The sequence below is a fragment of the Zootoca vivipara genome, chromosome 1 (genome assembly GCF_963506605.1).
Source record: "Zootoca vivipara chromosome 1, rZooViv1.1, whole genome shotgun sequence".
Lineage (NCBI taxonomy): Eukaryota > Metazoa > Chordata > Lepidosauria > Squamata > Lacertidae > Zootoca > Zootoca vivipara.
Window position 1 is genome coordinate 77,912,677 of NC_083276.1, and position 144,179 is coordinate 78,056,855.

The following is a 144,179-nucleotide window of genomic DNA, read 5'->3' on the forward strand; positions in this document are numbered from 1 at the left end:
ATTTATCTTGTTTACATTCGCCCGTTATTTTGTAAATTTTCACAGGAAATTAAATCCCTGTAAGAAGCCTTTAACTATCCTGTTTATTGTGGCTGAATCCAATGTGTCCTATCTAGGAATGGACAGGCTTCTTCCATTCATGGAAGGTGCTGACATCCAACAGAGGATGCACACTAGAGGGGAGGCAATTTTGGCCAAGTCCTCCTCCTATCTCCCATGCAACTCCTATGAGTACTGCCAATTTTATATCCCCCCTCCCTGCTCCATTCTTCTCTTCCAGCATGGCTGGGAGTTTGAGTGAAAATTTAAGCTGTTTCATACCAGGTCGCCGAGCTGAATGATAGTGGCCCTCACTGCTGCTTGTGGATGCTGCAAGGTTCTTTCCTGCTCCTTGCTCTAAAGTTCGTATAACCAGCAGTTTTGTTGATGTTGCAGTGCCTTGTACCTAGAATATTGCCATAGTAACCGTTATTTTTGAAGTTAATTCATCTGAGGTTAATAAAGAGATGGAATAACACCTCATCCACACAGCAGCCTGTCTTCATAGCTTCTACATAAAAGTTAAATTAAACTGAGCACAATAATGGCTCAGTAAAATTTTAACTAGCTGGCTCTGCTACACGTTGTTGTGGCTTAGTCTGTTAAATGGGCCCTCAGATTCCCCCTTCAAACTCCCCTGTAGGCCCCACTGTGGTTTAGTTTGTTATAGACACGGTGTCGCTGTTGTCTAAACCACTGAGCCTCTTGGGCTTGCCGATCGGAAGGTCGGCAGTTCAAATCTCCACAACAGGGTGATCTCCCGTTGCTCGGTCCCAACTGCTGCCAACCAAGCAGTTCAAAAGCATGCCAAAAAGTGCAAGTAGATAAATAGGTACTGCTCCGGCGGGAAGGTAAACAGCATTTCCGTGCGCTGCTCTGGTTTTGCCAGAAGCGGTTGAGTCATGCTGGCCACATGACCCGGAAAAACTCTCTGCGGACAAACACTGGCTCCCTCGGCCAGTAAAGCGAGATGAGCGCCGCAACCCCAGAGTCGTTCATGACTGGACTTAACTGCCAGGGGTTCTAATCTTTACCTTTACCTTATATTTTAGAAAATCACATAAAACATTATGCCCCAATTTAACTATGTTTACAACAGCATGCAGTTTTGCATGCAGATTCAAACCCTAAAACACACTACCAAGTAGCTGTGACTACTATCAAGTGGCAGGAAGCACATTTCTATGTACCAGATACAGCTAAGGATGTAGATGCAGAAACCTGCTTACCTGCATGCATGGTCCTACCTGTGTCACAGCAAATACAGTATATTTCCATGTATTAATTAGAGGACCTCATGTATAAGAGCTTTTTCGAGGGAAGTTAATGTTGCAATGAGGGGCAATCCATGGATTGTGGTTTTACATGTGTTGTGAACATCCATTTAAAGGTATCCATGATAAGAAGTAATAACAGTGACACAAGTTCCTTATCCAAGTTGTTCCTTATCCAAGTTCCTTATCCAAGTTCTGAATTGGTGTGTGTGTTTGTGTTTATTTATTTCATTCTGTACAAGCCAACAACTGTCCCGATGCAACACTAAAATAGAACAGCTCTGGTGACCATTTCGTTTTGTTTAAAAAATACTTGGAAACACCAATGACTACTCTTTTCTTCTTTCCCCTCTTTCTAGTGCTGAAGATATACTATGAATTAGTAAAGGTAAAGGGGCCCCTGCCCATCAGGTCCAGTCGTGTCCGACTCTGGGGTTGCGGCGCTCATCTTGCTCTATAGGCCGAGGGAGCCGGCGTTTGTCTGCAGACAGCTTCCGGGTCATGTGGCCAGCATGACAAAGCTGCTTCTTGCAAACCAGAGCAGCACACGGAAACGCCGTTTACCTTCCCGCCAGAGCAGTCCCTATTTATCTACTTGCACTTTGATGTGCTTTCGAACTGCTAGGTGGGCAGGAGCTGGGACCGAGCAACGGGAGCTCATCCCGTTGCAGGGATTTGAACCGCTGACCTTCTGATCAGCAAGCCCTAGACTCTGTGGTTTAACCCACAGTGCCACTATGAATTAGTTAGAGGGCAAAATCCTTACCTGATGGCAGGTTTTAGGTAAAAGAAATGGCGCGTAGTAACGCTGCCCTAGTTGACAATCTAGAACAGTTCCATGTACAAGAATGACCTCATCCATACGCCCATCATAAATGTCACATTTGGTGTGGTTTGGTACATCCAGCAAATAAATATTAGAAAGTTGCACACACATCTTGTAATTCCAGTCCTACAATGAAAAGTCATGTGATACAGTTTCTGCAATTGTTTATAGAAGTCAAAATATGATATGAGTATAGTGGCTTAAACTTTAAATAGCTCAAAGAAAATCAGTCTAGAATTGGCAAGTATATTTACATTTTATTTATTGGTGCTGTTAGGCTTTCTGTTTTATACTGTTGCATATGACAATATAAGACTTGGTAAATGAAGGTATGTGTACTTACCTTCATTATTTCCTTGGCCTGTTTGCTAAGGAAGTAAATTATGTAAAAGATTGCCCAGCATAAGCAGTTAGTTTTCAAGTTAATAGTTTTGAATGTATTCTACTTAGTTATCCCCTCATTATGTTTTTATTAAAAAGGTAAAGGTAAAGGACCCCTGACAGTTAAGTCCAGTCGCAGGTGACTCTGGGGTTGCGGCGCTCATCTCGCTTTACAGGCCGAGGGAGTGGGCGTTTGTCTGCAGTCAGTTTTTCCGGGCCATGTGGCCAGCGCAGGGCACAGAAACGCTGTTTACCTTCCCGCCAGAGTGATACCTATTTATCTACTTGCACTTTTTGGCATGCTTTCGAACTGCTAGGTTGGCAGGAGCTGGGAACAAGCAACGGGAGCTCACCCTGTCCTGGGGATTCGAACCACTGACCTTCTGATTGGCAAGCCCAAGAGGCTCAGTGGTTTAGACCAATTTTACTAACAAAGTTTAAAATGGAAGTTTTACAAAAAAAAATCCACTCAGACAATCTAAAATGACGAGCAAACAAATCTACACAACCTTGATTACACCATTTCAGCTGTAACAACAATTTAGATAGTTAGAATCATAGAATCATAGAGTTGGAAGAGACCACAAGGGCCATCCAGTCCAACCCCCTGCCAAGCAGGAAACACCATCAAAGCATTCTTGACATATGCCTGTCAAGCCTCTGCTTAAAGACCTCCAAGGAAGGAGACTCCACCACACCACACTCCTTGGTAGCAAATTCCACTGCCAAACAGCTCTTACTGTCAGGAAGTTCTTCCTAATGTTTAGGCGGAATCTTCTTTCTTGAAGTTTGAATCCATTGCTCCGTGTCCGCTTCTCTGGAGCAGCAGAAAACAATCTTTCTCCCTCCTCCATATGACATCCTTTCATATATTTGAACATGGCTATCATATCACCCCTTAACCTTCTCTTCTCCAGGCTAAACATACCCAGCTCCCTAAGCCGTTATCTACTATGTGTAAACAACCTTGGTGTGCCATCATATCAACCCAATTATTTAATCCAAGACAATTTTTTTCACATATTCCATTTTACTTTCCCTTTACTGTATGTCAGTTTTAGACATTTTATGCCAGTCAACATTTCAGTTCAAACTCCATAGTTGATAGAAGTTATGCTTTTTTCTAGTATTAAGCTGTACAATTTCAACAACCATAAGCAAGTGATGAATTAATTAAAGTCTAGTCATGGTCTAACTCCTCTAGATAATCCAGGATATAATAGAACTGGAGAGACAATAGGTTCAAATCCCCATTCAGTCATGAAGCTCACTGAGGGTGACCTTTGGCCAGTACTGTATCTCCGCCCAACCTATTTCAGAGTTGTGGAAATAAAAATGATGCTGGATCCAAGTGAGCAACATGTTCCAATGAAGACTGGGAGTGGACTTTCTCCTCTAGGCTCCACCCCCTTGCAGAAAACTTCAGCACCTTTAGAAGGTGAACACTCCTCTATTCCACAGCACCTTAAGAGGGACACCCCTCTATCTATCCCACAGCCTCCCTCCTGGTGCACTCCTTACACTGCTGGTTTGATGATGTGCACTGTGAAGCTTTTGGTTCTTCAAGTTCAGGGAAGCTTCCTCTCGAGAGTCTGGGGTCTGGCCCTATAGGTCTTAGTGGTCCAGAAGCTTCCTCTGGGGCTTCTGTCCAACAGCATCAATTCTCTCTATTTTCAGCTCTGAGCCCTGACCTGAACTGGCTTTTCTTCTGGTGTCCACCTTCTACACCAGGCAGGGGCAAACCCGGCCCTCCAGATGTTTTGGGACTCCAACTCCCATCATCCCTGACCACTGGTCCTGTTAGCTAGGGATAATGGGAGTTGTAGTCCCAAAACATCTGGAGGGCCGAGTTTGCCTGTGTCTGTCCCCAAAATTCACCCTCACTAGGGCTTTGCCTGATTTTAATGGGAGGAGCCACTCACTGCAAAATTGGTAAAATACTGACCATTTAAATATGCCTAATTGCCTTACATAAATTTAAGTTGTAAATTTCTATACGGTTTTTGTCTATGACTGCAGACAACACAGATGTAATCATATTACACATGCAAGAACACATGTGCCTACCTGGTTAGGAAGGTTTTCCTTGAAAGTTTTGAGAGCAATATCAAGAGCAAGTTTCAGCCATATTTTATATTCTAGGGAGGGGGGTTCCAAAAACTTATCAAAAGCTTCTAGCAAATCATCTATAGAGATAAAACATGTCTGAAAAAATAAAGCAAGAAAATGAGAAATGATAACCTTTAATCAAGGCAACAGTGTTTGGAAATAGAGGAAATTTCCAAACATTTTGAGTGCTACATTCTAAGAAAGAATTAAAGTGAAGATAAATTCTTCACAATTAAAATTATTGTTATGTTTTATTTAAATTATATATTCCCAGGGGGAAAGAGACATTTCTGTATTCAAATTAAGTTGCTTAAGAATTATTGCACGAGAGAAAAGTTGCTGCTTTAAACCATTCCCTTCTGGGGCCAATTTGAACATTATAGCAATGGGGCAATTGCTTCTGCTGTCAGGATTCCTCTCGGTAGTTGGGATCCAAAAGCTTACTTCAGGCTTATAAAAAAAGTTAGGCATGCCCAGTGAGGATATTGCTACGTCTCCTCAATTTCAAAAGCAATTTGCCTCCTAGAATAGAGGAAACCCAAACACCTCTTTGATGAATGGAGGTACCTGTGTGATTCTTTGGATCCCAGCAGCAATAACCTCTGGATCCAGCTGCACTGGGGCATTTTGTGACTATCAAGATGGTGGGTGGCTTGCAGGCTGGTGTTATAGTAGATTGAATCACTGCTGCTGTCGCTGCAGTGCTGCCACCACTGAAAGTAAGGTCCTGGGTCACTATCGCTATTCCCCACAGCATAATTTCCAATGTTTCCAATCCTTTCCTTCTTTCTATTAACTGTACATGGTTACATTACTTATGCTTATGCTCCAAATCTTTCATTTCTGCTAAAAAGAAAAATACATTGCCTGGTAATTTCTCCTCCTATGTACAATACACTTTGCTTTTGCAGATGCTTTTAATGGCTGCTTTCATACAGCTCCGTTACTTCACTAGGCACCTCTTCTGATTAAATGCAGGATTCTCAGGTTGATTGCTGCAATTTTCAAGATCTCCCACTCTTGTATACAGTTCTAATTTGGCTCGGTTCAAAGTTTTTATTATTTTAAGCCTAAATTCAAAATTGCATTAGCTGCTTTTGCTGTTGTGTCCATTTCTCCACCTTTCATGTCAGTAGGAATAACCAAGGTGGCACCCTCCAAATGTACCTTAATTCCCATCATTCCTTTAACTCTGCTAATTATCACCATGTGGAGAAAGTGGGAAGAGATGTTTCTCTCTCTCTTGTATTACTAGGGGGTCATCCAATTAAGTGGCATGTTGGAAGATTCACGACAGAAAATAGGAAGTGCTACTTCGCAAAGCACATAGAAAAATTAATGGAATTTGCTAAAAGATGTAATGATGGCAATCAATTTGCACATGGAGAATAAGGTTGTCACTGTCAGCTAGTCTTGAAGTCCATTAGTAGCCCCAGAGTCAGATGCAATACACCTTTCAGTAGTAGTTGCTGGAAATCAAGAGCATGAAAGTACTATTATCCTCATGTCCTCCTAGTGGGCTTCCCATAGTCTTCTGGTTGGCCACAGTGAGAAGTGAATGCTGGTTATGTTCTCATGTTGTAAGATGAAATTTGTAAGAATTCCCAAATTCAAAATTGGATTGAAATGTAAAAAAATAGGTTTCACTAATGCACAGAATTTCACTTCAGCTCTAGTTTAAATCTATTACCAATTATTAAGCAAAATGAATTTCATGTAACATATTGGAAAGCAGAATTCTCCAACCTGCACAGCAGTTTCACAAGTAACTCCATATTCCATTTCTTGCTTAGTCAGGCAGTTGAGTTCTCCTATTATAGCCCCAGCAACCATGTAGTCTGTATAGGAAGTGATTGGAAGACGTGCACAGATTTCTTTAAAAGCTTCTTTACCAACTCCATAACGAGGAATGGAACCAGAAAGCTAGTAAACAATTTTTAAAGGAAGGAAAACATTATTTAATATCAGACAGAAAAAATCTGCTGTAAAACGACTTCTGCATACCCAATGGGATTTCCCTGCTCTCACCCCATGCTGTACCCAGATCTGCTCCAGAGGGTGTGGGGGACGCTAGAACAGAGTTGAGAGGTGAAGGGGATGGAGAGGATGATGTTACATCGCACAAGGGGAAATTCTTATGCTGATGGGAAGATTGCCTTAACGCTACCTGAATTCCACCCCTTGTTCCAGTAATAACTTTCAAAATCTACACTTGCTACAATTTCAGAAAAGTACAATACTAAGATTGCAATTCTATACATGTTAATGCAGAGGTAAGTCATATTGTGTTCAAAAGGAACTCATTGAAGTTTACTTAAAAATAATAAATACATCATCATTTCTCTTCTCACACAAATGCAACTACAAGTAAATGCTGACCATGTCAAGATTCACATTTCTTGCACCGTTTAAACAAATATGTAGATACATTTGTAACACCAGCTAGCCATCTCTGAAACATGTCCTACTTGCTATCAAATGGTGGCTTTCATACTTTTGGCTAAATTCTTTAGCTCTTTCTTATGAAGTTAGATCGTATTTGCCTTATGCAACTCATTACATAGTATTGTCCAATTGGATATCTTGTGCTTAACAGAAGGGACATGACCCTCCTGCTCCAATTCCAAAATTAGGTTATGCTAGAGCCTTAAGACCATCATTGTGATGTATCTCTGGACTGCAGAAAGTGGGAAGATTTGAGCAGAGTCAACCATTTGTCACATTGCAAGTCTTCATCAACAGCAGTGATATCTGTACCTCATAGAGAGTAGGGGTGCTGCCAAAGACTTAAAAAATAGGTAAAGTGAAGCCCAACATGGCTGCCCACTATGAATCAGAGGGGGAGGTGTGACCATTTGGGAGACTTCTGGGTTAGCTGACAGAAAATGTTTGCATTTCCCCTCGTTTCCAGTTCTATTTTAAAAATATGTTGATTTTCTGTGCATACATGTGCAAATGCACCAAAGTCCTCCAAGTTCTTTGTGCACTGGCCTCCCACACAAAATTTGAAATGGGCACTGTGAACAGATATGGGCATACCTAATTTCCTGACTTTTCTACTGTTTCCCAACCTCTACACCCCATAATTTCAGTGCAGTAATTCAGCTCTGCACTTAGGAGATGTTCTGGCTAGGGTGTCTGTCCTTTTTTTTACTTTGGTCCCTCAGAGATGGAGTTGCACCCTTTAATTCTTGTATTGCCCCAAACCAAATCAGAGGCCTTGCACAGCTCTAGCAGATACTCTACTGTCCTGAAAAGGCATGTCTGTCTCTTGTGCACAACTACTGCTAGCAGATTGGAGTGCTCTCTACTGTTTCCAAGCACTACAACCTGTTAAGCAATGATGTATAAAAAAGAGAATACCTCCTTCAGCACCACAGCTGATGGCACTTTTACCACTACTACTGACAATTTCCCTATGGGGTCTGGCAGGCTTGGGATAAGCATATAGTTCACATATAGCTGAATTTCGTAACTCTTGTCTCGCTGATCTTATTTTATAAAGTTACTACCTATGGTACTTGGAATTCCTGAGCATTTAGCAGGCTATAGGTCTAAATAAAAGTACTATCCATTTCAGTATCTAGTAATTCGTGTTTTAAATTATGAACCATTATGATGCAACACAAGATCTGAAGAATGTATTTCATGTAATACAGGAATGAACATCATTTTCAGAGACCATACAAATGATTTAAAACAGATGTGAAATTCTCTCTATGCAGACAATTATAGGCACTGGTGATGACATTAGATACATATGACTAATCACGCTTAATGCTTGCTGTTGCCAATTTGCCTTATTAGCACAAGCAATTTGGGCACAGGATGACATTACTTTAATTAATGTAAGCAGCTTGTTCATTTATTGAGTAGGGTACATTTGTAGAAAGGTTACTTTATCCACAAATTAATCATAACCTTCTTTATTATTATAAATTCAGAAAAGCTGAGGAGGAAAAAGACTTCTCCAGGCAAAGCAAAAAATTAGGTGATGAAAGTCTAAAAGTAATTTACTGTTATTTTACTACCACCCCCCCCCCCCCCGCTGAGGTGAACTAAGGTATTTTGTCCTTTTTATCTGAAAGCTGTATATGAGGGGGAGACAAAATTGCTATCATTACTTAAGCCAAGACATTATGACAATTAGGAGGAGAGGAAAGCGAAAAAGAAAATCCTGTGAAGATTTAATATAAGTTGTGTGTGCACACGTGTTTCACCATTTCATGCAATAAACATATGTTGATCACTGTGGTATAGTTAAATTAGCATACAAAGACGAGGGAACTATTCTGATCATTGTTTAGCCACAATAAAAGATACTTTGAAATATAACAGGATATTAAGCTCCATATTGACTCTTCTGCTGTTTATATGCCAAAATAGTTTTTGATTTTTTTGAAAAATTATATTCACTAAGAGTGAGATCCAACGTCGTGCAAGTGGACAGTCACTCATGCCAAGGACCCACTCTCTTCTCACTTTCCCTGTGTGCTCCCAAAATCTGCTTCAGAGAACTGTGGGACACTCTGGTACAGATTTTTGGGATGACCAGGAGTGGGGAGGGCAAGTAGAGAAACTGGGAAGTGCCATTGTGCAAGCAGGCAGACATCACTGGATGTTTCCAAAAATACATGAAGTTTGGAATTGGAAAAATATTAACTCTACACTCTTTCCCAATCTGAACATAGATTTTAATGCAGCTTCAGTATTCTGGGGATTTAAAGTTTTTAAAAATCTTATTCAAAGCTATTTCTATTCCTATATGACTGATTTTTTTAACAGGAGCAACAGGAAGGGACAGCTGAGAAGGCCACTAGGTAAAAGGTTGAATTACAACATGAAGTATCTGTTCAAGCTCAGAAGAGGCCAGAGGCATCTGTGAAGCTTGTAGGGGCTGGGATGGGCAGCAATATAAGACATACCATGAGAATTGGGGCAAAAACTGGAGAAAAAGGGGTGATCAGGCAAAAATGCTATTGGGCTCGTCTCTAAATTCATACAGCTGTTGTAAGGACACCTCTATACTGGAAATAAGGATGCAATCCTATGGCTGCTCAGAGCTCATTGCAGAGCATCAGGACAACGGAAAAGACCTTGTTCATTGTGTCCAGTCGCCAAACTTCAGTTAGCAGAGGGACCCAGAGCAGGATTTGATGTTCAATGAAGTGCATGAGAAGGCACATAACGTATGGGGGGAAATGGTTTCCTCAAAGAAACAAAAACGTAAATGAATTTTAAATAATTCAGGTAGGTGATAAAAGCATGGATCACTGTCGCCAGTTAATGGGTTCATCTACATCGGAGTTTAGATTTGAAGCTGTTTGTGTTTTTATTTATTTTATTTTTTGCAATGGCCAAAAGCCAACCATCTCATCCAAGTATCTGTCCACGTTTCCCCCCTGCTAAATTTGGATTTTCCCAATCTGCAGATAACCTGGTACGGGAATAAAATCCAAAATAAAATTGCATTATTCAACTGTGGATGTATTGAACCACATTGTATGAATGGGCTTTTTTTACATCTGTGATGGTGACATTTTGCTTAGTGCCATCTGTTGCCACATCCATTACTTTCATTTTGTTTCCATCACTCCAAAGGAAATGATGGAGTCTGCCTTTTTCCACCAGTTTGTGGTATTGTTGTTTTATAAACAGCGCTTTTGCAGAGAAACATTTTTGCACAACAGCTGCATTTAAATTACCGTAAAATAAAATTTGTCCTTGCCAGTATAGGAGGTGGAAAAGGAAAAAGAGAGGAAAGAAGGGCCTTTCATGCGACTACAAATTGCCATGCCAAGAAAGAATGCAACATTCATGACTGTCTAGTTTAGAGAAATGGAGAGCAAGAGGTGACAAGTTAGAGGTTTATAAATTATGAATGGCATGGATAAAGTGGAAATATATTTTAAAACGTTTTTAAAAAATGGTCCAGTAGCAGCTTAGAGACCAACTAAGTTTGTTCTTGGTATAAGTTTTCATGTGCGCATGCATGCACATGAAAGCTCATACCAGGAGCAAACTTAGTTGGTCTCTAAGGTGCTAGTGGACATTTTTTTTAAAATAAAATAAAATAAAATATATTTCTACTGTGTCAGACCAACACGGCTACCTACCTGAATCTAGAACCAGGGATAAAGTGAATAGAGGAAAGTTTTTCTCCCTCTTTCCTAACACGAGAACTTGTGGATATACAATGAAGCTGAATGTTGCAAGACTCGGGACAGATAAAAGAAAGTACTTTTTCATGCAGTACATAGCTAAACTATGGAACTCACTCCCATAGGCAGCAGAGATAACCACCCAACTGGTTGGCTTTAAAAAAGAATTAGACAAATTCATAGAGGACAGGGCTACTGATGGATACTACCGTGTTTCCCCCTTTTTAAGACACCGTCTTATTACTTTTTTCTCAAAAAACCACAGGGTGGCTTATTTTTGGTGGGATGTCTTACTGGTATTTTTATTACGAGTCTGAGGGAAGGGAGGTGTGTGCGTCCCTGGTGCAGCCCTCTCTCCCCGGCCCTGGGATGTTTGCGAAGGGCTGCTCTCTCTCTCCTCCAAGGTGGGGACTCACTTAATAGCAATCTGCTACACTGGAGCTTCTTAAATCTAAACCAGTATAATGGAATCTATCTGTGTGATACAGTCCTAGCAGTAGCCTATACATAAAGCAAGTAAGGATCTCTACCAGCCAGCTGCCCAAGACTTAAGTTCCAACAGTCTGAAGTTCCAACAATGTAGCACTTTGTAGTGGTATCACTGATAGCAAAGAAGCTACCTGCTGAGAACAAAGAAGCCAGCTAAGCAGCAATTAAGATTGCTGACTTGGTAAATGGTAGCAATTGAGAAGCAATTGAGCCAGCGAGGTGAGGAAGCACGTGTTGTTAGGACCGGCAGTTTAACTTTTGTGTAGAGCAGCGTTTAGCTGCTCCGTTTAGCAGCTCGCAAACAGCGAAGGAAAAAGTCCTTAATAAATAAATAAAAGTCCCCAAGGCAAGGACTGCGATCCAGACTACTTACAAATCCTTAAAGGGGCAGCTCCACAGACAACCAAGCAGCATAAGGTAGAAAGAAAACTGCAGCAGGCTTTTTAAAAGCCTGCTTTATGCCTTCGGTAAAAGCAAGGAGACAACAATCAGACACGGGAGATTCCCGTTAAGAGGAAATCAACGTGCATTGAATGGAAGGGAATTTAGGGAAAGGTGGGGGGAAGCGAGAGGTGGGCTGTGTGTGTGTGTGTGTGTGTATGTGTGTGTGTGTGTGTGTGAAAGAGAGAGAGAGAGAGAGAGAGAGAGAGAGAGAGAGAGAGAGAGAGAGAGAGAGACGCACGGGGGGGGGAGAGAGACAGACGCGCGCACAGAGGTCTCTCCCTAAAAGGGAAAACAGCCTTTGCATTCTTCAATCGCCCCTCTTTTCTTCCTCGTGCCTTCATCTCCTCCCCACCCCACTTTTCTCCCCTTCACCAAGTAGAGCTTACGAAGCTTGGCTAAAAAAAATATTTTTGGATCCTTTTATTTAAAAAAATGCTCTCAGAAACGGGGAAGGGAAATCACGAGGCTTCGGCAGCCAGCAGCTATGGCTGTTCGGTGCATTTTTACAAGCTTTTAAAGGAAATACGTGTCTGTGGAGCGACAGCAAAATGGGGAGAGATTTTTAAGGGGGGGAGTTGGGTGGCGGGAGGGGGGTTATTGCTAGTGGGTGAAGGGTCTATCAGTATGTCTTATTTTCGGGGTATGACTTGTATCGCGCAATTGCTTAGAAATCCTGCTATGGCTTATATTATGCCTACGTATTAAAAAAGGGGAAAGACGGTAGTCACGGTGAGCCATGGTGGCTATGCTCTGCCTTCACAGCTGGCGGCAGCAATGTTTCTGTACACCAGTTTTCTGATTTGGGACTGTGATAGTCCAAAAGGACTCCTAAGAATTGGGACTTTTTGCACATAGCCAACAAGAGAAATAATGTCTGAGGAGCACCTGGAGGGCAAGGGACATTCACAGCATCAAATAAATGTACAGGAGCATTTACCTGGCCCTTCCTCCATTTCCCTGTTGGTGACAGCAAAGATATAAAGCTTTATATTTGGGCAATAGGTGAAAGGAAAATCTTACTCAAATGAACGTAGCAACTTGAATATTTCAACCTGTGCGGAATTTCGCTCATGAGGCAAAACTGGATGTGGACAATTGATTTTCCCACATAATCCATTTACAGGATTATAGGTTGGGGGTGATAGTGACAAAAAGGTACTATTTATGTTACAGCTGGCTAAGCAGATGAAAAAATAACAGTCATGACCATATATATCCCTATAAAAAGTTAAAGTCAAGAAAAGTGTGCTAAAGACTTGCAGTAAAAAGTTATAAATTATATTTAGTATAATTTTCTCCACCATTGTGATGTCCCTATTTTCTTGCCAGTTATTTATCCTCCTCAGGTATTTTGTCTATAACTATCATTTACCTTTATCATTCCTGATACAATTAAATGGACTCCTTGTGGTAATTCACCTTCCTCAAATATCATATCTCCATAATCATAATAAAGAATTTTTGCTTTTCTCTGAAAATAGCAAATAAATGAACATGGTATAGAAAGTATTACAGAGTATAAGACACACAATACAGTCATACCTTGGATTACAGATGCTTCGGGTTGCACATTTTCAGGTTGCGCACCGCGCCAAACCCGGAAGTGCTGGAACGGGTTACTTCCGGGTTTCAGTGCTCGCGCAGAAGCACTCAATTGTACTTTGCGTGTGCGCAGAAGCACCGAATCGCGATCCGCACGCACGCAGACACAGCACTGCAGGTTGCAAATGCTGCGGGTTGCAAATGCTGCAGGTTACGAACGTGCCTCCCGCATGGATCACGTTTGCAATCCGAGCATCCACTGTACATTATTAAGTATGCATACAAAATGAGGGGACATAAATATTTTAGGATATCTTAAGATATTTCTGAAAGCTTACTTTGGGAAGACAGCGAAGGAGTACTATTTACAGCAACATTTCATAATAAGAAGACTGCAGTGTAAGATGTTTTATAGATATATGGGAGAAAGATAATGGGCAGATAATATCTGAAGAATCAGCAAATATACATTCAATTTACTTTTAAAAAAAATAAATAAATGAATGGAATACTGATTGGATATCTATTATATGTTAATATAAAAGGTTTAAAAGTATTTTGACTATGTAACATAAAGGTGAGATATGTAAGAGAGACAGTTTAAATGTGCATGGTAGTTTTATGGTGTGTCTCAAAATACATAACTTGTAAATGTCATTAATAGTAGTCATTCATTGTGTTTTCCAATCTATAGGAAACTGATCAAAAGTTTGCAAATCCACAACAAAGATGTTTTGAGAAAAGGAAACATAACACTTGAGAGAGACAACAGTATCTGGTTTGTGGCAGTGAAAAATTAACCAACATTTGGGTTCTGAAAGTTAGACATCTTGAAATCCTATTCAACATTATTCATTAAAATGTCAAATAACAAATAGATAATGGAAAGACAAAGCCTATAAAATGTTCACATTGATTAAAGGTTAAATAGAAATACTGACATATTTATATAAGTGAAAAACTCAGGGACAAATTAGACAGTATACACAAATATGCATAAATAAATTCTAACCATTTTTAAAAGAAGAAAAAATCCCCAGAAGGTTGTCATTTTCATAAGATGATACATGGAAGAAGGGTGTCATGTAACCCATTCAAAAACCACCCCTCGATAACAGCTCCCCTTATCCCAGGTCAGGGTTCCAAACGCATAGTCAAACATAGGGAGTAAATAAGAAAATCACATGTTCATGAGAGATGGGTGGGGACAGGAGCACCCAGCACACTGGTCAGGGTAAGAGATTCCAATGGGAAAAATAGAAAAAGTGGTCATCTCATATGGTGATATTCTATCTTTGTAAGGCCAAAGTATCACAGGAAGTGAAAAGGAAGAAAAGCTGTTTTTTTGTTAAAGCAGCAACCGTTTTCAGAAGATGGGAGGTGAGGTGGTAGAAAGCAATGAATAGGGGTGGTTTTGGAAATAAATGTTGGTTGACACACATAATGATGCATTACATTGAGAACCCGTCAGAGATAAGGAAATGCTTTCAGAAATATTATAAACAGCTATACAAGAAAGATAGAGAACAACACGACAAAATTGAGCAATTCCTGAATAAGTACGGAATGCAAAAGATTCCAACAGATAAGAGATCCCTACTCAATTACAAAGTGACAAATGGACAAATGAAAAATATTACACATCAAAATCAAGGAGTAGTAATTGTGCAATAAGAGTAATAAGATTCTGAGATCACAGATAATATTCAGATGACAAATTCAATGCACAGATGCAAGGCTGGCTGGCCAGTCGGCCAGGTAGCTCCTAATGAGCGGAGCAGGATCTAAATCTCCCATGGAATGAAGGCTCTACATTCTTGGGGCCTTGTATAAATAAGACACAGACTACTTTTAAACATAGAAATATGTTTTACGACAATGCTTACCTGAATGTATTCTACCTGTTTTCTGTCATTCTGTAGCCAAATGACATTACGCAGAAGTTCTTGTGCAGTAGGAGGTGCAATTGTAGATGGAAGTGCTGCAAGCTGTTGTTTTTTAATTAGAATCATCTAAAGAAGAAGAGTAATATTACAATCTACAGAAAATAGTCCAGAAGGTAGAGATACTGTGGGAAATAATAATTGCAGCAAAAATAAAATGTCATGTGTTGCTAAGTAAGCAAAGGGTTAAGACACATGGAGTTCCCCCCTGTAAATTCCTAGAGAGGGCATTCCATGAGGTCACATCCTTTGCTTGCCCTGGCAAGAAAAGTAACAATGGGAAAATAATCCTTACTACCGGTACTTCCTCCCTGCTCAGAGCTCAGTCTTTTTTTCTTTGTCATGTAGCTGATGGGAAAGGATGCTAGTCCTGAGCCCTCCTGAGCACTGACTCATTTTGATCTCAACCGTGTATTTTGTAATGTACAAGTATATTCTACCTGACTTGTTTTTCACTAATCTACTAATGAAAGATATGGTGATACAGATGTAGTTAGGCACAGATATATACATAGGTGTGGATTTTAAAAATTACCTTATGTAGTTCACCACCTTCAGTTTTGTCAACAATTCCTCCCAAAATCATAAACTTTAGAGTTTCAGAAGCTATGTTTAGCACTGTTTGGACTGCTTGTTTGGTTTTCACGCCTGTGACAATCTCTGGATAATCACGCTGCATTAACCCTAAAACAAATTAAAATATTAGTTACTGTTTGCCACAATGATCCCTTTTGCTGTTTACTTATTCTGTAAGTAACCTCATTTCCAAAAAACTGCCTGTTTCCTGAATTCAAGAGGAGAAGGAGCAGTCTTAATAATAAATACAATATATTAGGACTTTAAATTTTCCTTAGAATTTTATAAGTTTTGGAAATTAGAATGAAATAAGTATAAATTATTTCTCAAGCACTACCCTGAACAATTTGTATGTATACCTCATTAAATTCCTACCTAACTCTTTCATAGCCTCTTGTTTGTTCGTTTCCAATATTCTGTTTACTTCCTGTAAAAAGGGAGAAAATACACCTTATGTTAAGCAGAAAACAAGTTTCCTTTAAAGGTAATTACATATCTATAGCCACTAATGAATAATTATACCAATTTTTAATAGTACATATGTCCTTATGCTCTCTGTACTTATTCTTGCCCACAACCTAAATGCTTAAAGCACTTAAAATAAAGAAAACTATAAAGCAGGTTCCAGCTAGAATACAAACCATGGTTTACAATACTTACCAGGCTATGATGGTTCATTTCAGTGGGATATGGGGGAGGGGAGAAATCTGTAGCATGATTCCCATTTCCTAACTACTAAGTGTTACATATGAACTGAGTTCCATTGGAGGGAGCCATTTTTTCTTTAACTTTGGAAAAGGGCATTTAAATGGAAGATTCATTTTTTTAGTTTTGAGCAGCTCCACATTATTTGGGGTTGTCCTCTCTACTATTTCAGAGGGCACCATCCTATGGTACTTAAAATTAATGTGGTTGCTTGACGGACACTAAGCTGTTTAGTTCAGGTTCAGTTCTCTTATCTTGATCTTGTTACATTCTTTTTTTAAAAGATTCTACTAGCCTCAACTACTTCTGTGTTCCCTCAACTTTTTACAAGTACAAAATAGCATGTAATCCCCTTGTGAAGAGTACTTCTCAAAATATATTATTGACTCTTTAAAGCAGGAAATGGGAACCTGCAGCTCTTCAGATATTGTTGCACTCCACCACCCCAGTCAGTATGGCCAATGGGTAGGTATGATGGAAGCTTTAGTCCATCTGGTTCCACAGGTTCCTCATCCCTGATCTAAGGAATGGTATCACATGTGATGTACTTTTCTGCTTAAAATGTGAAGTCATGTACTCACTTGATAAACTCTCTCATGGCCAGCAATCTGTCCAATTAAACAATTTGTATCTTCTTCACCTTGAACATATCCTTTGGCGATATCATACCGGAAAGTGAGCTGTTTATTTATTTGCTTGTCCAATAAATAAATAATTCTAGGTATCACAAGCTGAAATACATAATGTATTAAAATATACATATATCAGGTATTGCACAGTTAACGGCCATACTAGACAATTACAGCTTCGTCAACATTACCCAGCCAGGACCATAGGACGACAGTATATCTTCCACAAATTCAATAAGCTGCTTTTAAACAATGTCACAAAAGCTCAGCTACAACTCTTGCTAAGTGCCTGCTGCATTCTAGCGAAGCAGGATTCCTCTGGGAATTATTATATAATATTTATTTATAGCCTGCCTTTTTTCCTGACATGGACTCAAGGCAGCTTAGGAATTGAGTGAAGTCATTCACAGGAATTGAGGAAAAGCCCCTCCCAACGATGTCATTTTTTCTAGAAGTCCTGTCTGTCAACATAAGGTTCCCCCCCAAAAAAATACCCAATTCCTGAATCACAGAAGGAAATATAGTTTTCTACTAACAAAGCATAACACATTACTGAAAAAAAGATAAAAAAATTTACCTTAAAGAGCCGCAGAATTCTTAAAACACGAACAAACCGAAATATCCTGATAGTATTAAGCATTTGAAACTTAGTTCTGAGTTTTTTAAAGAAGTGACTAATCATGACATCCACAACTCCCACTACTATGATTATAAGATCAAACTGGTTCCAGTGGTAAAAGATGTAGGTCCTCCCCATTGCAAAAGCCTGTTTAAAACAAATATTTAATTGACATCAAACAGGAAAATACATTGTGTGTATTAAGCATTTTTATTCCATTCCTCAATTGACAGGGCTCCCAAAGCACCTTACATAATAAAAACAATGACTAGTAGTAAGAAGAGGAGCCTCAAAAGGTTCTGTATTGGGAACTGGTGCTTTTAACTGGTTCACAAGAGACATGGAATAAGTCGTGATGTGGGCAAATTTGCAATACCCCAAATTATTCAGCGTAATGAAACTCCCAGAGAACTTACAAGGGCTTCAAAAAAATCTCTCCAAACCAGGTGAATGGAAACCAATACCAGTACCAGTTACTGGTGAAAAGCAACAATGGGAGAGCCTAGTATCTTCAGGCCCTGCAGAAGTTCACAAGGTTGGCCACTGTGGGAAACAGGATGGTAGACTTCTGGTCTGACCTAGCACTGATGAGATTTTCACATTAATGAATGGTATTCACTGCCATAAGATTTTGAGATGGCCACAACCTTAGACCACCTTAAAAGGGGATTAAATAAATTCATGGAGAATAAGTCTACGATCAGTTGTAAGCTATGATTAACCTTTATGTACTTCTCTAAATTGCTGGAGGGGCAACAGCAGAGGAAAGTTATTCCTAAGATTTCAAACATAAAGCATAGACACAACACAATTCTATAAACCTAACCAAATAGAAATAACGGGGAGGGTGTGAGCTCCACTGATTGCAATAATGTTCACAGACAGCTTTGCACACAACTCTTGAGTGTATGGGAAAAGGGACTGTCAATATGGAGGTCTCCTCATACACAGACATCTCTGTGATCTTGCAGGAGGTGATCAAGAGAGGAGCGGGATCAACTCTCGGTCAACACAACTATAGTTGTTTCTTTTAAGTCATGGCAAGAATCAGAACATTAACTGAAGAAAAAGAATGAGCAGGGTGTAATATTTCCAAGAAACAAGAGTTTCAATTTCACACCGTTGGTCAAGTAAATTCTAATTCCATATTGTAAAAATGTAAGTCAATAATTAAAAATACAATTAATACAAATATTGCAATACTTTGAATAGTCAGTACCTTAAATAATGCTTCCAATATATACAAAGCCAGATAATAGTAGTTGCACGTTTTTAGTTCTTCAACAAATGTATCCGCATACTTTGGTATAAAGTGAAGAACGATAGGGACACAGTTCAAAAACGTCATCATGGTACTTATATATTCAAATTCGTCCAGAAATACCATATGGTGGCACATTCTTAAAAACTTGTTTCTGTGGAGGGAGAATAAAATTTTGACCTTTGATTAGTTACCAAACCATTTAGAAAATTCTGACCACTACATTATATTTACTTGTTCATACCATACATGGGTAATTAGACTATTTAAAAATAAATGATAAGACCCATAGACAGGCAGGAATCTCTAGTTGTTGATAGAGATGCTAAGGAGTCTTGTGAAGCTAAATGAGAAGAACGAAAAAGTGTGCAAGAGTCCTGCTCCTCTTCATCTCCTAAAACTGGGCACCCCTCCCCATTGGAAATGGGGGATTTCCCAACAGAACTATACATAATTCATAATTGTATGTTTGAGACACTCACTTACTTCCCAAAGAAGGGGGTACCCAGAGATATCAAAGGAAGAACAGTACAACACACTTGTATTCTTTTCTTTCTTGCCAACACTGACCTTGCTCCAAAGAAACGTGATGCTGGCAAGGCCAAAAGTAGAGATCTGCATCCAATCTTCTACCCATCACTGTCATCAATGTCTCCTCAGTCTCAGCCCCTTTTCCCAGACTAAAGACTTAGCTGAGAAATATACGAAGCAACATAATCACCATCTATTCGCAGCATTCGTAGATTTCAAAGCAGCCTTTGATTCCATCTTAAGAACTCGACTATGGGACAAACTCAGCAAGTCAACCATTGACCGTCGTCTGCTGTTGCTAATATCCAAACTGTACAACAATACACAACTTTGTGTAAGGTGCAACTGAGCAGGTCAACTTTCTAATTCAATCAGAACAACTAAGGGAGTTAAACAAGGGTGTATATTGGCCTCCTTTCTGTTTAATATCTACATAAACTCCCTACATCTACAAGGGGCAGATATACATGCCCCAAAATTAGCAGACAAAAGGCTGCCTATCCTACTTTATGCAGACAATGCTGCTATTCTGTCCCTGACACAGATGGGTCTTAAAATAGCTCTTAAGAATTTAACAGAATACTGCTGAGAGGAGCAATTATCAGTGAATTACCAGACTAAAGAGGAGGGAGTCAGTGGAGAATGCTGACAGCTCCAAGGCTCAAAACTGGGCCAGAACACTAGCCGGAAAGAAGACTCAATTGAGCTCTATACTGATCTCCACCTGCACACACAGGGATATGAACCACTGTCAAGATAAATCTAGACTCAGGGCTCCCAGCACTCAGCCACACCACCATCTCCTGAGCCTAACCTCCTGTGCCACTACGGCTGCATTCCTGCAACCTGAACTGTGCATCCAAAGGTATCCATCAGGGTTACAATATAAGCACCACCACCAGACTTTAGCACTCCCTTGCCTTATAAAATCCAAACTTCAGAGCTTGCTCTTCACTTTGAGTAATGTGCCTCTCTGCACAGCTGCCAAGTCTCCCGATTTTCGCGGGAAACCCTCGTTTTTAAATCTGTTTCCCGCTCTTCTCTCTTATGGCAAAATAACCCGTAATTCCCCCGTATTTCTAAGGCAGCAGCTCCTGCTGGCCAGGGAGGCTCCTCAGCTGCTAAAGGGTTAATAGGAGTCTGAGAACGACTGAGGGCGGAGCTTGCATGCCTTGTGCTGAGAAAATCGGGGCCTGGGCAATGCTTTGGGATTCTCTTAAGTGGATTCCTTCTTCTTCTTCTTCTTTTAAAAGTGCAGCGGCTTGAGCCGTGTTTGGGGCAGCGCCGCTTTCCGCGGCCTATCCCCATCCCCCAGGAAGTGTGCCGGGAGGCCTTCCCTGGGCGGGCCTGGGGGTTCCTTCTCGGCCTTCCCGCCCTCCGGCAGCGGCGTGGGGAAGTGGATCCCCTTTAAAAAAAAAAAGCTGTGTGTGGGGGTACGTGCGGGGGGGAGGGGCTCCTGGGAAGGAGAAGAAAGAGGAGCTGGCTGCACCCGTCTTTGTTCCTGCCGCCACCGCTGCAAGGCTGGCATGGATGCTCGGGCAGGCAGCCAAGCGCGATCTGGGCATCAGCTGGGCATCAGCCAGGAAAGGGGGGTGCAGTGCGATCGCTGGGGGGAGGAGGCTGTAGATCCAGCTGGGGAGTGGGGAGATGAAGTTCACCGCTGGAGGGTGGGGATCCCCATACAGCAGCAGCAGCTGGCAGGGCCAGGATGCCACAAGCATCTTTGTGCACATCGGGTTGGGGCTGGTTCGTGCACGGACCCAGCAACTGCCATGCTGGGCTGCAGAGTCCTTGGGAAGCAAGGACTTAGATGGCATGGTTGAAGGCAGAGGAGTCAAGCCGGGGAGGGGGGATGCTTACTCGTGCCCCCACCCCGCCTTGCAACCCCCAGAGGACGGAAGCTGCTCGGGGGTTGCTACCTTCTGCCTACCCAACAGCCGCGCTCTGTGCACCCCCTTACTCCCCATAATTAAAGGACTGGGCGAGGGGTGGGGGGAAGGTTGCAAATTGAGGTGCCAGCCCTCTCAACACACACCAGACCTCCTCTAGCCCCCCATTCTCAGGCACTGCCTTAGGCATTCTTAGGCACTCTGGGGCTGATGGGATTTGTAGTTCAAAACAGCTGGAGGTCTCCAGGTTGGGGAAACTGTTTTTAGTCTATTGCAGGAATCTTTGGGGCAAAAAAGGGCCTGAACCCATGACCATTAGATTAAGAGTCCCATAGTTTACCGACTGAGCTATCCCCTTTTGAAAGTCGTAAAAAACATTCTTGCTATTGATAGTTATTGTTTTGACTTTTTGTGTTTTACAATCAAGAGTTGTATAAAGCAAATCATTTTTTAATTTGTCAGTCAAGCATGAGAATCTTAATCGTGGATTTGAGACCTATGTTAGGCAAAAGATTCCTGCCTTGTAGGGGGTTTGACTAGATGACCCTTGTGGTCCCTTCCAACTCTACAATTCTATGATTTTATTCAATAAATAGGGCTGTGATAAGGTATACCAGGAGCAATTTGCCTGCTTGGTGGTGTTGGAAGCCACCTTTGGGGGTTTTTCTTTGAGCTCAAAACCTTATACTGTAAATAATTGTGGAGTTGGAAGGGGTCCTGAGGGTTATCTAGTCCAACCCCCTGCAATGCAGGAATATGAAGCTGTCCCATATGGGGATCGAACCTGCAATGTTGGCATTCTCAGCACCACGCTGTAACCAACTGAGCTATGCATGCACCTTGTCTTCCAACAAAATATGCCCGGAGGCAGCTTGTGTTTGCAAAGTGGCAAGGCAGAGATGACTTTCTGCACATGCTCAGAAGTGTGCTTACTAGTTCCCAAGGGCTCAAATCAGGCCATCCTTGCTCCCTAATCCTTCAAGAATGAGCACAAATGCAAGGTCTCCCGCCTCCCTCAATCTCTTGCTGAACTCAGCCTTCCTCAATAGGAGCAGAGCCATAAGGATGGCTGAGCAATGTTCTCCGGCTTGCTAGGAAAACATCTGGGATTCTGGAGAGACATTTTGCAGAACGTTTCACTGCCACAAGCTCTGAGTCAGTGGAGGGAGCCGGCAAAAGGTCATAAATTTTGCAGAAGGAAAACGAAGTCTAGCCCAAAAGACAAAACAAAATGTACGCAGGGTTGGATTGGCCTGTTGGTCTCAAGCAGCAACACCAGGATTCCTAGGAGGGGGGTGCCTTCTGAAGAGAGGTGCAAACTTGTACGTGCTTGGGTTGCAGGCCAACCCCTCCGCCCTCCGCATTAGATAGGGAGAGAAAAGGACCGGCGCTGGGTTCTTTCGGTGCCCAGACATGGGCAGAGCCGGCACCGGAAGTCGCTTCTGTGCATGTCCAGACATGCATAGAAACGACTTCCGGTGCCGCACCGCTGGGTGAGTCTGTGATCCCTTATTTTTCAATGCTGAACTTGGCAGTTATGGCCTCTCTGGGCAGGATCATTTCTGGGGAAGCCAACTCCTCCCTTCCCTACACAGCTGACTTTGGCACTGATTTTTGAAAGCCTTAGCTCTCTGATTTTACTTGCTGATTTTGGAACTTGCTATTACTTGCTTTTGGTCCTTCAGAACTCTGCTTGTCATTTTGGGATTTGATTAACTGCCTGGAACTGCACTTCTCACCTCTGGAACAAGAGTTAGCTCTCCAAAGAACTGGAAACTTGATTCCTTGTGGCCAAACCCCAGCAAACCTCAACAACTATGCTCAATATTTTGATTACTAATCTTAGCAAATGAATGTGTATGTCTGTATAATTTTACTGTGTAAGCACGCTACCTTTTCTGTCAACCATATTTTAGCAAACATTAGTAAACACTAACTTTGGTGGCTTAAATGTTTCCTCATCCACGCTGTAAACCCAATCAGATAGCAATTTCTTCAACTTTACCAGCACTCCTTTGCTTTCCCAATAGGTCTTTACTTCATGAATATTCATAAACCTAAAATATTTAAGATAAGGTAATTGAGAAGAGAAGCTAACAATAAGAAAATAGTAAAATCCTAAAGATATCTCGACTTACATTATCACAGAGTGAATTTGAGAATACAGATATCAAGACAGCTGCTTCATAAAAAAAAAACATTAACAATGCAATCCTGAATGTTTCCTTAGAAGCCTGCTCTTCAGGAAAATTGATCAAGGTTGCTTACTAAACTTCACTTTAAAACAACAAAGATACAAAATCAGTGGAGCAGGAAAATAATGACCATACGAAGATAAGGTCAATGGCTGATCTAGTTCAGCATCCCGTTTTCACAAGGGTCAGCCAGTTGCATAGGATACCTGAAAAGAGGGACCTAATCCAATTTCACACCAAAAAGGGAAATCCATTAATTTTGCCCAAAATACACTCTTTTGCAAAGCAATGCGCTATAAGACAATGCATTTTTATGTTATTTCCTCCCTCCAGATATGCATTTTTATGCAAACTTAACCATAGCTTAACACATGGACAGTGTTCTCGAAGCTACGAACATGAGTTTGACCAAACTGTGGGAGGCAGTGGAAGACAGGAGTGCCTGGCGTGCTCTGGCTCTGGTCCATGGGGTCACGAAGAGTCGGACACAACTAAACTACTAAACAACAACCATAGCATATGTATTTTTGCACACATTACTTGATTAAAGTATACTGCATATTTGGAGAAGTGTAAATTTTGAAGGATGGTGGTGTTTCAGAAAGTTCAGGTCAGAAATTATAACTCAATCAAATATCTCTGTCATCCCTAGTTAGCACCAAGGAATCTCCCTCACAAGGAATGTTCCAGGCTCCCAAGAAACCACCATGATCAGACAGGCCCAATACAGCCCAAGAGAACAATCAATCTGTGCAGGCTCAGCAAGCCAGAGTGCTAAGTGGGCTAAGTGCTGCTAAGTGGGCAGTCATAACCACAGTCCTGCCCTTGGTTCAATGTGTGGCAATTACCACAGGACTCAGTCTCAGCTGCTCTAATAGAAATGCCAACCGGACCCCCATCTTGTCATAGTTGAGCTTCAGTTTACAAGGCATCATCCAGTTCTTTATTGAGTCCAGACACCAGAAAAGCACATCCACTGGACTCTCAGGCAATTTTCACTAAATGTTTTCCTATGTACTTAAGATCGCATTATTAGGTTATGAACTTGTGTTCTAAGGCCAGTGGTTCCCAAGCTGTGTTCCATGAACCATCAGTAGTGTGTGATCTTCATTCAGGTGGTTGGCGGGATGTTTGCAACAATAACATTAAAAATCATACAACACTTATCTTTTTCTGTCTTTAAAATACAGCACTTACTTTCCTTCAATATCAACATAGCTTTCTGCTGCACCTATTAATGTTTGGGCAGCATCTTGGTTCAGCATTCCACTGTTGTACTGCTTCTGATAACTGGCCTATATTTTGAAAAATAATAATGTATATACTGAATGAAATAACTTGCTTTCTTCAGCAACATGCATTATCTACCTACTGAACAACATAGCTATCTATCTGCCTCTGCATGCATGCTAATTAAACTGTTAATTAGCTCTATTAAAAAACATTGAGGTTACATGAAAGTTCTTTATGTAGTGCTTCACATTTTCCCCACATGCAACCTGTGGTCTTTCTGTTTGATTGTTTGTTTGTTTTAAGACAGCTGCCTTCCCCAGCGCTTCTAATATTGGAGAGCTTTAGCATACTCAGCAATCAAAAGTTTTGTGTCTTTTTTGTAGGAAATGTATACTTTTTGTGCATTCTGCACAAAACATTATTCCCACATGCAGATCATGACTTGATGCATTGTCAGATAGGAGTGTTTAGTTTATGCATTTCTCAGACTAGTCCATAACTGAAGAAGCACCTCTTCCTATTCCAGTCTGTTCATGCACTAATATTTTTGAAGGAAGCTAATCTCAATTTTCTATTTCCTAGGAATAAAGAGGTAGTTAAGACAGATAAAGAGAAGGATTTCTCTACCTTAATTATGTGGACACTTAATATTGTATTTTTCATAGCTATGGACCACACTAGAGACAATGTATTTTGAATTCACAGTAAAACATAGATCTTAAGATTCAAACGTTCTATAGAATTGGGACTTTTCATTCTGAACCACCATAAAATGCTCAATTATATTGTTAAGTAATTATAATCCTGAAATTACATCAATAAAAGGCCAATAAAAGTACGAACTATTTGTGCAGTTAAAAGACGTAATCTGGCTTCTTCCATTATGTCAGTAATTTGTTGAGCACTTCCTTCAAATGTAACATTGGCATTACATTCTGGACATCTAATTGATTTGATCAGTTGATCCATTTCTTCTGAATCTAACTGCACAAGTGGGGGATAAGAAAAACAGAATATACATTGATTGAAATCTCAATATTAAACCAAGGATAATATTAAATCAATTTTAAGACTCTAAACATTTTGGGTACAATCCAATGGAAGTTGAGCACTTTTATACTCTACTGTAGAGTCAACAATTTACAAAGTCTTCCGGCCAATCGTGCAGCAATGGTGGGCACTGTTTTCCTCAGCTGAGGAGAACGCAGTGCCTTCAAGGAAAGGGGGGACTGCTCCAGCGCAGCGGCCCCCCAGAAGAAACCCCAAATTGAGTGTTTTGGGGACGTGTATCCGGCAGACGCCAGAAGCGAGCTACCCCCTCCCTCGGTCTGCCTATTTTTTGGGTGACGACAGAGCAGGGGGTCTGGAGCTAACGTGGCACAGCGGAACAAAGCTACCCCAGAGGCACGAAGCTGCGACCCTGCCAGGCAACAGCGATCGGTACTTCAAAAAATAATAATTTTTTTTTAATTGGAACCTTAAAGACTGTGAATAATAATTGAAATTAGAAAAAAAATCTGGTCACGGGAGGAGATTTAAAAAGGAAGCACGGGAGGAGATTTAAAAAGGAAGCCGGTCTCCCCCTATTGAGAGATCTGAGATGCAGTTAACTTGCCTATTGCCGGAACAAGTGAAAGGAACTTATTAATTATCAAAGAGCGGACTTTAAACCCTCCCCCTGAGGCAGTGTAAAGGGGAGAAGGGCTAAATTTATTAAAATCCCTGTAAGAACTTTTTAATTTGGACGGGGGGGGGGGAAACCCCTAGAAACTGGATTCGGGTCCCTGGATGGATTAGCGAGCCGCTATTGTGACATCACAATAAGAAGGAATTTGTTTACCTCTTTGAGGCTGAGAACTGTTAATTTTGAAGAGAGCGCAAAATATAAGGCTGTGGACAAGAAGTTTGACATATGCTCTTTTTATGAATGGACACATGATTTTTTAAGACATGAAGAAAAATTAAAAATGAGATTAATAACCAGATCGGACATAAAATTGGTTTTGAAATACGAATTGCACTGTCTCCTGCTTGGTAATCTGCTCTTTCCCCATGAAATCTGAGACGACCAGGATGTCTGTAGTCATTACATCATCTGAGTCATCTGAGTCCTTGGACTTTCAGAAAGAACTTTTGGAACAGCTTTTGGATCATAAAAATGATTTGAAGCAAAATAATATACTGATACGTGAAATGAGTGAGAGAATTCACAATTATAAGGGAAGTGAAAAAGGATTAATTCCCAACAGAGAATGAAGAGAAGCAAAATGAACAATTATCAGTCATGGACAATGCAACTGAATTTAAAGAAGAGGAAGATGCATGGATTATTGTTCCCCCAGTGAGAGGGGGGGGGATCAGGACACCTGTTTGATTCAAGGGGTCCTCACAGAAGAACCAGTATGGAACAATGTCCTCCCAGTGAGAGAGGGAGGGCAGGATCCATACTGGGGCCAGAATTTAGAGGGGGGAAACTGAGATAGGGCTGGAAAGTGGAAATATAACTGGATGGTTTTGTGCTACAATATTTAAAGAATTGGGGAGGCAGCAGGGGAGGATTAAGGAAGAATGGTGGGTAGGATGGGACAGAGTGGGAGTGGGATGAGGGGTATTAATAGATGTAATTTTTATTGATGGATTTGAATGGTCCAAAACTGGAATGACTTATGGAACTCGCTGAAACATTTGGGAGACCCTGAGCCCAGGGGAAGGGGGGCTGTATTAGTCGTAAGTGTTAAATGTTATTAAGAATTATTATTTGAACTTATGGGAAATCTTTGGTAATAAAATTTAGGCTAAAGGGAGAAATAGAAGATTGAAGGATGGGAAATAAATTCTTGATTGGGATTAATTGATTAATTAATGGTGGAATATAGTTGATGTTTCTAGAATAGAATAATAGACAGATAATGATAAAAGGTATTAGATTGAATTAAGATATAAGATGGAAATTGCTTAAATGGAATTCTAAAATGGACCAAGTGAGAGGGGAATTGAGGAAGTCAACAATGTTAAGTAAAAATGTAACAAATGATATTTGTCTTTTTATGTTTTATTTTTATTTATTTTTGTGTGTGTGTTTTTGCTTTTGTAATGTTGTTTTTGTATTTTGGCAATATTGGAAAACGAATAAAAATTATTTGGGGAAAAAAACAATTTACAAAGTCTTGCTGCAGCATTCACACACAAAAATCCTGTCTTATCTACCCCACTCATGGTGTTGCCTGAAGTCACTGATTCACACTACTGTGGCAGGGCCAGTTTTGTTTAAATCACACACAGGAGTCATGGGAGCCAACTCTAGGGGGCCATAGGTGCCTGGACACTCACAATAATATACCGCATTTTTCCGTCTATAAGACGCCCCCATGTATAAGACGCCCCCTATTTTGGGGGACACAGATTTTAGAAAGTGGGGAGAGATGGCCCCATGTATAAGGACACTCCCTAATTTCTGACATTATTTTTAAGAGGAAAACCTTAGTCTGATACACGGACTATATATACTGATATACGGTAATTGTGGGGGCAGTGCACCCACAAAGTCAATGAGAAAAGCCGGCAGGTGGCAGCGGCACTGCCTCCGAAAATCAGTTCAGCTCTGCCCTCTGCAGCCAGCCACTGAGGCACCCTTCACACATCTGCATTGCGGCAACGGGCACCCACAATCCTGAGGGCAAGATTGCACCCCAGACAGGAGCTAAAAGAATGGGCTTAACTTTGGCTTCATTGCATCCCAGAATATGTCAGTATGGTGAGGAAACGCATCAGTCTCCTCACACATGATTCTGCCTATCCACTCAGATTGTTTGGAGACAACTTTTCCACATCATCAGAAGTGCAGCTGGTTGGGATGTGAAGGAATTTCTGCAGTGGTGTCCAGCCTGTGAAAGTCCCTGACCCAGAAGATCTGTTGGCTCCATCCTTAATAGAGTTTATAAACCAGGTGAAAATGTTTTTATTCCAGCACCCCTATGGCTTAGTTAAGCGTTTATGCTGCCCCTGACTTATTGGAAAGTTTTGTTCTGCTATCTCATGTACTTTTTTTAAAAAAAAAGCCAAACACCTTTACTATTACAGTGGTACCTCTAGATGCGGACACGATCTGTTCCGGGTGTCGTTTGCACCCCAAAAAGTCCACAACTAGCGCGGCGCTTCTGCGCAGAGCGCGATAGAACACTTCTGCACATGTGCAAAGCACACAGAATGCTTCTGCGCATGTTCAAAGCGCGCAGAATGCTTCTGGGTTTGCCACGTTCGCAAGCCGAAAAGACGCAACATGAACCTAACGCAACATGAGGTATGACTGTATTATTGCTTTCTGATCTTGCTTATCCAGACTGCTTTCTCTGACCTTCCATTACTCAAACCTGACCTATGCTTGACCAGGCTCTGCTTCTTGGATATGGAATGGGTGCAGGCACCTTCTAGCTTAACCTTCAAACATTTGCTGAAACCTTTTCTTTGCTGCCAGGCTTATGCAGATAATTGATGAAAAACATTTTCCTTAATAGTCAGCTGGTGATCTACTTCCATTTTATGTAGTTTTTATTGTGTTACAATTATTATGAGCCACTTTGATATTTACAGAAAATTGCAGTTTACAAATATGTTTACAAATAAATAAATGTTCAAGTGGACTCTGTTCCTAACACAAATCCCCACTAGGCTAGATATCTGTTTCTCAGCTGAGACCCTTACCTAGGGAAAAACAAGAACTAAGACAAGCAATGAAAGGTTCCTCAAAATTTGTAGTCCTTGGAAGTATTTAGTCCAGCACCTTCTATGTCTCAGTCCTTGCTGTCAGATGAATAATTTGAACTCAGGTTGCTGCTTCTGCCAAATTCTTTTAACAAAGACATAGCAGGTGAATTGCATGGCTAAGCATGACCTGAGGTTGGCTCAACAAGTGTCATAGCCCCGTCTCTTCCTTTTGAAGAGCAGGGCAGGCACAAGCCTTAGCATGGCAAATGATAGGTGGCTCTGTTCTGGGCAAGCAAACGGACAAGTGAGCTCAGGCTATGAGCCCACTTTGCATTTGGTTTTACACACTTTCTAAGTTATGTTTATTTAACACTAACTGAAAGATACTCACTTTATAAGGATAATCTATTTTAATTGCTTCTTCAGCCATTGTCCAGTTTGCATCAGCCAAAAATCTATCAAGTTTCAGCATTGCAAATGCATTGGCTTCCATTTGTCTGATTCGCTGAACAGCGTTATGCATTGCCATACGTTTTGGAAGAGTAATATTACAAAGGCCTATAGAAACAGAAAAGTAATTCAATGGTCATAGTAAGATTTACAAGAGAGCAGCAAAGGTCTATGACAGCAGACTTGGACATTTTTATTTGAAGGGTGGGGTATATACATAAAGACATAACGACAATTTCAGGAAAAGCATATGGATAATGGCAGAGGTATTCTTCATAAGGTCTTACCAAAGGCCATGACAGGCAATTTGCCACTTTAATGAGGAAAGGTGTAGTTGCCCATGAAACCACATGCATGGCAAACTGTCCCTGTGCATCTATAGAATAGCACTGGAACACATGATGCTCTCTCACATGCACTTTCAGTTCTAAAGATCTTTAACACTAGAAAGGACAAAAGCCCCAGTGCTGTTTCACATTAAGAAGTGCTATGGAGGATAGTGTGAAACTCTTATCATTTATAGCCTTCATCTAATTTGATTCATGAGTGCTTGAGCTATGCTGCAAGTCTGAGGTTGCATCATTCCAAAAGAGAACATATACCTACAATTGAAAGCAACTCTCACAAAGGTACAGTTGCCTCTGTACCTTTGATTTAGAGATCCAGATTACTGAGCAGAAAATCATGTTCCCCCACAGACATGCATTTGCTAGAAGTATCGTGTAGGAAACATACTATTCTGATTCACATATCTTGCAGGTGAACTATCAAATTCTTTAGGATGTATCCATGTTATTGATAGAATTAATTTGGTCTTATCTTTAAGTTAATACTATAAACTTATTCAGTGAAGTAGTTATGGACACTTCTGAAAGCTAATGTGTGTTGGATGCTGGAGAGTCACATGAACTGTACTTCAATATTGGAAGTCTAAACTTTTGCCAACTACAGAACACTGAATTTTAGATTTATCCTATCAACAAAATAGATCTCATAGTCCAGTATAATATTCAAACTCTGCAATGGAGAGAAAAACAGAAACTAAACCTGTCCATCATTTTCATTAGCAATAACTAAGGATACAAGATAAATACAAGAACTGCTCCAGTTATGTACCCAATCTCCAAGTAGCAAGAGACTCCAGGGGTTCCAGCGCTTACCCAGGGTTCGGCTTCCTTGGAATTAAGGTCAATGGAGGCTGTGTTGCCTTTAAGATATATGGTTTTGTTTACACATACAGTATAAACAACCTAAGCTTAGGATGGATGGGCTCACAGCAGTAACATCTCAACAGATCTTGCTTCCCCATTAGAATTCTATGGAAGCCCCAAACCACAGCTCTTGGGTCCAGCACAGAGCACACATGCTGCTGTTTCTCCAACTTCCAGCTTCAGCCCAAACTCTCACACAGCCTCCTGCCCCCCCCCCCCAAACCTATTGTTCTCCATCCTAGGATGGCATGGCATCCAGTCAGTTGAGGTGGGGGAAGTGTCACCTGTTTATCTCTATGGCAAAAGAATGCATCCCTCATTCTGATGATGGGGTGCTTAGCTGAGTAGCAAAGGCAATTACCATGTCAAAGGGCCTGGTTACAGGTAGGTAGCCGTGTTGGTCTGGGTCGAAGTAAAATAAAAAAATTCCTTCAGTAGCACCTTAAAGACCAACTAAGTTTTTGTTTTGGTATGAGCTATCTGAAGAAGTGTGCATGCACACGAAAGCTCATACCAAAACAAAAACTTAGTTGGTCTTTAAGGTGCTACTGAAGGAATTTTTTTATTTTACAAAGGGCCTGGTATGACTGATTCATCAAGTTTCCTCATATAGATTCTAGCCTCATATATACAGGATCACGGGTTTTGAAGGAACCCACAGGTATCATCCAGAATGCCCCCTCCCAACCCTATAACAATATTATCGTGATTTCAGTCAAAATGTCTGATAAGATAAACTGGATGCAGAGTACGCACTTTCCCTCTCTCCCAATCTACCAATTTCTTTTGCCTCCTTCCTTCCCATTCTTTCTTTTCCTTCCCTCATACTCAGCCAGCCACTGTCCATTTTCTCTTTTTTATTTTTCTCCCCTCCAAATTAGCATTTAACCAACTAGTGCTCCCACTCATGCCTATACACATGTGGACAGACACCTGGTGCTGACATTGATACAGCAAAGAGACTACAGCATGGCTGGGGAATAGAACCCTACCTCATCAGGGCTCCCAGTTGTGAGGAAGGCTGAAAGACTGTGCATCTGAACATGCTTACAAGCCCCCTTCTCAGCATCCAAGAGGGCCAGGGATGGAATGGGCATGTTCAGTGAGCACAAGGAAATTGGGAGTGGGGTCAACATGCAGAAAACTGGTCTTCCTATCCCGTTTAAATCATTTTTTTAAAAAAAATGCTTAAATAGGGTTGAAGTTGAAGTATGAATAAAGCACATTAATTTTTATTTTAATAAAGAAAGGAAGAAATGTTGAGATTATTACCTAGTGTTGTAACCAGACTTCTCACAGTAGTAGAATTAATCATCAAGGTCAACATAGATGCGGTTCCTGAATGCAGTAATAACTGAAACACAAAAGATTTGAGCAATTAGCATCTCTATCATAACTAGTAAAAGCAGCAATATAACATTACATTTTATAGCATTTTATAATACTTTAGTCTGCTTTGGGAGTTCAGCACAGAACAATGGAAAGAAGCCGGAACTACACATTACAATATCACCTAATATGGCAAAAACCTGATGGCAGGAAAGTCAGCTGTTGCACTGGGGTCAAAATAGTGTAAGCACCAGGGGGGGGGGTGCTCTATCCCAATGCTACTCTTTGGATATGACCCTGCCGGAGCATTGTCATCGCAATACACTGCCACTGATACCTATCCTGCAGAGTCGGTTCAGAAGGATATCGTGATCAATGGTATTGAAGACTGCCAAGAGATCAACCAGAATTAGCAGAGTCGCATTCCCTACCTATAAAAGTCATCCATAAGGTCAGTAAGGCTCATTCAGTCCCAAATCCAGGCCTGAACCCAGACTGTCAAAGATTAGATATTTAGTCTCATTCAGGATTGTCTGCAGTTGTTCTGCCAGAACAGTCTCAGTCACTTTCCCAAGAAAGGAAGTATAGTGGTACCTTGGTTTACAACCATAATCTGTTCTGGAGATCCGGTTGTAAACCAAAATAGGTTGTAACCCAAGGTGCTCTTTCGCCAATGGGGCCTCCCAAAAAATGGGTTGTTATCCAAAAAAAGGGACACGCACCTCCGGGTTTGACATGGTTGTAATCCAAAGCGGTTGCAAACCAAGATACCACTGTATTTGCAATTGAGCAAAACTTGCCACAACCCATTCAGTCCAGGGCTGACCTTTTCAATAGCAGTCATTCTACTGCCTGCAGAATGGTCAAGCACTGACCCCACATACCACTTTTCCACTGCAAATTGCACTCTCCCACTTGGCAGAGAAGTAATGCCTACTGGAATTTTAAGTACCTTTGGAATCTATTTTGTTCTTTTAAAAATGCTTACGGTATTTTTACTTATATTTTTTTCTCTGTTTAAAAGTTCCAGCCATTGCATCTGATTTGGTTTCAGAGCCCAGACTTCAAGCCCATGCAGAACCATGAAGCTTAATGTGTGGCACTGAACATTTCTTACCATAACCACTCTGACAGAGTTATTGAAAGAAAAAGCAAATCATCTATATCAGCCCTAAACAACTCAGGAAAAGAGCAGGATACAAAAGTATGATGAGACCCTACAAATGTTTAATCAGAAGTAAGCTGACTGCGTTCAATGCATCTTAATGTTCTCAGCTTACAGTGAGGCAATACTACAGCTTGAACTTCCAGAATATATTTTAAGGTGTTCTATCTGACATTTGTCAAATATGATCTACAGCAGCTGTTGTCAAACTTTCTACTTTTAGGGACCACTTGAGAGGGCTGGAAAATACCGAGGCCCTTCAATAACAAAATAGTGGTGGGTGCAAGGCAGACCAAGTCACAAAATGTCAACGCGGGGGCGAAGCAGTCACAAAATGATGACATGAGATTTCATGATCTACAGGTTATGTTTTGTGCACTTCAGAGCACCTATCCCCCTCCCTAGCAGTAAAAATGCAAGTAATAGTAAATGAAATGATTCACAAGTTGCTGGCCTTTCATGACAGCCCAAATCAGCTGCCTCAGGAGGCCTCACTATACATAGTGGTTGGGCACCCTATACCCATTTTAAAGGATGGTTTTGATTTAAAGCACAACACTGGGGATTCCATCCCAGTTTTTCTGTATTGGGCATTGCAGGAGTGGGCAACCTTTTTGCTCCCAAGGGCCAATGCACTCAGGGGCCATGTGCCATTGGGCACGTCTGGACACACTTGGTGTATCACACACACATATTCACTCACTCATTCTCTCTCACACACATCACCTTGGTTTCCTTGGCCGGGGGTGGGGCAGCACCAACCCTGTTCTAACGAAGCAGCATAGCTGTCAAGTTTTCCCTTTTCTCGTGAGGAAGCCTATTCAACATAAGGGAATTTCCCTTTTTTTAAAAAGGGAGAACTTGACAGCTATGCCAGAGATCAAGTGCTGGAACACAATACCTATTTCAGTCCCACTACCTCCTTATTTTTCAAAAATGGTATGTTTACTGTGTGTTAATTTTATTTTATTGTTAGGTAACTGGGAGGTTTGATGTTAGGCAAAAAAGGAAGGTAAGTACAGTACTTTTCATGCTCAACTTTTTGATTGCAAGGAGGCACTTAACCTGCCATGTAAAATATATATGTATATTAGGAAAGTCACAAAAGGCACTGTTGTGGACAGACAAAGTTGTATCAAATCCAGTGATGCCAGAAGCACATCATTGTACTCCTTCAATCACATTCCAGATACTAACCATTTCTACAGGCACACTAACTGTGCTAAGGGGACTTTCCTAACAAGAAAATACTGAGTTTTAAGTTCTAGAAAGTTAGATTTTGCAACAGGCCACAAACTGCAAGGGGGAAATGGAAAGAATATTACGCAATCTTTCAGCATGCTTAGGGAATCTCAGGCCCAGGGGTTGAATGCGCCCCTCCTACTCGGTTCTCAAGACTAGGGCATACCCTTTTGTCAGGCCACACTCCTCATGGACCCTGCTCTTCACCCTCAAGAGCTTTCGCCAACCCCTGCAAATCTGTGGTTTCCCACAGGCATTTAAGGGTTTCCCACCCGCATCTGGGTGGTCACTATGGGAACAAGATGCTGGACCAGATGAGTCACTGACCTGATCCAGCAGGCCTTTCTTATGTTCAAGTGACTGGCTAAAATGTGTCCTTGAACTGTGAAAATGCCTTTTGCTCATCTAGATGGAGGATAGAGGTGCATGTGTGTGCAGAAACATCTGATTTTTGTCTGGCATGTAGGTAAGAGTACAAAGGGAAGAGTCATATCTATTGCTCAGCCCACTTTCATCTCTGCCCCTACCTACCATAGACATGCAAACCCTAGAAGATTGTACCGGTACTTTAGGCTGAAAAATGTTCCCGACTGCTGTGTTAAAGACAGATTAGCAATTATATGTATTAGATGTTAATCTCTTTTCAATGCAAACAATTGCATGTTTCTTTCTTTGGAAATTTCAGAATTATACTTTCTGTAATATATTGTGCATACCTTTAATGGAAAAATTAATGGCATACCTACATTCCCAATATCTGTACAAGTACATAAACTGAAAATATGGCTTCAGAAATAAACACATCTTTCTATATAGATTTTCAAGCAGGCTTCTAGTACAAATTAATGCTTTCCAAAAATAATGATCTTACTTTGGTCGGAAACTCATTTGAAGATTTCCTTTCTGTTTGGCTAATTCCAAGAGCCATGTTCAAAGTGAAGGTGCCCCTCATTCCGCTCCAAATCAAAACAGCTCCCCAACGCCAATTAAATCCATAGCCAAGACGACTCAAAAAGGGGCTCAACACAAAAACAACCAAAGCCCTAAATAAAATAAAAATAAATGCAAAAATGCATTTAAATCTTAAAACACTATGTTAACAAACTAAGCAAACATTTAAGAAAGCATACCCTGGTTAAACAACAGATCATGGGCTTAGCCAAGGGGGTACAGGTTTCCCCCCCCCCCAGCTAATGGTAGCATGGCTTAAACTACCAGAACTACATGAGGAACTACATGCTTCAAATTGTGTGCCATAAGGAGCTGATTCCATCTGACTGTTTTTTCACTATACTCTTAAGAAGATGAAGGTGTCCAGCATTCTATACAGTATTTACATATTTTTTCTAAAAATTGCTTTGCAACTAAACGGCAGTACTGGTACACTCTCGTCTAAAATCATCCTGAATTATTTGGGGTAAGCACCAGTAATCTCTGATATCAGAGAACACACCTATAGTTAACCTATAGTTGGCTCTGTACACAATTCTAGAATGCTAGACAACGCTAGCAACAAAAAAACCTTCAGTATGTTCAGAAAGTTGCTTAATTAGTTTAAATAGTAAAATAGATTTTCCAGCTTAAATCTGACCTATTTTAACAGGTTCCACATTATTCTAAGCCTATTTTAAACCTATTAAAATAAAAATACCGGTAACACAAATTCTGGGAGTTACATTTCAAGGTGTGTGGGGATTCATCTCTTTAACTTCACAACAGGGGTAATAGGGAATGAATAATTAAGTCGTAAAAGCATGGCATATATATATATATATATATATATATATATATATATATATATATATGGCTTCTTTATGGTCCAGCTCTCACTTCCATACATCACTATGGTTTTCCCAGTAGTGATGTATGGAAGTGAGAGCTGGACCATAAAGAAGGCTGATCGCCGAAGAATTGATGCTTTTGAATTATGGTGCTGGAGGAGACTCTTGAGAGTCCCATGGACTGCAAGAAGATCAAACCTATCCATTTTGAAGGAAATCAGCCCTGGGTGCTCACTGGAAGGACAGATCCTGAAGCTGAGGCTCCAATACTTTGGCCACCTCATGAGAAGAGAAGACTCCCTGGAAAAGAGCCTGATGCTGGGAAAGATTGAGGGCACTAGGAGAAGGGGATGAGATGGTTGGACAGTGTTCTCGAAGCTACGAACATGAGTTTGACGAAACTGCGGGAGGCAGTGGAAGACAGGCGTGCCTGGCGTGCTATGGTCCATGGGGTCATGAAGAGTCGGACACGACTAAACGACTAAACAACAAGAGCATGGCTAAAACTGGTGTCAATTTTCAACTATCACCTTCTGGAACAAAAAGCGTTGAGCCTAACTATTAACATATGCTCAGGCAAAAAAAACCCCAGCAATATAGTGGGGCAAGTGCATATCCCTCTTTTAACTTACAAAGGTACGCAAAGAGAACTTCAGGTGTCTGCTCCTGCTGCAGCTGGGCTGTCCCTTCCCCTAGCATAGGGCCATTTAACAGTAATTCCCTAAGAGAAGGAATCCAGGAGATAGGGAAGCACAGAGACAGAAAATGAGATGCTCCTGCTCCTACTTCATTTGAAATGTGTGGTTTGTTTTAAATGTGCAATGTAACCATTGCATTTTATAAATGTTACGAACTGCTTTGAGTACTCTAGTCAAAAAGTAAGATACAAACCTACTAAAAACCAAAATGCATAAATAAATATGAAGTCCTCCTTTGTACTGATTGGGTAACTGTAATAATTTCAGGAAACTGCAAATTTTAAATCTTGTTTTCAGCTTGGAAATACGTCAATTTGCACAGAAGCTATGAATTACCATGGCAATAAAGTCAAAGCACAGAAATGTTTTTCACAAAGGGAATAAATTTAGTTTTCAGAAATCAGATTCCAGCCTCCACTACATCTAATTCATATAAAATTGTCTACTTCAAAATTACTTTACATTAAGAAATCTCTTAAAGATTTCACTCAACATCCAAAAAACCGAAGCCTATCACTCAACAAACCAAAAAGCCTATCACTCAACATCCAAAAAACCAAAGTGCTGCACCAACAAGTACAAAATAACCCCTCTGCAGCGCCACAAATCCAACTCAGTGGTGTAACGTTGGAAAATGTTGATCACTTCTCCTACCTAGGCAGCTACCTTTCCACAAGGGCCAACATTGATGCTGAAATCCAGCATCACCTGAGCTCTGCGAGTGCGGCTTTCTCCCGATTGAAGTGCAGGGAAACCAAAGTGCTTGTTTACAAAACTATTGTACCACCAACCTTACTATATGCTTGTGAAATATGGACCACTTATAAACGCCATCTCCAACTCCACGAAAGATTCCATCAACGGTGTCTCCGAAAAATTTTACACATCACTTGGGAAGACAGGCGAACTAATATCAGTGTACTGGAAGAAGCAAAGATCACCAGTGTTGAAGCAATGATTCTTCAACATCAACTTCGTTGGACTGGTCATGCTGTGCGGATGCCTGATGATCGTCTTCCAAAGCAACTACTCTATTCCTAACTTAAAAATGGAAAGCGCAATGCTGGTGGTCAACAAAAGAGGTTTAAAGACTGTCTCAAGGCAACTCTTAAAAAATGTAGTATAAACACTGACAACTGAGAAACACTGGCCTGCGAGTGCTCCAGTTGGAGAACAGCCTTTACCAATAGTGTCATGGGCTTTGAAGAAACTCGATCTCAGGATGCAAGGGAGAAACATGCTAAGAGGAAGGCATGCTTGGCAAATCCACACCGTGATCAACTCCTGTCTGGAAACCAATGTCCCCACTGTGGAAGGGCGTGTGGATCCAGAACTGGCCTTCACAGACACTTATGGACCCATTGTTAAAACCGTGTTTATGGAAGACAATCTTACTCGGCTACGAGTGATCGCCAAAGAAGAGAAGAAGACATTAAGAAACTCTTTGCCAATGTTTAGTTCCCAATATTTTCACTTCAACAGTATTCAGCAACACACATTACTTGTTTCATTAATGTCCTAATCAACAAATATTGGGCCCCAAAATAGTGTATAGGGGCTCTCACCCTCTAACCTCCAAGCATTACTCATAAGGCTAGCAGTTTGACAAATGCCACAATTTTACAAAAAGTTATTTAAACAGCCAAACTTTATATTCCTCAGGAAGCAAGGAAGCAAAGCCTCTTGGGCCACCTTAAGATAATTTTCATTCATCCAATGCTTGTCCTCTAAAATCTCTGGGAGGCAGATGGGCAAGTGGTCAAGCAGGTGGGACTCAGTGCAAAGTCTTGTACATACAATATACACAAGATCTAGACCAGGCATCCCCAAACTGCGGCCCTCCAGATGTTTTGGCCTGCAACTCCCATGATCCCTAGCTAAGAAGACCAGTGGCCAGGAAAGATGGGAATTGTAGTCCAAAACATCTGGAGGACCGAAGTTTGGGGATGCCTGATATAGACAGACATGTAAGCATTACTTACTAGTGGCTGTCCTCTAGTGCGTAATGCCTAAAGCTTAGTAGCTGCCAAAGTTAGTATCTGGTAGCAACAGCAGCAATAGCAGGGGAGGTGTGCTTCTGTGTTTCTTGTTCACCTTCTCCTTCACTACTGCTTGGAATGCCACTATAGTAGCATCCTTTAGGCCAGGGCATATGAATGTCAATCGGACACTTGATATCCCAAAGGTATAAGACCCTCAGAGAAAAACACATTTCCCACCGTCTGTAGCCAAAGCAGTGTTCAAAGCACCAGGAAAAGAGGGAAGCTATTATTTTTTAATGTATATCCCAAACCTTCCTCCAAAGGGGCTCCAGGTGGCAAGGATGAGAATCCCTCCTTGCTGCTACAATCACAGAAGTAGGAGCAACCAGGTGGTCTGGTAGAAGGAGCTCTTCACAAAGCAGATTGCAATCCAAACTGTTGGAAGCGTGATGATGGCCTGGTTTGGAATAGGTTTCGAATAAAAGTGTTTTTTCAAAACTATGCCAAATTCATACTGCAAGCTGGGTATTAAGTTCAGAGGCACCAATACTAGAAGTTCTGGTAAGTATAAGGATCTATTTATGTTCTTCATTGGCTACCATGCAGTTGCTTGTGAGAGCATGTGTGCCTTGGACTTAAGAATTTTGGAAAATAATACATAATCTACTAATTCTAACAGGACCATCCTATAGATGCCTAAAAAGTAAGTCCTAGTGAATTCAGTGTAGCTTACTCCCAGTTAAATGCATTTGGACTGCAGTCTGAAGAATATTAACTGAATGAGCTCTGTGCATTGGCAGAAAACATTGATACAATAAGGAATATTAAACAATTCTTACCTTGTAAGATTTAACGAAAGGTAGACTATAATAATATAAAACATATCATGAGAACGAAAATGTGGAAATGCCTTCTGAGCCAACACAATTCCCGTTATAACGAATATCATAATGTGGGCCAAAAAGGTCAACATTGACCAGAACCTGTTTTTAAAAGAATGTGTTAAACCATGCTAAGGGGGTGGGGGCTAACTATTAGCAAAGCTATAAGTTTTTATGGTATATAAAGTACAAAAGCATTCTCCCCTCACCCCAACCTCAAAATCAGTTTCAAAGCATTTTAACACAGTGAATATTTGGTCAAACATAATTTTTTAGATTATATTTTAGATTAGAATTCCACAAAACAAGTTGAAACTAGAGATAGGCAAAACACCCACACACAGTTTCCTAGCAGGTAACATGAGATTTGTAGTTTGCTCTACCTCCCAAACTCAGCTGAGAGCCTGAGGAAATGCAATCCAATACTCAACAGGAAATGGCCAATGAACATGGGATTTGTATTTTTACTATCTACTATTTGAACTCAGAAGGGAAAGGAAACTACAGATTCTTTGCCTGTATATTTATGTATATTAATGAGTAGTTCAGTAGCTAAAATATAAGGTATTAGACTTGATATAAACGTGTACAGGTTATTAGCATTTTCACCCCTCCCACCGTGAGAATTAGGTGATCTGATTATAATTGAGAAAGGGGGCAGTGACTCTTTCTTTAAAAGGGAGTCTGTCTCTGAGTTCTCTGTCTGCAGTCAGGGCATGGTTTTTTCCTCTGTGCTGAAAGACAAGATGACTGAGTGGCTGAGTGAGGATTTGTAACACTCACACAGCCTGTAAATATCTGTAAATATGCTGTAAAGGTAAAGGTAAAGGGACCCCTGACCATTAGGTCCAGTCGTGACCGACTCTGGGGTTGCGCGCTCATCTCGCATTATTGGCCGAGGGAGCCGGCGTATAGCTTCCAGGTCATGTGGCCAGCATGACAAAGCCGCTTCTGGCAAACCAGAGCAGCACATGGAAACGCCGTTTACCTTCCCGCTGTAGCGGTTCCTATTTATCTACTTGCATTTTGACGTGCTTTCGAACTGCTAGGTTGGCAGAAAATATGCTGTAGCTTGAAGAAATAAATAAAATGAGGATAAAACCTCTACTGCCGCATCCATTGTTTATTGAAGTTGGAGTTGGTGCTCACAATGGCTAATTGTGGGTCCATGGTTTCTGAATTAAGCTGAGAAGGTGTTCCAGTCGTCCTGCTAGCCCGGTCAGGGTAGAAAAGGGACCCAAGACGTGGACAGACCCTGGCTTAAATTCACACAGGTTCCTTTTGCAATAAAATTGGTTACAATTTGATCTAAGTGTTTACCAGTTGGGGCTGTTGAGTCTGGCCATATATCAGTCATAGAACATAGACTTTCAGAAGGGTAAACCTACAAGTCTTAATCACAATGTAACTCACAGGCTCTTAATGCAGAATACACAATGTGCATTTATAATATTATTCTATATTACTGTAGTGATAACATTTTAAAATCAAATGTTCACATTGCAAAAGACAAAAAAGACTAATGGTACAGTTCAAATCCAATTTTATGTCCCCCAGGGTTGCATTTCCTTCTTTAAACTACTAAATGCTGATGACAGATCTCCTGCTTCATGTCTAGATGCATCTTCAAATCATTGAAAGATCTGACAGGAAATGTTACTTCTGTATTAATAAACCAGTCAGTTGTCACTCAACCAACCACCATGCTTTATTTATACTACATTTTTAAAAATCTTATTCAAAGCCAAAAAATAATTTATTAATCAATTATTTCTTGTAGCAGTTCGAAAGCACGTCAAAGTGCAAGTAGATAAATAGGTACCACTCTGGTGGGAAGGTAAATGGCATTTCCGTGCGCTGCTCTGGTTCGCCAGAAGCGGCTTTGTCATGCTGGCCACATGACCTGGAAGCTGTACGCCGGCTCCCTCGGCCAATAACGCGAGATGAGCACCGCAACCCCAGAGTCGGTCATGACTCGACCTAATTGTCAGGGGTCCTTTTACCTTTTATCTCTTGTCACTATTTCAAGTCTACCAGTGCTTAAGTACCATTTGTCACTGAGAATCTGGTTTACAATAGGAATTTTATGCACTGAATACTTAAAGTGCTTCTACAAGGCACTTTTAAATCTTCTACAAGGACTTCAATCCTATTAGTTCACATTCCTTACACAATTTGTAAATAGGATACATTTAGCTACCACATAAATCAAAATGGTTCAAACTGAATCTTAAAGATAAACACTAACTTATGAGCACTTACTTAAAAAGAAATATATCCAATCCTGGACTAAAGCTTACAGTATCTAAAAGAAGGCCCAAAATACAAATAGCAATAACTCCAGACATTCCAAGCCATTCAGCTAAGGATAGAAAAACATAGGGAAATGTTATTTTTTAAAAAACACTATTATTTAGTTTTATTAACGATTAAGCACAACTGTTTCAAATGCATTGCATTTGACAAGGATTTTTAACTTACCGATGAAGAAAATAATGTATGCCATTGAGAAGCTTAGAATTATTTCAATTACTCCATCATTGAAAATACGTTGCAACCAATAACTAACTAATCTTGAAGTAAAAAATCCCAAAGCAGTGCTTGCAAAAAATTTCAAAATCAACTTTATAAAAATTTCTTTAACTGTAAAAGGTAAAAAGAAAATAGTTATTTACAATCTGCTTTCCAATAGTTAATTTAAAGATAATTATAACTAATGATGTTATAATGTTATAATGATAATTATAACTAACTGATTGAACCCTGAAGCCTCTTCTTCATTGGAACCCAGAAAAACAGTTTGCTTACATGCAACTCTTGGTGTTTTTTTTTAACAGTCATCTATGCAGTCACACATATTAGGTCTGTGCATGCACAGAATCTATTCCGGAAACTTATAATTATACACTTCTTTTTTCATATAAATCTATATATAAATAATTATGATTTTATATTTTAGACAAGAAAAAAAGAGCAAAATGCAATAGAAGTGGTAAATTTTAAAACCCCCAATCATAATCCCATACAATCTATCTGAGAGACTGAATATTCCAGCTGAAAATGTTAACAGCTTTCAAATTAATTGTTTGTCCCGTTCATAGATCCTGTGCAAGTCCAGCCTTGGGAATTTCCTTGAAAAGGAGAAACCAGTGTTTGGACCAGTTTCAGGAATTCTAAGTCTTTGCATATTGTGTTGGTGGACCTCTGTTATGCTCCGGTTGATATATATGTGTAAAACTAATAAAATCACACTAATTTGGAATGAAAGTATGTTTTTACTTGACTTCTAATGACTGACTTTGAGCTTTTGTGTCAGTTTCTCTATCAATACTAGGTACTACACTTTATAGTTATAGTTACTGTACTCCATTGTAGTCCCTTCCAAATATATTCTCTGCTTAGATGTTTTTTTTAAAGCAGTGCTGCCATCAGAAGGCATCCAATCAAGGTCTTACTGCATGACCACATTCTTTAGCACCGCCAATTCTAGGGTCTATATTAATTTTTGTTCAATGACTTTATTTCCCCCCCCCCCCCAGGGAGATACCTTCCCCCAAATCAACAATTATGGCGGAAACCACCATATACGGTGGTAAGTGCAAAGGTCCTTACAGCCCCTCCAGCAAGAAGCCAATGCATTGGTGCACATGTATAACTTTAATGGAGGAGCCTTACTCAGTGAGAAGTAGAAGCTGGAACTACCGGTATCACTTCTGCAGGTAAGCCTTTTACTCAGCTCGTCCTAACATGCATCATCTTCTCTGTAATCCTTACCTCCCTGACTGATATCAACTTTACATTGATAATGATAATGATAATTATTATTATGATTTATACCCCGCCCATCTGGCTGGGTTTCCCCAGCCACTCTGGGCGGTTTCCAACAAAATATTAAAATACAATGATCTATTAAACATTAAAAGCTTCCCTAAACAGGGCTGCCTTCAGATGTCTTCTAAAAGTCTGGTAGTTGTTTTTCTCTTTGACATCTGGTGGGAGGGCGTTCCACAGGGCGGGTGCCACTACCGATACAGGAGAGAGTCCATCCCCACTGCTAGACTGACAGCAATAGTCTCATATTTGGAACATGTACTGTCTGTCCCTGACCCTCTAAAGCGCCTTAAATAAAATCTTATCCTTCTTTTAGGTCTTTCCTAAGCAGGGTATTAACTTCAAAATGTAAGTCAGCTTTCAAAACAATAGCAACACCTCCATATTTAGTAAAACTTGAGACAACAAACTGACTCCCAAAGTACTTAGTTTTCAACAAAATACCCTATATCCCAGCTTGATGTATTTTATTTCTTCCCTCAGTAGTACTCTCTTTTACCATATCCTTCAACCATTTGTGTTGCTCTATCTGCTGCTATCTAGCCACATCCTGGGAAGTTATGGTAGATCCAAGGCTTCCCCCAATCTGCACAACACCTACGGTACCCCTTTTTTCACCTTACCATCCACAGAACACCACCTGAGGAACCCGCTAGTGACATGCCTGTGCCTGTCATGTTTCTTTTTCAGCTTGTATGCCCTAGATCTCAACAGTTAAAAATAAGGCTTGTGACATAATATGGATTGTATTTTTACGAAATAAAAAAAATACAGAACATAATATACTTACTCAATTCATGGTGAGTTTCATTGGCAAGATCCCTATATAACTCAAAAATTATTACTGTTGTAGCATCATTAAACAAAGACTCGCCTTTTATTAAGTTGACAACTATTTTTGAAAGCCCTGGGAAAAAAAGGGGAGGGAGGATAACAAAGTGAACAAGATTTTAAAAATTCCTCCCAGTAGCACCTTAGAGACCAACTAAGTTTGTCATTGGTATGAGCTTTCGTGTGCATGCACACTTTTTCAGATATACTGAAACAGAAGTCACCAGACCCTTATATATTGTGAGAGGGTGGGGAGGGGTATTACTCAGAAGGGGTGGTGGGAATGGGTGATTGGTTCTTTTTGTTGTTGTTGTTCTTAAGTGGAAAGATACTATAACAAGACCCATTAAGAAATGGGGGAATCAAAATCACATGATTAAGATATGCTTGTTTTTAGTGCATATATTTTTCTCAAACAATTATTTTCTCCATGCAATTCCCATTAGCATTTCAGCATTAAGTCTGCCTATAACATGCAGCCATTCTAAAGCTCTAAAGCAGTTCCCATCATCCTTCCACTGAAAAACCTTGCAGAGATGGTGGCTATGAAGTAGAACTGGATAATAAAGGTGGAATGCAAAGCTTTAAGCCATTTACAATAGCACTTTAATTCAGCAGCTTCACAAAAATAGATTCCCCAGGCAAATAATATGCAGCAGTAGTGCTCATCAGCTGTTCAAGAGGCAGAAGCTTGATTTTGTTTCCTCCCATGTTTCCTGTTTCTCCAAGAGTGAATATATTTAAATCATGACAGTTTAAATCCACCAGGAACAACTTTACTTCTTAAAGTTCTTAAACAGTGCAAATCTGAAAGCTAAATTTTAAATTACAGCAAAAAAGTGTATTATTTACATTGTTGTTTTACTTATAACCAGGTCTTGCATCTCTTTGTTGCACAATGTAAACTTTGCATTCTTTTTTAATCGAGAGAAAGAATTGCCTTAACATACTCCCATATAAAACCATTTTGTGAGATTTTATTATGAAAATAAAAGAACCTGCAAACTAGATGATTTTGTCTTCTCTTCTTTCCAATATTCCTCCCTTCTGCTTCACTTTATGCTAAAAATTATATTTCAAGTGAAACAAAATACCATGGTACCCGTTCCCAAACTTAATCCGTTCCAGGAGTCCGTTCGACTCCTGAAACTGTTCGAAAACCAAGGTGCAGCTTCCGTTTGGCTGCAAGAGCCTCCTGCAATCAAGCAGAAGTAATGCTTGAGTTGGATGTTCGGCTTCTGAAAAATATTTGCAAACCGGAACACTTACTTCCGGGTTTGCGGCGTTTGGGAGTCAATTTGTTTGGCAACTAAGCCATTCAAGAACCAAGGTATTACTGTACCTTAAAAATATGAGCAGGCTCTGTCTGCCTTCAGATTATCCTACAAACCAAACTTTGGAACACTGGTAATGATCAGGTATAAGCCTTTCACTCGTGCAATCCCTTTTATTATTCCTGTATAAGGAGAGGTGTGCCAAATCAGACTAAAGGTCTATTTAGTCCAACATCCTACTCTCGCAGTGGACAAACGCATGCCTATGGGAAGCATGCAAATCCATGCAAGGCACTATGCCAGGCTTCCTTAACCTCGGACCTCCTGATGTTTTGTCCTACAACTCCCATGATCCCTAGCTAGCAGGACCAGTGGTCAGGGGTGGTGGGAACTGTAGTCTCAAAACATCTGGAGGGCCGAGGTTGAGGAAGCATGCACTATGCTATACAACGAATCCCATCCCAGCAACAGTTATTTGGAGGTAGCATGCTTACAACAGTGGAGAAGACTCCAATCATAATTTGCAACCAATCACTGATTCAGGTTTCTGCAAAACAATTGTCCAAATGGGAATGGAAGCTTCTCAAGTCTTCCCTGCACACACAAAGGTAAGGAGCAGGGAAGAGAAGGGAGAGCACAAATCACTCACATGACAAACCATAGTTTGCTGTTATATTCAAATCAAACCTGGTTCCATTAGGGGATAATATCTTAGATGAATCCCCTAAGATGCTTGAAACTGTATCCTCAGTCAAAAATGAATGTATATTTAATGTTATGATGACACAATTCACAACTCAACATCAGTTCCATAAATACAAAGCTACATAGCTGGTTGTTCATCCTCTTCCAAGTACTGGTTTTTGTACGGATCATATGGAAGGGAAAATATCATTCTATTTTTCTTTCTTGCCAGCTTTCAAGCCTCTGCCACTTCAACCCCTCTCCTTTTAACCCAAATGTTGAAACATCATTGCAAAACGTACATTAGCTCACCACCATCCCACTTGTCAGTCAACCCCACTTCTTTCTCTGAGACAGCATTCTACAACTAATTGTTCTATTTTCAAATTGTTGCATTTTATTTCCTCAAATAAAACCTTTTCCCTGCAAATACTCTGGTGTCATCTTTGTTGCTCCCCTGCTGAATACTTTACAAGGGAGAAACAGTTTTTCAGATATGAGGAAACCTGAGCAAGCACGGTTAACAATGTACTGCCACATGAATGTACAGTATACACATTTGAAAGAGTTCACTCAGGACAGCCAAAATGACTTTTAACTCTAGCCTCAATAATTCTAATTTTATTTAATGTGTGTAGGGGGGGGGGGTATCTTTCTGCTCATGTCCCTAAACTGTCCATATCACTTCACATTTGTTTGTTACATACAGTTAATTATCAATTAAATAAGCTCTGTGAAGCTAAATTGTAGACAGTACACTCCACGTTCAAGTATTATAATGAATTCAGCTTATCAGAAAAATCAATGTAAATACCTACCAATGTTTCTTACAGAAGTCACAGAAAGGATAGGGTCTGTTGTGCTAAGAATTATTCCAAATAGCATGCTATCATCCCACGACCAATCATACTTATTAATTTTAAAAGTTAACCATCCAAGGAAAGCACAGTTCATCAAAAATCCAGGAACCGCAAGAATTAACACCTGCAACAACAACATATGTGTGTGTGTATCAATCATTTGCAAAATAAAATTACATTAAACTCAGGTGGATAAGGCTGGAGATTTAATGACACAGTGTTATATATGACATGGCAGTCAATCAGCTCACATGAATACATGAATTAAATGTAAAAAAGGTACTTGTAGGGTGATATCCAACTAAGTTATACTTGGGTTGTTGGTGCCTTTCATTTTTTCACTGCAAATTATGCACGGACATACATCCAACACACATTTAATGCCCATGATTTCCCCCAAAGAATCCTGAGAATTATAGTTTCCCATTCCCAGAGCTACAGTTCCCAGTATCCTTAGCAAACTACAGTTCCCAGGATTGCTTGGGGGAAGTCAAATGCTTTAAATATGAATTGGATGTGCTTTAAACAAAACTATTTTCCTGGAAAATATTACATTGGGGTTTGATTGGACACATTTGTATGTAATATGCAACTATATCCTTATTTTGTCTGTTGTCTTTGTCCACGGAGTTTTCTTGGCAGGGATACTGGAGTGGCTTTCCATGGGGTCACGAAGAGTCGGACACGACTAAACGACTAAACAACAACAACAATCCTTATTTTGAAGTCTGAAGATCAAGATCTATGGGGAGGCCAGACTGATTAAAACTCACACAGGAGAAAGAACATATGTGAAATCTCGTTTGATACTTATCTCAGCAGCTGGGGGAAAATCGGATGAAAGAGGAAAACATCTTTGTGATTGTAGGGGAAAGATCGGGACTATTATAGACTTTGAGTGACGATTTGGACTTTAGAAAAAGACGACAGTGGGCAGCTGCGAGGAATCCCCAATTTCTTGAAGCATGGGAACCCCGAAAATTTTAGATGATTTGGCATAACATTCGGTCTTATTGATATGTATTTGTATAATTTGAAATAATGGATGTGATATAATTGTTTTTAATTGGAAAATTAATAAAAATATATTATTAAAAAAATATATTTTGAAGTCTGAAGACAGTAAATTTCTAAACAGAAAATTGTATATGTCTTACCTGCCAAAATGATTTTCGAAATATATAAAAATCCATCTCAAATGCAGCTGCAAATATTATAACTGGTGTAAACAAATGAAGGAAAAGTATAGGATCTATACCTGCAATGTCCTTCACAAAAGGAAACTGGCAACACAAAATGAGTACAAGGAATTGTTAATTGTGAATACTTTTATATTATTTTACATATTTCTTCCCCACCCAAGCACATGATCAGAGGGAGTGGAGAAAGAGAACCTAGACTTCTTCTGTACAAGGAGGACAGAAAAGGAGGAGGCAGTGGCATAGGAAGGGAGGTATGGGCCGCCCCGGGTGTCATCACTGAGGGGGGTGACAAAAAAATAACTCCCGCACGCCCCTACCTATGCCACTGCAGGAGCACTCTCCCCTCGAACGATTTCCAGAAACCAGAAGCATTGCTGCCTCCAACTTTGCAGGCAGAGCACAACCCTTATGGCTAGAAGCCTTCGACAGCGCTCTCCTCCATGAATTTGCCTAAGCTGCCTCCTCCTCTCTGTCTTCCTTGCCTGCTTGCTTTGGCACAGTAAGTCTCCGCGAGGGAAAGCCGCTTCCCTCTGCAGGAACTTGGAGAGTCCCAGCACGGCCAGCCGAGCAGAGAGCAAGGCTACCCCCTGGAGGCCAGGAGGGGATCTTCCTGCAAGGTTTTAGCTGTCTAGGTGGTTTTCCAAGGCTTGATTGGGTTGAAATGGGCTAAGGCTGGTTGGGACAGGTTTCCACGAGGGCTGCTTTTCTGGTATTGTCGGGGTGTGTGTGGGAGTGAGTTAATACTTTTTGCTGGGTCTGGGTTGCTCTGGGCTTTATGACTGCATGGTGGAAGCCGCCTTTGGAGGCTCGTTGCCCTAAAAAGCGACTTTTGAATCTCTGCAATAAGCCAGAAACCCACCATCCAGCCTAATTTCTTCCCCTCTCCATAAGCGGGCTACATTCCTCTTGCCACCATCAGCATACGTCCAGCCATAGTCCAGTCACTGGCTCCTATGGTAGGGAGCAAGAGCAATGGGAGGAGGGCTTGGGGAATTGAGGGGGAAGAGTTTGGAGATCCACACTTAGGTGAGCATGAAGGCAGAGGCGTAGCTAGGTGAGGCAGGGGGGGGGGCAATGGACGTCACACCGCAGGGCCTGCAGCATGCCTGAGCCACTCGTCTCTCCTGAGGGGGAGGTGGTGGGTGGACTGCCTGCATGATCCGTGCTGCTTTTTTGAGCAGCACGGGGCTTGCGTCTGCCCACCGCCTCAGCTGAGGAGGAGGCTGCGGAGAGGCTCCACGCAGCACACCCTACCTTGGCTTGCTCCGCCCCATGGGCGGCTTGCTCCGTCCCCAGCCGAAGGGTGCGTGCGCCGCCCCGGGCACCCGAGCGGCTAGCCATGCCACTGGGAGGAGGGCCTCCTAAAATCTAGAGTCGAATCCCGTGTCAGATGGGAAGCTGGGTGTCTGAAACTTTACCCTTGCCTTGTGCAGTAGCTTTTAGTGCCCTCTGATGAAACAATCTACACATTGATTTCTACAGAAACAATGATGTTTGAAACATTTTTAAAATGATGAGTCCTTGGCTCAAGTTGGAATTGGGCTTGGCATACCATGCTCTTTCCTTAAAATATATGCAAAAAGCCTGTTTCTTCCAAGCTCATTTCCAAATTTCAGATCTCTCCCCAAACCCTCTCCCCTGAAAACCCATATATCTTGCTCTGCCACTTCTTTCAGTAGCAAACTCTTTTCAATCTGGATGTTCTCCAAGCTGAATGGCTTTGAAGTGGCAGAACCCACTGGCTCATCTTCAAGAAAGCAACTTGAAGAGGGGTCCACAAATCCACCTTGCCTACAGACACCTCAAAATGCTAAACTGGCAACAGCAACTACTGTTATCCTAGTAATGTGGAGACAATTTGCATAAACACCTAGTGTCAGAGACATACAGGGAGAGCAGAGATGGAATTGAATTTCCTCTCTCCTTCTGCCTCCTCCTCAACCTTCTGTGTCTTCAACTAAACTTTGTTTACAAAATATCAGTAAACTCTATTTCCTTAGTAGTTATTGAAATGGAGGAAATTATTAGTTCTCCATTACCTGAGGATAAAAATGGGGTACTGTTCCAATGCCAGTTCCTACTAAACATATAATTACCAGAATAGGAATTTTTACTTCTTTAATAATAGTTCGTAACACAGCTGAGGGGAAAAATATATTACAAATGTAATCAATACTACTGTTACATAATTTCAAGAATGTCAGTAAATAACTATAGTTTTATTAATTCAATGTTTCTTTATAAAAATGTTTATCAACATTTCTATAAATAAAATGAAAAATATCAGCTGTACACAACAAAATTTACAAAAGGATAAAATAGTATCAAACACAACACTGAACAATCATAAAAATTACTGACTTATCTTAAATGTTTAAACTACTGAATAGGCCTGACATAAAGAAAGTCTTCATCAAAATCCTATCACTAAAATTACAATTAAATTAGAGATTTATAAAATCTTAGTGTCTCTGTTGTGTTTTATAAATTTGCTAGTTGTTTTGAGGACACTTGTTGAAAAATAGGATATAAATTGATAGAATATATATATATATATATATATATATATATATATAGTATTAAAATAAAGATATATTTGATAACATTTGTATCTAATCTCGTCTAGTAATTAAAGGTTTTGGAGGTAAAAACAGTTTGGGTCTTTTAGAGTTCAGATACTGCTTTGGAACAAATATTGCCTGCCCATGCACTTGTTTCTATGCCCCCACCCCCCGTGTCTGAAAACCAATGGATTTATCAATAAATACAGTATTATAAAGACAATATGTCTGGAGGACTTTTGTCTTCTGTAAAAGCTGTCCTGAACTTTATCAAACTCTAGAAAGAGGAGAATATTTCACAATAACATTAAAGTAATTGCATAACAGATTTATACTAGAGATGATAGCTGTATACCTTGTCAGATTTTTTTAAAAAATGTATATTGCTTCTTAAAGAAATATAGAAACTTTTTGGGGAAGTAATATGCCTGTAGTTATTTTATTTTTATAATTCTGTACAATTATAATATTCAGAGTATGATCTATCCAGGAAAAGCATTTTTATCCCATTGATTTCCGTGGGAGGTAAACACTTCTTAAATCACCTATTGAAATTAATGGGACTTGAAGTGTTTAAATTGGGCTGAATCATGACCATATTTATATTCTAATGTAATTCTGTATAATTATATAAACCTGTTTGTTATGGACTACCATTAAGGCAATAAGCCATTGTTTGATGTATAAGGTTACAGTTATAAATTGCACGTAAAATATTACTAAGAGACATTTTTGTTAATTATATTGCACAAAGGGATGTGTCATAATGCCATATTTATTGAATTGCTTTCTTCTTTGTGACTGAATTCTACTATAAAGATTAAAGTAATGGATAAATCATAATTTGGGTCACTTCTATAGAGGAAAGAGAATTTCTCTATTTATTGCAATGCAACAAACTCATTTTTAAAGGAATAGTATTTAGTTGTAACTATTTTCGCCATTAAAATACAGTTTAAGAAATAGTGTATTAGATGCTAAAAGATCCCATTCATTCACCCATTCTAAACCTCTGAAATAAAGAGTATATGCAAATAATAGTTTGGCTCTCATATAAATGCAAAGTACTAATTCAATAATGAGACTCTTATTACATCCTGAGTCATGAGTAGCATTTAAGGGCTTTCTATGCAGCTGAAGATATTTCAACTGAGTTATTATGATGATGCTTTCAAACACAGAACACAATATTCTCTGTAATATGGCAAGAACGTTTAAAAGCAGTTAGTCTTCTTCAGATGGCTTGGCATTCAAATTCTCAGTAACTGGATGGATTACCTGATATGATACGGCAAAAGTATCTAAAAATGTGTGACTATTAAGGGAATTGTGTTTAATCAAGTTCATATGAATAACCTTAGTTCCTTCATTCATACTTCTGAGTATAAATGGCATTATTGTTTATGTTTAATATTTTTAAAGTGAATAGTTATAATAGGTTGATGGCCTGGGGCACTTAATTATTTTAATTACTAGCTAACTGCCATCTTTTAATTTTTTAGTACACTGCTATTATTTTTACTTATTATATAAATTTATAAACCACTTCACAGCCTGAAATAATTGAAGCAATGTTGGCGGTTTGAATCCCTGTGACGGGGTGAGCTCCCGTTGCTTGGTCCCAGCTCCTGCCAACCTAGCAGTTCGAAAGCACGTCAAAGTGCAAGTAGATAAATAGGAACCGCTACAGCGGGAAGGTAAACGGCGTTTCCATGTGCTGCTCTGGTTTGCCAGAAGTGGCTTTGTCATGCTGGCCACATGACCTGGAAGCTATACGCCGGCTCCCTCGGCCAATAATGCGAGATGAGCGCGCAACCCCAGAGTCGGTCACGACTGGACCTAATGGTCAGGGGTCCCTTTACCTTTACCTTTACACTATAAAAATAAGACTCAAAACTATGTGGAAAACCTCTAAAAATTATGAAACAATATCTAACGATATACAATTAGCATTCCATAAGTTGAGGTTAATTTTCTTATATAAATCCAGAATCATTTAGAGAAATTTATGGTTGACTATCTAACTCACATCAGAGATGTAACTGCTCTCACTACCGGATAAAGCAACAAGCATCACCTCTGTATTTGCTTCTTGGAACCATCCAGCCAAGGTGGCCAGAGATGGTCTCTCTCATAACCTCTGTTTTGCAAGGCCACCCAAGACTGCTCAAGCAGGTAATATGTAACTAGCTAAATTATATGTACTTTAGTGGTTTTATTTGTAAATCTCCGATTGCTGCCTCCAATTTTCTCAATTTCCCCAAATAAATTTGTTTATGCTTTGACATTTGACTTCATTGGTTTTAAAAACGCAATTCTAGGGAAATCTTTGCTATGTGTTAAGACTGCATGGATGTCCAGGTACCATTTGTGTCCTTAGGATATTTCACAAGATTTGTTAAGTTTTGTGTCATCAAGGCTTTGGAGGAGTAAATAATACATCTCTGTATTTTTTAATATTTCTAGAACTGAGTTTAAGGGAAGCGGTCCTTGTCAGTAAGGCTTATAAATCCCCCAAATAATCAGAAAGTGTAGAGCAGACAAAGGGAACCTGTGACTCCCTGATGTTGTTGGATTCCCAATCCATCAGCCCCAGCCAGTATAGCTCATGTTCAGGGAATGAAGAGAGCTGTGGTCTGTATCTGGAAGGCAAGATATGTGGCCTAGTGCTTTCTTCAGGATGGGAACAGCATGTAGTAGCAGCCTATCCAAAGGAACCAACTTCAAGGGTCCAAGGGGTATTCAGCCCACTCAATAAAATATTGGAGGGCTGCCTCCCCCCAAAGTTGATGGGCAATGCTGTTCAAATGGTGTGCATGCACCATGTCATGTGATCAATTATGCAGGGCGGGGCTCACCTTCCCCCCAATATTTAATTCAAGTTTGTACCCATGAGGATATCAATTTATGGCACGGGAGCCTTACACAAAAATCAGTGAGAGGTCCCAGTACGGAAGATCACCTGCAGCTGGGCATTTTATGTAAAATATTTACTCCACTTTTCATTTTAGTAATCCCACAAGGTAGCTTGCGGTAATAACATAAGAGGAGACCTTCGGCTTCAGGTCAATGGCCCACCTGGGTCCAGTCAACTAGAATTAGGTCCCTATAAGCTCACAAGGCAGGACCTTCTGCTCTACATTTGTGTTTCCCTGCAGGTGTTATTCAGTGGGCCTCTGATTGCATTAAAGCAGCAGGAAAAGAAAATGCACCTTGTGGGGTTGTGCATTTCTGAACACCATGCCTCTCTCATTTAGGCGTCCAATTAAGCATCCAGGATAGCCAACATACAAACATTTAGCAATTCCAGCTAGCATTTACTAAATGTTATCCATGTGCTTGGCACTCCACAATACCAAGTTGTCGTATGTTATACGGTTGTTTTCTGAGTGTGTGTGTGTGGGGGGGGAGTATGCGTTTTCAGAAGCTCATCGTACAGACCCAACTTATCTGCTTCTTGCACTAGCGCGAGCTAATGACTCAGCATCAACTACCCCTACCTCCCAAGAGGAAGCTCAAAAAAACCACGAGCACCATCATCGGCCGCTTCTTCGCGATGATGTGGTAGCTGTCATAATATAAAAGGTTGTCCTCGTCAATGTAATCATGGTCGTGGGCTCCGCGCATCGAAATGTAGGTCCGGCGGCCGGGGACCGAGACGGGCATGCTGAGGTTTAAGTCGTCCCTCGGCTTCCACGAGGCCTCGGCCTCCGCGAAGTATGAGAAGACCATGGGCTTCTAGAAGGGAGCCGGAGCCCCGGAAAGAGGCCGCTGGGGCGCCGTCCACAAGATCTCTTTCGCGTGCGAAAAGTTTGCGTGTTCGCGATCGGCCTCGCCGCCTTCAAAAGTTGCGGGCGACAGGCTGAGCGCTCTCTTCTCCAACCCCGAAAGCGGCGAGCTCCGGCAGGCAAGCAGGCAAACGGCCGTTTCCGCTTCCCGGCGGCTTTCGTCCACAGACAGCGGTTGTCCGTTGGATTTCAAACTCCCCTCACGCCGGCTCCCCCGCCAGCACGTGCCTATGTCGTCAGGCAACTCGCGGGGAGAATTCGGCGGGCGAGGGCGCTGGTGGAGGGGGAAGGGAGGCGGAGGCTCCGCCCTCGTCATCATTATCATCGGCATCCCCTCAGACAACAACTTCCCTGTGGAGGGGGGGGGGGGGAACCAGGGAGAGCACCAAGAACACAGCATCCCGCCACTAGTCCTACTGAGCCTCACCCCCCTCTAGGCTGTGGAGTGTCACAGTCTAGAGCGAGGGAAATGGCACCCACAGCCAAGGAATGTCTTCAGCCAGCCCTAACCCTGTTGCTGCCTTTGAGGTGTAGGAGATTTGAGTCTATGCTGCCATTTGCCCTCTTCACCAAGCTTCTAGTGCGTGTAATTCAAAGTGCTCGCATGGGAAACACAGTTCAGGAACTAGCAATGTAATGTTGCATTGTGTACCTTTTTTAAAAAAATGTTTTTTTAAAAAAATTAGATTTGTATCCTACCCTTCCTCCCAAAGGAACACCAAGGTGTCAGCTAGCATGCTCAGTCCTCACTGGGTTGTTTGGCATTGGTAGAGATCTATTTACCCCATGTTAATTTACAAACTTACGTATTTATGCATACACACCTGGGGGTCCCCCATGTATGTAGAATCAGTACCTTATTTATACATGATCTTTTTTGCTTCCAGACTGATAGACACTTGATCACCTAGTTGATAGTTAGTGGATAGAGGTAGGACCTGCAACAAAATGCTGCAGTGCAGTGCATCCTCTCCTCCTACCGTAGTAGGAGCACTCTTGTTCCAGGTTCCTGGTAGCCTGCCATGCTCTTCTTCTCCAGTTATCAGAGATCCAAGTAAGCCATTACACAGAGGCTAGCTGTGTTCAGACAGTGATAAGGGAAATACACTTACCATGTGCATTGATATATACTTATCTGTCTGGCTAGCTTGCGGGTGCAGGAGAAACATTGATCTCTGCCATAACATGAGAGAATGGGTTCCAGTGCAGTTAAGATTATCCTTAAGCACAAAAGCATTAAAATATCATTTTACATGTTCCAGAACTAGTCTGGGAAATAAACTGCTTTCAGGGCTAGTCTCTAGCTCTACTTAAGCCCTGAATGACATGTGACATGTAGCTTGCCCTTGTTTTTCAATATTTTATAAATTATGCCATTTCTAATCCTGAATTAAATGGTGCCTCAACATTGACAGTTAATTTTTTTAAATTAAATTTTGTCCTAACTATCCCTACTTTGTCCAGTAAAAAAATCATTATTGACATAATTTATACCCCACACCTTCATCATAGAGTTATGTCCCCAGGGTCTTATAGAATAGTAAGGGGGGGAATACAATTATATAATAATAATGCAGACAGACAAATGCAGTAAATTCAAGCTAAAACAGCAACAAGAAATTTGAATAGATGATAAAGTAAAACTATTCTAAGTTAAATAATGTCTTAGCAGTTCTTAAAAGCCTGGGGAAACTGAAAAGCTTTTGCCTGATAGTGATGAGGTCTCTAGCCAGGCAGAAAAGTTTGTCTAGTCAACACCCGCCATACTTCTCATGGTGGGGGAGCACCCAGCGAGAGGCCTCAGTGGACAGATGGACTGATATGAGAGAAATGAACCCCAAAATGCCTGTGTTCTAAGCTGTATAAAGCTTTTAAAAAATAAAATATTTATTAAAATCAAAAGCTTTCTAAATTAAGTTCAGAAGCTCACTGACAGCCAGCAGAGTTGTTTTAATACAGGCAAGTTGTGATCTCTTTGCCTGATCCTTGTTAGCAACTGAATCTCAGTGTTCTGGACTTACTGCGGGTAAGAGCACATTGCAGTAACCCTTCTTGGAGGTTCCTAGGACATGGGTAATTTCTGATAGATCATCCAAGCTGGGCTTCAGTCAGCATATCACCCTCCTCAACTGATAGGTCTGTTGTACCTAACACTGTACCATTCTTCTGCCTCACCTGACACAACTGGAAAAGAGAGATACGTATCCTCTGATGACCTCATTCAGCAGCTTCATATAAATTTTGAAGCACACAGGGGCACTGCACTTTACCCACTCATGCCAGGGGAGAAGCAAAGTCAGAGCAATTAGGATGCAAACATCAGCACTTAGCTTGTGCATTTTATTGGTTTATTAAGCCAAACTTCTTGGCTTACTCAGGAAGATGGGGCAGTGTGCTCCTCTCAGTATGCAATGTAGTTTTTCAGGAGTTAGTGTTTCTTAAGTTTGGAAGTGATAAAGAAGCTTGTTGATGAAGTCATCAGGCTCTTATGTGCTGCCCAGAGATCAGAGCTGAAGTGTGGGTGGCTTCAGGGCCGTCTTAAGGTCATTGGGCGCCCTGGTGCAGGGATCCCTCGGGCGCCCCCCCCTGCTCTTTTTTTAAAAAGGAAAACTCTTAGCTGGCGTGCCGGGCGGTGGGAGCCTCACGGCGGCCCCCACACCTCACAGCAGGGCCACGCTGTGCTGGAGGCCGCCTGCCTGTCCGATGCTGCCGGATTGAGTGGGGGAGGGGCACCACTGCTCCGTGCGGCCTTCCTCCCTTCTCCCAGCGGAGCGGGGTGCCTGGGCAGGCCGGGCCACGCCGGGTTCCTTCCCGCCAACAGGGCGCTGTGTTTCATTGGTAGAGGTGCTGCCATGTGGCGTCACCTCTACCAATGAAATGCAGCGCCGGGGTGAGGGATGACCCTGGCGCTGCAGAGCGGAACAGGGTCCTAGTGCCCCTGTTCCGCTCGCTTCCCTCCCTGCTCTCGCGGCACGGCTGGTGGAGGGAAAAGGGAGGCCGCCGCGAAGCTCCCACACTTGCTGGGGCGCCCCTCAGCGCCCCCTGATCGCCCAGGTGCCGTGGTGAATTGCGCCACTAGAGTCAATGGGCGAGCCGGGCCTGGGTGGCTTGCTGGGCAGGTGAGTTAAACCCACAAATCAGCCTTACCAAATGTACACACACCCCATCCAAACTAGTCCCTTAGTCTAGGTCTCAGTTCGGCCTTATACACTTCCATTATTTATTTTGAATACATTGAGAATACAGTAATAGGGCTTTTATATAAATGCTAATTTAATGTGTGCATAGATAGATATTAGATAGTTAATAGTGTAGTGTACCAAATAATAGTGAATGGGTTAGATAGGCATAGTAGTTTAAGGTTAAGAACATCGTTTTTGTTGAGTAATAAGAACAAAGGGATTTCCAAAGTGACTGGTAAATTATAAGGGATAGTTCTATAACTTAGAAGAGAAAATAGACTATTATTCAACATAAATTTTAATACTTAGCTCAGTTTGACACTGTTTTACAGGTGCAAAATGGGCAAATGATTCATAGATCTAAGGCTATCCACATTCTGCCCCCCTTCCCTGTATTAGACAAGAAAATGAGAAGACAATGGCAAAGGCTTGGGAAAAATGTAGAAAATGAGCCTTCCCTTATTACCATCCATTTTCATGGTTTTCCATCAATTTTCTCTGCTTCTGGTTGATTAAAAAAACACCCACAATTGTTCCCACAAATGTGACAAAATGAAAAAAGATGAAGGCAGCCTCTGTAGATGTTGTGAATGATATATAAAATAAATATCACATACAGAAATACATTCAGGGCATTAGAAAATTGTAAGTGGCAGGTCCACAGCATCTTCACATCAGGTGCAACTGCTATCTCCAAAATATCTAATGCCTTGACTGAAATCCCTAAATGGGTGGATAATAATGAGTTGAAGCAAAAGTTCCAAGAAACCTCAGTAATGTGAATGAAGGGAGCTTCAAAGGACTTCAAAGAACAGGAAGAACTGGCCACATCTATCTCATGTACTTGGGCATGTAAGTGTTTGAGTCATTAACACTGCCTAGCAGTGGTCTTTGGGACTTCCCATGGTTTTTAGATACCCTGATGGCACCAAAATAATTATTTACTGAATCCTGCCATTTCCACCCAGTCATACTGACTATCCATACATCTGTTTGTATCAGCATTAAATATATAGTTTTCTATTTAAACACCATACATTGTTTGGAATACAACAAAAGGTGTAGAAAATGATTCAATGCAGGCCCAAAGTACAAGTTACAGAGAGTTTCAAATAAAAAGTGTAGAGAAACTCTTCAAATACCATTCATTTTAAACCTCTTAAACTAAACAAAATACAGAGGAAATTAATTGTTCTTTTCGTGAAAAGACGTGGATGGTGCTTATTCATCTGCATTATGACACAATATGACACTAGTTTCTGTAGTGGCTAGAAACTCTCGGCGTAATCAGCATGTCAGGGCTGTTCTGAAGTTCATGAAGGGTGCGGTAGGGTACAACTATAGTAAATTATGTCCAGTGTGTGTGTAAATTAAATTATCATTATCATTGCAATTAAAGGATCACCTTTCACATTAAGTTCCAACATTTGGGATAGGGACCACCTGTCTGCAGGCCACATTTGACATAACATGGGCCCCAATTCAGTTCACAAAGCTGTTTGCCTCAAACCATGCCTGCATGTCCCATATCAGACAGCCATATTAGCACACCCAAAAAATACTTTATTCAGGGAGATTGCAGTTTATAGACTCATTCACTTCTCAGGCAAAGTTAGCCTTTAGGAAATGTATCTAGTTATACTTACAGAGTCAGAAAAAGACAGAAATTGAGACATTCTGATTTCTTTTAATACATGGAATTCTGACAGATTACATTTGTAGATAACATGGTGGGATGAATTGATTCTGCCTTGGTCAAGGGGCTACTCCAGAATTTGAAGATTGGGGGGGGGCAGAAAATGTGTGCAACTTGGAGAACTGTCTAGAAGGAAGGAGTGGCCAAAAAAGAAGTATCTCCTGAGGTTCCTCAGAGGAAGCATGGAGATGAGAAAAAGGAAATGGGTTACTAAGAGGAACATCAGGAACATCCAAGAGAGGGTTTGAGGAGGAGGCACACCATCCCCACCTCACTGTTATTAGAAGACAACATTCAACATCCATATAAGGTGTTTCAGCCGAAATTCCTGAAGTTATTTTTCATAGCAATCAACTGTAAGAAGTAAATGTATTAGAAAGCCAACCCAATTATTAATCTGCAGTTTTATCAGGACAAATAGCTGATTTGAATGCTAACACAGGAAAAGGTATAGGAATTATTGTGAATTCTTCTGCCTGCACAACTAAGCATGTCATTACCATGCAAGTTAAAAAAGGACAAATAATATTCTTGACAAGCAGAATTGAGAGAACAATATACATCGATTGGTGAATGGGTAGAAAATTATTTAATTGATTCTATTCTGCCAATGCAAGTTGAGACAAAAAAATAGGGCAAGTCAAAAATGAAGTGCAAAAATGCTTCACTGAGTCCTTAATAGTAAAAGAGGCTTTCATCAACTACTCAGCTGACAAAGATGTGAATATCTTACCCAAAAATTGATAAAGAATTGCATAAATCATGCAATTTCAAGTTATGGGTTAAAAACATATTGTTCCAGTGGTTTTGGTAGGGATGAAGCAAATGAGCCCAGCTAACAACAGCAAAAGCATTTTTATTGTAATGTTCCTGGAATCCAGACTTCAGCATAATGTTCTTTTGTTCCTTTTTTTTAATGATAAAAAAGCAGGAACCCCCCCCCCCAAAAAAGTTATAACAAAAATGGTTTCATTTATGAAGGGTCAAATTGTACTTTATAAAAATCAACACACAGCTTTTCTGAACCATTTCCATTTATGTGAATGTTTCTGCCATAGCATTTGGTCTCAGTCTGCTTGAATCATATGCCCTGTTGTTTTCTTATTTTCAACGTCCCAATAAGACACTATTCTAACCTTGTTGATGAGGAAAGCGCCACCAGATAGGCAGAGTAAGATCAGTGCTTTACTGGATCAGTGCACTTTTCTTGGATGTAGTACCCCAGTCTCCAGGTTACCAAACCTCAAAATGTGGCATCTGACACAATTCAATCCCTAAACCTCGAGTTTCAGAGAATGAAATGCAACAATGCCAGGATTTAGCAAGTTCCTCTTGTACCTTTTCAAATGAGCACATTTGGTATGTAACTCATTCTGACAATTCAAACGAACAGATTCACCATACTAAACACCACTGCGTGTGTTTGTCTCTGTGTGCAGTTGTGTGTGCAAGTGTGTGTTGCTATGTGCAGAGATCACTGTAGAGAAACAGTAAAATTACTGTAAATTTCATCTTAAGGCTCTTACAAGATGCAAAGTGCATCACAAGCCAACTATATCTTCTGCCTCCCAACACTTGCCCCATCATTTAGCCCAGAGAAGAATTCTGAAGAACATGAAAACTTGAACAATATTTTGTGATATTTTGGTTGGCCTAAGGAAGGAAGGTATTGTCCCAGTATGGATTTTGGGTTTTATTTTTTATGTGCCAAAACCTTTTGACTGCAGGAAGATCCCCATCTTTTTTTTCTGCCCCTGCAAAGGCTACCACCAGTTTTGCATTGTCTGCCGGAACGACTAACACAATCCGACGGCAGCTCCATAACGCCTGCTCAACTTGTACATTTCATTTGTAGGCTAAACAAAGACGTCTATTTTAAAGGCACCGAGTAGTGCTGGGTCAAATGAATTTCTGGCTTAGTAGCAATAAAACGAAGAGGCAACGTAAGTCTTTAGTGAGCCCTGCTCCAAAGAAAACCGTCGGGGAGGGAGACGATGTCCAACGGTAGCCAATATAGGGCCAGTAAACTCTCCACACTAAACAAAGTTGACTTCCTTCCGTCTTAATAACAGCAAGCTAGATGTCCAAAGAGAGCAATCTGCTTTTCTTGCCGATTCAAGGGAAGTTAAAGGGGAAAGTGTTAGGAGGTTTTGAAAGAGAGATGGGGCTCTAAGGGATGGGGCTGAAAATCCATCCCTTTGCAGTTGACTTGACCAGTCTGTGAATCCTTGGCGGAGGAGGAGGAGGATGGTGGAGAGGAGGAGGAGAAAGAGGGGTCCCCCTTTCCCTCCCTGCTCCTCCAACAGCAGCAAAGAACTTGTGTGAAGTTGCCCGAGGGAGCCGGGCAGGAGGAGGCCGCCAGGCTACCTAAGCAGACCACCTCTTTCCACGGTGGCGAAGCCGAGCGTAATGAAAGGTAATTGGCCGGGCTGTTATCCATCTGCAGCCTACATCTTGCCTCCAAATGCCTCTAATTGAATTGCTGTAATTTTTTGCCCTTCCTAATGCACTGCCTCGGCGAGGGGAAATGGCCAGGGGGTGTGGGCGGCTCTCCAGGCTCCCCGGGGGAAAGAGGCAAGCGGCTCCGGCGAGGCTCATAAATAGCGCGGATCGGGCAGGCTTGGGCACCACTCGGGCCACCACCACCCACCACCCCGCCTCCCCAGCGCTTGTTCCGCGCAGGCTCTTCTTCCTCCTCCTCCTCCTCCTCCCCCCCCCGGCTCGCGGGATCCACGCAGGGATTGAGTGAGGAAGATTCCCATAGGAGATCAGCCAGCATCCCTGGGGGGCACTGTCCTACCGCTAGCTAGGATCCAACTCCACACATATCGGACACCACTTTGCACGGCAAGGTACTGTCCCGCTGCGTTCGTGACCTCATCCACCTTTCCCATCTTTGGCTACAACTTTTGACGCGCGTCTTTGAGTTCTCCTACCCGCCGTGCGCGCGTGTGTTTATATAAAATCTATACCGTATATAGAACATCGCTCGTTCCCCTTTACTTTCTTCCTCCTGGGATTATGGGGTGGTAAGAAGGGAAGGGGGTGTCTGAAACCCCCCAGCTGATAGGGGCAGGCAGGCAGGCAGGCAGAGGGGTTCAGTGCATTTTGGACTCCTTTCAGATGCAGAGGTGTACCTGTCTCCTGTTTGCCTCCTTGATCTTCTGCGCTGCCGTCTCAGAGACTTTCGGGCTGGTGTTATCCGTGAGTATTGTCGCTTTCTGCTTTCCATCTACAAGAATCATGTGTGAGTGGTGGGTGGGGGACAAATTTCACGGTAAATTTCAGAAGCGTGCTCTTGGATCAATGCAAGTGTGTTCACAAGGTCGTTTTTTCCTCCAGTATTGATGCAGTATGGCCACTCATTTATTCCGGAGAACCCAAACAGCCTTCTTCCAAATGATGGCATCCCTGTTTTCTCCCCAGGGTCATCCTGAGGTTTTTGAGTGATGGTGGTGTGTAGTGATTTTTGGAGTTTCCCTCACAATTATATAGTGTAATCCTTTCAGGTATGATGGATTGGTGGAATTCTGTTGTCTGGCATGACGATGTGCTTTGGGAATTTAGTAAAGCCCCTCTGCATTTCATGGTCACCTCTCCACAGTTTCCAGTTCTAAAATGTCATCCCTCTGCAATGGTTTTCCTACAGTGGTGGAACAAATTTCCCTCCCCATTTCAGGGGCAGGAAGGAAAGTGGGGAATAACAATTGTATTTTCCAAGAGTTGATCTTTTCCAGCTGGAGAGAAGCAAGTGATTTGTTGAAGAGCACAGGAATCCCAGAGAAAGTGGGGTAAATCTTTTGAACAGTTTAACAGCAAGGAGAATGTGAGGTGCTTCCTATTGAGACATTAATGTCAAACTGGGTGCAGTCCCAAGTTTACTTTTCTGGAAGGAAGTTCTTTTGAAATCGATGAAGCCAACTCCAGAGTGACCTGAAAGTACAAAGTATGAGGGACGAAACCCTGTAACATATCATTTATTTTACTTATTATTTTATTTTATTTTAGCTATATAGTAATTTATCCTTAAAATTCAATTATACTATTCAAACAACACCATAAATATTATATAGTTATACATGATAGATTATACTTACATTCAAGAAAACAGGTTTAAATATATATTATGAAACATGATCAATGTGTAATTTCCTGGGCTGGTGTTTCTGTCTTTTAAAAGAAAAACTGTGTGGCAGTAATAAGTGAAAAAATAATAATCTCACAATTTTTCCTTCTGTAAGGCTAAAGAGAAAAGGGGATGGACTATGAATAGTGCTGGTTATCTGCTTGGTCCACGTAAGTCCAAATGTTTTATATTATTTGAAGACAATCTGGAATAACAGAAAAGTAACATCCCGAGGTTTCTAAAGCTCATCGCATACTATACATGAGCATACATGCAATATCCCATACTAACTCTCCTTCCCAGCTTGTGGCGGGTGACAGCACTAAATCACTCAGTTAGTGCTCTCTCTGGTGTTTATTGTAACCTATTTACAGTGGAGTGCTTTGCAGAAATTATGACTATTATCAACGCCCTTGAATCATGAGAGTAAACCAATTTTATCTGAAAGCTCATCTTTCAGTTCTGAAGCCATGCCATTTACAGATAATATTAAATATACATACTAGTATCTCTAAATATGGTTATCAACTTTCCTGGAATAAATACGTCAAACTAATACCATGCTGGAAAACTGTATCTTCTGGTTTGGAGTCCACATCTTTCTACTTTCCTGTGCTTACTGCTGTTGAGAAGATGATGTATTTTGGAATGTCTACAAACAACTGGGGCCCAGTCCAGCAAATTAATGAAAGGGCATCTGCTTTGCATGCTGAAGGTTCCAGGTTCAGTCTCCAGCTAGGACTGGGAGAGAGCCCTGCCTGATTTTCTGATAAGTTGCAGCTAGCCATTGTAGACAATACGGAGCAAGAGGGGCTCATAATAGGACTCAAAGCAGCTCCCTATGTTCCTAAATCCCACTGAGTGTACTCGAATAGGACTTTACCTAGTTTATGCCCATGATAAGTGCTTTATGTAGATACTATACTTCAGCTTGGGGAAATAATTTTGTTATAACTGAGCTGTGTTTAATTAAGCAACTTTTTCAGAATGCAAGCTTCACACCTTTGCTGCTTCTTGGGTGTGTTCAATACACCTTTTCATAATTGCCCAATATGTTAGATTATAGCTCTCTGTCCATATGTTGTAGAAATAACTTTCAAGGCCATAAGAGGGGTGTCTTTACTTACAAGGGGTAAAGCATAATACAAGAGTTTTAAAAACAACGCCCAAATACCTCTACTAAGAATGTTTTATTTGTTTGTGTTGGCTTCAGATGAACAGTGACGGAAGAGGCTGTGCAGACAGCCAAATCTCCATTCCAAAGAAAGGAGATCTACTGATCAAAGTTCCGTTTTCTGTAAGGTTGGGTAATAGCCATAATCTGTTTCAGGTCGTATTGAACAGCTCCTCAAGGAAATGCCCCGTGCAAGGGGGAGAGAAGAGCCACCTGGGGAATGTAAGATGGCTTTTGGAGGTTATTCGTGTAAACTAACTGCAGTTTACTGTCAAATCAAACTAACTGACAACTCGCTACTTAAACCAAAGGAAGCAACAGTACAACTACATTTTCTAAATTGGACACAATGAGCCCAAGACTGCACCCAAATATGCTCAACTCTTTTAGTCAAGGCTTTTCAGGAAAGGACAAACAAGGGCTTTGAATCAGAGATGGTTCAGGAGACTCCTTTCAAATTCCTTGCTAATGGCTCAGTTCCATATTTGGCTGAAGGGACACATGAAGTCATTGGGACGTGTTATACCAATAGCTGCACCAACACCACATCATCATCTATGACACTGTGGTGGTGCAGTTGTTTGCCAGTGGTGCATTGGTTTACAGCTGGTGTGTCTGTTTAAGTGAAATGTTTCTTTCCATTCATTTGCTGTTAATCATCCCATCACAAAATGTCTTTCACATTCTTGTTCAAAGCTGAAATCTTTTTACCTGGTGTGGTGACGTCTATGAATCTCAGGCTACTCTAGTAAGCATTACAGAATGAATGAAACCTCTCTCATTTGTTAACAGATGCAATTGACAGAGTTTTTAATGACAAGCCTGGTCTAGCTGGTAAACGTGACATACAGCTTGAAGGAAATACAAAAGCAGGTAATGAAATGACCCCCTTCTAGTACTTACTGACAGGAGCGTACCCAGGATCAAAACGGGGGGGGGGGGGCAAGCCATAGTTGTTCAAGGGCGGGGCCAAGGCACGGGAGGGGAGGGGCCACAAAGTGGGAATGTGGGCGGGGCTACAGGGCCAGCGGGCCCGACGACTCTGCGGCGGCGGCTGCGGCTGCAGCCTCTAAATGAACCCCCTAAACTCTCTCACATGAAATCCCCCTGCTCTGAAGCAGGGCCGTCTCTAGGCCCGGGTCCGGTGGCATGGAGCGCCAGGGCGCCAGGCCACCAGGGGCGCCACTGCGCCCGCTGAGAGGCATGGCAGAGGCCGCCCCAGGCGCGCCTTTCAGCTGTTCAGCGGCTTCAGGCTGCTTTCTGGAGGTGCGTGGGCCTGGGGCCGCCTCCGCCGCGCGCAGGGGCGTCACAACAGGGGGCGGGCAGCACCCCCTGGCCCAGGGCCGGCCCTACGCCCAGGCTGGGTTGCGCAGGGCTCCGGCCCTCTAGGCGGCAGCCGTGCAGTGAGCTGTGTCCGCCGCGCCGGGAAATGGGGTGGGTGGGGGCACTAGAGGGATCCGTCACACCACGGCGCCAGGTATGCTTAAGACAGCCCTGCTCTGAAAACACCGCTCCCATCCATTTACGGCTAGCCACCCCCTGAAAAACCGCTTTGGGCCCCGCTTTCCCTCCTCCAGGTCCCCCTGAAGCCTTGCCAGTTCCCACCCTATATATCTGGGATGGGGAAGGAGCTCAGATGTCTGCTAGTCCTGGGGGGCCACCCCCCGTGGGAGGATACTGGGGACGCCCCGCCAAGCTGAGACCCTCAAAGAGGAAGAAGAAGCTGCCACCGCCGCCTCCCTATCGCGAGGGAGCAAAAGATGGGAAAGGTGGGGTGGCGCAGCGCAGGCGAGCCCCCCCCCAGCTGCGACCCTACGATGACGACGGCTCCCCCACCCTCAACGCCCCTCTCTCGGCAGGGGCAGCAAGGGAGAGCAGCTGGGGGGGGTGCATTGCAAAGAAGGAAACAGCAGCCAATGCCCGGAGAGGGCAATGCACGCAGGGGGAGTGGAGAGCTGTGCCGCCCCCCAAGGCAGCTCCTTTCCTTATTGCTGGGGGTGGGGGGCGGCGAGGAAGGGTCACTGCCGCTGGGCTACTCCTGCTGCTGTCAATCCGGTGCAAACGCCCCCACGCAGCTTCCTTGCAGCAGCCATGACCACCGCCCCCCATTCCTCCTTTGCGGGCTTCTGCCCACCGAGGCTGAACTGGCTCCTGTTGGTGCACTTCCTCTCCCGGTCCAGGAAGAGTCTCAGTAGCACCTCCTAACTCAGGGAGGGTAGGGGGGTGCGGAGGGGGGAATGGGGCGATTCCCAGCCTGCGGTGCCGACGATCGCAGTACAGCCTACCGGGAGGCAGAGTGCGGCAGCAGCTGCAACCAATGCAGGGAGCCGCGTCTCCTTCGCTTGCCAGCCCAGCAGAACTCTTAGGCAGGAGAGGTTGCCGCCCGGCAGGGCTTTCCATTGGGAGGCGTGAAGGCTTTAGTGGGCGGGAATTGGTGCAAATGTAGGCAGGGCGGGCTGAGAGGAGGAGCCGCCGCTGAGGAGCCGTGGCACCAGCAGCGTTTCCTCCCCCTCTCCCCTGTCAACAAGCGGGGCGCCTGCGCAGGGTATTTGCTTCCCTAGTCGGTGTCACGGTCCGGTCGGCGGGCGTCAGGACCAGAGGCAAGATGGTGGTGTAGAGGCAAGAACAGGTGCAGGGCTGAGGGTCCAGCAGCAGGCAGTCACAGGGTCAAGGAGCAAGGCAGAGGCGAAGGTCTGGGAGTCAAGGAGCAAGGCGTCGGCAAGGCGAAGGTCCAAGGAGCAAGGAGCACGGCGAAGGTTCAAGGAACAAGAAGCAAGGCGAAGGTACAAGGGTTGAGGATCAAGGCGTTGGCAAGGCAAGGGTCCACGGAGCAAGAATCAAGGCGTCGGCAAGGCAAGGGTCCATGGAGCAAGGATCAAGACGTCGGCAAGGCAAAGGTCCACGGAGCAAGGATCAAGGCGTCGGCAAGGCAAGGGCCCATGGAGCAAGAATCAGGAGGCCAGGTGCAACCAGGCAGGGATAGCGTTGCTGTGGCAAAGAGCTGAAGGGAAATGCTGGGCTTTTATCCCTCCCAGCTCCTGCCACCAGGTGCAGTGAGATCTCAAGTGGCCTCACCTGGGTGACTACTCCTTGCCTCTCCAGCACAAGCTGAGGTCTTCACCTGTGTGGCCACGCCTTGCTTCCCCAGCACAAGCTGAGGCAGGCCCCAGTCCTGCAAAGCCCTACAGGCCCCAGAGCCTGACTCCTGCCCATACTCCTGACAGTCGGGCCCGCGGTTTGGCCTTCTAGGGGGGGCAGCTGCACCCCCCTGCCCCATGCTGGGCACACCCATGCTTACTGAGGAGCGTATATCCCAGTGATATCTGAACAGCTGCCCAGCAAACATTCTTTGGCACATTTCTAGATTCTAAAGACAGCCTTTCTTCCAAACTTTTCCAGAGGGGCCTGGGCAGGATTTCAGGAGTCTAGAGGTTTCAGCAGCGCCAGACAATCAACTGGTATATGGATTGCATCACCCCTTTTTATTCTTAGTGCATTTGAAAATGAAATATTCTTTTTAAAAGATACTTTAACCTAGAGGAAAATCTTCTTTCTACTGGAAACTGAGTGCCACTGATTACAGAAGCTGGTTAACATAAGTAGATCTTTAACTAACATTGTCTCATCAGCCTGAGAGAGAAAAACAAACCCTTTATATCCTAATGTATATTATATTACTGCTAATATTTATCCCCTTCCCCACCTTAATTATTTTAAATGAACAGCAAATTTAGTAATACCTTACTAATATTTTCTAGGTATTTTTGGAAGACCACTGACTGATGACAATGTTATGCGTACAGTAATTGAATTTTTGACATACTTACACCTTAAAGGTTAGTAAACCTGTTTTCACTTCAAAACGTTTTGTAATATGAAAATTAACATAATCCTTACAGAGGGTTGTAACCCATATTCCATGAGCAGCATTCCACTCAAGCAACAGGATTCCCCTCCCTTTCCTTGTGTGCACCCCAGATCTGCTCCAAAGCCCCCACCCCACCCCAAGAATTTGCAGAAAATATTTGCAGAAAAATGTAAAGAAAATATTTAGGGGCAAAACCAAAGGGGACAAAAAGCTCCCAAAACTGACCAATGAGGAACTGGGTGTAAACAGAACACTAGGAGAGGAGGATGTTCAGGCAGTCATTATGGCCGGGAATGCCTTTGCTTAAGTTTGGTTGGTGTACCAACTGCATCCTTTCCTGGAAAAAGCAGATCCAGCTGCTGCTGGTTATTACCCACATAGCTTTGCATGGACATTTGAACCTGTCCACTCACTGCTTCCTCCATGTGCTGCCACTGGCAGAGGTGGGAACATGAGTAGAGCCCTGCATGATCAGGTCAAAGGCTCATCCTCTTCCCAAATGCCTACGGGAAGCCTGCAAGCAGGACACGAGTCTTAAGTTTCTCTCACTTTACCTTGTGAGAGAAAATTTTGCAGCTCAACTATGCACTGTGTGAAGAGGTACAGTGGTACCTCGGTTCTCAAATGTAATCCATTCTGGACGACCATTCGAGTTCCGAAACAATAGAAAACTAAGGCACAAAGGGCTGTCTGCAGATTCAGTTGAGAAAATTGAAAAACACACACCAGAAGCCTTTCGACTGCCAAGGCGCATTCAGAAATGGAAGCATCCACTTCCGGGTTTTTGGCATTTGGGTTCCGAAACGTTCATCAACGGAGACGTTTGAGAACCGAGGTACTGCTGTAGTTTCTTCTTTCTATCCTAACTCTTCCAACTTTCAGCTTCATTACATGGCCCTGAGTTCCAGTATTATGAGGCCTTGTTTCTCCACATCATTTCTTATACATCTCAGTTATGTGCCCCCTTTCTAGCTGCTTCTCTAAACCAGAAAACGCCCAAATGTTGTAACCTTTCCTTATGGGGCAGTTGCTCCATCCCATTGATCATCCTGGTTTGGTTGGACATGGAACAAGGCCTTCTTTTTGGAGTGTTCTAATTCTGGAACAAACAAAGCTGTTGTTTCTTACACACACTTTCTCAATACTGAATGGCTTCTTAATTATTATAGGAAAATTGCAGGTGAAATAAATGGGGTTTTGCATCTTTCCAGAATTTCTTTCGGCTTTTAGGCAGTGTGATTTTTTTTCCTACCAAGGGAGCTGTATAGGTAGAAAATTATTCATACAAGGAGAGAATAATAACAGCAAGATGAAAGGCAGGCACCATAATTGCAAATCGGATGGTAGTGCTTCTGTCAATGAAGGAACCTTTGAGTCAAAGCCACACAATGCTTTCTTGATAAGGGAAGAAAAGCACAATCATTGACAGGTGAAAATGTTCATGGATGACCAGCCTCATGCAACAGTGCAAGAAGAGAAGCATATTTAGAATTTGCCATGTATTTAAGCAAGGGAAGCTGTGGTCCTCCAGGTGTTGTTAGACTGCAACTCCCCTCAGTTCTAGCCAGCTTGGTCAATACGATGGAAATAACACTTTGAAAACAAACCGAATGTTAGCTGCCTCTATGTTAGAACATAGGTTTCCCACCACTGATTTGAACCCCAATACATGCCTATATCAAAATTACATCCATACATAATTACAAACAAATAATCAAATGAAACCATAAGAAATGAATAACGTATTGTTTTTATTTCTTTTCTGAGGCATTAAGTGAGTTCGAGTGCCTTGCCTTGTATCATAATTGCTTTGGAAGTGAACTGTAGTTTTAAAGATTTGTCTCTGAGCACTTATTGTTTCCTGTCTTTCACAAGCATACACTTTTAATTTTTATTTATTTTTCAGAAGCTGGGGTTTTCGATGACATACCTACAACAGTTTCTTCAGAAGAAACAAATCAGTCTTGAAAGAGAACATATTTATACTCTGTGTTATAAATTCCCAACATCTAATCAGAACTTTGAACAAAATATGGCATTGTATTCACCTTGTACGTTCTTCCTCATTGTCAATTTCTTTTTGTCTTTTCTTTCTTTGGTGATGTTACATTGGGGGAAAAAATCACTGATAACAAATTACTTTCGATAAATGACATAATAAAAAAATAGCAGCTGTTGCTTGTTTCACTTGTCCTAGAATACTTTGACGCTTCTGCATAAGGTTATAATCAAGGGGGCTTCAATCCTGGTTAGAGATCTCTTTCCTTTCAAAGGCTGATGGCGGCGATAGGGGAACTCACTCAGTGTGACCCAAAAGAAATCTCTTTTATTGTAAAAGGGTGGGGGGGATGTACACAGCAAAAGCAGCAAAAACTATTATTTCTAACAATGCAGGTTCTCTAGCTCTCTTCCCAAGACCCAGTGATGGAAATTGTTCCCACTCATAAAGCCATCATTCATAGCAACAGATAGATGCCTACAAGCTGCTCTGTCGTAACTGCTGTGCATCCATTGCAACAGGTACAACAAGATGCTGCACCAAGGGTTAAGTTATTTACTTCAAACCAAACATTAAAAACATTCTTAGATAAAAATAAATCCAAAATCTCCATTAAAAATGCACTGGTGGTGAAGACTGGTTATAATCCATTAGCAACTCTTCAATTTGGGATTTTAGAAGTTTGGATACAGTGATACAGAGAAAGACAAATTATTAAGCATGTTTACTTTCTTCCATAGTGAAGAAGACCAGTCGTTATAAAAGATACGTCATTATTTATTTTGTCAAAACAAAAAGTACGTTTAGAAATGCACGCAGCAGCATTAACTGAATATGTAAAAAACAATTTAATCCCTAGAGGACTCAGGATCCCTAAGGCACCTACTCTGTTTAAGAACAATAAGAGCAGGCACCCCCAAACTTCGGCCCTCCAGATGTTTTGGACTACAATCCCCATCATCTCTGACCACTGGTCCTGTTAGCTCGGGATCATGGGAGTTGTAGGCCAAAACATCTGGAGGACCGCAGTTTGGGGATACCTGAATAAGAGCTTTGTTGACAAATGGGTATCTATCTCACCGTTGATGAGGTGGATGAAGGTAATTGAACATCTTCCCTTTAGGAAGGATGCCGAGAGAGGGAGAGAGAGACTTGGATATACAATAAATTCAAGCAGGGAACCACAGCATAAAGGGAAGAGGCATATCCCATAAAATGGGCTTAGAAAAACTTGTGCAGTGACACAGAAACCACTCCCAGCCAGGTCTATTTCCACTGGACTTAAATGAAGCAACTGCGGGGTAGAGAAGCAAACAAAATAAATAGCAATGGCATTAACTTGGACTTCCGTAAGTTTAGCTTAACTGCATGACACTTTCCTACAGATGCCTTCTCACTTAGTGACAGCAGAGGGTAGTCTTGTACTGTAATAGAAATGTTTTCAAAGTTTCACTCATAGTTAAAATGCTGGGGCAGAAGGGATAGAAGTAAAGGGATAATCAGGCTCCTAGCCAGTATTGTGCGCATCCAGATGACTGTTCTAACCATGCAAATATGTTTGGGAGCAGAATGGAAAAGAGCAACTGGATAAAAGCAGGAGGAAAGTGGCCTGCTGGACTCAGAAAGCCTTTCGTCTGATCCATCAGGGCTTTTCTAGTGTTCTTACTTTTATTTATTTTTATTTGATTTTATGGGTCTTATATCCCATCCCTAATGACTGGCTATCAGGGTTGGGTCAGAGCAATTTAAAATACAATGATCAGTCAGCACAGAAAACAAAATACAATTTAAAAATCACAATCACCAACCCCTCTGTTAAATACTTCAGTCAGTATGGCCTTATGACCACAATCTTGGTCAGTGGTGAGAGCCCCCCCCCCCAGCCAACCTCAAGGTCTGGCTGAGACTGTACAGCATTTAATAGTTTGTCCATTACTATAGAGTTTGTCACATTACTCTGTTGAGTTGAGCGAGTTATTTACTACTATTGTTTATTTAATTGTTTATTTAATAGTTTGTCCATTACTATAGAGTTTGTCACATTACTCTGTTGAGTGAGTTATTATTTACTACTATTGTTTATAGTTTGTATGCAACACAGTGCAAATGGAGGGTTCCACTTGCACCAAGGGACATTCCCTTCTTCACCTCTCCCGTAGGCTCCCAAAATCTGCTCCATGGGCAGTGGTGGAGGAAGGGGTGCGGTGGAGGAGGTCTGCCCCGGGTGTCATCCCTGAGGGGGTGAAAACACCGCACTGCCCCCCTGGGACGCTTGCCACAGGCAGCAACCCCCTGGGACGCTCACCACTCGCCGCGGCGGGCAGCACCCCTGAGGGTGACTAGCCCCACCCCCAGGTGCACAGCATGTGTGCTGCTCCGGGTGATGGAGCAGCTAGCTCCATCTCTGTCTATGGGGTCCCTCAACCCTTTGGAGATTTTGAGGTTGCATGGTGGGCTGCAGCAGAGAGGAAGGAGGAAGAAAGTTCTGCTGCACAAGAAAAATTCTGCAGCATGAGTGTGACGGCAGCAATGGATGCAACTCTGCAAATGTGTATTCTGTTTCACACAAAATAAAAAAATTCCTTCAGTAGCACCTTAAAGACCAACTAAGTTTATATTTTGGTATGAGCTTTCGTGTGCATGCACACTTCTTCAGATACACTAGAAACAGAAGTGTCAGACCCTATATATATACAGAGGGTGGTGGGGGTGGGTGGGAATGGGAGATGGGCTGATGGGAGTGGTAAACCTGTAGATGGGTGTTAATGGCTGCTGATGGCTGCAATTAGTCCTGGGCTGAGGTGCTAAAGAAAGCTTGATCATGCATAATGAGATAAGAATCCGATACTGTATCTCTATTCATCCCAGGTGCTTCCATGGTTTTAATTCTGTTTCATACAGAATTGACACAGTACAAACTAAGGTAAAAGTTCAAGCTGAAAACAAAAAAAAATCTGACCTAAGAACATAGTAAGCAGCAAAACAAACAGCAGTTATTATGGGTGACATGTTGGTTTTAAATGGAGAATTCAAGGTTTTAAAGATGTAACTACATTTATAATGTTGGGAGCTACCCAGAGTGGCTGGGGCAACCCAGTCAGATGGGTGGCATTCCAATAATAAAATTATGATGATGATGATGATTTTATATTATATTTTAAATGGATAATATATATTGCATTTCTACTTTTATTTATTTATTATTTATTACATTTATACCCCACCTTTTTTCTACAAGGAATCAAGGAGGCATACATGATTATCTCCATACTCATTAATCCCCAACAACAACCCTGCGAGGTAGGTAAGGCTGAGAGTGAGTGACTGGTCTAAGGTCACCCATGGCTGAGTGGGAATTTGAAACTAGTCTCCCATGTCCTGGCCCAATACTCTAGCAGTGCCATCACACTGGCTCTGAGGAAGAGTAATTGGATTCATAACACACAGCTGAGTCTTAACAAACATACTCCTGTGTACGGTACCTATGAGAAGGTACCTCTGTGTTCCTTCTCCTCTTTGTTTTTTCATTCACTGGCCTAGCCACATGTTACCTTCAAGATGAGGGTAACAGCTTCAGAAGGGCACATAATCTAATCATACTAAAGCAGCTTTGAAGATAATGCTCCAAGAAGCAGCAGCAGTTATCCTGATGCCAATTTGAATGTACAGTGGTACCTCTGGTTACAAACACCTCGGGTTACAAACACTTCAGGGTACAGACTCTGCTAACCCGAAAGTAGTACCTCGGGTTAAGAACTTTACCTCAGGATGAAAACAGAAATTGTGCGGTGGTGGCGGTGGCAGCAGAGCGGTGGGAGGCCCCATTAGCTAAAGAGTTACCTCAGGTTACGAACGGACCTCTGGAATGAATTAAGTTTGTAACCAGAGGTACCACTGTACATCAATCCAATGAGAGACGATACGCCTCAGTTCCGGTGTATCCACCTCTGATGGAAAGTCATTAAATAGCTGACTGATAACATTGTCCCACAGGCCTATTAAAGGAAAGGGCACATCGCAACTGACAGCTTCAGAAAAAAGGAAGGGAATTTGGAGCATCTGGTGAACTTGGCTTTTAATTTTTCAAAGAAAGTAATAATATGGTACGCACGTAATTCAGTTTTCAATTTTAATAGACGGATAGGAAAGGGGGGGGGCTTGCTTCTTCCTTTTGTTGTCTGTTTGTTAGAGATAACAAAGCACTTATGCACAAATGTACTCCCAGTCATATCAGAAAATGTATTACAAGATACTAGGAGCTAGGACTAATGCATTACCAAATAAATTACAGCATATTGACGGGGAGAGTAATTCTTCTTTATCCCATTTCCTAATGAAAGAGCAAGGAGAAATTGAATTAAAAGGGAACAAACTGGAAGTAGAAGAATATACTACAAAGAGGAGTTGCAATCAGTTCCTTCAAAATCCAGTGCTTAAGAAAAACTGAATGGCAAGCCTCAAGTCTCAGGATGTATTGCCTGCATTTTTAATGGGAATGGACAAATAAGTTGGGTGGGTATATAAATACCTAAAAATAGGAGTACTTGTTCTCTGGAAGTGCATTCAATTTATGGAGATCAAACACAGCTACTATTCCTCTCCAAGGCAGAGCTCAAGGAAGCCTGCTTCTGCAGTCAGGAAATAGAACTGGCTGTGCCTGGTGCTGATTGGCTGAGGTAGAAAGCTGTCTTCTACTGAGTCAGACCCCTGGTCCGCCTTGCTCAGTATTGTCTGCACCAGCCTTTCTCAACCTTACGTTCCCAGATGTTCTTGAACTACAGGTCCAATCATCTCTGACCAATGGTCATGCTGGCTAGGAATGATGGAAATTGTAGCTCAACAACATCTAGGCACCCAAGGTTGAGAAAGACTGGTCTACCATTGACTGGCTGTGGTTTTTCAGTGTCTCAGTCAGCAGCCTTTGCTAGCTCTAACTGGAGATGTTGGGGACGTAACCAAGGACCATTTGCATGCAGAGCACCTGCCCTGCCACTGTGCACTAGCCCTTTTCCTTCTTTTATATACACCATACAAAACATTTTTTTGATTGGAGACAAATTGATTAAAATAAGAATACAGCAACACAAGTGGTACAGCAATAAAACTGCTAGCACATTTGCAAAGCTAAGCAGGATCCAGTATGGTTTCAAACTGGATGGGGAAGCTGCATGTTGAGATTCAGGAAGGTTGAATTAGAAGACCCCTGGGGTCCCGTCCAACTCTACAATTTTATGATTCTACGGCACTAAATGAACTTGTAATTGCATAAAGGATTACACAGCCCTTCAAGCAATTTTTTAAAAAGGCAGGTAGCCCACCTGAGTGCAAGACAGGAGTGCCTGGCGTGCTATGGTCCATGGGGTCACGAAGAGTCGGACACGACTAAACGACTAAACAACAACAACAACAGCCCACCTGAAGCACGCAGGAAAGGCCAGCACTGATGACTATGAAGCAGAGGCAAGGATGTCTGTTGAAGGCAGGGAAAAGCTAAGCTCATCCTGTTGGGGAAAAAGAAAAGAGGCTGCACTGAATCCTGTTTGTAGGTGCAGCTATTTAAGAAAGGGGGAGATATAGGATGCAAAGGCAAACTTGCCCAACTCTCAGTATCTGAAACATAGTGCAATCTGAAACACAGCCCTCCTTTGAAATTTGCACTTCTCCAAATTTTGCAATGCCGTTCTCTAGCTAGGCAAGGTGCACAAATGCACAAACTAAGGTAAAGTGTGTATAAAAATGCATATATTAGGTCTGCATATTAGGTAATGATGTTATGCCACATCAAAAAAAGTAAAGTCTATTGAAGGAAATAACTTGCATTTATCTAGATTTACCACAGTGTTTCCACTTATCATTGCGGGATAATTTGACAGTCACTGAGGACCAAAGTACCACACTTTAGAAATGAGACTGCACTGAAAATGCTGGAGACATTTGCAAATAGTCTTTTAAAAGAGTCAGGCTGTCCTGCAGGAAGCAAACTACTCTGGGTCAGCTAGATCTGTGTGAGCTAGCCCTACTTCAGATGTAAATACAAAGGGCATATTTTAGATGTTGTAGTTTATAAATTACTTTACAAACGGGTATACTGTACAGGTGGAAATGGCAAGATATATTTTCATCTTAAAAGAGTCACAAAGGTGCAATGTCATATTTGGTGCTCCACTGTGGCTTGATTGCTCCCATCTTGGTCCTTTAAACTATTACTGGGAGTTGGAGACTCCCTTAAATAGTGTTCAATGCAACAAGGGGCTATAGCTGGGCTGGGGGGTGGGGGACAACCATGGGTGCTTCCAGACCCTGATTTGCTTGTGGGGAGATTCCGCAACATTGGCCATTAAATAAGCACTCATTCTGATTTGTTTGTAGGGAGGTTAAATGATGCCTCAAACAAGGGTTTCTCCACACTTTCCAGTGCATTTGCCTTGTTGAAATGAGCAGGATCAAAGCTTGCACAACAAACCGCCTTATATTCTTCTTGTATACAGTCTTGGAAGTCAAACAGAATCCATTCCAGAAGTCTGTTCGACTTCCGAAATGTACGAAAACCAAAGTGCAGATTCTGACTAGCTGCAGGAAGCTTCCCAAAACCGTTTGAAAACTGGAACACTCACTTTCGGGTATTGATGTTTGGGAGCCAATTTGTTTGGGAGCCATGGCGTTTGAGATCCAAGGTGCAACTGTACTTGCAAATGAAGCAAACAATAGAAAGGTGGCTTTATAAAGGGATTGGGTAAATTCATGGTGGATAAGGCTACCCAGGGCTACCTCCACTGCAGAGACAGAGCACTAATGGCTAGGGAACAGGAGGAATGGGGCAGAGTGCTGTTGCCACCATGTTGTCGCTTGAGAGCTTCTTAGACATCTGATTGGCCACTGTAGAAACAGAATGCAGGCCTGGATAGGCCTTTGGTCTGATGCAGAAAGGCTCCTCTCACATTCTTAAAGACACTGTAAGGCTATGCACACATAACTGCCTTAAAATGGAGGAAGGCATACCCTCCGGTCACACCTTGTATGTTGGCGGGTATTGAAAGGTCATTGACTGACTGAATGGCCGGGGGTTCACTGTTCAAATTCCATTCTAATCATTGAAGACTATGCGATCCCAAAAGGGTGGAATGTTTCATTGAAACAGCAACAAATTTCCCCAAAAGATTGATATTGAAAAAGGAGCCTTGAGAAATTGTTTCATCTTCTTATAGCAGTGACAGCACAATTGCTCAATAAAATTCTGGTCTCCCCACAAACAGTTGAGTGTGAAAAGGAGCTGAAAATGAAATGAATGCAATCTAAGTGCAATAAATGTGTAGTTTTTGAAGCTAAATTGGAGCTGTCTTCTGTGATCAGAAACAGAATTACTAACTTATGAGTCTTTGGGGGGAAGAAGGAATTCATCACTCTAACCCAAGGGAAAGTGATAAGTAGGTGAGTGTCCTGTACAGTCCCTGGAGAAGATATATTTGAGGAGTACACATGAACTGGTTTTACTTCCTATGGGAGTTGGGTGTATTATTTTTCTGCAGACGGTAAACATGAATGGAACAAACATGGATTGTTTTTATATTTTGCTGCAAGCCGCCCAGTGTGATTGGGGAAAACCCAGCTAGACGGGCAGGGTAGAAATAACAAATTTATTAGCATTATTATTAACAAAGAATGCCTTCTTATCAACCGATCAGCAGTGGTGTAGCAAAGGAGGGACAATCAAGGACAAAGTACCACCATGTATTTCACAACAGGATTGATGATATCATCTTCCTTTGTCCATTTTACATTAGGCAAGTCCAGGAATTCCTCTGCAGTTTGTATTTCTTTCTTCACACCCCAAATAAACAAAATCATATCATTTATTAATTTCTAGGGTTTAGGGGGGTCCTCCCCAAATCTATAACAACATAATGCAACAACAATGGATTGGAATCTACCATATTACATTTTCTCCACTTTTCCAATAAGCTCAGCAGAGCTCCCCTCCCAGCCTTGTCCGTTAAATTGTAGGTGAAAATTGTAAGCAAGAAAGAGTTAAAGCGCCTTGCTGGATGAGAGAGGCTTTATCCAGCTAATTCACACTCAATTTATGCAAGTCATCTCACAGCTGTTTCTGTCTTGGCGTAATGGATATACCAGTTTACAACACAGAGACATCTGGTTCCCAGAGCACTTGCATCATTTCCCCTCTTTTAATTTAATAGCTGAACATTTAAAAAGCCATTCGAAAATCTTCTTTTTTATTACCAGTAGTACTAGAGAGACAGATCTGTTAAATGGTAACCAAGGGCAAGGTGCTGAAATATGCTGTTGGTTTCTAATGGGTTTATGCACTGATTAATTAATCAATGATTAATTTTACATGTTACCAAATCTCATATAGATTATTGTTGTTGTTATATTTATTAGTCGCTTTTTTGCCACAGGCAATTCAAAGCAACTTACCAGAAAATAGGAAACACGCACATATATATTTAAACCAGGAAATATAGATGCCTATTTAAGATACCAGAAAGATATGGAGGTCTCGTATACCCCAGGTAGTGTGGTTGCTGACCTTGAGCCAGACATCTTGGAGAGTGAAGTCTTGGAGAGTGTAGTCAAATGGGACTTAGAAAGCACTACTAATAACAAGGCCAGTGGAAGTGATGATATTCCAGCTGAACTATTTAAAATTTTAAAAGATGATGCTGTTAAGGTGCTATACTCAATATGCCAGCAAGTTTGGAAAACTCAGCAATGGCCAGAGGATTGGAGAAGATCAGTCTATATCCCAATCCCAAAGAAGGGCAGCGCCAAAGAATGCTCCAACTACCGCACAATTGCGCTCATTTCACACGCTAGCAAGGTTATGCTCAAAATTCTACAAGGCAGGCTTCAGAAGTGCAAGCTGGATTTCGAAGGGGTAGAGGAACCAGAGACCAAATAGCAAACATGCGCTGGATTATGGAGAAAGCTAGAGAGTTCCAGAAAGACATCTACTTCTGCTTCATTGACTATGCAAAAGCCTTTGACTGTGTCGATCACAGCAAACTATGGCAAGTTCTTAAAGAAATGGGAGTGCCTGATCACCTCATCTGTCTCCTGAGAAATCTTTATGTGGGACAAGAAGCTACAGTTAGAACTGGATATGGAACAACTGATTGGTTCAAAATTGGGAAAGGAGTACAACAAGGTTGTATATTGTCTCCCTGCTTATTTAACTTATATGCAGAATTCATCATGCGAAAGGCTGGACTAGATGAATCCCAAGCCAGAATTAAGATTGCCGGAAGAAATATCAACAACCTCAGATATGCAGATGACACAACCTTGATGGCAGAAAGTGAGGAGGAATTAAAGAACCTTTTAATGAGGGTGAAAGAGGAGAGCACAAAATATGGTCTGAAGCTCAACATCAAAAAAACCAAGATCATAGACACCTCCTGGCAAATAGAAGGGGAAGAAATGGAGGCAGTGAGAGATTTTACTTTCCTGGGCTCCTTGATCACTGCAGATGGTGACAGCAGTCACGAAATTAAAAGACAACTGCTTCTTGGGAGAAAAGCAATGACAAACCTAGACAACATCTTAAAAAGCAGAGACATCACCTTGCCAACAAAGGTCCGTATAGTTAAAGCTATGGTTTTCCCAGTAGTGATGTATGGAAGTGAGAGCTGGACCATAAAGAAGGCTGATCGCCGAAGAATTGATGCTTTTGAATTATGGTGCTGGAGGAGACTCTTGAGAGTCCCATGGACTGCAAGAAGATCAAACCTATCCATTCTGAAGGAAATCAGCCCTGAGTGCTCACTGGAAGGACAGATCCTGAAGCTGAGGCTCCAATACTTTGGCCACCTCATGAGAAGAGAAGACTCCCTGGAAAAGACCCTGATTTTGGGAAAGATGGAGGGCACAAGGAGAAGGGGACGACAGAGGACGAGATGGCTGGACAGTGTTCTTGAAGCTACGAACATGAGTTTGGCCAAACTGCGGGAGGCAGTGGAAGACAGGAGTGCCTGGCGTGCTCTGGTCCATGGGGTCATGAAGAGTCAGACATGACTAAACGACTAAACAACAACAACAAATTTAAGATACAGTATTGAAGAAAGTGTAAAATAACTTACAACTAAACAAAGCTATAGATAGAAAGGCCACCATCATTTCACAAACCAGTGCTATTTTTCTAGATAAAGAGGTGCCAGAACTCACCATGAACGCCTTCCTTGTTCTCTTATAATGCAATGACTCCCACCTGAGAGGTGGTGGAACTGAGTTCTAGTGAGTTCTGGCTAGGGGAAAAGCCCCGATTACAACTAAAATAACTTCAAAGAATAAACAGGCATGCTAACTCTCAGTCCCACTGATCACGATTTGCTCTCACAAAATTGATTCCTTGATTGATCAGCTAAGAGTAAGATTCTTACCCCCCCCCGATGTTGATAGTGGTGTGGTGTTAGATAAGTGGTCTGTGTTTCATAAGCATACAGTAAGATTTGTAATGAAGAATATCTTAGATGACATGGAGTCATACAGAAGAGTTCCCTACTAGGCTTTGCCACAGTGGAAGTCCTGAGCTTCACCCTGGAGGGTTGTAAGTTTTTCCACAGCCAGGGCCGTCTCAAGCATGTCGGGTGCCCGGGCGCCGTGGTGTGGAGATCGCTCCGGCGGCCCCGCCCTGGTGGGCGGGCACAGCGCACAGCACGGCTTCGGCGTGCAGCGCCCCCTGCTGGCCCAGTGCCCTAGTGCCCCGCGCCACACAGCCTACCCCTAGAGCCAGCCCTGACCACAGAGAGCTCTCACGCTGGCACTAGCACTAGCTAGCAGAAAGCCGCCAAATGGGATGCTTGGTGTACCAGGGGCTTTGTATCCACTGGAGCTAGAGCCCTGCAGCATATTTCAGGGACCCAATTCTTAGACCTCTCAGCTATGCAACAATAACAAACAACATCAAAACTGACCACTTTCTGCCCTAGTCACTCTGTGCTGCCTAGCCTCTCAATAGAATTGCTCTGCCTAGATTTAAATCTTGCTTCCTAAATAAAAAGTAGACTCAAACAGAAAAAAATTATGTGAACAAATCTTAAGTCAAATATTCCAAGTCAGAATGCACATCAACTGTCCAATGCCTAAAAGGTAAGGTGACAACCTGTTGAACAGACATCTCTTTATAAGTGTACATGAAGTATGACTGCTTGTAAAATTCTGCCCATTTTTCACTCAATGATTTAATGCATTATTACTCATTTGTGCAGTGATTAGCATCTTAATTACTGAGCTCCGGATAATAACTCTCTCAAAATGAAAATGAAATTGAACATGCAGAATAAAACAAGCCATTTGGTTAAGAACAAAGCCAACAAGCCAGGACTACAATTTATGTAATTATTGGAAGAAGAAAGAAAGATGAACAGCATTAACACCAATATGTCACCATAACATCAGCATTACTTCAACGGAACAGATGGACTGAGATTCACAAATTAATGCCTTGAACAGTGGTCATTTTGATATGAGCTTATTAGGCAACAACAAATACTACTGACAGATTTTTAAAAGTAGAAAAAGAATGCAGAGGAAACCAATTTTGAATGTATTCATCATATGTATTCTTCCACCTCAGGGAAGTAATAATTTTATACATATATAATAACATTACAGAATGGGAGTTGGCATAAGCCCGTGGACAACATTGATAAAGTATGCTTTATTGATACAGTACAGCACAATGAAAAGAATGTAATAACAAAAGTCCTAAACGCTGCAACCTTTATTTCCTAGGAAGAGTCACTCCATCCCCTTGATCATTTTGGTTGCCCTTTTCTGAACCTTTTCCAAGTCTACAATATCCTTTTTGAGATGAGGCAACCAGAACTGCACACAGTCCTCCAAATGTGGCCGCACTATAGATTTGTATAATACCATTATGATATTGGCAGGTTTATTTTCAATTCAAGAAGAACCCTAAACAAATAACCAACACGATTGGAAAGGTGAACAGAACAAGGTTTTTACAATCACAGCATAAGAGATCCTTATCAGAATGTGTGTTGGCTTTAGCTGTGTGGGTCTGCATTTTTTGGAATCCTGATGACAAAGGGGGATATTTGATAAAATTAAACTGAACTAGAAGCGGAGAAAAGACATAATAAGACAGTAACTGACTATTTAAATCTAGGCACATATCCGAGAAAACGTGTACAGCAACTGCATGGACTGCATTACAGGATTTGCAACATCAATGCTAGGCTACTTATTGTGCTGCATGGTGAGCATTTTTACAAAGTAAGGCTACTGAGTAATTCAGAGCCATACCATAACTCAGACAATGATCTAATGACAGGTGACCTCAAGTTCACATCCTCTACTAGAAGTGGTATTTGTGAATGTGATGTATTTTCTTCTTCACTGTTGCTTCAGAATTGCCCCTCCTCCTTAACACCTGAATATGGACTCTGACAGACGTCCTCTCCCAAGGAGGGCTTAGACTTTCCAAGCTTACTTTCTAAGTAAGATGTGTTCACAGTGCTGGACCACTCAGAGGACCGCTCTGCATGTTCAGACTTGTGCCAAGGCTCTGAACAGGCAGAGTGATTCTGCACAAAGGAAACAAGGTGTTGCCATCGCTGCACAGAAGGGGCAATGCAGCTGAGAAGGCTCTCTTGCCCTTCATCATCCACCTAACTTCTGCAGATGGAGACAGCTGGAGAAGGGCTTCCATTGACAAAGGAAGTACACAGCAAGAAGCTAGTCCTTCAGCTCCCTCGGTCCAAAAGCATGTAGGGTTTCAAGGGCAAGCAACTTGAATTGTGCCTCGAAACAGGCCAGCAACCGGTGGAATTGCCCAGCCTCAAGGTCTGGTTGTGAGCCGCCATAGCAATAACTCTCTCTCAGTTGCTGCATTAGTGAGATACGCTGATATTTAAGTCATGGAAGCATTGTGAAATCTGAGGTATCAACCAAAGAAGAGTTAGACTACCAATAGAATATAAACAATAACATTCCACTACCAAACAATATTTACATGCATGCCAGTGTTAGTTTAACCATATTCATGGACGTATTTAGATTATGTTTCACCAGCTTTTCAGTGTCATGGATCATCCTGGGCTCCTAAGAGCTGGGGGCCTAGGAGTCAAGACTTATGAAAGTGCCTCAGGATAGCTCTTATTTATAAGAGAAACATATAATGCAGCAAAATGTTCCTAAACTGATGATGTAAGGATAATCTTCAACTGCTGAATGGAGAGCCTAAAAAGAGTAAACTAAGAGGAAGCCCATTAACAAAAAAAAGTAGCTTTCCTCCAACCATATATTAATTATTGCAGAAAAATGAATGAAGGCCTGAGAAAATGTGTGAAGTACCAAGTAGAAATGCTTGACATTTAGTCACCTTTTGTCTTGTATTTTGTTCCCCGTGTGTACAGATTGTTTCTGGATCTCGTGGGAACAACTATCATTAGCTACCCTTTTGTCAAGGAGTCTCTGACACTAATTTGCTGCTTTGATTCTGGGGGAAGGCAAATTACGGTATATATCTAATTTCCACATATCAAACTTGGCGTAAACCCTTCCCTGGAAAACAAAGGCTTTTTTTTTTAGGGGCGGGAGAGAAACAACCCCAAGCAAAACATCTATGATCAGCTGGACTTGCGTATTTTATCATCATCAGCTATTTAAAAGTAAGAATGCCAAACCCAAACCTTTGATCACATTTCGGTGACAGAAGCAAGTGACAAAAGACCTGCCATCATGGTAAGCAACTTACTATGTCTCTTTTATGCTTTTAAATATTTGCTACAGTGGGTTTTATTCTGAATAATCAAAGAAAAATATATACTGTTTTTCTTGCAGAAAGTTAAAACAGCATTAGTTTGTGCTTTTATCATCATGATGGTCTTTTTCGTAGTTGAATCATCCCACACCCCAAAGGTAAAGGTTTTAGTTAAAATATCCTCCAAACTCTGCAGCAGTATATGACAAGTTTCCAGTGAATTGTGGCTACTTTCTCTTTTCAGGGTAATCCAATAGCAAGAAACTGGGGTCCACAATCAATGCTGTATCTCAAGGGAAGATGTAAGTTTGGTGTCTCATTTTCAAAAAAATGAAAATAAAAACATTGGTTTCAGTTATAAAATCATTTATTGGCTGTTTTTAATACTATATTGAATTTAAAAATGTTTGATGCAGAGTGAAATCTCAAATAAAAAAAGTTTAGTTGGGCATTAGTTTGAAATACTTAGGAGGAAAATTGCCTACCACAACCACCACAAAATTAATGATTTATTCCAGTTAAAAGGCTGTAAGAAGCTTGCTGATTGATTTTTTTAAAAGCAACAATAAACTGGTTCCCAGTGGGGCTGTGTGAAATTAGCACTTGCTTAAATGTAATGAATTAATACAGTATGGAGACATACAAGCAACTTGAAAACTAATTTTGTAAAATTGTTTAGCTATAGTTATGTAACAAGGACGTTGCAAACAATCTGAAAACTGAACTTGGTAAAAGAAGGATGTCATAAAGGAGGTACGAGCTTTTCCAGATGAAGATGTTACACTGAAGTAGGAACTACATTTCCACAATCTCCTTAACATGTATTTGCAGGATCTGTGCATAGCATGATACTTTATACTTTGAGGACTTTCTGTGGAGTACTGTGGAAGCAATATGGCTCAGGGAGAAAGATGTGGCTAAATGTAATGTGATCATTTTACTCTGGCCATTTTTCTCAGAGCTATCCTTTCTTAAGAATTCTCTGAGTAGCATGATTTGTTGTTGTTTTTTCCAGCTGTTTCACAGAGGCATTCCACTATATATTGCCTGTAGTAAAACTGATCAAAACTTAAAATTGGTCTTCACCCTCCTCCATTTTTGAGGGTCCAGTGTATTCCAGCTCAATCTCCCTTTAACTTGCATGGGAAGGGGCAGAAAGTAATCGTGCCCCCCAAAAAAGATTAATGTGGAGACTCTCTCCCCGCCACCCACCCACACCAATGACCCTGTTACCCCAAATGTCCTTCCCATCAGCTGTTTTTGCCTTTTTGCTTAGTGAGGATCTGATTTCGGTTTGGTTAAAGGGCTTTCAAATTGAGGTTAAAAATAATATGCAGAATCAAAGTAACTCCCACTGGAAAAAGTAATAATAGCAGGTGCTATGTTCACTTCAATATCCGTAGTTGTTGTTGTTTAGTCATTTAGTCGTGTCCAACTCTTTGTGAACCCATGGACCAGAGCACACCAGGCACTCCTGTCTTCCACTGCCTCCTGCAGTTTGGTCAGACTCATGTTGTTGGCTTCGAGAACACTGTCCAACCATCTCGTCCTCTTTCCCAACATCAGGGTCTTTTCCAGGGAGTCTTCTCTTCTCATGAGGTGGCCAAAGTATTGGAGCCTCAGCTTCAGGATCTGTCCTTCCAGTGAGCACTCAGGGCTGATTTCCTTCAGAATGGATAGGTTTGATCTTCTTGCAGTCCATGGGACTCTCAAGAGTCTCCTCCAGCACCATATCTGCAGTGCAAGAACACAATGAGGAAGAAAATTTGGCAGATCACTTGTGGGTCCAGGGCGTGGTCGCAACACCGCTCACGAATGAGTGTGAGTGGGCTTGTAAAAATAATTTGAGAAATCTCAGAATAAAGGGGTGGAAGAGGCAGTATTAGAACAGGCTGTGGCATGAGAAGACATCTGAAGGCAGCCCTGTATGTATCAGGAAGTTTTTTATGTTGACATTTTACTATGTTTTTATATGTGCTGTAAGCAGCCCAGAGTGGCTGGGGAAACCCTGCCAAATGGGCAGGGTATAATAATAATAAAATTGTTGTTGTTGTTGTTGTTGTTGTTGTTGTTGTTGTTGTTATGTGCCATGTCAATCACAAGTAAGCAAAGAGTATCAATACCAGAAAAATTAAACAGGAGAAGGCTGTTACCTTCTTTGTCCTGCTTGCAAGTGACCAGAGGTAAAGAATGGTCAGTTGGATAGACCTTGATTGGATCTAGCTCAGCATCAAGTATCTACTATAATAATACAGAGAAGCACCTCTTTGGGTGAAGTGGAAGAGAGAAACTCAGCACAAACTGGTCCAGGATCATGGGCATAGCCAGAGGGGTGCACTGCCCACCACAAAGTAAATAAATAAAAATACTTAACTAATCACATCACAGATAACTCAGTTCTGCCCCCCAACATAAAGCCTGCCCCTCCACCAAATTAAATCCTGGCTATCTTGACCCAGGTGGTGCTGTGGGCTAAACCACTGAGCCTAGGGCTTGCTGATCAGAAGGTCGGCGGTTCGAATCCCTGTGACAGGGTGAGCTCCCGTTGCTTGGTCCCAGCTCCTGCCAACCTAGCAGTTCGAAAGCACATCAAAATGCAAGTAGATAAATAGGAACCACTACAGCGGGAAGGTAAACGGCGTTTCCATGTGCTGCTCTGGTTTGCCAGAAGGAGCTTTGTCATGCTGGCCACATGACCTGGAAGCTATATGCTGGCTCCCTCGGCCAATAATGCGAGATGAGCATGCAACCCCAGAGTCGGTCACAACTGGACCTAATGGTCAGGGGTCCATGTCCAGGATCAAGGGAACCTGGAGCTGTCTGAAATCCTAAGGCTTTCTTTTGCCCCTTTTACTTTTGTTCAGAATGGCTGGATGATCACCATAAAAGCTAAGCCAAAAAAAAACTATAGTCAGAATTGTGTGTGTACCTGAAGCCTTCAAAATTAGTTCAATGGTAAATGAATTCCGTACAAAAGTTATTGAGGAAATCTCCAGTGAATATACTAATATTGCAGACTGTTGTAAAATATTCAAATCCCCACAAGCAATGCAGGCTGAGCAGTTATATAGATCAATGCTTGTATGGATTTCTGAGACTCCTTAAGTTTTTTATAGTGGATGAATTGGCAAGAATTCCAGATGTTTTCATATCACTTTCCCTCATTCAGCTTTAATTGCTCTGTTTGTATTTACAGAAGGGCTTTTACATTCAAGGTTATTAAAACATTTGAGCAGGCTGGAAAATACTTTCCAATTCATCTCCTTTTGGTCATTTCCATCATCCATTCAAGCCTAAGTATTGAGATTTGTAAGCTATATTATCTGTGTGAAAACCTATTTATCAGATGGCTGGTCAGATGTGAACATGTGCATTCAACCTCAAAGATCATAAGCAGCCATATATATAACTCAAGGTAATTTGGCTTGCTTTTTTCTTTTTTCTTTTACAGATGGTAGAAGATATGCTTCATCTGATAGTGAAGAACAGTATTACAAGCTTGACTTGGATGATTTGAATGCAGTTATGAAAAGTATTTATTTGTAATTACATTCATCAATGGCCTTTGTGCATCTTTTTATAAATCCTCTTTGCAAACCCTAACTTTTTGTTATTCGTTTTTTAAAAGAAATGGTACATAATTTATGTAGGAGGTATAACAGTTCAACTACTTCAGTATAAAATAAACTAGAGAACTCTAAATATGGAGTTAACTTTAGGGACACAAGGAACAAAAGAAGCTGCCTTAGACTGAGTTGGTCTATTCAGCTCAATACTGTCTATACTTAGCGGCAGTGCCTCTCCAGGGTTTCAGAAAGGGCTCCAGACATACCTGGATATGCCAGGGATTTAAACTGGTACCTTCTGCATGTGCTCCATCTTCTCAGCTTTATGTTATATACAGAGGGAAGAACTCATTTCCAAGCCCTTTCACATGAAATGAATGGGTAACATGTTTCAGAGCACAGTGTCTATATAGCCTATTATTGACCTTCATAGTAAACTGCTGTTAAAGATGTCATGTGAAATGTATACCCATACTTCTAAATTCAACAATCATTTCTTATGCAGATTCAATCATTTTAGTACATGAAAGCACTTTATCTTTGAAATCAGCTGCAATACTCACATGCATTGGGTTAAGGCTTGTTGTTGTTGTTGTTGTTTAGTCGTTTAGTCGTGTATCCTTAAAAGAAAAAAAGTGTTCAGTGGGACCCAGGTGGCGCTGTGGTTAAACCACTGAGCCTAGGGCTTGCTGATCAGAAGGTTGGCGGTTCGAATCCCTGTGATGGGGTGAGCTCCCGTTGCTTGGTCCCAGCTCCTGCCAACCTAGCAGTTCGAAAGCACGTCAAAATGCAAGTAGATACCGTGTTTCTCATATTATAAGACATGTCTTATATTTATTTTTTCCTCAAAAAAACACACTATGACTTATTTTCAAGGGGTGTCTTATTTTTTCCCTCCTCCTCCTGCCGCGGCCGGCATTGCTGCTGCGCCTATCACTATGTCTTATTTTCGGGGTATGGCTTATATTCCTTGAATGCTTAAAAATCCTGCTATGGCTTATTTTATGGGTATGTCTTAAAATATGAGAAACAGGGTAAATAGGAACCGCTACAGCGGGAAGGTAAACGGCGTTTCCATGTGCTGCTCTGGTTCTCCAGAAGCGGCTTTGTCATGCTGGCCACATGACCTGGAAGCTATACGCCGGCTCCCTTGGCCAATAATGCGAGATGAGCGTGCAACCCCAGAGTCGGTCACGACTGGACCTAATGGTCAGGGGTCCCTTTACCTTTACCTTGCAAAATAAAAATCATTAGTTATTTTCACTTGCTGCGAATTTTGAATGGATTTTGAATGAAGTCTGCCTGCAAGAATTACACGATTATAGATTTGGAAAGGATCTCATGGGTCATCAAGTCTAGCACTCAGGCAGTAGCAGGGATTTGGCTACTTTCATTCAAAGGCACCCTCTCTACTGATAAGCACTCCAGGAGAACAGCTGTCTGCAAAGGCATTCGTTCCTTCTTTATGTCTAAAGGACTGAACCCATCCTGAGTCAGGCCTTCCAGTGTTCTGGGGAAATAAATTAAGAGTGCATACTCGCTTATCTAGCATACAGTCTCTGTAAAGACCTTTGTAAGGAGGTTGGGAGAGTAAATCAGAAGGAGCATGGGTTATTCTAAACTGAAAACCTATCTAAACAAGAGGGTCTTTATCAAACTATGAAAGGCTGTGAGGGTTGGAAGTTTCAAAATCTGGATGCCAAGTCACATTTATAAAAATTCACCCCTCTTCCCATTCGCTTTCTCTCCCCTCTTCTCTCCCTCTTTTCCCATTTTACCCCATGGAGGCTGGCATTTGAATTTCAATTTGCACAGGTAGTCTTTATTGTAAAATAAATGAATTAAAGTAGCTCGTATCAATAAACTCTAATGTCACAAGAGCAATCCCCTCTCCTGCCCCAGTATATAGGAAAAGTAGGGAAATGTGAATGTTCAGATTGGGATTTTGAGGCATATGCAGGGAAATGCCAGGGAGCCAGTGCAATTTTGAAGTGAGAATGGTGAAAATTCACAATGAGAAATATAACATTTTGAATATGTCTCCTTTTTTAATAGGTTACAAACATTCAGCACCATTGAAATTCCTGAACATCAGAAGAAAGTGAACATCTCAAAATATGGACATTGACCACATGGACTAATGTTTTATTTTACTTTCCCTTTGGATTCCAAACACTGCAAACAATTTTTAAAGTGTTCCATTAATATATTTATGAATAATCTTTACACTTTGTGAAAAACTCTATTAGATGTGATTATTTTGCCATTCTTTTAATGAGTGTTATTTCAACCTATTCAGCTTACATTTGAAACTTTTGCATGTAATAAGAATTCCTGGTAGTAACAGATCACACAAAAGCAATATATAAGAAAAAGTTCCCACAAGTGTTTGTTGCCAGTTGCCTTATTTCTTCTTTACAGCCTACAGCCCAGCATCCCAAAGCCCACAAAATGTGCAGTGTAGAAAAAGTGGATACATATAATACTACAAGCCAGAGTCTTCCAATGAAGCTGAAAATGGAAGGTTCAGGACATATAAATGGAACCATTTATTTGTACAGCACAGTTAACTATGGAATTTGCTACCATAAGATGTAGTGATTAAGGATGGGGGGGGGGGAGAAATTCAATTCAGTTTGCATTTGAAGGCCACAACATACCTACTGTTCTGCGGAAAAGATACATGTCATTTTGACCGTGTGACACCTTCCTTCAAATGTTAATGGGTCTCTCCTGCTTCCCCCTTTTGGTAATTTAAACTCCCAGTGGATCCTTTAGTCAGAAGTTTAATGTATACAGGTTTGCAATTTAGAGGTTTAATTGATCACGTTCCATTTTCCATTATTTTTATGCCTTATTTTTATGAACTTATTAGTTTCATTTTCCTCACAAGCACTTCTTAAACTTTACCCAATCTGAAAAGAATGTCATATTTTTAGCTCACAGAGGCTATTTTATATTCCTTGCCATCTTTTTTTTAAAAAGACCATGATTTTAAACTTCTCATATAATAATTATTTCTGAAAGATCATTGAAAACTTTCAAATTACTTGAAACTCACACCCCATCTTCATTTTCTCCTTTCCTATTCAGTGAATTTGCATCCATGGATGACAACCACTTGTTACTGCTTTTATTTTCACACTTCTAATATGCTTACACATAAACTGTAAAGGGAAATGAATGTGTAATTAAGAGCTCATTGATGTGGATGAGACAGGAATCCAAATGCTGTAAAATATGCTTTGGCTAAAGTATTCTACCCATTTTACAAGGCCTCTAGATTTTTACATAAAAGATGGGGATGCCTTTCTCCTATAAATGATAGTGTGATCTTCTAATCACTATAAATGCCATTCCTTAGCAAAGGTGTTTAATCCCACATTACTATTATCAGCATTTTTATAAAGCTGCTTGTCAAATAATCCAAAGTACATCTATTTGGCTTGTTTTGGCTTCACTAGGAGTAAGCTGAGCATTTGTTTATCATGGAGGACTAGGAGTCATTAATTTTCATTATGATAATTGCAGAGAGGGTTCAATATGCCATTCTGATATATTGTTTGACAGATTTAGCAAACCCAAGTACACACCCACTAATAGCAACATTAGTTGCCCTAAATGTTAGCTGTAGAAGGTATTATGACTCAGACAATATACAGTCAACATTCAACTCTTGACATACATATGCAATATTTATGTGACCCACATCACTGTAGTACTGAACAACCCAGAGCCATTAATAAATGTCACTTAAGTTCTGTGGAGGAGGAAAGGTATTTTTCCATTTTATAGATGTGAATGTGACACATACACTGTGACTAATAAATAGATGACGTGTTTCTTAAAGCAAAAACTGCATGTGTTCTGAAGCACAGCAATATTTTTCATGTTACAGGTATCTGAAGAAGTGTGCATGCACACGAAAGCTCATATCAACGACAAACTTAGTTGGTCTCTAAGGTGCTGCTGGAAGGATTTTAAAGATTTTTCATGGTATGGCTTTTTAACTTTTAGAAAATAAGGGAGAAAGTCAAATTCCATTGTTCATTCTCTTCCATCATGTGAACCTGACCAGATAGGATGTCTGAGCTCGATCACTCCAAGCTCAGATCATGTGTTCAGAAACTTGTTACCATATTTTGTAACCCAAGATTTCTACTTGTGTTTTCTGGCTGCTGTATGGGAAATCACATGAGTTTGTAAGCAAGCCAATTTTAATTTGCCAAACTGTGTGGTGCATTCTATGCTAATGGAGTAGAAAGGGGAAGCACTGTAAGCTACTTAAAACAAGACATTTAAAAGGTCTAACAGCCCAAAAGGTCTAACAGCCCAAAGGTCTAACAACCCTTCATGGATCAATGCCTTGTCGTGGCGAAGGGGCTTGAATAACTCAGAGAAGCTATGAGCTATGCCATGCAGGGCCACCCAAGATGGACAGGTCATAGTGGAGAGTTTTGACTAAATGTGATCCACCTGGAGAAGGAACTGGCAAGCCACTCCAGTATCCCTGCCAAGAAAACTCCATGGACAAAGACAACAGGCATATAAAAGTTATGACGCTGGAAGATGAGCCCCTCAGGTCGGAAGGCGTCCAACATGCTACTGAGGAAGAGCGGAGGACAAGTACAAGTAGATTCAGAGCTGATGAAGCGGCTGGGCCAAAGCCGAAAGGACGCTCAGTTGCGGATATGCCTGGAAGCGAAAGGAAAGTCCGATGCTGTAAAGAAAAATATTGCATAGGAACCTGGAATGTAAGAACCATGAGTGGAGGTAAGCTGGATGTGGTCAAAACAAGACAGGAGTGCCTGGCGTGCTATGGTCCATGGGGTCACGAAGAGTCGGACACGACTAAACGACTAAACAACAACAACAGCCCATATTCCCACACTTTACTTTGCTGCATGTTTCATGTTTTAAAACAGGATCTCTAAACTAAGGCCCGGGGGCCGGATGCGGCCCAATTACCTTCTAAATCTGGCCCGCGGATGGTCCGGAAATCAGCATGTTTTTACATGAGTAGAATGTGTCATTTTATTTAAAATGCATCTCTGGGTTATTTGTGGGGCATGTCTGGTGTTTTTACATGAGTAGAATGTGGTCCTTTTATTTAAAATGCATCTCTGGGTTATTTGTGGAGCATAGGAATTTGTTCATCCCCCCCAAAAAAAATATAGTCCGGCCCCCCACAAGGTCTGAGGGACAGTGGACCGGCCCCCTGCTGAAAAAGTTTGCTGACCCCTGTTTTAAAACCTCTGTTGCGACTCTCTCTTACCAGAGTATTCTGCCCCATGTTTGGATCTAGGGATTCAGTGAATTCTTCTTTACTCAACCATAACCAACCATAACCAACAACATGTGGTTCAACGTAAGCAAGTAAATGATGTACATTGGGTCAAAAAAGGTGTACGTTGATAGAAAGCACTCCTCACCACCGCAGTCACTTGAGCTTCCAGTGGCAATAATGGATCACCTGTTCCTTTAGTCAGAGTGCAACCCCATTAAGAACAGGCAGTCTGCCTAATTCCTGGACGTGGGAGCCACCCACCTACAATACCTCCAACTTATTAGGATTCAGCTTTAGTTAATTGGCTCTCATGCACAAAGGGAGGGAAGAGATTCAATTCAGTTCATATTTAAAGGTGAACCTACCTAATTCACAGTTTCCAAAACAATATAAGAACCTAAGCAGTCACACTTCAAAATTCAGGCTTCTCTGAATTTTGCAATGCTGTTCTCAAGCCAAACAGTTTACAAAAATGCAGGTACTAAGGTAAAGTGTGCATAAAAGTTGTTTTCACATATTAGTGAAAATACCATGCAAAAATTGATTTGCAAAAATGTATATATTAAAGAAAATTACATTTAAAATATATATAAATTAGCAGTGAAATGTTGATGAAGTTTCATGAGGACTTAAAAAAACACCAGAAAAAAAGATGAAAAACTGAATTTAACACTAGAAAAATAAGAAGCTGAGAAAAACCAAAACCAGCATATTCACCTACCCTATCATCTAGCCCACCACTACATTCAGGCACTAGACCTGCACAACCACACCTGACTCATTTTTAACAGAGAAATAGTGCTGGGCGACCTTAGTACCACAGTGACACTGTACTCCAAATTCCCTGCTCTCAACAGCTTCTTATAGAATCTATATTAGATGTTAACATTTCCAGCCCTTTCATTTCAATTTCTGGAGTTCTGGTCCACTGCAGCCCCTTCCATCTTGGCTTGTCTTTCAATTTCAGCTCCTTCTTTCTCCAAAAGTGCTCAATCTGTAACTTAAGTTTATTTGCCCATTTGATGTATATACAATATTTCAACCCCAACTTGCAACATCATAGCCAATAAGAAGGGCAGCAGAACTCTACTTCAATTTCTCTTTATATATGTTAAGTTATAATATGTTAAGTTTCTCCCTCCCTCTTTTTAGATCTTTTGGTTTCATTTCATCCTTAAGCATCAAATCCCTGGGCTGAATTTTTGACCCTCTATCACAGTATTTCTCAACCTTTTTTGGGCCAAGGCACACTTGTTCCATGAAAAAAATCATGAGGCACACCACCATTAAAAAAGTTAAAAAATTTAACTCTGTGCCTATATTGACTATATATATATATAAAGAGAGAGAGAGAGACCAGTTTAGTTTGTGGGGTAAGTCCTAAATCTCAGTGAATTATGACTGTAAGAAACACTTGCCAATTGCTGTGTTGGTTGCAATCTCCTGTAATAAGGCTTCACAAGCCGCTGATTTCTCTGCCAGCACGTGCTCCTCGCCGAAGAGGCCGCTCACTCCCTCGTAGACGCTGCTGGCTGCCCTCCGGAGGCTGTTCTGCTTGTCGGCCCATGCCCTCGCGCCGATCAAGCCCCGGGCGCCGCCAGCAAGAGGAGCGAGACAAGCAGCAGCAGCAGCACCCGCCGGCTGACTCTCACGTCTGAGGCCATGGTGGTGGCTGTTGAGAGCTGCGCTCGCCCCGCATCGTGACCCGGCCAGCTTCCTTACCGGCGGGCCAGCGTGGTTCATTGGCGGCCACCAGGCACGTGACAATGCAAATCGCCCTTCTCGTCGCCGCACGTCGCGGCACACCAGCCAGCGTCTCGGAACAGCGGTTGAGAAACGCTGCTCTATCAGAACAGGCTCCCATCCCACAAAGCAACCATGTTTGAACTAAAAAACAAAATGTAAACCTATGGTAGGCATTCAGTTGTCAATAACGAGCAGTTCCAATCTCAACAGCTTGCAGAGCAGATTAGCCCCTTAAACCAAGGGTGCATAAACGCCACCCCATGGGTCAAACCTGAAATGCCAGGCATGACATCCCCTTTTGGCACAAAAGGACGTTTTGGGGAAGCCTTATCCACCCACCCTACAACTAATGCAATGTGTGACATCAGAGGCAGTGTTGGTTAAGGTGTGTCTTCAAAGAAACAGTCAGGAGCTTAACCTTGGCTCCAAATTGTTCCTTTCCTGGAGCAAGTCACACTCCACACACCTTGCTCAAGAAGGGGGAAGTGGTTACCAGTCAATGGAAACTGCTTCTCCCTCCCAGCACCGGTCTTGGAAACTGCCCCGTATGGCTCCTTTCCACCTCTAACATAGCCCAAGGAACTACAGTTCACACATTTCACATTTCAGTTCACACAACTACCATTATCAGGATTCTTTGGGGAACATGTACTTTAAACATATGGTGTATACAAAGCCTATGAATGCCAGTCTGGTTCTATGAATATTCATCTGCAACTAATCATCTTCCCCACTCAGTGTCCTGGCATTTGGGATCTCAGAAAATCTCGGTAGTGCTGCAGAAGCTCCTGCTGTCTTCTGACAATCGGTGGCATCTCCTGACCATTCTACCCACTTCAACTGTGTAATTGTCATTTCACTCATGATAACAGGGAACCAGACAACTTTTGGACTTCCTGCAAAAGTATTTGAGCCACATAGGATCCCCTAGACCAGGCACCCCCAAACTTCGGCTCTCCGGATGTTTTGGACTACAATTCCCATCTTCCCCGACCACTGGTCCTGTTAGCTAGGGATCATGGGAGTTGTACGCCAAAACATCTAGAGGGCCGCAGTTTGGGGATGCCTGCCCTAGACAGTCTACATATTCTAGTAATTTATACACTGCAGAATACCATTATCAAAAATATTGGTAATAAAAGTACATGGGAAGTATTTTGTAATTTTTTAAAAAGTTATTACACATTTTTTTTTGCCCCATTCAGTGAGAGATAAGAGATTTTTGTTTAAAATCAGTTTGTTCTGTGGAATGCATATATCACCTGGTGCAAGGGCTTCCTAGCTCTCCAAAACTTTCCCTTAACAATATAGTTTTACCACAGTGATCTTTAGCTTTAAATACATTGAAGACATAGCACGCTTTCTGACTAGTTTTCCTATTAGAGTGTAATATAGACAGATGTGTTTGTAGCTGCTGTAATTACGTTAATTTCATAGGAACATAAGACTGCTGTGTAATCAGCTATTACTAATGTAATTACTTTGACAAAAACGGTTCACAAAGAGACAGTGTGTTAGGGTTGCTCCTAAATGAGTACTGATTGTAGTAATTGAATAGTGAGTCACATTTGTCTCTGAAGTGGATAATATAATGTAGATTTTTGCTATCCTGTAATTAAGATTCATGAAAAGCATTATTTTGATATGTGCTCTCAGGGTAGTGTTTGGCTTTTCAGGACTAATCCACATGTCTTTTACCACCCTAAAAGAATAGTGTTATTGTTTGCATTACAGTGTGGTCTCTTAAAATCAAGGTCTTAATATGCTAGCATTGTACAATCAATCATGAAATTTATGAAATTTAAGCAACCAAATAAGTCCATTTTACAGACAGCAAAACTGCAGTAAAAAAAAAGAGTAAGGCCAATAGAGTCGCAAGGACCAACATCTTTTGAACAGTGTTATAAGTGTCACTCTCAGATGCCCTGTTCCGTGCCCAATAAGCCCGGGACGCCTTTGCCTGGCGGCGCTGTGACCCATAGATTGCAGCAAAATATTGGGCAAGGTTTTGTCCAGTATCTTCTCTGTGTGATGGGCTCATGGGAAAAAGCTGTCGGTATCTGTCTGGTTGGAATCTGCACCCTGGTCCCCCAGTGAGACCTTGCTTGCTTGGCTCGCACCACAGCAAGGTTCAACACTGGCTGACTCCCATGGAACAGGTTTGGAACATTTCCCCATCATTCACCAGACACCAGCAGGCCAATATTGGACAAGTTAATGAAATCAGGAAATGAGATAAGTTGAACCACATACTTATGAAGAGGAAGTTGGTAAGAGAAACAAAAGGAGGATAATGACTTCTGAGAAAAATCGTTTTGTTCCTTATCTTACATAAATTCAACATCACCTCCACTGACTCATGAGACACTGAGGCAGGATTTAGTAGGTTGAATATGTGTTTGTACTTTGTACTGGGAAGGGTTAATTGCTGGACAGGGTTAAGTGTGGCTGTTTTTACACTGTATCGTTCAAAATGTAAATGATGCTGACAACACAGAGCACATGGATGGTGATGAAATATGTTACAATGGAGTAACAAGTATGAGTGATAGCTTATATGCTATTTACTTGAATAGTTTACAAGGTTAGAGTAGTTTGGGTATTCAAGCATGAAAAATTGTTCACAAACTACATATATTTCTATTCCATGCTGATCTTCAATATTGCAATCCTCAGCAGTACTTGAGAGGAATAAGTGTTTGCAATCAGTTGGAGAACTGATTACACCTTTGATCACCTCTGAAAACTCCCAGTTAAATTATATACTTACTTGCCTCTGTGATAGTTTCTGGGATGTGAAGGTGTTCATTCATTTAGCACAATTTTTTAAAGTACTATTAATATAAAGAGTAAGAAGCACAGAAGCCTAAGGAAATGATTAGAAAGTGAGAAATCTTGTCTCATCCGCACTTGTAAAATAAGACATTACTTTCCTCATCTATCTGGGTTTGCTTAAACCTCAGCAGACTATAAAATAATTTTTGTGATGCCATGCACTATTCAATCCAAGCAGGTGTATTGGGAGAAATTTTCAAAAGGCTCATATAAAATGAATAAACAATGAATAAGTAATTAAAATAGAGTTCAGCTAAGGATTCTATAACTATTTTGAACAAATTGCTGTGCTCAGTAGCAATATCATATGGTTAAAGCTGCAGTATTACACACCCTTACCTGCCTGAACAGACAGGCATAGGATTGCACTGCATGTTAACTAACTGAAATGAACTATTACCAGTGGTGCATAGTACAGTAGGATTGTCATTTATGTGGCTGTACCAGTATTAAGTAGCTTCTGAATTGTTCCTTGAAAACAAAAATGTTAAAAACTTTTTAATGGGTATATATTAACTAAACACCAACTTTAATGCAAGTTTTGCTATGCAGAGGTGCAAATCATTCGGATTGTGACTCAAATGTCATGAATTCAATGTTTTACTTTCACATCTACTGCATGTTCCTCTTTTAGCACAAGAAAAATTCTTAATAAAGGGTTTCATCATTACAAAACTAGTAAAGTACTGTAAATGGACAGCAATCTTTTAAAACAATTCAACATTAAGACAAATAGAAACCAAATTACATCTGTGGCACTCCCATTTTTATGGCACCATTAATCAGGCTAATTTTCATTGAAATCTGTGAAATGATTAAACTTGGAGGGAAGTTTTGAGTGAGTGTCCTTGACTCAAGCAAAAATATTTCAACTATGAATTATTTTCATGTATTGAGCTTGCATCTAATCAAATTTAATTAAGAGTAATTTAGAAATTATATAATGTGTGTTCCACAAGCCAGAATATATCTAAATCTGTGTTTGTTAATCTATTTGAGCCTATAGTAGCAGAAAGATGAGAAATTTTAATTGATAAACCAAAATAATTTAGTTTACATGCTTTAAATTATACTGTTAATCTGGAATATTAACCTGCACCATGTTGACCTCCCACTCCCCTTCTTGGTTACTTACAATGACCTTTGGATTAGGAAGCCAAGTAAGCAATGCACCTCCATCCTGCTTTGCTGGCCACTACTGTGTAAACTAGCATTATATGGAAATAAAAAGTAGCAATGATATGAGAATAAGAATGGTAAGTTATTTTTTATAAATATTATCAACACCAAAGGCTACTTCAAGCAGTGCTGCAGTTCACTGTGCATTTGTATCTAAGGCAGGTTATTCAACTTTCAGCCCTTTGGATTTAAATTCAGAGTGCAGAATCTGTGATAAGCATCTTCCAAATTCTTCTAAGATCATTTGTTCTGCTAGGCAAATAGAGTAAGCTTCTTTTTCTGCCTCTTCAGCTTGAGCAAGAAGACAGGCACACGTTGCCTCAACCACTTCCCATGATATACACGTACTAGACTGCCTATTGGAACAAAAAAACAACAACACAACAATATATACTTTTAAAATTAGTAAATTAATAAAAAAGATAAGTTACCAATTTACTCATGGCTGAACTTTTCAGGGTTTCCAAACAGGATTTTCTGTGCCAGGTACACTTTTATGCATTTGGCCTTCAAATCCATCTATAGGAACGGGCACAAATTTGCTTATGCTTTATCCCATATGCATTCTTATTTTTTCTTTTGCAAGTGTGTGGAGAGACTGAAGTAAATAAAGGGCTACCTACAATTAATAATGTCTCAAAGGCAGCAGGTGAAGTTTTCCCCAAATTTTTATTTCCTCATTACAAAAGGCTTCACCTGCCATTTCTTCACTGCAAATCATCCCCTACTCAGGCTACTTTTCAACTCTTTGGAAACAACCTAGATTCACAAAGCGACCGGCCTCTCCCACCCATGCAATAGCAGGATAAAGCAGCCGCCTCAGGCAGAAGCCCCTGAGATGGTGCCACAACGTGTGCCCCCACCTGCACCACTAATTTCCAGTGATTCCTCACCAAAATCTCATGAAGCATAGCAGTGGGTGCCAGTGCTGGTGGTGCCAGCAGCAGAGCTAGGTTGCTGCCAAATGTGTAGGCCAGCCTTTAGACAGGCAACATCCATAAATAGTAAATGAGCTGTTAACAAAATATTCCATATATACCACGCGTGACATTTTCATTCTCAAAGAAACTACTCAGTCCATTTCAATAGGTTTTTAAAGGGCCCTACTGCAGTGCTTCCCTTGCTGGTGCACGTTATTGGTAAATCAGAATCTGCTCTGCAAGGAAGTTTTTGAAGGCTTGTCTACAAGCCTGCTACCACAATTTTAGCAAAGCTGGCAACTTGCCAGCTACATACATTAGACTGCCTGAAATTAAAGCATATGTTGCTTACTCAGTTTCAAAAACAAACACACCAAACATATATTGGTACCAAAGAGTCAGTGCTACAACCTTCACCTCAGCTGTAACCTGCAGCTGAAACAAGTTACTAAGCTCTGACAGAATAATCATAGGTAAGATCTAGAAAGGAGAAAGCAGAGGTTGAGAGGGACAGACAACTAGGCTGTTACATATATGTTTAAACTCAGTGCTATGGCATATAAAACAGTTTGCTATTTCAAGATACAAATTTTAGATAAAAAGTGGACATTACATAGGTAACCCTTAATATTTACCTGTCTTTTCTGCTTTTTGATAATATTTCAAAATTAGAAAATGATACAGAGTCATTTCCTTCATAACTTTTAATTTCCATATAGTTTGGTATATTCATTAGTGTTTTTCGATCTGGGCTTTCTTCATAATTTTTGCAACCAACACACTTGCAGATAGATGAACACATGATTTTAGCCTAGAAGATGCAAAATGTTCTAATTTATAAATCACTCAATACTATTAAATAATATAAGATCTGGTTCTGCTACAATACAAGGACTCAGCCACACAGCTGCAAATAAAACGTTTTAAGTGTGTTTTAAGTACAATATACGATGTGACACTAGATGGCAATGGTGAGTCTTATGGAAAATTCAATGTTTTTTTTTTAAATGATTTTTTTAAAAAGCATGTTCAGAACGGTTTTTATGTGTATAGATTCCACCTGCATATGATTCCTTGGAAGTATGCTTCCAAGATCATTAGTAATTTGTACAAAGAATATTACAGTGTGATAAACAAACTATATTTCACTACTCCTAGTGGTATGTGGAGTTCTCTTTGAAGAATATTAAGAAATGCCAGATAGTTTAGAATATGGACCCAGATTGACTGATGCTGGCTAGCATTAAAAAAAAAAGCTTAATTATTTCCATAGGCACAATTCAAGTATCAAACTTGTTTCCAGAATCAATTTGAATTGTTGGGTTTGACCTATAAAAGTCTTGTATGGGACTCATCCATGAATCTGCTCTTAATCCGTTCTTAATATCTGTCTTGGATTTGCTGCTCCTACCTTTAATACTCATGTGTATCACATTTACCTTCAGGTGCCATAAGAAAGGACCTTTTTCTGGGTTCTCCTAAAGTTGATTTCATTGACAAATTGAATGTGTATTTTGATTCTTTGTAAACTGCTGAGTTGTATTTACAGTTAAGTGGGATACAGATTTTGTTAAATAACTAAAAAATAAATAAGATATACTGGTACTCATCACTTCAACCATCAAAGAAGCATCTTTGGTTTCTTGTACCACCCTCACATACTGCTTTGTAAAATATATCATACCTGCATAGCGGAATAGGAAATGCCCTCTTCATTTTGCTAGCAAATTTACATTTACCTTTCTTCTAGTGCAGATGCAAAAGACATCTGCACCTTTAATAATTGTGTAGAAGAAAAGTTTCACCAGCTGTAAAGATACAAAAGCCCTGTCTTTTTTTGCATGTGGCCACCCAATATTCTAGCTGCTTTAAAACCTTGTCCTCTCCCCCATGCTTTTTAACATCTACATGCAGCCGCTGGAAGAGATCATCAGGGGGTTTGGGCTGGGTGTTCATCAGTATGCGGATGATACCCAGCTCTATCTCTCTTTCAAATCAGAACAAGTGGAGGCGGTGAAGGTCTTGTGTGAGTGCCTGGAGGCGGTTGGAGGATGGATGGCGGCTAACAAATTGAGGTTGAATTCTGACAAGACAGAAGTACTGTTTGTGGGGGGCAGGAGGCGGGCAGGTGTGGAGGACTCCCTGGTCCTGAATGGGGTCACTGTGCCCCTGAAGGACCAGGTGCGCAGCCTGGGAGTCATTTTGGACTCACAGCTGTCCATGGAGGCGCAGGTCAATTCTGTGTCCAGGGCAGCTCCATCTGGTACGCAGACTGAGACCCTACCTGCCTGCAGACTGTCTCACCAGAGTGGTGCATGCTCTAGTTATCTCTTGCTTGGACTACTGCAATGCGCTCTACGTGGGGCTACCTTTGAAGGTGACCCGGAAACTACAACTAATACAGAATGCGGCAGCTAGACTGGTGACTGGGAGTGGTCACCGAGACCACATAACACCGGTCTTGAAAGATCTACATTGGCTCTCAGTACGTTTCCGAGCACAATTCAAAGTTTTGGTGCTGACCTTTAAAGCCCTAAATGGCCTTGGTCCAGTATACCTGAAGGAGCGTCTCCACCCCCATCGTTCTGCCTGGACACTGAGGTCCAGTACCTAGGGCCTTCTGATGGTTCCCTTGTTGGGAGAAGCCAAGTTGCAGGGAACCAGGCAGAGGGCCTTCTCAGTGGTGGCGCCCGCCCTGTGGAACGCCCTCCCATCAGATGTCAAAGAGAAAAACAACTACCAGACCTTTAGAAGACATCTGAAGGCAGCCCTGTTTAGGGAGACTTTTAATGTTTAATAAATTACTGTATTTTATTTTTCTGTTGGAAGCCGCCCAGAGTGGGTGGGGAAACCCAGCCAGATGGGCGGGGTATAAATAATAAATTATTATTATTATTATTATTATTATTATTATTATTATTATTATTATTCCTGCTGCTAGAGCCTGCAGTTTTCCATGAGAAGCACACTCTATGGGAGTTTCCTCTCAGATAAAGTTTCTAAGTGCCTATAGTATTACTGGATGAATTCCACCACTTTTATACATTTTTATAAAGCAGAATTAGAAAATTTCATTGAACAAACCTCAAAGCATTCACAGTAATTTTTAAGGCACCCTGACCGCTTACAATTACATCCTTTATTATGTCTGGGCTTGATATCTCCTAGTTTTCCTTTTCCAATCTTTGGCAGGAAAGCTTCTGGATTTCTGTCAAGACAAGCCTAAAACAAATATTTTTTTATTTATATAGAAGACATTCAAATTGAAAGAATTTCATTTTTTTTACCTTTTTATAGCTTACTTTATTTCTAAACTATGCTTTTCTGAAAGCATATTAATTTTTTTTACAGGTGGTAGCAATCAAGGAAGTTCTTGTTTATATGGTCTACCTGTTAACATGAGACAAGATGTACTCACAGCACTGTATTTTGTAGTATTTTGGAATGGAGGTTATTCCACTAGAGCTACTAGGGTACAGTCCTCCCAATGAAAATGTGAAGCAAATCTCAAAACCACACACTCTTTCCCATCACGTACACATTAGATACTTAAATGAATTCAGAGGCTTGTGGGGATATTTCTATCAATCTTGTAGTCTTTGGCCCATCAGCTCTGTGCATTGCTCAGCCAACCCTAATCTAAAAGTATGGCTATAGTAAAGAGGTCCCTTCCATGGATCTCTAGGAGGACTGCCAGCTTTTTAGCTCTTGCTGAGGAGATTTCTCCGTGTCTCTTGTTAGGAAACAGGACAGTAATTAAAACAAGAGACTCAAGATGAGAGATAAAGGCAATGCCTATGTGAGCAGGTACACCTTCAAAATCTGGCAGAATGCCAATATAGATGGGGCTACCATCAATAATAATAAATACAAATATGTATAAAATGTTATTTATAATAAAAAGTAGATAATAATACTTGCATTACCTTAATTGCCTTAATCCTCTCTAGTTCATGTTGTGGATTGTTATAACAATTATTGCAGTTGCAGTTACTGCAGAAATCACCATTGGCAAAGCAATCACAGTATCTGTGTTTAACAAAGGCAGTAGATAAAATACATTTTATAGTTCATCGTTTTCAAGGATTGTTCATGTAGTCATGTGGTTATCTGTGCATCTATGATTTTGTTTTTCTCTGTCCCCATTTTTATTGGCATTCTGAAGATTGCAAACAATCCAGCAACCAACATTTCATGCAAGTGCTTTCAATGGGAGATTGCTGATCCCATTCTCTATAGTTTCCCTTCTAGATATTTTCTGTCTCCTTTTTATTCTAAAGCAGCATTACCGTAAAGAGTGGCAGAGGAAAATGAATGAATATCATATAAAAAAGGCTGCTACATTTTCAACATGCATTTGGCATATAAAAGCAATTTAATTATTTTTTTTTTACTATTACAATGTTAGAAGAAAGCAAGGAACATAATGGCTCAGAACCTCTATTTTCTATATTATCTTAATATATATATATATAGTACTACAAACTACTAGAGATACACTTATTTTGTCATGGTATCTATTTTGCCTTATTTTTCAACATGCTTCCAGAAGTGTATGTTCCAGGCATTACTTTGTATGCATCAGGCTAAGCACTGTGCATAAAAAGAAGAAGAAAATGCAGCTTCAGATTTGGTAAATTAATATCCTGTTCTATATCAAAGTCCTGTTTACTGCCATGGCTTCAGTTTAATACATATGGCAGTAATAAATTAATTACATTTGGAGGTTTGTTTACACTAAGAATAGATACTTCAATATTTCGTTTACTTACAATTTGAGACACTGTGATTTAGTGCAGTTGCATGGCTTTTTTGACTTTGTATCCCAGGAGCTGCAAGGTAACCTAGGCATTGCAATTTAAAAGAAGAAGAAGAAGAAGAAGAAGAAGAAGAAGAAGAAGAAGAAGAAGAAGAAGAAGAAGAAGAAGAAGAAGAAGAAGAAGAAGAAGAAGAAGAAGAAGCACATTATTAGATATATAATTAAAAATCATATATTGAATATCTTGGGAAGATTATTAGAGATGACATCCGCTTACTGGTGGGAAAGGATGAAAAATGGGACTCCTAACTGTTACTCCATTCACAGAACCTTTCTGCTACCCCAAGTCCTCTACATCACTTGCTGTAAGGGTAATGAATCTCTTGAACAAATCATCATTCAATCTTCTGTTATACAGAGGGAAACATAATGCTTTGGGTCCTAAAATAAGCTGAACTTATCCTTCCTCCCCTGCTGCAACTCCCAATGCTTCTGGTGGGCTAGAGCCCCTCCTAACAAAGTAGGATGGGATGGAAGGCTTCTGAAGGAGCGGAAAATCAACCTAGGTAGGACCTGGATATTAATCAACAGAAGGACCATTTCCCATCACCACCACCTCAGGATTATGCTGAAAATATTGTGCCAAGGGTTCAGTGGCCAAAACAAACAAAAGAGGAGAATGCTGATAGCCTTGGTTCATCCCCAACTGTGGACTAATTTGATTAAAATCAAGATTATTTATTCTCACTTTATCAAGCAAATCACTATATACTTGTTATATTTTATTTATAAATTTAGGGTCAAATTTCATCTTTTTGATAACACTAATTAAGTACACCAACTCCACACAATCAACAGATTTGAATATTTCAAATATTAACAGCATTAGTAGAATGGGAGTAGTTTTACGAAAATCAAAAATATTTAACAGTTACCAATTAGATCTGAAATCTGGAGGTAACAGAAAAAGCTAGCCTGACTAGGGTATAGAGCTTTTCAGTATTGTAGGGATTTGTATAAATACTGTGTCTTCTTATTAAAGCTATTGACAAATACACACACACACACACACACACACAAGCTGGCACTGTCATGCGTTGCTTGGGCTCAGTCTGTGAAATGAAGACTCAGAGTCCCCCTTCAAACTCCCCTCACCTTCAAGGGCCCGTTTTACGTGTGTTCTGTTTACGCAGGGGCATCCCTGTGAGTCCCCCCACCCTGTGCCAATCCATGATGTATCCTGCCCCCTCCTCCCCCAACCCCCGGCTTATCCCTGTGATTCCCCCCACCCTGTCCTGACCCATGATGTATCATGCCCCCTCTCCCCCCACCCCAGTTCATCCCTGTGACTGGTCCCACCGTGTCCTGACCTATCCCGTCCCCTCCCCCCCAACCGCCACCCAGGCGAGTCAGTACCTCCATTCGGCCTAGTCTGTACAGGCTTCGGCCTAGTATGTAAACGGGAGCCGAGGTGCTGTTGAGAGGGAAGGTTTTATAGGTGCAGTACCAGTGTAGCCGCCGCTAGAGGGCGCTGGTTTGCAGCCTGGTTCTTTTCCCAGAATGCATTTTCGTCTGAGTGGTGTGTTTTGAAACACGGGTTTTTTGGGGTTTTACCAGGCACAGGTGTGATATCTGTCTTTGAAAACGGTACGGGGTTGCTCTCATATTCGCATGCGGCATTGTGTCAAAATTTGAACATAATCAGTCAAGCCGTTTTGGTGAAACATGGATACCAATGGACATGGCCAGTTTACATTTATATATATATAGATTACTGACTTACCCAACTAAGGTCAGTTTTGTTGGCTCTTGAAGATTTTTATCTGAATGGCATGTATATATGGATCCATTATCAAGCTGCTCAAAATACAAACCAGATATTCAAAAACAAAAAGATTATAAAAATAGATTAAATAATCAAGATAAAATATTTTTAAATCATCTTCATAAATATTAGAACAAGTCATGGAAAAGAGAAACATACTTTAGGAAAAATTCTATTTTGGGATTGATATTTGCCTTTAATTTATACTCTTAAGTATTGACACTATTTTCATGTTGCTGACTGGGACCACCCCAATTTTTGAAGCACTAGTACAAGAAAAAAGGCTACCTTGTTGTTCCTAATAATTATCACAGGAGACACAGATCTCCATCCTTGATTTTGCAATATGCCTATTTCCAAATCAGGTATCTTTCTCTCTCCCTCATAGTCTTCTTTTTATTGTGGGACTGTGGCACATTGTTACACATACTCTGTGGGCTTTGGATTAGTAACAGACTTTTATTCTTTAGATCTAAGGTTTGTTTAATGCTTAATGAATGTATTCAATGCTTGTGTATACTGTATGTATAACCGTACTGTCTGAAGCAGCATCTATATTAGGGTTGCCATATGTCAAAAAGTGAACATCTGGACATAAAAGTTGTAGTTATTTGCCATTCAACCACAGTATTCCGGGTGTCTCTGGGAAATTGCGGGTGTATGGCAACCTTAACTCCATCTCTTCATTTTTGTGAAATAGACCAATCTTTCTCTACTTCCTGGTATGACAAGTTCTTTATTAGGCATAAGGGTTAAAGCTTTTTTTAAAGGACACATGCACTTCTTCCATGCAAAAGGAAGGTTCCAATTCCCTGAGCTGTACATTGAAGACACGTGTGGTGGTAAGGCATGCGGGTTCAGATGCATGCCACATAACACCCCCCAACCCTCCAGAGGAGATTTGAAGAGCACAGAGGGAAGAGAGGGGCAGAATTCCTGTTACACTAGCAAGAATCCTTGCAGCAGCTTCCACCAGCACAACAGGTTAGTTGAATATGACCCATTCTAACAAGGCCTGCCTGTAGCAACAAAGTAGAAACATGAGACAAGGCATCAAAGCAGGCAATGGTTGGGTACTAAAGCATATAGCACCATCTGCATATCCCTTGGTAGACAGGGAAAGAGGCATGATATGCAGTTTGAGAATGTTGAATTAAAATCAAAATCTATGTGGAAAAAGTAGAATTTTTGACAGATATTGAGTGAATCCAGAAAATGATTAGAGTAAATGGAGAGTAAAGTTAAGATAGAAGAAGAGATAAACAAAATAATGAAATGCGTTTAAGCTAGTTGGAAAAATAAAGTAGCGTAACAAGAACGGCTGGAAGTCAAGTCACTTGGTGGGTGTCCGTGTGGGGTAGGTGTGTAGGTATGTTGATATGTATAGTATAGGTAGATATTATATAGAGTAATGTAGGTATGTTTTATGCTATGAAAATAAGGTAGTGTGTTGTGTATATGTATGGTGTAAATGTAAGTGTTTTATATGTTAATAAAAGAAAAAAAGAAATAAAGAGAATGTCGTTTTGAGGGCAAAAGTAACACCTACCTCTTGTGCACAGACATTCAGTTTACCTCCAACTGGTAAAAACTGTCCCAGTACAGATGTTACAGAATTACTTGCATCTAATAAGAAAATATTTCATTTAGGTTAGTGCAATGTATAGATTTAAACGAATACATATTTGGATAAATAACCTACATTTAAGAGGAACTAAGAGATGTAAACCATTAATTATTTCTAAGTTTTGTTTATGCTAAAGAAGTAAGTTTTTAACTATGCTAAAGTTTGACATTTTCCATATACAGTACTTATCTTTCCAAACCAAACTGCATTTATTTCACACAAATATAAAAAGAAAGGATCCTACAGAGGGCAAAAACACACACAAGATACTTCAGATGCCCAGGATGGTGGTAGTTTAGTTGTAAAGCCATGCTTTGCATGCAAAATTTACATGTTCAACTCCTGATATTTCCAAATACAAATTGGAGAAAATGCCTGAAATGCAGGATTTCTGCTGCAGTATATTGAGATATATGAACCAATGGCTTGATGTCATAAAGCAGCTTATGTTCACTAGGAACAGCAGTTTGGAGGCCAAGCTTCCGAGGCTGTATCTAAAGCATCTCCAACTAGCTGTGCCAACACATATTTCACTTTCACATGCACTTCCATGTTCATGACTATCAGGCTTCATTTTATATATTTATATAATTTTGTGTAAATCTAATCCCCTTCCCCCAGCTCAAAAAATATGTGCCCTATGCTAAGAAATGGGTCCCCCAAAGAGTGAGTTTATTTTGAAATAGTGGTTTGGAGAATAATGAAAAGGCTGGGCTTAGCTTCTTCTTCTAAAAAGCCAAATGTGTCCACATGCATGGGTGCAACAGTAATTGTCAAAATTTAAAAGGTCAAAATAAAAAATCCTTCCAATAATAAATAATAATATTTTTTATTTATACCCCGTCCTCCCCAGTCAAAACCGGGCTCAGGGCGGCTAACACCAATAAAATCACAATAAGACATAAAAGAAAAGAAAACAATTAATTAAAATACAGATTAAAATACAATATTAAAATTTAACATTTAAAATGCAGCCTCATTTTAAGTAGTCCATAAATCAAAACCCTGAGGGAGGAAAACACAGGGGTCAGACTGAATCCAATCCAAAGGCCAGGCAGAACAGCTCTGTCTTGCAGGCCTGCGGAAGGATGACAAATCCTGCAGGGCCCTAGTCTCCTGTGAAAGAGTGTTCCACCAAGTCATGGCCAGTACTGAAAAGGCCCTGGTCCTAGTCAAGACCAATCTAACCACTTTATGGCTCAGAATCTCCAGAGTGTTGTTATTTGTGGACCTTAAGGTCCTCCGCGGGGCATATCAGGAGAGACGGTCACGTAGGTACAAGGGTCCTAAGCTGCATAGGGCTTTAAAGGTCAAAACCAGCACCTTAAACCTGATCCTGTACTCCACCGGGAACTAGTGCAGCTGGTAAAGCACTGGATGAATGTGATCCCGCGGCAAGGACCCAGTGAGGAGCCTCGCTGCGGCATTCTGCACCCACTGGAGTTTCTGGGTCAGCTTTAAGGGCAGCCCCGCGTAGAGCGAATTACAATAATCAAGCCTGGAGGTGACCATCACATGGATCACTGTGGCCAGATCAGGGTGAGAAAGGTAAGGGACCAACTGCTTAATAGGGCGGAGATGGAAAGATGCCACCTTAGGTGGCTGCAACCTGCGCCTCCATGGAAAGGGAGGCGTCAAAGGTTACACCCAAACTCTTGACAGAAGGCGCTGGCACTAATTGAGCTCCTGCAAGAGATGGAAGTTGGCCCCCCAACCCCATGTCACCCCAACCTAGCCAGAGGACCTCTGTCTTCGAAGGATTTAGTTTCAACCGGCTCCCACGTAGCCATCCAGCCACAGCTTCCAAGCACTTGGTCAGTGTGTCCGGGGCCGAGGCAGGGCAGCCGTCCATCAACAGATAGATCTGGGTGTCATCAGCATATTGATGACAACCCAGCCCAAAACTCCGGACAATCTGGGCAAGGGAGCGCAAAAAGATATTAAAAAGCATCGGGGTAAGGATTTCTCCCTGCGGACTCCACACACCAAGGAGTGCCGCAGCAACAACTCCCTCCCTAGTGCCACCCTCTGTCCCCAACCTGAGATAAAGGAGCGCAGCCATTGTTGGACTGTGCCCTGAATCCCCACATCGGCAAGGCATCGACCATATCGAAGGCTGCTGACAAATCTAAAAGAATCAGCAGTCCCGACCCACCTCGATCCAGCTGTCTACGGAGATCATCTGTTAGGGCAACCAGAGCCATCTTGATCCCATGACCTGGGCGAAAGCTGGACTGAAATGGATCTAGAGTCGATGTTTCATCCAGAAACCTACCAAGCTGTTTGGCAACCGCTCTCTCAATTATCTTACCCAGGTACGGAAGATTCGAAACCGGGCGATAATTGGATAGATCTAAAGGATCCAGAGATGTTTTCTTTAAGAGCGGACGCACCACTGCTTCCTTCAACTCCCCTGGGAAAGTCCCTGTGCCAAGGGACAAGTTGGTGATCTCATCCAGGGGGCCCCGTACCTCATCTGGACATGCTCTAATCAGCCAGGACGGGCACAGGTCAAGGGAGCAAGTGATGGGCCTTTCAGCTCGGAGGAATCTGTCTACATCGGCAGGGAGTATCCCTGAAAAAATGGGTGCAACAATAACTGGAAATGTTTCTTTTGGCAAATGTAAGTCTTGTATTAGAAAAGCTTTTGCTTCTTTGTACTTTAAACAGATAAAAAAGGGTTGTAAGTCATATTATGTGGACTGCACTTCCTCCTTGTGTGATAATAAGAACTTATATGGGGGGGGGGGGAAATCTGGTCTGGATGCAGTGAGCTACTATTTGATGGGTCTTACTTCTGAGTAGACATGCATAAGATTGCACTGTTGGTCTCAGACCCAAATTTTTAAAATGTACTGCATTACTGCAACTGCAGGTGGTTTGAGGAGAAATTGTCTGAGTGCATTTAAAAAATGTACAATTAGTACGGTAATTTTTTGCTCAGGGGTGCTCTTGACAATCAAGATTTTGAGAAGAAACCTAAGAAAGACTCCTTCTTCTCAGATTTTACCTTTGTCATCATTCAGAGACAGTGATTGCTATATAACAATACTGTGAAAAATGCTTATTGAAATATTATCATTACTATATTGATCTATCAAAATTATCAGATTCCTTTATAGTTGATAGAACAGTGACATCATGTGGATGGTTTGGGTAAATGCAGACAGAACTCCTTGCAAGCATACACAATTCACTAGGAGCCTTTCTACACTTAAGATTCCATGGTAGCGCAAGACCTTATTTTGTACCTAAACTGTTGAGCTCAGCCTAGACATCTCCCCTAACTGCATGTTTCTGCTATTGGGATATTGCATTTTCCCAATGCTGAGAGCATTATATTTTATAACTTAGAAAATGTGATGATTTTCCCAGAAAATTGCCCTATGGATTATCAATATTTGAGTTTTACAGATGTCCTCTGGATATTGTCTATGATGAAGCTTGCTGAAAGTATACAGACAGGATCTATACTGGCAATAAATAAAACAATGAGACAAGGCACCTGAGCATTCCATGGTCGGGTGGCAAGATTATTCAGCATATTCTGCACATCCCTTGATGAAGTTAGTGAAGGGAATGTTCACAATGGCTGGATCTTTTTGATTCAGGTCCCCCATATCCATACCTTTCGGTGATTATTTACATTTTATGTCCTTAGTGCTTGTCCACTCTCTGTCTGTGCTATCTGAACACTATAATGCAGTCTCATCAGTATTATACTTGTTCCCTCAAAGTGTTCATTACAAGCACCTTTGGATTTCTTTGTTTTTGTTCTGATCAAAGATGCTCAAGACAGTTTTCAACAGTATATAGGAATTAACAATAGTGTTTACAAAACATAATTTAAATATACAAATAATTATCTGTGTTGAAGTACATATATTTTACAAAAGTGGGGGAATCCAGCAAAACTGCCCTGATGTGAAGACAGGATAAATATTATTGTATCCTGATTAAAGGTGCATGAATCTGTCGATTTCAATTCCCTCAGGAATTCAGTTTGGTTCTCCACATTTCCACATCAGTTTGTAATTTATTTATTTTTCAAATTTTCATGAAAATTTGTCAGCATTTTACTGTAAATACACATTTTTAGATGAAATATTCCTCAAATCCACATTTTTGCTAATCAGATTTCCCTAACACAATGCATTTTGTTCTGTTATTTACACACACACACACACTTTCTCTCTCACACACACACACACACACCTCTCTATATATTGTTTACATTTTCCAATATTTCAATACCTGTCTGAGGATACTTAGGCTGGTCTTGATACTGGGGGACCAAATGAACTGCTTTTAATTCTCTTGTGTCTGTATTGTTTATACAAAGTATATGAGTACCACCCTTCAACTGGCAGATTATCTGAATTGCATAATCAACAAAAAAATCATCAGATTAAAATCCATATTACACTCCTTAAAATGAACATCAAAACTTCATCAATATACAACGTAATGAAAGTATGAAATTACGTAAAAAATCTTAAGACTTCTCTTAAAAATCAACAATGAAGGATCCATACATACTTCCTGCAGGAGGGCATTCCACAAATACAGGGCCACCACTGAGAAGGTCTTGTCCCTGCTTTCTGTCAACCTAATGTTTCTTATTGATGGGCCAGAGAGCAGGGCCTCCAATGCTGATCATGTAACTGATCTTGCAAGTTATGCTTCCTTCAGATAGGGCTGAAAATAAGGAGTAAGCCCAGGCTGGTAATAAGCACTCCTGGCCACAGAGGCCACCAGTGACCTCACTGATAATGCTGAGTCCAGAGGAACAGACTTTATATCATAATCGTCAGGGCAGGGCTGGGCTGGAGAACCTCAGGCTGGGGGGGGGGGGAATGTGGCCCCTAGAGTTCATTTTATAGCCCTTGGAAATCTCTGGCCATGGCTCCTCCGAGACCACACACCTCACAGTTCTTGCTTCATTCCATCCTCCAGATTTCTGTCACTACAGTCATTGAACTGTAACAATGCCTCTTGCTTGTCTGGATGGAGATATAGCTCTGTCATTTGTGTGACAAGCCTCTAGTTTGTACAAAGATAAGATTAACATCCATTGCCCCACCCACCACTGGCATGTGGCCCTTGGATGGTTGCTCACTAGGGAATGTGACACTTGGGCTGAACAAAGTTATCCACTCCTGCTTCGGGGGAGTGCATCCCCCACTCAGAACCAGCTGCACACCACCCAGCTGAGCAGATTTCTCAACCAACAGGATTTCCACCTTATAATTGGAGTCAACCTGAGGGGCCAAGGGGGCTTCATCCCCCATATAATATTTGAGGGGGTGAGCCCCTCAAAGTTGAGAGGTATTGCCAGTTGGCACCCCGGCACTTCATCAGGTTCTTTGCCTTCATAATCCCCAAAATAACCTTCACATTCATAACTGCCACTACCTCCCTGGGATTAAGTTAAGGAAAAGAGGTAGAGCTGTGTGTCATCAGCATACTAATGTCATTAGCATACTGATTACACCATCAGATGGCTTATCCCAGTGGTTTTATATAAATGTTAAAAATCATACAGACAAGATAGAAGTTGAAGCCAGCAACCAAGGGGTAGAATAGAAGTCCCCCCCCCCTAACAGTGCATTCTGAATCCATTATCCCAGAATGGAGCAGAGACACAACATACTGTGCCTCTAAGTCCCACCCTAGTGATTTGCTTTAGATGGATACAAAGGCCAATGGTACAGAAGCGTTCCCTAGCATAAGTCATCCACTAGGGTGGCAAGTGTTCTCCATTCCAAACCTTGCCTGGAAGCCAGATTTGAAAGGACCTAAATAACCAGCAACACGGTTGGCGCAGTGGGTTAAACCACAAAGCCTAGGGCTTGACGATCAGAAGGTCGGTGGTTTGAATCCCCGTGGCGGGGTGAGCTCCCGTTGCTTGGTTCAAAAGCATGTCAATGGTCATGGGTCCCTTTACCTTTTTACCTTTTTGAGACACTTGAACCATTACTGAACTCAGTAAGCTTGTTTAGGATTGTGCATTAAATAATTTAAAACGTAACATATGTAAAAATGTAATGTAGCAGAAACAGTTGATGAGAAAAAGAACTTGGAACAAAGCCAAGGAAATACATTGGGTGGGAAGGGTAGATTAGGTAAAGTAGATGACAGTCCATAATGCTGCTCTGAAGAAGCATTTAATAACACACATATAGTCAAGACTATAAACAAAAAACTATAAAATGGCCATTGTTTTCTTACTGACTACATGGCACCACTAAGAGGAAGCTACTTTACTAACCCTAACCCTTCAGTTTCATTCTAATAAAAACACAGACAACAAAAAACTATTGGCAAAGTTTTCCTGTGCAAGTTATTATATAGTACAAACACAGCAGTTACCACTTGAGGACTGGCATAATTTCTCTGTGAACAGGTAGGTTCCTCCACTGCATTTTGTGAAGCTGCTAGGTTATGGCTGATTTCTTCACCATTTGAATTTTGAAAAACTGCTTCTTCTGAATTATTAGCTGTAATGCTAACAACTGCTTCTCTGACCTCAGCCTGAAATATAATCAATTTCATATTTTAAAGGATATGCTCACAGTATGCTGCACTGTTAAAAAAAAACTGGTGTTGAAAAAAATAATTGAAGTTGCTTAAATTGATAGGAAACATTATGATCAAATTTATACATAGAATAGCCAATTAAAATTGTCATTGTTACCACTATCTTTAAAAGCCCAGCTTACATCTAAATAACTAAGAAAGGTTGGAAAAAATAACCTGAAATAAATATTTACATTCCACATTGCTTTGAGTCATTTAAATAATAATATGAATGAATTACAAAAGTTGAATCAAGTAATCCATTTTATTGGATGCTAAGGATTCAATACAGATATTAATTCTGTGTCTGTGTCCTAAATGCACCCATGGTACTTTTTCTCTGGCACCCTGTTTCCCATAATAACTGGATGTTCAGGAGGCAGCTGTAGCCAGGAGTGTCTTTGCCCAACTTTGATTCATACAATGGCTTCATCCATTTCTAGAGAAGTCGAGTCTTGCTATGCTGACCCACTCAAAACCATCAAAGCAGAGGTTGTGGGGGAGTGGGAGACAGACAAAAATTTGGGGGACATCTGCCTATGCAACTCACTGTGGATCCAACTCACATTATCCTAAGAAGTAGTAAAACATGGTATACTTACAATCTCATCACAAACAGCAGCAGTATCCTGAGATAAAACAGTGATACCGTTGCATGATTCTACAACACAAAATGGAGTTGAAGAGAAAATTATGTGGACAATGTTAGATATTCAATCTAATCAGAATGTTATTGGTTATATCCCACAACTGTTATAATATAACTCATAAAACCAACAACATTTGAAGTTGAGTACAGTGGTACCTCGGGTTACGAACACGATCTGTTCCGGGTCGCAGTTCGTAACCCGAAAAGTTCGTAACCCGAACCGCCATTTTGCGCATGCGCAAAGCGTTATTTTCGCGCTTTCCGCATGCGCAGAACGTGCGTGCGGCGAAAATACTTCCGGGTTTGCGCAGTTCGTAACCCGAGTTGTTCGTAGCCCGAGGTGTTCGTAACCCGAGGTACGACTGTATAAGCAATTGAGTCTAGAAAAAGAAGAGCAAGTGGAAACGGCAACCTTCCTAGGTACAATTCAAACCCATTTCCCCTTATGGTGGTACTTCGGAAGTCAAATGGAATGCATTCCAGAAATCTGTTCGACATTCAAAACGTTTGGAAACCAAGGAGCGGCTTCCGATTGGCTGCAGGAAGATCCTGCAGCCAATCGGAAGCTACGGAAGCCACATCAGGCATTCATATTCCAAAAAACGTTTGCAAACTGGAACACTCACTTCCAGGTTTGTGGCATTTGGGAGCCAAAATGGTCGACTCGCAAGGTGTTTGGGATCCAACGTACAACTGTATTTCAAATCCATTCAAAGGAGTTTCACTAGGGTAATTTCTTTATAGTAAATTGTTATATGAAAAACAATTAAATTAGTTTCAAATGAATATAAATTCAAATGAAAATATGAAATATTTGAAAATGAAACATTAAAAAATAACTTCCTAAGGAAAAAATGAAGGCACACCATTACACATTGTAATATACTGAAAAATTTAGGCTCACTAAAGGGTTTAAAGTGAATGGCTGTTAACTTTTCAGTAAATTATGGTCAGGATGCCAATAGGATTTTCAAGAGGGCACACACATATAATATTTGAATATGGTTTGTACCCTGTGCAAATTGTGTCCTGTTTTGCAGGTGGAGTGGTGGGTCCAAAGATAAATCAGGGACTCCATGCAAATAAGGGGACATGCAGAATGCAACCTTCCCCAGAATTGTATTTCCATAGTAGAATAGGTTTAACATGGATCTCTATCCATCACATAGCTGTTAAAAGACTAAAGAACAGTTCTGTTTCTGAAACAGTGCTACATTCACTGCAAGTGCCTTCCATTCCTGGAAGCTTTAGAAAACAAGTTGCAACTGAAACAACTTGGATGCCAAGCGTGAAGTTTCCAACTGTAATCAGTAAACAACAAATATAGGGCAAAAAGTTACACAGTTTCCTTTAATGCAATAATTGCTAAACAAAAGACCTCACTTTCTGATTCCTTTAAATTAGTAAAGGAGCTAAAGGTAAAAATGTTTCATCTTTAATAATAATAAGCAATCCAGAAAACATTAATTGGAAACTCACCTGCACAAATAATTTACAATATTATCTGGGGCAAAAAAGCCCAAAACAAAAGATGCAAACATGAAAGGATATTTCAAAAACACTTACCACCAGAACACTCTGGTATGGCTTGTGACATTGTAGAACTATTAATAATTCCTTTGATTTGGTCACAAGAAACACAGTTCTTTGCATCTGCAGTTGAAGTTATTGTTCTCAATACCTAGGAAAGCAAACATACTGTTTGAACTTAATATACAAAACTATTTGTGCTGCAATAATAATAAATATTTTAAAATGTTAAATTATATATACACTCTGAAAGTGAGTTTCCAAGGCATGCTCTGGTTCATGTGGTCACGGAAAGTCAAACACAACTAAGACAACTAAACAACAACAAAATAGTACTATAACAAATCTTATCTATCTATATCCCTTGATTGAGCCTGTCATGCCTCAGTCCTCCATCAGGAGGCTGAGAGGGATACACGCCCAGTGCCTATGCAGAGTATGTGGCCAATTTTAAATCCCAAAATATTGTCTTGTCCAGTTAGTTCTCCTTCTTAGGATGGACCGTGGTCCTTGGGGTGGGACCACTGTCAGTGGGACAGCAGTATTTTCCCCACTCTCAGAACATGAAGAACTATAAATGTATCTAAATTAGGACTAAAATGCATCATGATATATTCCCGATGTAGCATAATACAATATTTCTAAGCTGCCCTACATTTTAATTAAATGATGCTGAATTTTTATCTAAAGCAACTGAAATGCAATGATTAATTCAAAGCACATATATTATGATTCAGGTATTTTTAAAAAGCAGTCTTACTGGTATCATTTCTACATTTGTACTGACTGCTCCATCAGCAGTACTGGTGCCAAGAGATAGCATGGAACCTCTATGTTCTGTCATTAAGGAAGATGGAAAATGGATATTCTGTGAGCACAGTTGCAATTGTGGTAAATATGCACATGTTGTCACTTCTGAAAGAGTCGCTTCTGGTAATTTCTGATATTTTCCAAGGACTTCATCACAAAACTCTTGTCTACATGGCTGCATTTTAACTTCAAACTTTGCATGTTCATTTTCTCTATTCAGCGCAGCTTCAGCCATGGAACTTAAGTAGGTATCTTGACTGGAATAGAATTCTTCTTCAACTGGTTTATTAATTAAATCATTCTTTGGACTAAGAATTTCAGAGTTAAAGGTCTTCACAAGTCCATTATCTATTCTTGAAATTCTACTAAAAGTTATATGATTTTCCATAGGTACAGTTAAACTTTCAGATTGGTAGTATTTGATCTCTGTAGAGACATCTATTTGTCCTGGGCCAATTTTCATCTTGGTAGCTGTTTCAGCTTCAAAATAAACAAACAAAAATAAGCAACGAATCATATCCAACATAAGGCTCCAATCCTAAGCATATGCTCACTGATCACTTACATATTGGATGGTGTATACACTATACACAAGATCTCACTCTTGCACTCTGCAAATCCACACTACAAACTCACCCTTGGTTTTACAGACAGTAACTAACATGGATTAGAATTCCCAATTGAAATGTAAACTTTCAGTGGCATGATGGAGAATCATCCACGTGTTTTCACTTTTAACCACCTTCTAGGGGGGTACTGGTTAAATTCAAATGCCAATTTGCTTTAACTGATCTTAATTATATTGTCTTCAGTAGTACTGCTGTGTATGTCTGATCTTCAAACATATAAACACTATCAACAGCAATCAATATAGTTGCAACTTTTTCTATGCATTTGAACCACTTAAATGGTTTATTAGACCACTATAACTTGAACATGAATTATCTATTTGCCTTAGCTATACCTGAAACCTTTCAATTTCTATGTATTAAGAGAAATAGGTATTGTTGGCAGACTAGATGCAAGATGCTAATATACATTACCGTATAAAGAGATAACAAAAAGTACAGCTGAGGGGCATAAAAAGTGTTTTTGTTTGTTTGTTTTTTGTTACTGCAAACTATTATACGGACCTTCCAAGCTTTTACAACTGTGCCATTTTGAAATATTGTGGCATGTTTGCATCTGGGTAACTATGATCTCCCATTTTCCTGAAACAAAGAAGTTTTTTTAAAAAGTATGTGTTGTGGTGGTCACCTCTCACATTACAGACCAAGGGTATATATACTTAGTTACAGGTAGGTAGCCGTGTTGGGCTGGCGTAGTCAAAACAAAACAAAAAATAAAAAAAATTCTTCCAGTAGCACCTTAAAGACCAACTAAGTTTGTCATTGGTATGAGCTTTCGTGTCTGAAGCAATTACACACCTCTACTGCACCTCAAGCGACAGTGCAATATAGATCTGTGTTGCTGCTTTGGATGCAACTCCCTGTACTCCATACAGGGGTGGCTAACCTGGAGCTTTCCAGGTGTTGTTGGATTAGAAATCGCCTCATCCCTGGCTCTTAAACTTTGCTGTCTGGGGCTGACAGGAGTTGTTACCCAACAAAAATGGAGGGCCACAAGTTCCCCTGTACTGATGCACACTCACACACTTTATTGGCCCAGCATGAAGATGTTCTAAGCTTCATGGAGTGGGTGAAAAGCCTGCCTGCCCAGAGTGGCTGGGGCAACCCAGTCAGATGGGCGGCAAAAAAATATTATTATTATTATTATTAAAGGTAAAGGGACCCCTGACCATTAGGTCCAGTCGTGACCGACTCTGGGGTTGTGCGCTCATCTCGCATTATTGGCCAAGGGAGCCGGCGTATAGCTTCCAGGTCATGTGGCCAGCATGACAAAGCTGCTTCTGGCAAACCAGAGAAGCACACGGAAACACCATTTACCTTCCCGCTGTAGCGGTTCCTATTTATCTACTTGCATTTTTGATGTGCTTTCAAACTGCTAGGTTGGCAGGAGCTGGGACCAAGCAATGGGAGCTCACCCCGTCACAGGGGTTCGAACTGGCGACCTCCTGATCAGCAAGCCCTAGGCTCTGTGGTTTATTATTATTATTATTATTATTATTATTATTAGCCCTGACACATCTGAGAACACTGGCCAAGGGTGGCTTCCATGTAGACATGGTGGAATATGGGGTGCTTCACACTTTGCAGGTCTGACACCCTCGTGTGTGGTACACAACTACGGTATTTCACAAGGGCTTGTTGTTCATCCTTGACATGCCTGCTTACTGTAAACACCAGTGTCCCAGGCTTGGGACGAACTTGATGGCAACAACATACAAGGTGAAGAAGCAGCCCTCACGCAGCCACGTCGAGCGGGCGGCGGACATTCTTTTAAAACGTGGTGGCTGAAGCGGGCCAGCCACCCCACCGCCTCACCTTTCCCCTCCGCAGATTCCCGCCTTTTCCCCTCCATCATTAGTACTGCATTATGAGCAGCGCTCGCCGAAGGGGTGCCAAGGAGCCGTTGGCCGGGGAGTTTTAAGCCCAGAAGGGGCCGCGAGGGCCAGCGCGCGGGAAAAGCCGCTTCCTGTTAAGCAGCCCCGCCGAGGGGGGCGGATCTCCCTCCGGGCGGTTTTCCCTCAGAGCTTCTCCGCGCGCCTGCAAAAGCCACGCCGCCCGCTCGCGTCTCTGAGCGGAGAGGATTCACGCTGGGCGCTGAAGGGAAGGGAACTCAACCTTCCCGCCTCTTCTTTCCCAATCTCGCCCATGTAAATTTTTATTATTTTTTATTATTTACATGCCTCCTATCTGACTGGGTTCCCCCAGCCACTCTAGGTGGTTCCAATCCACACAATGTCTTCTATATGTTTTGTTCACTTTCTTCCTAAAATGAAGCTGTTCATTGCTTTAATTCTGCCCTGCTCCAAAAATCCCGTTTCCATTAGAGCTTTTAGGAATGTGATGATGAGTTTGTATGACAAGAAGTGCGTTAAGATTTCCAAAATAAAAACACTAATGGGTATCCCCCCTTCCTTTAAAAAAATAATGATGATCCAATATGGTTAAGAATCTAGCATTCTTACTCATTCTATAAAGATAGGGAGACAGAAGCTGATGGTGTTAATCTGAATTAGTTGCCCTTCTGCTTGTAACTAACAATATGTTGGAATTAACTCAAGGCATATTACTTCCTCCTCCAGAGGTTTAGAAGAATGAATTTTATTATTTCCGAGTATGAATGTGTGTTTGTGCATGTGCATGTATACCTGATGATATTCTACCTTTCCACTGAAAGGTAACTACACGAACACACATGTAACAAATTGTATTACTCTGACCCCCATGATAATGCTAAAAATGATGCTTTAATTCATCTAGAAGTTATAAGGAAAAGGTGGGACACACCTGGAGCAAAGAAAGGAAATGCCTCATTACAAACTACAATCAAATTACCCAACTGCTACAAAACAAAAGCAATGAATCCTGGCCCTCTTTCAATAGCTGCTTTGCAGGATCTGGCCCAAAGTCCATGGAAGGGCACCATCTCATATTCAAGAGCAGCAGCCAGAAACTTGCAGGAGTTCACAAGCAGCACATGATGTTCAGGCCTTTCCCTGCTACTTGCATTTCTACTTATATTTCTACATATCTACTTGCATTTTTGATGTGCTTTCAAACTGCTAGGTTGGCAGGAGCTGGGACCAAGCAATGGGAGCTCACCCCGTCACAGGGGTTCGAACTGGCGACCTCCTGATCAGCAAGCCCTAGGCTCTGTGGTTTATTATTATTATTATTATTATTATTATTATTAGCCCTGACACATCTGAGAACACTGGCCAAGGGTGGCTTCCATGTAGACATGGTGGAATATGGGGTGCTTCACACTTTGCAGGTCTGACACCCTCGTGTGTGGTACACAACTACGGTATTTCACAAGGGCTTGTTGTTCATCCTTGACATGCCTGCTTACTGTAAACACCAGTGTCCCAGGCTTGGGACGAACTTGATGGCAACAACATACAAGGTGAAGAAGCAGCCCTCACGCAGCCACGTCGAGCGGGCGGCGGACATTCTTTTAAAACGTGGTGGCTGAAGCGGGCCAGCCACCCCACCGCCTCACCTTTCCCCTCCGCAGATTCCCGCCTTTTCCCCTCCATCATTAGTACTGCATTATGAGCAGCGCTCGCCGAAGGGGTGCCAAGGAGCCGTTGGCCGGGGAGTTTTAAGCCCAGAAGGGGCCGCGAGGGCCAGCGCGCGGGAAAAGCCGCTTCCTGTTAAGCAGCCCCGCCGAGGGGGGCGGATCTCCCTCCGGGCGGTTTTCCCTCAGAGCTTCTCCGCGCGCCTGCAAAAGCCACGCCGCCCGCTCGCGTCTCTGAGCGGAGAGGATTCACGCTGGGCGCTGAAGGGAAGGGAACTCAACCTTCCCGCCTCTTCTTTCCCAATCTCGCCCATGTAAATTTTTATTATTTTTTATTATTTACATGCCTCCTATCTGACTGGGTTCCCCCAGCCACTCTAGGTGGTTCCAATCCACACAATGTCTTCTATATGTTTTGTTCACTTTCTTCCTAAAATGAAGCTGTTCATTGCTTTAATTCTGCCCTGCTCCAAAAATCCCGTTTCCATTAGAGCTTTTAGGAATGTGATGATGAGTTTGTATGACAAGAAGTGCGTTAAGATTTCCAAAATAAAAACACTAATGGGTATCCCCCCTTCCTTTAAAAAAATAATGATGATCCAATATGGTTAAGAATCTAGCATTCTTACTCATTCTATAAAGATAGGGAGACAGAAGCTGATGGTGTTAATCTGAATTAGTTGCCCTTCTGCTTGTAACTAACAATATGTTGGAATTAACTCAAGGCATATTACTTCCTCCTCCAGAGGTTTAGAAGAATGAATTTTATTATTTCCGAGTATGAATGTGTGTTTGTGCATGTGCATGTATACCTGATGATATTCTACCTTTCCACTGAAAGGTAACTACACGAACACACATGTAACAAATTGTATTACTCTGACCCCCATGATAATGCTAAAAATGATGCTTTAATTCATCTAGAAGTTATAAGGAAAAGGTGGGACACACCTGGAGCAAAGAAAGGAAATGCCTCATTACAAACTACAATCAAATTACCCAACTGCTACAAAACAAAAGCAATGAATCCTGGCCCTCTTTCAATAGCTGCTTTGCAGGATCTGGCCCAAAGTCCATGGAAGGGCACCATCTCATATTCAAGAGCAGCAGCCAGAAACTTGCAGGAGTTCACAAGCAGCACATGATGTTCAGGCCTTTCCCTGCTTTTCCCACACAACATGCTTCCTTGGATAAGAGTGTGACCATATTAGCCCATCCTTTTGTCTGTTTTCAAAGATGAGATGAGCAGGAGTGGTGGAGACCACCACTCCAATAGGCTTCAGAGAGGGGAAAGAGGAAGGAATATGGACCTAGGATTGCGGTGGTTTGAGACGAGACAGACACCATAAGGAAGGAAGGAGCTGGGAAATAGTGGAACAACAGGAGCAAGATCACAGGTGCTCCAGCCTGAACAGAGACAGGAGTCTGTTGTGTTAGAAATATCACAGCAGCCAAGTGACATGATGTCTCTAGTATAGTACAGTCCCCTCCTTCCCCTGCAACCAGGTGTGCCCTTTGTGTCACAGTCCAGAAAGCCCCCAAACACAGAGGGATTCCCTTAGCCACTGCTGTAGACAGTAGGAAGGGTCTGAAGGCCAGGAAGTAATTGCTGTGGGGAAGAACAGGCACTCTAGGCAACAGCTCAGGTTTGAGGACGTATATTCCATGTTTCTGTGTGTTTTTGTTGATTTAAATGAAAGAAGCTCTCCACACCACTGATTTCACCAGGCAGCTAGCCCTGTGAGCAGTTGACGGCATCCTCGTTACAGCAGGTGTATGATTTCTCCCATGAGAATTCTTGTATGAATTCCATGAAGTTTAGCAACACCTGTGCTCTAATTAAAGTTCTTTCCTCATTACAAGCATCTAAATATTTCTTTCCTCTTGATTCACATATGCAAAATGAGTTGTGAAATATGAACAAATCTTTTCCCCCATTCCAAGCATATACATATGGTTTATCCCATGTGAGTTCTTTTATGAGAAGTAAGGCTAGACCCATGTGCAAATCTCTTTCCACACTCCAAACATTTACATATATGGTTTCTCCCCTGTGTGAATTCTTTTTTTTTTTGCAATAATTTTTTTAAGTTTTTCCATTTCTATGTTCATTGTATTTTCCATTTCTATATTCATTCCTTATTCCTTTAACATTTATCATGGCTTTACATATACTTAAAATTCCAATTGAATAAAAAAGAAAAAAAAAGTCCACTTTCTATTCAACTTTATATATTGAACTTATTTCTTCTGTCTTCCTTCTGTCATCTTTCCCTTTTTCGCAGATGTTGTTTTCACAGTTCGTTTTAATTTACTTCTCTCTTCCTGTGTGAATTCTTTGATGATATGTAAGGCTTGAGCTGTGAGTGAAGCTCTTTCCACACTCAAAACAGGTATATGGTTTCTCCCCGTGTGAATTATTCGATGATATGTAAGGCTTGAGCTGTGAGTGAAGCTCTTTCCACACTCAAAGCACTTATATGGCTTCTCCCCTGTATGGATTCTGCGATGGCTAACAAGGTATGTGTTGTTACTAAAGCTCTTTCCACATGTCACACATTCATATGGTTTCCCCCCCTGTATGGATTCGCTCATGCATGTGAACTCTGAGTAAAGCTCTTCCCACACTCAAAGCATTTATATGGTTTCTCTCCTGTGCGAGTTCTCTTAATTGAAGTAAGGCTAGCACTCTGAGCAAAGCTTCTTCCGCACTCCGAACATTTATACGGCTTCTCCTCTGTGTGAATTCTTTGATGCGATGTAAGGTTTGTGCTGTAAGCAAAGCTCATTCCGCACTTGCAAAATTTATACGGCTTCTCCCCTGTGTGGATTTTTTGATGCGATGTAAGGCTTGAGCTTTGAGTGAAACTCTTTCACTCAATGAGGCAACTTATGGGGGAGGAGGGACAGGGATGGGGGGAGGAGGGACAGGGATAGGTAATGGGTCAGAACAGAGTGGGGGGGAGACACAGGGATACGCCTATGTAAACATAACACACGAAAAACAGGGGGACTCTGAAGGTGAGGGGAGTCTGAAGTGGGACTCTGAGATTGCATTTAGCAAACTGAGCCACCGCAACGCGTGGCAGGGCCAGCTAGTATTAAATAAAAATGTGCATACTAACCAATGCCAGTTTTACATTCAAATTACAAATGGAAACTGGTTCAGTGTCTTAAAGCTTCTAGTTATACATAAATATAAAGATAATTAATTACTCATATTACTATCCATGCATATGGTTACATTTTTCATTATCAAAAGCACTTTTAAAAAATTAGTATAAGATCAATACATCTAAGTAGACTCTTTTTTCTAGCATATATAATCCTTGACAATTCTTTTGAAATGAATGTTCTTTGGAATTTATAAGACTATGATAGAAATGGATGTGTTCCCACATCTATGAAATAAAAACACATACGTCAGAATATTAATTTCTTTATTAAGGATAATCTATGCTTACTGTGCGTTTAAAGATTTACAACCAATGGAACATTATTTACATGCAGTTGACATTCTGAGAGGATACAAACCAAGTCTTTTTAGAAATTGTTTGGTGTCAAATAAAAAATGCACGACAGCTTAACCCTCCAAACACTTGCAATAAAAAACAGGTTGTCCTCCGCCAATTACATTCCCTTAAAGAATGCAAAAATTGCATTGATAATGCATTAACTATGATTACATTGGAAATATCTAAAACCTGAGTCAAACCTAAGTAAGCTCTTAATAAAAAAGATTATTTACCTTAAAATTAATATATTAGTCAGTGGACAATATAAAGCATATGCACAAAGCTCCAAAACACTGACTCTTAACTTGCTGCTGTACATTGATTAGACACCATGCTGCATTTTAGGATTCATTACCACCCACCCAAATTTTGTTTATTTACTGTAGTTAATCAAACGTAACATGTTCCACCCATTCCTGTGGGGGGCTCTGTACTCTTAATATTTATTTACAGAGCATTGCCATCTGACCTTCATTTTATACCCAAGCTGACATGTTGAACAACCAAGAATATTACAGATCGTTTCTGTGCATCCATGCGCCACGGAACCCAGATGTAAACACTTCCGGGTCCGCGGCGGTCGCAAACCGATCGGTCGCAAACGGAGGCGGTCGCAAACCGAGGTATGACTGTATTAATATTCTTCATCTCAGGATAGAAGAGACCTCCTTCTCACAACCTCAATTTGTTTTAAATGTTAAAAGTTCTGGAACATCAGGATTGAATATTAAAATCTCTGAACATGTTGCATGATCTTTTTTATAGCCTAATTCATATAAGCAGATGTAATTGCTGCACTAAACCCTTAGTTTTATTTAAAGATTGACAAGAGGACTTTGCTGCTATATTTTTGTAATGTTAATATTTTTAGGCTTTTTAGTGTACTTTGTGCCAGCCATGAGCCCCCATACCATTTTCCTTGTAACTCTCATTACAAATTCTCTGGTAATGTTATTCATGATTTGCCATGCCTTCTATTTTTAAGTCTTTGAGTTTGGGACCACATATTTTAACCATGACCTAAGTATATTGAAGGTTTATCCATTTTTCATGATTGCACATAGGGCAAACGACAATGTGCCACCTAGGCTGACTCTAGCTTGCACTGTGAATTGTCCCACAAATTTTGCATCTGATAGCTAACTTTCCTGAAATATAGGGAAATGTTATGAAATGTGGCAGCTTTTACTCATATCGAAGTGATCTCCCATTTGAAACAAAAAGACGTTACAGTGTATTGAAACTTTTTTTTTAAAAAAGCTAGCATAGAAATTACTCCTGTCTCAAAGGAAAGGGCTTTCATTAGGTTAAAACAAAAGGAAATTTCATGTTGGGCCATTCATAAGCAACACCATACAGAAATGTGCTGACTTTTACCCAAATATACGTAGATAGGTTACAGTAATACCTCGGGTTGCAAATGTTGCGGGCTGCATGTTTTCAGGTTGCGGACCGCGCCGAACCCAGAAGTACCTGAATGGGTTACTTCTGGGTTTCGGCGCTCGCGCAGAAGCACAAAGTAATGTCATGCACAGAAGCGCCAAATTGCGCCACGCGCGTGCGCAGACGCAGCACTTCAAGCTACAAATGCTGCGGGTTGCGAACGTACCTCCCGCACAGATCACATTCTCAACCAAAGGTATGACTGTATTGTGAATTCAGCAACTCTATTTCCAAGTTCAGCAGCTCTGCTTTCCATATCTAGCAGACAATTTACAAGTTAATACAAAACACCCCACAGTGTAATAATGTCCTGCATTTAGAACCTCTGCTTTTGATGTACTGAAAGACATATAAAGCAGGCCCATTCACAACGTAAATGAGAATGCAGAAAAATACTAGGGCATGTATATTTTTTAAGTGTTCAATTGTCGTAGTTGAAGGTAGAGCAAATATTTCATCAGTGACCTATGGCAATATAAGCTTAGTTCCAAGCAACAAAACATTTTTTTCACTTAGCGCATTACATTAGGTTTGCCAGAATATTATTTTATGTTCAGCTTAATGAAATGCCTTTATTTAAAATGAATGCCCAAAGTTGTCACTTACTGATATAAAAAAACCCCAGCAGTTACATCAATTGATGGTTTGCTACAGGTACTTTTCAAGTCAGGTTTTTGTTGACATGAGATTGGAATGCACTATTTTCATCCATTCATTTATAGAATACAGGTAGAGAGATTTTAAAGTAAGAAATGATCAAATGTACACCAAATTAGGACAGGTCTAGACATCTTAACTTGTGGCCAGTTTGCAGCTCTTCTAATAACACAGAGAATACCTAAAGTCATATCTTGGGGAGAATAAAACTTCTGATCAACTGTAGTAATGGATGTTGGAACTTCTTCCAATAATACTTATTTATATAACTGAATGGATGCTGCATAGCTGCCTTGTTTTCAGCCACTGATCAGAAGAGTTCTCACTGCCAACACAGGATGTTTAGTTGACTTGCTGTTAGAGAATCACTTGGTTGAATTTTTGCCAAGACTGAACAAGTTACGGATGTCACACAATGCTTGTTTGATGTTCTTTCCGAAACGATGGGAATTCTAAACAATAAACAGAGTAGGAAATCCATATTTAGTTACATGGAACTCTAATTAATATATAGTTCATAGTGTGTGCATACATAACATAGATACAAACCAGAGTGAGTCATACGATAATTCATATTTATATTCCGGTTAGAATCTAATGTGTGCTGCTCTGATTATGGATGGTTTCTATCAGTAGAATGGGGAGGGAGGCAATTTTGAGTGATTCCTGCCCCCTCCCCCCAGCAGCCTTCTGTTTATCCCAAAAATCTGCTCCAGCTGCCCTCCCAACCCTCCAGAGGGAGTTGGGGAATTGCCAAAAATCCCCCCCCCTTCCTGTTCTGCTGATGGATCCTTTCAGCAAAGTGACATCCACTGGATTGCACCATCTATGAGTTTAAAAAAATAATTTCTTAGATAAATATGTAATTTCCTACTAGAGAAAAAAATGCCAGAAACTGGTTTCACCTTAACAGTAATATTGGACTATGGAGATCTAATGCAATACATAATAGGAATAATTCTTTTCTTATAAATGAGAACCTGCCACTAACAATACAAAGTCTAGAGGTAAATATATCAAGTAATTCACACCATACAAACACAGGAGGGATTTATATGTGCAGGTTTTCAAGTGAATGATTTACTTCTGTTGATACATATTTGGGGAGAAGAAAGAGGGGTGACATTAACTGTTTGCTATTACTTCTTTGCTGTATTTGTCTTACAATATCAGTCTGCTCAGAGCTTGATCCACAAGCAAGTGTACCAGTTAACACACATCATTTTCATTCAGTATCTCTAAAACATCACAGTAGTTTAGAAGAATTTTTGTTGCTCCTTAGACAGAAGCCTCATTGTTAAATGGTCAAGAACAAAGATTAAAATGTTTATTGTATCTGATTTTTTTTCTTTGTTTGCAACATACTGTGACTAGGTTGCATAGTTTGATTTGTGGAAGGATGGGGCTGCATTTGTGTAGAAAGTTAAAAGACCTCTAGTCCCCACAAACTATAAAGTGAAGAAGGCCTAATGAAAATTAATGTGCCTTGACCAACAGCAGTGAATCAAAATTTCCTGTGATACTGTACACAAGGCAACATAAAGCAGCGTTTCTCAACCGCTGTTCCGCGGCACACTAGTGTGCCGCGAGACGCTGGCTGGTGTGCCGCCATGTGCGGCGACGAGAAGGGCGATTTGCATTGTCACGTGCCTGGCGGCCGCCAATAAACAGTTCTAACCCACCGGAAAGGAAGCCGGCCGGGTCACGACGCGGGGCAAGCGCAGCTCTCAACAGCCACCACCACGGGAGGGTGGTTTTAGACAAACTTAAAGAAGCTGGCTGGATGAGCTCAACCTGAAACTTGCTGAGCAAAGGATTGTGCTGGCAGAGAAATCAGCGGCTTGTGAAGCCTTATTACAGGAGATTGCAACCAACACAGCAATTGGCAAGTGTTTCTTACAGTCATAATTATATAGTCAATATAGGGCGGCACAGAGTTAATTTTTTTAACTTTTTAATGGTGGTGTGCCTCGTGATTTTTTTCATGGAACAAGTGTGCCTTGGCCCAAAAAAGGTTGAGAAACACTGACATAAAGAACACAGCATATTTGAAAAACCAGCATCAGGTTTAAATCAATTCAACTGTCAGAGAAAAGGCTTCTCTAAACGTAACTAAACATGTGAAGCATTATAACCTATGCAGAAGTTCTAGTAAACGTAACTGATTACAGTTAGTAGCAACATCCATTCTGCACCAGGATAGCTGGGACAAGCCAACAACATGGTTGGGCAAGAAACTGTGCAAATAAGGAGACAGGTCAAGGACATAATGTAAGGATATATGAACAAAGGAGACAGGTCAAGGACATAATGTGAGGATATATGAACAAAGGAAAAATATTTGTAATAGCACTGATTGGATCAATTTGGACAATAGGTTGGAGAGATGGAACAACTGTCATGGTATGTGAGCCTGTGACATACTCAAGGATCTTCTAACTTGAGACATTCTGTCTCCTAAGACAGACCAGTTCTGAAGCTTGGGGGGAAATACAACAACATAATATAACATCACAAAGGACAGCAAATGGTACAATACTGCCTGAACTATGAATGATGACTGCTCAGTACAAGCAAAATATCTGCATATTTATCGGGAACAGAAAACCATAGTATCCATAACAGATATAGTCTAGAAAACATGTAGCTTATATTTTGAAAAATCTGTTGGGTTTTTTTTTTTTAACTTTTAGACTCAATCTTCTGCTAGACAAATATTTAAAAATATCCCAAACACAAGTTTCTCTAATAGGCCTATTAAACGAGTGTACAGAATGCTCTGGACTTTAGTAAGACACTTACTGTTTCAGGGCAAGAAAATTTGCTGGATACATGGAAATTGATAAGATTATCACCCACAATTATATATGAGACACCATAACCATCATCAGCAACCTGTGGAAGAAGCATTTGGAGTGTGTTAATATACATTCATGCAAAAGCCTCTAATGATTTATCTTTTAAAATCCTCTTAAGAAAGTAGAATAGACTTTGTTCAGATGTAATGATCAACTATGAATTATTGTTACAGGAATGAGCCTAGATGAGCCTTAGACTTGCATGCTCCCCCTCCTCCCCTGTGGCACAGCCACAAGCAGATCTGAAGCTTTCCCTTCTGTGTTCAATTAACCACAGTTTAGCATGTTATGTGAACCATAAATGGTGGTTAATATGAACCACTGTTTATTAAAATAAGCCAATTTCATTATGGTTTGAACTTAGCTTGATTTGGCAATCCATAGGAAAGAATAGTTGCAGTTTGTCTGGGTTCAGAAGAGATGCTAAAGAGCAGTTAATCTAAAGCTGAAATAAAACCTTCGGATCTTTTCCTTGACTGTGCTAGAAAAGAGGGCAGGGGGGAGTGCCCCAACCCAAGACTCACCTGAGTACTTTCCCATAATGATAAGATGGTTCTAGAACACCCTGGGCACATATTCTGTATTACCACCAAAGGTTTTCTGAAGACGCTATGCCCATTTAAAAACAACAACATTCAAGTGGCAAATGTCAAGCTTCTATGTTTTAATGAATTATATATGCAAGAGTTCATGGCCCAAACTCAGAAGAATTATCAACTAAGTTTCTAAACAAACTCAAATCTGTATAAACCTTGCTTTCTCACCCCAGGTATATTTCCTTTGACCACAATATTTAATGTATATAGGGAGCCTTGACCATCTAGGGTTGCCTTGACCAACATGGCAACATGAGGGGAAATTGCTAGTGTTTGTTTGCCAAGTGTTTTCTGGGGCTCTGTTTATATAATCATTTAGCATTTAACAAAATAAACATTAAGCATTCCCTTAAATTTATTTATTTACTTTCCTCTATATTGCCCATCATCCGAAGATCATAGGGCAGTTTACAATATAAAAACACAAAAATACATACCACAGTAACAAACAAAGAGACACAATCTCCTTCCTGCCCAGTTTAAAAGGCCATAGATTGTTTAATTAGCCAAAGGCCTAGGAAAAGAGGAATGTTTTTGCCTGGTGCCTAAAGATATGTAACCAAGGCACCAGGTGAGCCTCCCTGGGGAGAGCATTCCACAAGCACGGAGCCACCACAGAAAAGCCCTGAATGTATGTTTTACATACATTCTCAGAAATTTCAGTTAATACTAATACTGGGCTGTGGGGGCATTTGGTTTAATAGAATGACAATTTACCTAAGGCCATACAATTTACCATAAGGTTCATAAGCTAAAATTGAAACTGTGGACTCCGCAGCTAACAGTTCATTTGCTTAACCATTACACTAGCTCTTTTCCTCATAGAGATGAGAGCTAAAGGTTTACAATGTCATGGTCCTTTGACTTTTTGCGTCAGGTTGGGATGCTGTGTGCCATGCCAGTTTGAGGATAATACACTGAAAGTGTTTTTGCTATACCAGGCAGGTATAACTGGCAGAAGTGTAATTAGGGCACTGGTGCTTGCCTCTCTTAAAGACAGATACCATTCAACTTACAGGTCCAAACCCTCCACCACTGGATTCCATTTCAGGGTTCTTATTCAGATCAATATGCTGTTGGGGTGTCTGACTGGTTGAAAGTCTCCAGGGTTCTGCCAAAACCTGAGAAAATAAACAGAACAGAACAGTTAGCAAGGGGTGCAGTTCTACCAAACAACCCATTCCTTCTTCTGCAAATATTTTCTTCTTTTGAAGCACTGGGTCTGCAGTTTCCTAGTGAGAGCAAGCAATTGTACTGTCACAATATTCCAATGTGCACCAGGATGAATGGAGATCATTAATTTTATTAATGTATATGCCACTTGCATGCCAAAATGTCTTCTGATTACACACCAGTGTGACTGGTAGATTATAGAACATGTCAATGCTCTTTGACAAAGAAGTGTGCTCATTAAAACTATGTGTTCAGGATAGCTGTGCTCCAGCAAGAATGTAACTCTACCACTGAACAGGAATATTTGTGAAAATTGTGCTTTGTGGAAGATCAATATCTTTGTGGTAAATCAATATACAGCAAGGTTGATCTGCATGTGTGTCATTGCACCATCAGATATTCCTGTGCCCAACTAGCAATACTAAGATTTACTTAGGGTACAACAGCTCACAGGGCTCTCTCAATATTGGATATATTTGTAATTCTTGTTTGGGGAAAAAATTAAGGATTTAGGAAGCTGCTTTATATTGAGTTAAACTATTTTTCCATATGGCCCACTGCTGTCTATATTTTTAAATGTTTATGAATAATACATTTATATTTATTTATTGATCATAAAATTATGAAACGTAAATCAGTTGTTAGGCCTAAATTACCTTTCTTTAAGGCCCACAAGTTTCCTTCCATGCTTCAAAATGCCCAGAAACTTGGCATCTCTTTGTATGCATTTTAATATTTTGTTGGAAGCCGCCCAGAGTGGCTGGGGGAACCCGGCCAGATGGGCGGGGTATAAATAAATAAATTATTTATTATTATTATTATTATTATTATTATTATTATTATTATTATTATTATTTCAACCAAAATATACTGTTCCCACTTCTTATGTGATCAGTAGCACATTATATCACTACTCACCTCCTTAAGGAAAGGAGATTCAACAGCGAGGTATTTGGACACCACATAAAGGCAGAAAAGGTGGCGATCTATGCCGGAACCAGTCATGGCAAGACGATACAAGTGCTGATGATTATCAGCAGCAGCCTTGAAAAGAGCACGCTTCTTTTCAATCTGAGGATTAAGAGAGGGAAAATTCAAAATTTTCAATTTAAAATAGCATTAGAGTAACCTGAAAGCCTAGAAAAAGGCAGAACATTATAGGCACACAGAGGCATGCAGAGCTCTCTTTCAGCTTTCTCCATCTTCAGTATCCTACTGCTACAGTATCCTATTCAACAGGGTTGCCAAAACATCCCTGGAATTAAAAAAGCATTGTGAACAGTGTTTCACAATGCTTTTTTTTTAATTCCTGGGATGTTTTGGCAACCCTGTTGAAATTCCTAATAGGGGGTAGTAGTAGGGGCCAGGGAGTAGGGAATCATGGAAGGGTACTGTTGTACATATACGGATATCTATGTACTTCTTTGGATTGCAGAGTCAACTGCAAAATTCAAATGAATGGTATGTTCACTTAAAACATTAATGGATCCCTTAATAAATTAATGGATCCTTTCATATTTCAGAGTAAAAATCTGACAAAATGGCCACATCAGTCAGTATGACTGTGATATTTCAAGACAGTCTCTCAAACTTTGGATTGAACTGGAAAATATGGACAGTTCTTATGTACAATTAGGGTACTTGTGTATATTAGACACAGACCAATGCAAAATAGTTCAGCTATTATAGAGTTGCCATATTTAAGAAGTGAAAATCTGTACACAAAGTTGTTGAGCTTCTTTTCAGTGAATTCCGTCTGGACACTGTTTGTGTGGCAACCCTAAGCTATCAGAACTTTATCCTGGTGACTACAGATTCGTCATTATACGGTAAAACATTGATACATGCTTCTATAAATGCAACTACTATTCAATATTACTAAAAACTTTAGAGCTTCACACAGGGCTTCTATGAAGTCAGTCACATTCCATAACCTTGGAATGATTGGCAGAATTTTAGTGCACATGCAATTTTTAAAAAGCTGTATTACAGAAAATGTTTGAAATCAATTCACAGCTTATATTTTGCACTCCCATGGCATAATGAACACTACTTTTCTCTCTCTCCACCTACTCTTTGGAATAAGACACCAATAAAAAGAAAGCATTGATTTAATGTTGCTTGACACCCATTATTAACACGACTGTTTAACTGCTTTAGAAATGAAAATGATTTCCATAACCAATTTTACTACTGAAAACAAAAACATCTTGAATGAGTCAATACTTGGGATCATGAGTTGGAATCAACAAAATAGCTGTACTAGCGGGAGGCAGAACAATGAGTCCCCCTTCCCTCATGCCCCACATCGTGTCTGGGGAGGTTGGGAGGACTCTCCAGAACAGCTTATGGGGAGAGGGGAAGCAGAAATACTTGCGCTGACAAAGCAACTGTATTAGCATGGCGTTGAATTCCATCCCATATTAAAAACCTTGAGTAATAATATAGAAACATATGTTTTTCCCAATTTTCTCAGCTAGAGCGTTTCATCACTGACCACCAGATGGTGCAAATCAGAAATGTTTGTTTTCCCATCCTTGATTTCACACTGTTATAGTAGCTTACAAATGTCTATTTCAAGTTTCTTTGTTTCAGAAAGGAAAAAACACACGCAGCATAAGATAGCATGCTTATAATACTTAATGTGCTCTATCTAAAAGTGGTGAGGCATATTTCAGATAAAGGTAAAAGTTGGATTTTGCTGCAGCAGAATTTCTTATTATTTTCTTGTATTCTTTACAGTTTCTCCTAACAATGACTCCATATGGCCTGATGGCGCCATTGTTACTGTTGTGCTGGATAAGAAAGCAGCAATATTTGTTTCCCAAGAAGCAGCATGCAACTGTACATAAAAATAAAAGCAAAGCTATAATTGATTGCTACATTAAACTCACACTCTCAGTTGGATCATCCATAGCTTGCACAAATTTGCATGACTGGACAGTACATGAACGAACTGTTTCTGTTCTGCCTTCTCTAAATAGGCGGGTCATCGATGCTTCATATGTTAAGCAGAATTTCCCCATGTCCTAAAAATAATTCATAGAGATTTAGATGCAAGCAACAAGTTCAAGTCCTGAGAAACACTGAATTAACATAAAGAATCAACAACCTAAAAATCATGCACCAAATTAATGACAAGGACTCATTTATAGTGTTGATCTTTGTTCTGAGCATCTGATGGAAATATTATTTCTGATGGAAATATTATTTCCCTCAATGAGTTCTGTGTTCTCAACAATCTCTGTTAGAAGACTGGCAAGCTCACACATAAGCTGAATGAGTACCTGCAGATAGGTATGTGTGCATTGTGTATGTGTCCATCTCTCATACATGCACACCAGCTTCATGGATGTGTGCAAAAAAATGTAAGGTAAATCTGTACTGGATTGTCCCTGCAGTTGTGTTCTTCTGCATTCTTTCCAGATCTGCCATGTGCTTTTTGAGAACTGATTTCCTTATTACGGATCTTCAAGGAGGAACTCTCTCAAAAACATTTTGAAAACCAATGTATGCAATGCTGGTTAGATCACTCATGTAAACATGCTTCTTCAAACCTATGATTCATTGAGAGCTATATGAGTAAGACTTAGCCTTTTATGAGAAAGCATAAGCATGGATTTGACAAAGGCATAGGTTATTAATAATTTTGCAAGGAATATCTACTTGTGAGTTACGCAATTATTCTAGGGAGCCAAAAGTCTCTTTACTGTAGGCAACTGATATTTCCATACTAGCTTTCCCACACAGAATTAGCCATCCTTTGTTAAACTATCTTTTAATGGAGCAGTCAGGTGATGTTAATGTCAAATCATTGCATCCCAGTGATGTCATGTTTCTGAGATTTTCTGAGACTGAGATTTGTGACTTTCTAAATACAGTACAATGCAACAGCAGTCCCAGCCTGTCCAGTGTAGGCAGATGAAGCATCATGAATGTGTTTCAGAAAAAGCTTGCTGTTTGCAGATTCAGCTCTACCTCTATTTTAAATCAGAACCAGTGAAGGCAGTGAATGTCCTGTGTGAGTGCCTGGAGACGGTTGGAGGATGGATGGCGGCTAACAGATTGAGGTTGAATCCTGACAAGATAGAAGTACTGTTTTGGGGGGATGGGGCAGGTGGGTATGGGGGACTCCCTGGTCCTGAATGGGGTAACTGTGCCCCTGAAGGACCAGGTGCGCAGCCTGGGAGTCATTTTGGACTCACAGCTGTCCATGGAGGCGCAGGTCAGTTCTGTATCCAGGGCAGCTGTCTACCAGCTCCATCTGGTACGCAGGCTGAGACCCTACCTGCCTGCGGACTGTCTTCCCAGAATGGTGCATGCTCTAGTTATCTCCCACTTGGACTACTGCAATGCACTCTACGTGGGGCTACCTTTGAAGGTGACCCGGAAACTGCAACTAATCCAGAATGCGGCAGCTAGACTGGTGACTGGGAGTGGCCACAGGGACCATATAACACCGGTCCTGAGAGATCTGCATTGGCTCCCAGTACGTTTCCGAGCACAATTCAAAGTGTTGGTGCTGACATTTAAAGCCCTAAATGGCCTCGGTCCTGTATACCTGAAGGAGCGTCTCTGCCCCCATCGTTTCACCCAGCATTGAGGTCCAGTGCCAAGGGCTTTCTGGCGGTTCCCTCACTCCGAGAAATGAGATTACAGGGAACCAGACAGAGGGCCTTCTCGGTAGTTGCGCCCACCCTTTGGAATGCCCTCCCATCAGATGTCAAGGAAATAAGCAGCTATCCTATTTTTAAAAGACATCTGAAGGCAGCCCTGTTTAGGGGAGATTGGCTTGGGGAACCTGGCCAGATGGGTGGGGTATAAATAATAAATTATTATTATGATTATGATTATTAAATATTTAATGCTGTATTATTTTTAACACTTGATTGGGAGCTGCCCAGAGTGGCTGGGGAAACTCAGCCAGATGGGTGTGGTATAAATAGTATATTATTTATTATTATTATTATTATTATTGATCCATGAAGGTTATTATTATTATTATTATTATTATTATTATTATTATTATTATTATCATCATTGTTATATTTCTTGCTTTTTGATACTGCTTGCAGATAAGTGATGAACTGCTCCTTAAGTTTCTGTTCCTGGGGAAGGGAACAGTTGCAGCACTTTAATTACTAGTTTCCTTGCATTATTATTTTCTCTTTTATAATGCACTCTTTCATTAAAGAAAAATGAAAGGAAACCATTATTTAAAGTGCACACAAACATAGCGCACACACAGATAGATATTTCTTTTATAAAGTATCTCATAGAGAATATTATGCTGAGGTTACTTACCCGGTAATGAGCAAGCTGCAGGGCAAGTTGCACAAATGCATCAGGGCTCGTCTTTGTTTTCTTCATCAATCCTTTCCCAAATGTGTCAAAAGGAAAGGAATGAAAATCCACATCCTCTGCTAGAGGCCTTGCCACGGCCAGGGACCTCTCAATCACTTCTTGGCACTAAACAGTAGCAAGTGTTACATTACAAAACTAGTTCCACAAATTTTATATTTTCATGTTTATTATTAATTACCCACACTTCACCCTAAGGTCCCAGGGCAGGTTAAAACACAGCATTTAAAAACAGTTTAAGAAGATGAAAATTAAATATTTTTGTTTAGCAATTTGATTTTGCTTTGGAGCTTATTTTCAAAAGTAACAGTTTCCTGCAGTTCACACAAATGGAACTTTGCCGTGAACCTAGTAAAATTCTAGCATGGAAAGATTTATGAATTCTGTATTGTTCTGAATAGAAAACCTGCATCACTTAAAATAAATGTTTCTAGTCACCTGCCCCTCACTCCTAACCCCATTCTATTCACCAGTGCTGGACAGTTCCATTAGTTTCTTGTATGAAAAGATAACCAAAAATAAAAAAGCAAATGCATTAAAATATATATTTTTATATGAATTCTGAAAATTTTTATGAGTGTACAAACAAATTGTACTACTTAAAAAGTACAATTTTGGAAAATGTTACTGAGTTATGCCAATAAATGTTGTCAAACACTGTTTAAATGAAGTGATGAAGTTACATCAATAGGAGTAGAGCCTTTCTAATAAGTCACTGAAGGTCAGCATTTGGAACTGGGAAATATTAGCACTAGCCAAGCTAGTTCAGTATATCCAGAACTGCTTATGCAATTTAGACACATTCACTTACATATTAAGGGATGTGTGAAGTGAAACCCTATGAGGCATAGGAATTCAGGCCTATGGCAAGTGCATGTGAAAACCTGCTGGATGAGGTCAGTGGCCCATCTAATCCAGCATCCTGTTCCCAGAGTGGACAACCAGGTCCCTGTGAAAAGCATGAAAGCAGGAGTGTATTTTGGAATGATCTAAATTTAACATTCCAATAATGAGGGCAATGGGCAGGAAGCGGAATGGCATGAGACCTTTGCCCAGGCAACTGTGGGAAGATCTGTGCCTCTTTATTGATGTAGAAGATTTTTACAGGAAAATGTGGGCATGTAAAAAAAGCATTCAAAGTGCTGGTTAGGACCTATAAATGCATTGGGTCTAGGCTTTCTGAAGGACAGCATCTCTATGTGCCTGCCCAGATTCTGGGATCAGCAAGAGAGGCCTTTCTCTTGGTCCCACCACCCTCACAGGCACATTTGGCAAGGATACGAGAGAGGCCCTTCTTGGTGGCTGTTCCTGAATTGTGCAACTCTGTTCCACAGGAGGCTAGGCTGGCCCCCTCTCTGCTTTCCTGTTTTTGATTAGACAGGTCATTGGCCAATAACTGGTCAATGTTGTGGCATGGTCTTCTAATGGTGGGTGTTGTATATTTTCTTCTGTTGCTTTTAACCGTTTTTTTAATGGTTTTCTTTTGATTCAGTGCTTTTTGAATAGGGTAACTTGTTTCATTAGTGTTTTTAATATACAGTATATTTAGAACTCATTGGTGGGTTTTATAGCTGAATCGTTTTTTTATGTATTCATGTTGTAAGTTGCCTGCACTGGGAGAAGGCAGGGTATTTATTAATTAATTAATTACTGTGATCTGCATTTGAAAACAGATGAAAAAATAACAACAATTATAATGTGCAACACTATCGAGTTTTCTTCCTAGCAGATCTCATGAAAATACATCTCTTGATTAATTTAAGTCCTAGCTAGACAATAGCTATCTTTACTGAAAAATGGACAGATGAGCACTTCAATCAGCAGGATGAAAGTTGCAATATTGATCCAGAAGTGGCTTTGCACTTACTTCTTCAGAGATTTCCCACTGCAGTCTGGTAGGCATAGGAATGCCTGAAATAGCTTCTCCTTTGCAATGGCCATCTTCGGAGTAGCCCAGCTCAAGACAGTCGGAGAACATCACATTCTGGGAAGGAGTTCGGGGTTGGGAGAGGGAAGCAAGGAAAGCACATCATTACATACACCATAAATACACTGTTGTAAAACATGAAACATGCTTAAATCACTATAGAAAACCTCTGAGATTTTAAAAAATGGATTTAGAGGGGGAAAGAGGATTAGTACCCTTGTTACTGCTACTATTTTACAAAACCTATTGTACCTTGAGTTGTTTTAAAATGCCAACCTTGCCCTTTCAGCATTTGATGCTTAACTGCACGTAAGTGCACTTAAATCTCTTCTGATTGTTACTCAGATAATTTTGGCAGCGAATATGTGTGCACAGTAAAGGTGACCACCCCAGAAAACACTGGCAAGCAAACACTGGCCGAGAGAACTCTCGATTCACCATTCAAACAGGCCCAAAGGTTTGTTTTAAGGACAGAAATAATAAATAACAATTGGTATGTCTGTGCTGGACCATGGGAACAGAAGGCTTAGAAAGGCTTTAGTCAAGTTGAAACCATGCACCAGCCTGAAGAAGATACAAGGTTTATTAGTAGCTCTGAGTGACCTCCATGAGATGCCCTACACACTGATAAGGCTTAGGATCACGTCAATGCCAAAAACAATGGAAAACTGTTTCTATGTTTACCCTGTGGCCTATCCTTTGCCAATACAGAATGAAATTTTATTTGTGAGCTTGGAGTAGGTGGTGGGAATAAAGGAATCTAGCAACAAAATGTTTCACAGACATTAGGGAACAGAGATAAGTGGTATTTTATTCTTTTTACTTCATCTTAGCTTTGTCTTAGTTCTACAGAAGTAGGCTTTTCAAATGTATTTTTGTGCTGTAACTTTTCTCTTCTCTGGAACACACACAGAGAGAAGAAAAGCGCTTTTAGATTCCATGCCCACTGCTTGCAATAATGTTTTTTAAGTACCAAGTTTTAACTTTGGTTTTCCTCCACTTTGAATATTCACACACTCACCTCCCAAAGATGGCCAACAATAGGAGCATCTGCCCAAGAATGTTCTGTATTCAGGCCCAATTTAGCATTCTTAAACACTACAAGAGTGAATGACTTGTCAAACCACCTATGAGAGACAGAAAGTTCCCGCAACATTGTGTTACTGAAAGCTAAACCTTTGCAAATAAAGACTTGCTATTCACCTAAAAAGAAAAGTAAAACTAACCACACATTTATAGCAGCAACTTCAAAGTGAAATGAGTAAAGAACACAAGGTTGATCAATTTATTAAATAATTAACTTGTGAAACTTAACATACATTATATTAAAGCCATATAGGCTCTGGGCAGCTGAAATGTGCAGCTGCATCACATATTACATAAAATAAAAAGCGGGTAAGATTAGTTAACATAGCAAAACAATTTATTTTATCCAAGTTTTACAACTGGGGCAAATCTACAACACAGTCATTCCCTCTTCCCAGGAAGTGTATTCTGTGGTGGAAGGGGCTAGGGAATTCTTAGTGCCCTCACCAAGAAGGTACAATTCCTGGCAATCTTTGAGGGAAACTATGTAGTTATATGTATGAAACACATATTTGTAAATAAATATCCAGGGACACTTCACAAAAGGTTCGATATGCGACATTCATCAAATGCTTAAAAAAGAAAATCCACACTCCAGAAAGATATCACAAACACATTTCATCTTAACTCAGTACTAAAAAAAGAGAGAGAGAGAGAGAAAAGAAAAGAAAAAATGATTTAAATATTTTAATGGTCCTTAGGTAAAATGTGTAAACTATATTAAAGCAAGTTATGCCATTCATACACACGACACTGAACGAAAAAGCAGTTTTGTTTGTGCCATTTTGATTCTCAGTTTAAGAGATAATAAAGTAAGCCTACAACTTACGTGAGGGTTATGTTCCAGGGATTGCACTTAGATCCAAATCCATGTACGTTCAAAACAAATTGGGTTCAACAGTGAGTGGGATTGCCAACGTCATTCTCCCCCCACCCCAAATTTCCCCCATTTATTTATTTATTTTGCCAAGTTAATGTGCACAAGTTAAATGTGCTAAATGTGTTAAAAGTTGGGGACTTACTGTATCAAAAGTTCAGGATAAAACATAAACCTACCACTACGTATGAACAAGGCAAGGCATGTATAACAAAAAGTGAAAGATCACGGTTGCTTCCCACACCCCAAAGTACCTGTCATAGCATTTGCCATGTAGAAGTGCCTTTGCATAGGTGTCCATTGATGTCACTGGATCATCTTCCCTGTAACCCTGAGCAGTGTCATCCAACGTCACAAAGAAAGCTGCCTTTTCAACAGCATCCAAAGACTGCTTATTCTTTCCACGGGCAAAATATGTCTGGCGTGCCTTAGCCCAAGGGACTCTGCCAGAAAAATATAAACAGAGACATTATGCCAAGTCCGTGAATGCAACTAACCTTACAACCACCCTCTTTTAAAACAGATTTAAAGTAGTGCAGAGGGAAAAGAAGAACCAACATGCTCTGAAGGTGAAAAATGCAATTTCCACAGATAGTGAAGTCTAAAATGGAAGATGCACACAATAGTGGATACACTATTCAATGGCTTAAAATATGATAGTGTCTCTGGGCAGGTTCAGATGATCTTTATCCCTAGAACTTCTGTGTGCAGCAAGTTCAAGCACATGTCTCAGGCTTCTGGGACTCCAGCCCTGCTCCTCTAAAGATGCACCAAATGCTATCTGAACACAAAGATCCCATGCTCAATGTGGAATCTCCCTATCCATGCATTACAAGTCCAAGATCCACAGATGGCAAGTACCAGGTCCTCAAAAGGTTACAAAATTGTCCAGACCACTAAACACACTGTATACTTGCCCTCCCAAGAAATATCACTGGGTGTACCCAGCAAATTCTACAATGCAACTATTAATAAATTGTTTGTAACTCTCCTCAGCTTGAGAAGCCCAGATACACTATGCTAAGATGTCAGTCAGTCCATCTTACAATAGTATAAATACAAAAGCACTTGAAGACTATATGGAACAGACTATACAGAATAATAACAGGGATAGTCAGCAAACATTTAGGCAGCTATAGAAGCAGAAAGACTCTTAAAGCTGAAAGTAGCCCCAAATTGTTTTCCAGTTTTGAGAAATGATTGGCAATTGTTTTGGGGTGTCTCTTAAGTTCATACCTGTCTCCTGCCGTAAGAGCAGCTAACTTCTCTTCCCCTGGCTGGGGCTCTGATTTGTCATCTAGAATCCGCTGCATCTGCTGTTCAATCTCCCGGGGTTTCAGCAGTCTGCCATCATAGTACAGCCATACTTTGTAATAGCATCCCTTATGGTACACAACAATGTGCTTGCTGTCTTTTATATGCTGGATAGTGTCTAGAATTGCAACCCAAAGTTTGGAAATGAGCAAAGATTTCCGTAATGTTTAAACTTAACATCTATGGAGTGCTCAGCTCCAAACTGCATACATTATTTCACATCCATTTGCTTGGTCTTAAATTGGTTTACGGAGTTGGGATGTCATCCAACGATTCACACAAGGACTTCTGTTTTGCAATGGCACTTCGCCTCCCAATGCTCCCCATGTGCTCACCCCAAAATCTGCTCCAGAGGACTGGGGAACAGAACAGATTTGGGGAAAACATGAAGGGAGAGGGAGAAGCTCCACTGCAAAAGCATAAGCCCTTGTGCGAATGGGATGACTTCACTGGATGCAACCTGTAGAGTTACAACACTATTTGTTCATGAATGATGATATTCATGAAGAAGATGTCCAATATTAAAACAAGCAATCTCCTATATGCACAGGCAGCTTTCTTTTGCATACCTCATGGTATCCAACTAACTATTTTGGAACCTTGGCAGCTGAATGGAGTTAGGTGCAGCACTGCATTCCAGTCAAGCACCGATCAAGACACTTGGAAAGCTAAGCCGAATAGACTGTACTATGGAAATTCTGACAATGAAAAAATATTTATTTAGAAGCACACATATCTATACTTTTACTCAAAGCTGTATCTGTATTCCTGCTTGTTATTCTCCAAAAATAGTAGTAATTATTCC

General features: G+C 41.0%; 4 protein-coding genes across 7 annotated transcripts in view; 1 reads left to right on the plus strand and 3 right to left on the minus strand.

The window, feature by feature from the left end:
• Positions 1-385: 385 nt before the first annotated feature.
• On the minus strand, positions 386-55,264 carry LOC118076093 (sodium/hydrogen exchanger 10-like; the record flags this gene model as incomplete). The annotated part of the gene is made up of 25 exons (XM_060279533.1): positions 55,033-55,264; positions 51,011-51,111; positions 48,927-49,052; positions 47,728-47,893; positions 44,911-45,027; positions 42,771-42,932; positions 42,552-42,651; positions 40,248-40,391; positions 35,819-35,990; positions 32,484-32,565; positions 29,942-30,108; positions 25,690-25,830; positions 24,811-24,908; positions 23,356-23,475; positions 18,957-19,152; positions 17,696-17,884; positions 17,071-17,220; positions 16,160-16,211; positions 15,744-15,892; positions 15,152-15,277; positions 13,096-13,194; positions 6,376-6,552; positions 4,588-4,725; positions 2,080-2,265; positions 386-445 (listed from the first exon to the last, which is right to left on the minus strand). Coding segments are annotated over exons 1-25 (3,450 nt in total), but the record flags the coding sequence as incomplete, so codon positions are not given.
• Positions 55,265-62,897: 7,633 nt separating this feature from the next.
• On the plus strand, positions 62,898-71,533 carry GAL (galanin and GMAP prepropeptide). Its single transcript, XM_035124600.2, has 6 exons — positions 62,898-63,050; positions 63,322-63,402; positions 64,440-64,494; positions 66,291-66,371; positions 69,257-69,334; positions 71,273-71,533. Exons 2-6 carry the CDS (start codon positions 63,322-63,324, stop codon positions 71,332-71,334), a joined length of 357 nt encoding a protein of 118 aa, XP_034980491.1. The 5' UTR covers positions 62,898-63,050; the 3' UTR covers positions 71,335-71,533.
• A 28,352-nt stretch (positions 71,534-99,885) lies between these two features.
• TESMIN (testis expressed metallothionein like protein) lies at positions 99,886-120,905 on the minus strand. Its single transcript, XM_035122590.2, has 13 exons — positions 120,866-120,905; positions 118,372-118,901; positions 117,648-117,762; positions 116,035-116,093; positions 115,226-115,387; positions 113,108-113,228; positions 108,776-108,852; positions 107,185-107,261; positions 105,415-105,486; positions 104,569-104,671; positions 103,727-103,864; positions 101,278-101,453; positions 99,886-100,078 (listed from the first exon to the last, which is right to left on the minus strand). Exons 1-13 carry the CDS (start codon positions 120,903-120,905, stop codon positions 99,886-99,888), a joined length of 1,863 nt encoding a protein of 620 aa, XP_034978481.2.
• A 7,040-nt stretch (positions 120,906-127,945) lies between these two features.
• CPT1A (carnitine palmitoyltransferase 1A) overlaps positions 127,946-144,179 on the minus strand; it is a 42,915-nt gene continuing 26,681 nt past the window's right edge. For all 4 annotated transcript variants that reach the window (XM_035122628.2, XM_035122602.2, XM_035122610.2 and 1 more), the window contains exons 10-19: positions 143,297-143,492; positions 142,315-142,503; positions 141,119-141,224; positions 140,038-140,154; positions 138,114-138,278; positions 135,704-135,838; positions 133,728-133,880; positions 132,653-132,757; positions 130,985-131,077; positions 127,946-128,634 (exon numbers count right to left, since the gene is read on the minus strand). In XM_035122628.2, coding sequence (XP_034978519.1) covers positions 128,548-128,634; positions 130,985-131,077; positions 132,653-132,757; positions 133,728-133,880; positions 135,704-135,838; positions 138,114-138,278; positions 140,038-140,154; positions 141,119-141,224; positions 142,315-142,503; positions 143,297-143,492 — 1,346 coding nt within the window. In that variant the 3' untranslated portion in view covers positions 127,946-128,547. The remainder of the gene's footprint in view (positions 128,635-130,984; positions 131,078-132,652; positions 132,758-133,727; positions 133,881-135,703; positions 135,839-138,113; positions 138,279-140,037; positions 140,155-141,118; positions 141,225-142,314; positions 142,504-143,296; positions 143,493-144,179) is intronic.

Bases quoted from the DNA above. Each gene is read 5' to 3' on its own strand.
- GAL (XM_035124600.2), top strand. From the start codon at position 63,322: ATGCAGAGGTGTACCTGTCTCCTGTTTGCCTCCTTGATCTTCTGCGCT. The intron at 64,495-66,290 runs GTAAGTCCAAAT...ATTTGTTAACAG, and splicing joins TGGTTATCTGCTTGGTCCAC to ATGCAATTGACAGAGTTTTT. The intron at 69,335-71,272 runs GTTAGTAAACCT...TTTATTTTTCAG, and splicing joins GACATACTTACACCTTAAAG to AAGCTGGGGTTTTCGATGAC.
- TESMIN (XM_035122590.2), bottom strand. From the start codon at position 120,905: ATGATGGAGGGGAAAAGGCGGGAATCTGCGGAGGGGAAAG. The intron at 116,094-117,647 runs GTAAGTGTTTTT...TTTGTGTTGTAG, and splicing joins CATACCAGAGTGTTCTGGTG to AATCATGCAACGGTATCACT. The intron at 113,229-115,225 runs GTAACTGCTGTG...TATGCAATTCAG, and splicing joins ATTATGCCAGTCCTCAAGTG to ATAATCTGCCAGTTGAAGGG.